A 144,179-nucleotide genomic window follows, 5' to 3' on the forward strand; every position below is an offset into this window, starting at 1 on the left:
TACAAAGTTTTTTCTGGTCTCTTATTAATTTGAGTATTCCATGTATCAGTTTCTTTGAATTCCCTATGTAGATGACCATAATGTCACAAAATATTATCTTTTTCAATATTCACACTTCTTATTTCCTTTGATATGCACAGTTCTAACTCTGTGTTCCAGTGAATTTTTGCATTGTATAAGGGAGAACATACATCTTTGACATGTTCCTGTCTTTAATAGGAATGTATTGAACATTTCACATAGAAGTATGTTTGCTGTAGATATTAGGAGATGGAAGATCCTTTCTAATCTCATTTGTTAAAAGTCCTATTCATGTTGAATTGATTTCAGAGGCTTTTTCCACATCCATTGACATGCTTCAGTGATTTCCCCTAATTTGTTACTGTGGAGAATTATAATTGAGCTATTTCCTAATTTGAATCATATTTCCATTCTTTAGCCATAACGTGTCTGTTCATGTAATTCACTGCTATATTGAATATGCTATTAATTTGTTTAGGATATTTGGTACTGTGTGTGTGAATTCTGCTCAAGTGTTCTTTTCATGGTGGGAGTGGGGGTACTATATAGTCAAGGAGCGCTAGTCAGAAAATAAGTTAAATAATTTCCCCTTTTTTGTGTGTGTGCTTTAGAAAAGTTTACATAAGATGGAGATTAGTTTTCCCTGACCATTGGTAGAAATGACCACCAAAAATGCCTGTTCTGAAACATTTGAAGGCAGCTTGGGTGTTGACTACAGTTAAAGTTTGTATTGTTTAAAGTTTTCTATCTCTTTATGGACTGATTTCATCTTTTTTAAAAAAAACAATTGTCCATTTCACCCAGAATTTCAAGTTTAATAGTATGCAATTTATAACAAAACTTTATTATTATAACAGATACTGTAAAACACATATAGCAGTAGAGAATAGTATAAGGGACCCAATATACTTGGCAGCCAGCATCAATCATCTGCAGTACATGGCCGGTCTGGTTCCAATGCACCCTAACCTTCCCCACATCTCTGCCAATGGACTAATGTGAAGGTAGTCCAAGACATCAGGATGTTTCATCTCTAAGTATCTCGGTATGCATTTCTAAAAGACAAGGAATATTTTATAAAACATAAACCCAAAACAATGATCATTCCTAAAAATTTAAATGTTTCAACAAGAGCAAATATCTGGTAATTTTTCACATTTACCTTATACAGTAATTTTTTTTTAGTTTGTTTGGATCACAAATATGGTCGATATATTGTGATGTTTTTATGTTCCTTAAGTCTTCTTTAATGAATAGGTTTCCCTTGCATCATCTTATTTCTTTGTTTTGAAAACAACAACAACAAACAACGAAAAGTTTTTGTTGTGAAAAAAAGCAAGTTTTGTATTTTTCAAGTTTTCCATAATATAGATTATGTTGAATGAAAGAGTTTGATGTCATTTAACACGTTTGGCCCTTCAACAGTTCTTTAAATTTGTAGTTACAGGTAGAAGCTTGATTAACTTGTTTATTTACCAGACTGCTACCTAGGTGACGCCATATACTTCCATTAAGAGCATAATGTTTGTTGTCCTTTGTGCTGAGTTGGCAGTCATTGATGGTCCTCACCTTCAGTTACCCACTGGGGGTTGCAGAGGGGTAAGTTTCAAATTCTTTCATTCAGTTTTAGTTTATTACCTAAAGTACTTTCTTGTAGCGAAACGTTTCCTTGTCCACCATTTGCTTATCTTGAGGGAGTCATATAACTTATTTGCTATGTTTTTACATCATTTAAGTATGTTTGGCATCTATAGTTTATACAGGTTTAATTTATATTGTTTATGTGTTATTTTTTTCTTTAGTGTCTGGTCATATTTTCAAAAAAAGTCTGTTTCGTAAATATTTTCAAGTAATTGGCATTTGTTTTTTGGCCTTGCTGCTTTCTAACTCATTATTTCTATACTTATCTTCATTATTTCCTGCCTTCTATTATTTAAGGTTTCCTATGATGTTCATTACCTAGCTTCTTGAATTTCTTCGGGGATTTAAATAGCTCTTGTTTTCTAATACATCTATTTCAGGTTATATATTTCCCTTTGAGTACCATTTTGGTTCTTTTGCATAAGCCATGTTATTTAACTCTATGTATATTGTTTGAATTATTTTTATAAATTGACTAAATTACTCTGTTACTTATGCTATTAGAATTTTTCAATATATGCCCCAAAAACAGTCAGTGTAAAATTTAGTTTTGAGAAGGCGGTGAAGATGATGAAGAAAGATGCATTATTTGTGGAAAGTTTCAGAGCCCAGGGATATTTTGTTTTATTATTATTTTTATTAATTACAGAAGAGACAAACATATTTAACTGCAGCTGACAGAGCTGAGTTTATGCCAGGAAGGCAAAGGAGTTTACTAGAAGATGAGTCACTATAATTGGCTTCATGTAACAGTAAAGGATTGTCCAGGAAAATAGAAATAACTGTAAATACCTAACATGGAGAGAAGGTAATGCAAGGGGTTGGTTACAAAAGTGGTAGGGAGCCAAGCAGGAGAGAACTGGGAAACCCAATTATTAGCAACATGGGGAAATCACTCACATCAAGGGTGGAAGGACAAAAAAAAGAGTGTTACTTGAACCTGGGTGTTGGATTCAACAGGATCCAGAGTCATGATGGGCCAATCTCATGTTTGAATGGCTGGAGCCATGAAGAATATGGAACCACTGAAGGACAAGCCACCTGATGCATAGGAAGGAGAAAAATCTTTGACTGCTCTGTCTTCCAGGATTCTAATCTCTTGCTGGTGTCTCTGGTTAACTGAACCAAAATGTCAGCCAACTGTTGGCTAGTTTGACTGCAGCCTGCCAGACTCGCCCCCTATATTCTAGAACAGAGCAAAGAAGAATGAGAGATGAATCTGGGAATGCATAAGCCCAGGATTGCCTTATTACAATAACAGATTGAGTGAGAAAAATCATACCTACATTGATACAGAAAAGTATTAATAGAAATCAACATCCAGTCATCATAAAAAGAAGTGCTAGTCCAAAGTATTCAACTTGGGTAATGAGTTTTGGGGAGGAAGACCAGAGAAACAAAGTGCCATTTTTATCACATCATATCAAGGGTACATGCTATCAACATGATTTATCACCATTGATATTTAACTTGATCACCTAGCTGAGGGAGTATTTGTCATGTTTTCTCCTCTCTTGAGCTCAGATGCAGAAATAAGGAAGAGAGGAAGATAGCACTTGGATCATTTCCTAAATAACCAGCCAGAAATCACTGCTAACTGTGGCTAACTTGTCACACAGATTCAGTTCAGTTCAGTCGCTCAGTCGTGTCCGACTCTTTGCAACCCCATGAATCACAGCACGCCAGGCCTTCCTGTTCATCACCAACTCCCGGAGTTCACTCAAACTCATGTCTATCGAGTTGGTGATGCCATACAGCCATCTCATTCTCTGTTGTCCCCTTCTCCTCCTGCCCCCAATCCCTCCCAGAATCAGAGTCTTTTCCAGTGAGTCACCTCGTTGCATGAGGTGGCCAAAGTATTGGAGTTTCAGCTTTAGCATCAGTCCTTCCAATGAACACCCAGGATTGATCTCCTTTAGAATGGACTGGTTGGATCTCCTTGCAGTCCAAGGGACTCTCAAGAGTCTTCTCCAGCACCACAGTTCAAAAGCATCAATTCTTTGGCGATCAGCTTTCTTCACAGATTACAACCCAACAAAAAATCATCAGCCCTATTTCCTGCAGTGAAACAGAAGTCTTCCAACATGGAAAACAATAAATGGGATCATGGTGTAAATAAAGAATATAATGCATGTTATAGGATGCTTGGGGCTGGCATGCGGGGATGACCCAGAGGGAGGATAAAGGGAGGAGGGAGGTGGGAGGGGGGTTCAGGAGGGGGAACTTATGTAAACCCGGGGCGAATTCATGTCAATGTATGGCAAAACCAACCAATGTAATATTGTAAAATAAAAATAAAAAAAGAATATATGGCAGTTTGTGTCCAACTTAGAGGGACCCTGAATATCAGAGGAAGGGGTGTGGACCTTATTTTACACACTAAGTTGCTTCAGTCGTGTCAGACTCTTTGTGACCCTATGGACCGTAGCCCTCCAGGCTCCTCTGTCCATGGGATCCTCCAGGCAAGAATACTGGAGTGGGTTGCCATTTCCTTCGCCAGGGGATCTTCCCAACCCAGGGATCGAACCTGCATCTCTTATGTTTCTGGCATTTGCAGGCAGGTTCATTTCCACTGTTGCCACCTGGGAAGCTTTCCTTTTATGGGTGGTAGAGAATTAAGCAGCAGAATGACGTGATCACACCTGGGCTCTTCTCATCCTCCCCAGTTCCTTTTGGGTGTGGGGTTTGGATCTGTTTTCTTATATACTATCCTCACTGGGTATGGAGAAGGTTTAACTGTTCTCACTTTGTGATGTACCTCTGAATATCTCAAAAGAAGGGCCCATTTAAACTCCCATCTAAGAACAATCCTTTGCTCACTTTGAGATTAAGGTGTTTCAATAAGTCACACATTCAGTTCACCTGGGTTCTCTTTATTCTTTCAGGTCAAATTCCATCCAGTGACTGCTCAACATCATGGCCCAAACCCTGGAAAGCATGAAGTCTTTATCAGGAGCTGAAAACACCAGTTGAGCATCTTCATTCTTCATTGTGTTTATGGACTCCCTATCCTATGGTCATGTGTACCATTGTATTTCTATCTGAATTCTGATGGTAGGCCTCTTTTTGTGCTCAGGTATCTATCACCTTACTCTCTTGACCTTTCTGCTGCTCAGTTCAGTTCAGTCGCTCAGGCGTGTCTGACTCTCCGTGACACCATGAATCACAGCACGCCAGGCCTCCCTGTCCATCACCAACTCCCGGAGTTCACTCAAACTCATGTCCACAGAGTCGGTGATGCCATCCAGCCATCTCATTCTCTGTCATCCCCTTCTCCTCCTGCCCCCAACCTTTCCTAGCATCAGAGTCTTTTCCAGTGAGTCAACTCGTCGCATGAGGTGGCCAAAGTATTGCAGTTTCAACTTTAGCATCAGTCCCTCCAATGAACCCAGGATTGATCTCCCTTAGAATGGACTGGTTGGATCTTCTTGCAGTACAAGGGACTCTCAACAGTCCTCTCCAACACCACAGTTCAAAAGCATCAATTCTTCGGCGATTAGCTTTCTTTACAGTCCAACTCTCACATCCATACATGACCACGGGAAAAACCATAGCCTTGACTAGACGGACCTTGGTTGGCAAAGTAATGTCTCTGCTTTTTAATATACTATCCAGTTGGTCATAACTTTCCTTCCAAGGAGTAAGCGTCTTTTAATTTCATGGCTGCAATCAGCATCTGCAGTAATTTTGGAGCCCAAAAAAAATAAAGTCTGACACTGTTTCCACTGTTTGTCCATCTATTTCCCATGAAGTGATGGGACCAGATGCCATGATCTTTGTTTTCTGAATGTTGAGCTTCAAGCCAACCTTTTCACTCTCCTCTTTCACTTTCATCAAGAGGCTTTTGAGTTCCTCTTCACTTTCTGCCATAAGGGTAGTGTCATCTGCATATCTGAGGTTATTGATATTTCTCCCGGCAATCTTGATTCCAGCATGTGATTCTTCCAGCGCAGCGTTCCTCATGATGTACTCTGCATATAAGTTAAATAAGCAAGGTGACAATATACAGCCTTGACGTACTCCTTTTCCTATTTGGAACCAGTCTGTTGTTCCATGTACAGTTCTGACTGTTGCTTCCTGACCTGCATACAGGTTTCTCAAGAGACAGGTCAGGTGGTCTGGTATTCCCATCTCTTTAAGAATGTTCCACAGTTTATTGTGATCCACACAGTCAAAGGCTTTCGCATAGTCAATGAAGCAGAAATAGATGTTTTTCTGGAACTCTCTTGCTTTCTCCATGATCCAGCGGATGTTGGCAATTTGATCTCTGGTGCCTCTGCCTTTTCTAAAAGCTGCTTGAACATCTGGGAGTTCATAGTTCACATATTGCTGAAGACTGGCTTGGAGAATTTTGAGCATGACTTTACTAGCGTGTGAGATGAGTGCACTTGTGCAGTAGTTTGAGCATTCTTTGGCATTGCCTTTCTTTGGGATTGGAATGAAGACTGACCTCTTCCAGTCCTGTGGCCACTGCTGAGTTTTCCAAATTTGCTGGCATATTGAGTGCAGCACTTTCACAGCATCATCTTTCAAGATTTGAAATAGCTCAACTGGAATTCCATCACCTCCACTAGCTTTGTTCGTAGTGATTCTTTCTAAGGCCCACTTGACTTCACATTCTAAGATGTCTGGCTCTAGGTCAGTGATCACATTATTGTGACTATCTTGGTCGTGAAGATCTTTTTTGTACAGTTCTTCTGTGTATTCTTGCCACCTCTTCTTAATATCTTCTGCTTCTGTTTAGGTGTCTACCATGCTGTTATTGAGTCTTCCACCACAGGGTTACAGATCTAGGCCTGGGGTTTTTGCTTCTACCCATGTTATAAATCCCTCAGTATGTTCATGCTATTTTGCTTTACACCAGGAATCAGCAAACTCTTCCGGTAATTGGCTAAATCATAAATATTTTTGACTTTGTAGGCCATATTTTCTCTGAGATAGATTTTATATTTTATTTTTATACTATATTCATAATAATTGTGTATTTAATGTATTCATATGTAATGTTTAGGATTTAGTTACTTAATTGATCGATTTACTTAAGTTTTAATTTATTTAATATCTGAGTGTTCTTTGGAAGGGCTGATATTGAAGCTGAAACTCCAATATTTCGGCCACCTGATGCAAAGAGCTGACTCATTTGAAAAGACCCTGATGTTGGGAAAGATTGAGGAAGGAGGAGAAGGGGATGAGAGAGGATGAGATGGTTGGATGGCATCACTGACTCAATGGGCATGGGTTTGGGTGGACTCGGGAGTGGTGATGGACAGGGAGGCCTTGTGTACTGCAGTCCATGGTGTCACAAAGAGTTGGACACGACTGAGCGAATGAACTGAACTGAATATATTTATAGTAATTAGCTTATATTTTTATATTTAGTCTTTAACTCATGTTCTTTTTTTCTTAGAGGATCATTTTACATCCAGCATACCACAGTCTACATAGCTGCCATATTTCCTTAAATTTCTCTTTGCAGTGAAAGTTTCTCAGACTTTCCTTTTTTTTTTTCTCATGACATTGACCATTTTGAGGCATCCTGGTTAAGAATATTGTAGGGACTTGGACTTCCCTCATGGTCCAGTGGTTAGGAGTTTGTGCTTCCACTGCAGGGGTCGTGGGTTTGATCCCTGGTTGGGGAACTAAGATCCTGCATGCTGAGTGGCCAAAATAATTTAAAATATCAGACTAGGTTGTGAAAACCACGAGTCCCTCTTTTTCCACCTCTGGACTTTACTCTTGAGCTCCACACACTGCAGGACACTCTGGCTGTCCACTGAGGTAACTTCACAGCTATTTGAATACCATGGTACTTTTCTCACCTTGAAGGACTGTTTCATGGACTCCTACAAGAAAGTGATGGAGTTCTAGGAAATAAATTACCGCCACTCTCAGTTCAGCACAGCTTCTGTAGACACTGGCATTTACTCACTACAGGAGCAACTGCTAAAAGTCATTGGGAGACATGGAGTTACCATGTTAGAGATTATGTCTCCAGTTCCCAGAGGGGGAAAAGGGTGTCCTCAAGATCTTACCCTGGAGAGCCAGCTCTCTGTGCAGCCCCTCCAAGCTGGCAAGGGTTGGCCAAAAGGGTTTTGTGGAGGGAGAGTGGGTAAGACCCAGACACAGATGGAGTAGGGGTAGAGTGGCCCTTGTCTTGACCTCTGTAAACCTGGACTTTGGGTTCCACCCTAGAGCTGGCGAAATGGCCTGGGAAGCCCATGGTAGGGCAAAGTGACCTAGAACTGAGGATCCTCTACATTAAGAATGAATGTCTCTGTTTATTATCTCTACAGATATTGCAACATATATGCTCATCTCTTTGGGAAAGCTTCTGGCTCCTGACCCCTGTGTGGGGAGGCCTTGGCTCTACTCCAGGGCAGGTGGGTCTCTCTCTGAAGCTCTTCATTCAGATAACCGGAACCAAGAGTAATTCATCACTTTGTGAAGGATTAATCAAATGTGTTTCAAGTTCACTTCAAAGACAGTTCAATTGATGAAAATATACAAGACACTAGAGGGCCATAGACCAGGTGCAAAATTTAGAATAAGACTTTAGCAGAGCGGAAGACTATGAAGATACTCTTAGACCGTCTTAACCTATGTCTTCTGCTCTGTTACATATTCCTCTGTCATGTGGTGTTTACTACACTTGACTGTGTGGTGGTAATTGTCAAAGCTGGGAAATGGACTCACATTGTTCTCTGTTTGCATGTGGGGAGAGAGGTGACGCTTTCTGAGTAACAAATCTTTGAACCAGGAAAGCAACTCTTAACCTGCATGTGTCCTCCAGTCCCATTAGGTATTCCTGATGTTCAGTCAGGGAAGGTAAGGGAATTTGAAATTTAAAAAGTCTGACAACTTACAGATGCCAACTTTAAAACACTAAAACAAGCAGAAAAGGATTCTGATCTGCAGATTGGTTTCCAGAATGTCATATGGGATGCTGCACTGGAGCCAGAATTGACAGCATCTCCTAGGGGATGCTTAAAATTTTGCTCACACTTAGAACGGTTTCTTGCTTAAATCTGGAAGCATCACATGGGTGAATGGCACCACCATTGCAGTTAGGTTTACTCCACTAGAAGAGAAGCCTCGCTAGCAAGGAGGGATGGAGTTCAAGCAAAACTCTTGACATATTGATATGATACATTTATAAATGGTGAAATGATTACTGACATAGTGTTAATTACCACCGCCCTCCTGTCACATTTCTTTTTTTGTGGTGAGAACGTAGAAGTTCTACTCTCCTAGCAACAGTCAAATATTTGAAACAGAATTGTGAGCTATAAGCATCCTGCTCTACACTGGATTTCAAAACTTGTTAGTATTATAAGTGGGGGCTAGTACTCTGTGAACAGTCTCTCCCTATTTCCCCATCCCCTAATTCTTTGTAAACACCACTGTTGTCTCCATTTCTCTGTTTGTCCTTTATACTTTTTAAATTTATTTTCATTTATTTTTAAAAAATTTTTGGCCTTTCTGCTCAGCATGTGGGATCTTAGTTCCCCAACCAGGGATCAAATACATGCTCCCTGCATTGGAAGCGCAGAGTCTTACCCACTGGACTGCCAGGGAAATCCCAGTTTGTCCTTTCAGGATTCCACATGTAAGTGACAACAAATGGTATTTATCTCTTTCTGTCTCACTTATTTTACTTAGCATAATGCCCTCAAGCTCCTTCCAAGTTGTTGCAAATGGCATGATTTCCTTCTCTCACATGGCTGTATATTGAATATGTCACATCTTTATCCATTCATCCATTGATGGACACTCAGGTTGTATCCATAGTTTGGATATTGTGAACAATGATGCAGTAAATGTAGGAAGGAAAATATCTTTCTGATGTCCTATTTTCATTTTCTTTTGAAAATACGCTGAGAAGTGGAATTGCTGTATCATATGGTGGTTTCCTTGATTGTGTTGTTTGATGCACATTTTTATTTTTTTGATGAGGTCCAATTTATCTGGGTTTTTCTTTTTTCTGCCTCTGTTTTTTGTGTCAAATAAAATATTTCTAGATATATAAATAAACACAAGATAGGGGGTACACATATAATTATTTGCCCTGTCAAAAATAGTTCCCCAGAACCAATGACTTTTCAGTACCAATGAACATAATTAGTGTATACCATTCGACAATAAAAGGAACAAGGGCTCCATGGAAAACTGATGATTCTAGAATTGGGTCAGGAAATATGGAAAATGAACCCAGAGCATCTTTGTAGGGTGTGAAAAACAAAAATTGCTCAAAAAATTTTGAAAAAACAGAGCAACATTACCAGGGGTATGGCAAAGTTATTTACAAAGGGAACTGACAGGAATAGCTCCCAATGGCCAATCTGAGAACAATTTGAAAATAAAAATATATAAATTTATATTGGATTTTAACCCAAAGTGTAATATAAATACCATGATTAATGGTAATGATTAATGATAAAAAATTAATGATTTCTTAATTACACAAACAAGGATAGGCAAATCTCCCACAGAGAAAAATTCCAGTTTATGCAGACACTCCCACTTCTAGAAAATGGAGCATAACTCCCTACCCATGAAGCATGGACCGTCCATCGTGATTTTCTTCCAAAGAGGACAGGATGGAAAGGGGGCATAAAACAATCACTTTATCCAATAGACACCTGACAAGCACTACCTCAGCCAGATGATCAATGAGAGCATCATCAGTGATCAATTGTGCTAAGAGAATATACACTTGATATGATGTGATGAGAATGGGATTTTTATCAGTAATATTCCTCCCGCAAACTCATAATCCAAGACTGCTGCTGCTGCTGCTAAGTTGCTTCAGTCATGTCCGACTCTGTGCGACCCCACAGATGGCAGCCCACCAGGCTCCGCCGTCCCTGGGATTCTCCAGGCAAGAACACTGGAGTGGGTTGCCATTTCCTTCTCCAATGCATGAAAGTGAAAGGGAAGGTGCTCGGACATGTCTGACTATGCATGAGTAAAATATCAGACAACTCCCAATCAAGGGACATTGTACAAAACATCTACTGAGTACTCCTCAAAACTGTCAATATCACCCAAAACAAAGAAATGTTAAAGCTAAGGGGAACCCAAGGAGACATTACAACTAAATGTTAGGCTGGTTTCCTGGCCAGGATCCTGGAGTGGGTAAAACCTATAGAAATCTGAGTAAAGTATGGGCTTTAGTTGATAATAAATAATGCATCAATGCTTCCTCATTAATTGTAATAAACGTATCATATTAGTGTAAGGTATTAGTAATAGGAGAAACTGGGTGTGGGCATATGAGAATTCCATGATTTTCACAAATATTATTCAAATCTTAAAGGGTTACAACAGAAAAGCTCAAATTAGTCTATTCACAGTTTCAAAATTAAAAAGACAAGGAAATATTGGGGAAAAGATGCTGAGTATGCTTAAAAAGGAAATAGAAAGGAAACCAAACGCAAGCACACAGAACCTGTAAGCGTGAAACAAACCTTCCTAAATTATCTTCAGCTTTTCTTCTCCCTTAACCTCCAATCCCATACGATATATTAACTGGGTCTCTTCCACCACAGAAACATCTCTGGATCCACTTTTTTCTCAAACCCCACAAACACTGCCCTGATCCAAACTCATAGATGTTTTGCCTGGATATGGCAAGAGCCACCACCCAAGGCCAGGGGTAGACTTGGAATCCTGTATTGCCCAAAATCCACTTTAAGATGTCTGCCAGTGGTATTTGCCACAGAAGAAGTCTGGCAAGTTGCAGCAGGGGTCAGGGTCTTGCCAAAGATACAAAGGTCCAGAGCAGACCTTTAGCTGTGCATACATGTGAGCATGCTCAGTCGCTCAGTCATATCCGACTCTTTGCGACCCCATGGACTGTAGTCCCCTGGGCTCCTCTGTCCATGGGTTTTCCCAGGCAAGAATGCTTGAGTGGACTGCCATTTCCTCCTCCAGAGTACCTTCCCACCCAGGGATCAAACTTGCGTCTCCCACATTGCAGGCGGATTCTTTAATACTGAGCCTCCAGGGAAGCCATGAGGAAACACAGGGATTTCTCAGAGGAGCAGAACATTCGCTGAGACTCCTTAAGCCAAGGGAGGTGCCTGTCCAATCGGTGATGCCCTGGGCAAGATCAGCCTGGGAACAGGGTGGTGTGTTTCCACACAGAGGCTGTTGCAGAAGATGCTGGATCCTGGAAATGACCTCCAGATGAGTCGGTGGGGGCAGGGGGCAGTTTGGGCCTCCTACCAGCTGAAAGACTGAGGTTCTTACGTACCCAGAGCAAGAACCCAACCACACCTAACAGCCATAACCAATAAGGGGCATGAGTAGTACCTGTTATGAGAGCTGTCACGTATCCATCCTGGAGTGCCCCCCAGGGCTGTGGTCCTGGCCTTGGCCCCAGGGCATGGATGTCCTCATGGAGGCTAGGGTGGCAGCTCTCCTGCAGCACCATCTACACTCCCCTCCCTCTCCTGGCCAGTCCCAGGCAAGTCAGATGGGATCTCCAGGGGCTTGCTGCTTCCACCTCTCTGGGGCAGCCAACCCTCTGTGCAGCCTGCACCCCTGGGATGCCAGATTCCTTTCCTCCCTGGTTCCTTTCCGAATCCTCATTGGAGTCTGTGGCCTCTGGCACCTGGGAGAGAGCCCTGGGTACGATCCCTGCCATCTGCTAGAGCCTGTCCTCTGCTCAAATAGCCCGACTGGCTAATAGCTGGCTGTGCAGGTGGCTGACCAGACACCCCTCTGCCTCTCTTACTCAGGCTCAAAAGCCATGACCTAATAGTCACATTCAAAGATCCTGAGTTTACTCCAACACGTGGGATTCCACAGGAAATGGTCTGAACCACCTCAGGATCATAGAGATGTGCCCCGCACATCTGGCAATGATTACTACTGACCCACCACGAGGAGACTCACCTAGGGGCTGTGTCAAGTCCTGTAGGCTCGAGCTGAAGCACCGTGGAAGGGGATGCTGCTCTGGGACTTCTACACACATAAGGTCATCAGGATCAGGGCCTAAGCCGTTCTCAGTAGTGGGGGGCAGGCAGGACAAAACCCAAGGCCAGGTTCTGAGGGAGAGGGGGCACTTTGGGCAGGAGCGGTGGGAGGCCTCGTGACTGGGGCCCATGAGGAGTATGATCCCAACCCCAACAGGGACCTTTGGCAGCTGGCTGCTCTCCTCCTGATGGAGACTGAGCAGAGCCCCGAAGGGGCTGACAGTGCAGCTCACCAGGGGTGGTGGCAGGCTGTGGGTGGGGGCCGGTGAAATTCCTGCAGCCAGCTCCCTGTGCGCCAGCCTCTCTCAAGGGTCAGAAGTGCAGGACTTTAGTCTCTGGGAGAGAAGTCTCACTCAGAGTTGTCTGTCTGTGTGTTTTCCTGACTTGATGATTAACTCCCAGGCACCCGTGTCCCTTCAGAACAAATGGTCGTGACAAAAATGCTTCTTCTCCAAATTCACTGGTCATGGGTCATCACATGACCCTTCCAAAGTGAAGAGGCCTGGCAGGGCCATGTCCCCATGTATGCAGGGAGAGAGGAAGACAAGAAGTGAATGAATACATGACATCACTCCAATTCCACACTGCCTAGCAGATGCTCAACAAAGAGCAGCGGTTAGAATTTATGACAAAATCTCCTTTGTTTTGGGGAAGAGAGTCTGAGCAGGTCCCATGGGTCTTGAAATTCTCCACCATTTCCAAGTGTCCACTGACTATGCGGCAGGTGCCACGTATGTGGCCAGAATCACATCTTCTGTTCCCATTGTTCTCTGACACTCAGCAGGGAGAGCTGCCCCTTCAGCCCCCTGCACCTGCCCACACATCCCACTGCAGTGAGTGACCTCAGCACCTCCTTAGGCCCGAACTCGCTCCTGTCATTTGATGCCAGGCACAACCTTAACCTCTGAGTCTCTGCTGCCTCCACACTTCTGAACCTGCCTGAACATAGGGACACTGGTGGACGTTGCATTTTTCTGACTAGTACTTATTTATTTTGTTATTTGGATCGCAGACTCTGTCCCTCTCTCCTCTGGAAACAGTTTTGATTTCAAGATACCTCAGAATATCGGCAGCTCAATAGGGAACAGAATTTAAAAACCAGTCAAAATTGCTGCTCTGGGCGTTTTCCTCTTAGAGGTTGTATTATTCAACTTGGGTATATGCGTGTGTTTGAGGGGTGGGAATGGCAAGCCACTCCCGTAATCTTCCCTAGAAAATCCCATGGATGGAGGAGCCTGGTAGGCTGCAGTCCATGGGGTCACTCAGTCGGATACAACTGAGCGACCTCACTTTCACTTTTCACTTTCACGCATTGGAGAAGGAAATGGCAACCCACTCCAGTGTTCTTGCCTGGAGAATCCCAGGGACGGGACAGTCTGGTGGGCTGCCGTCTATGGGGTCGCACAGAGTCGGACACGACTGAAGCGACTTAGCAGCAGAAACAGCAGCAGCAGCAGCAGCAACCAGTGTCTTTCCCAGCTGGGAATCAAAGTTCCAGGATCCAGTCACCCAGCAGGATTTCTACACACAGCAGCTTCTCTTCACTCATTTTATCCCTCTGAAATCTAGAGCATGCTCACAAGTGGCCAAAATAAAGTCCACATGACCAAATAAATGGTCATTTCAATATAATTGGTAATCAGCTTTCCCAGGACAGAGAGAAGAGGGCCAGCCCAGGGAGTACTGGGCCATACTGCAAAGCAACATTTGCTCTTCTCCAGGATTCTGAGCAGATGGTGGGGCAGTGGTAGAAAACACGTCCTTTGCCCCTGTGGTCCACAGCAATGCAACAACAGTCAGAACCCCTTCCTTCCTGCCCAAGAAAGAGATCTCTCTGTGTTTTATCCAAGATGCAAAAGGATACCTCACAGCAATGATCCATTTCAGACGTTCCCATCACCCCCAAGGCACACTGTCTGCAAGTCTGAGGGATGCCACCACGCAGCCTCATCACGATCACCTCCCACAGAAGGAACCCAGCTTCCCAAAGCCCCAGAACGCCCTAGCTCAGACATGAACATTTTAGCGTTCCTCCAGGAGCCCAAGCGCCCCACCCCGTGTTGCCTGGTTTAGTGCGAATAGGGGACTTCTCTCCACCTTCTTCGTCTGACTATGGCTCCTAGATCATCGCTCAAGGTGTGGGGGTATCCGGATTCTCCTAGTGTCTCCACTGCCAACCCAGCCTTTCATGCAGCAGAGGCACCATAAAGGTCTTCGGAATACATGAGCCAGTGAGCAGGGGACTCAACTAATTATCTGCTACTTCCTTAAATAACCCAGGCAAATCCAAATGAACAAGACATTATTTACTTTTTGAAAATGACACACAAGAAGGACAGAACCACGAATTCACTACAATTGCTTTTATCATCTCTTCCATCATCAATATTACTGCTAAGTAAGCTCACTTTTCCAAAAGATTCCTAATTCCAACTCCACTGCATCCTGTTCAGGACCATAAAACACAATCTCTTGTCTTTTGTAAAATCTCTTTTACAAAGCAGCAAAACTCTTGCTCATGAACTGGGTAAGCACAAACGCACTGTGATCAGCATCATTCACGAAGCTAAGACACTGAAGTTTATTTAGCCTTCTATGAAAACAATCAAAGTTTGAAAATTTTCTAAGGAAAACAGGTGAATTTCCAAGTCATCATACAGAACAGGAACACAAAGAACCTATACACTGGTTCCCCAAACTGCCCAGGCCCTCACTTCTGAGAAGGCTGACCGCTCCCTCTTCAATCGCACAGTGAAGGATCATATGGATGCTGCTCTGGCTCAGGCCGTCTCATCCTCCTCCCTTGAAGCCTCTGCAGACTGAAGTGGGAAGGCCCTCAAAGCCCCTTGATTGACCCTGAGCAGAAATGCCATGATTTCCCACTTGCTGGTCTCTGCATAAGCCCGGGGACCCCACAGGAACTCATAGCGGGCAGGGTGGCTGTAAGGCACCTGCCGGTACTCCAGGTACCCCTCCTGCACCCACGCGTGGGTCAGAAGCATCCTGGGCTCCCCAAAGACACAGTGCACACTCCCGACACACACACCCAATCTGCTGAGTGCTCCCCAGACCTTCTCCTCAGGAGCGCGGTCTCCATTCCGCATGATCAGGTTGAGGACCAGCACCAGGAGGCCGGCCTTGGGGATGCTCTGCCCACTGCTCAGCATCGCATCACAGGTGAGGCCCAGGATGGGGGCCATGATGTAGATATGCTCCCTGGGGTCCACCTCCTTCACTTCCACACCGAAGACCAGCTGCAGGCACTGTGAGGCTTGGCTGAAGACCTCCGGGAAGTATTCCTGGTTATCCCTGAGGACCTTATTCTGTATTTCCGCCTGGGAGGTCAGCTCCTTGGCTCGATACTTGATGAGCAGGAACTTCACTAGGCTAGTTATCATCCTCTTCAGCGCTTCCTTGGGCAAGGACTCCCCAGTGGCTAAGGAGGACACTGTGGGGGAGGAGGCTGAGGCAGATGCAGCCACCCCTGCCTCAGCCCCCAAGAGATGTGCATTCACCAGCCCCTGGGCCTCACCAGCGTCCTGAAAATCTTCCTCGGGCTTGTTCAGCTCACTCATCTCGACAAGGAGAGCAATGCCTGGGATCAAACGACAGACAAGAGTCAGCCAGGGTGACAGGTGGGGACCACAGGCCAGGCTGGAGGAGAGCGGGGCTTTGAATGGCCTTAGCTGAGAACCACACTCTCGGTGGACTGACACAGGCAACTTACAGGTCTCCTCCTGAGGGGTGCTCTCAGATCTCAAAGGGGCAAACTTCCGGGGCAGCCAGTCCCCTGGCTACCGGAAGGAGGAAGTGAGGTGGCTCCCCAAGGGGCAGTCAGCAGAGTCCAAGATTTCCACAACTGACAAGGTGGTGGGATTAGGCCCTGGTGGGGTCCCCTCTGTTCTGGGATGGGGAGTCCCTGGTTCACACTCAGGGTACCCTCCTCACCTTTACTCCTGGTAGGACACGAGCATCAGTCCTCTGCCTTCGCCTCCTGGTACCTGCAGCTCCTGTGAGAAAAAGGTAGGTGGCAGCTCGGGGGTATTCTGCGGCACAGCCCTGAGCCTTCCGTGATAGTACGTGGCGTGGACTCTGTGAGGTCCCCCCAGCTGTGTGGTGGGAAGTCCCCTCAGGACTCCCTTGTAGTGCTCACCTTGCCCCTGGCACGACCTGGTCCCTCCCCTGTGGGGACCTGCATGGAAATTCAGAACAAGATCCCAGCCTGAACAGAAAGCGCTAAGAGGCTCCACATGCGGCCAAACCTGCCCGGGGCTTCCAGTGGGTCCTAGGCTGGGGAGATGCTCGGTCCTCAGCTCATCCTCACATCCTGCCTGGCCTCCCAGCACTGACCACAGGGGCAGGGGTCTGCTTAGTCCTCCCTCGGGTGTGGGAAGTTCAGCCTCTGCTGACCTGAAGCCTCCGCCCTCCACCCAAAAAACCTCACCTCCCGAGGTCCCTAAGCCAGAGGTCAAGAAACTGCTCACCCCACCCTAGGGCCTCCAGGAGTCCCCACAAGGGCCAGGATCCCTGCCTCCCTGTTGGGGTGTTTCCGCCTCAGTCCATCCTCGCATGCAGCCTGGACTTCAGGCAGGACCGGAGATTGTCCCGTCCGCCATTTTGAGACCCCGCCGCTTTCATAAGATACCCAGTCTCTCTGAGACCAGCATGTAAGGAAGGCACAGAGAGTGTGCTCCCAGGGCCGACTACAGGGGCGGGGATCTGTGGGGCTCCGTCGGTCCTCACGCAGGGTCCCCTCAGTCCTCCTTCAGGCACCTCACCTGCCTCCGGGCGAGACCTGGGATTCTCGCCTCTCCCCAACTGAAGCCCCGCCCCTTATACCAGGGCCCCAGTCTCTCCAAGACCCGGATGTCAGGAAGTCAGACCGTGCCTGCTGCGCTCATCCTACCCCCACAGCTGTCCTGGACTGACGACAGAGATGAGCTTCTCTGAGGTATCCTCTGATTGGGGTTCAGGGTCCTCTAGTTCCTCCTCAGCGTCCTCAACCTGACACCTCACCAGGCGTAGGAATCGGGCCACCTAAGGCCCCGCCCCATATGCAAGGTCCCCAGTCTGAGATCCGGATGTCAGGAAGTCAGCCCCCATACCAGGTCTCCAGTCTGAGATCCGGATACAAGGAAGTGAAACCACGCACGATGGGCTCATCCTGCTCCACAGCTGCCATGGACCAACAGCAGCTTCAGGCTTCTCTGAGGTCTCCTCTGATTGGGGTCCAGAGTCCGCACAGTCCTCCCTCAGGGTCCTCAACTTAAAACTCTGGAGGAACCGGGCTTCTTCCTTCTGCTCACGTGAGGACACGCTCCCTTTCCCAGGTCCCCAGTTTCTCTGAGACCTGGATGTCAGGAAATGCAACATGTGCTCATCCACCCTCTGTGCTCCCTGAGCCTTGACATGAGAGTCCCACCTTGGGTCAACATTAGGGGCATCCTTGGATCTGCCAGGGCTCAAGATGAGGTCCCTGAGAGAGGCTGTAAGGAACCCCACAGATCCCTGCCCCTGCTGTCAGCCCTGGGCCACGCTGGTGATGGATGAGCACTTGGCAGCCTGTTCTGACTTCCACATCTGCATCTCAGAGACATTAGGCAACTGATAGAAGGGGCAGGGCCTCAGATGGGCAGTGGAGAAGATCTTAGTTCTTTTGAGGTCAAGGTGAGGATGCTGAGGGAGGACTGAGGGGACACTGGACCCCAGAGAAGTGGGCTGTAGGAGGACATAGGGCAAATGAACATATGCTGCATTTCCTGACATCCAGGGCTCAGAGACCCCACTCCAGTACTCTTGCCTGGAAAATCCCATGGGTGAAGGCTGTAGTCCATTGGTCGCTAAGAGTCGGACACGACTAGGCGACTTCACTTTCAGTTTCCACTTTCATGTACTGGAGAAGGAAATGGCAACCCACTCCAGTGTTCTTACCTGGAGAATCCCACGGATGGGGGAGCCTGCTGGCCTGCCGTCTATAGGGTCGCACAGAGTCGGACACGGCTGAAGCGACTTAGCAGCAGCAGTAGGGCTCTGAAAGACTGGGGACCTGATATAGGCGGCTGACTTCCTAACATACAAGGTTCAGACTGGGGTCCTGGTATAGGGAGTGGACGTCCTGACATCTGGGTCTCAGAGAGACTGGAGTCCTGGTATAAGGGCTGGGGGCTTAGTAAGGGAGGAGAGAGAATCAGAAGTCCTACCCAGACTCAAAGTGTGGTTCCTGAGGAGGACTGAACAGACCCCAGATTCCCGCCCCTGTCATCGGCCCTGGGAGCCCCTGGGGTGAGAAGAGCACACTAGGCCTGTCCTGACTTCCTGACGTCCTGGTATCTGAGAGACTGGGGGCCTGGTATGAGGAGAACGGACTCAGGTGCGGAGAGGACAGAGCCCAGGTGAGTCAGCTTTTCCCATCAGCTTTAGCATCAGTCCTTCCAATGGATATTCAGGGTTGATTTCCTTTAGGATGGACTGGCTTGATCTCCTTGCTGTCCAAGGGACTCTCAAGAGTCTTCCCCAGCACCGCAGTAGTACTATTTTATACATAGTCATGTGTATCTGTTAATCTCAAACTCCTAATTTATCGCTTCCCCTGCTTTTCCTCTTTGGGGATAAGTTTGTTCTCTGAGACTGTTTCTGCTTTGTAAACAATTTCATTTGTATCATCTTTTTAGATTCCACATATAAGTGATACCATAGAATATTTGTCTTTCTCTTTCTGACTTCTTTCTCTTAATATGATAATCTAGATCCATCTGTGTTGCCACAGATGGTATTACTTCATTATTTCTCATGTTTGAGCAGTATTCCTGTGTGTGTGTGTGTGTGTGTGTGTGTGTGTGTGTGTGTTTGCATGCGCTCACGCACACACAGGCGCAAACCACATCTTTATCCAGTCATCCGTTGATAGACATTTGGGTTTCTTCTATATCTTGTCTGCTGTAGATAGTGCTGCAATGAACATTGGGGTGCATGTCTCTTTTCATATTAGAGTTTCTGTCTTTTCCAGGTATATATTTAGGAGTGGGATTGCTGGATCATCTGGTAGTTCTGTTTGTAGTTGTTTAAGGATCCTCCATACTGTTCTCCCTATTGACTGTACCAATTTACATTTCACCAACTGTGTAAAAGGGTCACCTTTTCTCCACACCCTCTCCAGCATTTATTCTTCATAGGTTTGATTGATGATGGCCATTCTGACCAGTGTAAGGTGATACTTCATTGGAGTGTTGATTTGTACTTGTCTAATAGTTAAGACCTTATGCTGAGCTTCTTTCATTGTGCCTCTTGGACATCTATGTCATCTTTGAAGAAAGGGTCTTCTTTGGAGAAAGGGTTTTGTGTCAGGGTCACACAGGCTGGGTAGCTCAAACTACAACTCCAGTTGGTTCAGGAGGCCAGCAACTGAGGTCAAGGTGTCGACTGACGTTGGTTCTCGTGACGGATGTGGAGACTGTCCCATATCTCCCCCCTCACTTCTGGGGCTTTCCTGGCCGTGGTGGGCGTGTCTGTGCTTGGAGAACTCCACCTTCCTCTTCACCTGGAGTTCTCCTGTGTCTGTCTGTCTCTAAATGTGTCCTTTGTATGGGGACAGCCATACTGTTAGAGGAGGTTCCATCCTAATGAGCTCACCTGACCACCGTCAGCTCTGAGAAGACCTTTCCTTTGTCTGTAAGGTCATCCTGACGTACTTGAGATTTAGGCTCCAGCACCTGACTCTGAGTGGACATGATGTGACTCCTCACACCCTACAAAGGCTCTGAGGTAGGAACACACTGGAATGTGTGTTCCATCCATATGAAGGATGGCCTTCATAGATACTGGGGGTGAATCCAGGGCTGAAGAGAGCAGACCACTAGGGTAGATGCCAGATAAGGTGGGGCCTTGTGGGCCTGTGAGAACTGAGGTTCTGCTGTGTTCGGGGAAGGAAAGGCATGAAAGGCCCTGAGCTGGGTGCCTCTGGGACTTTGTCCCCGTCCTCACAGACACATGGAAATGGAGGCTCCCTGCAAGGTGCTGAGATGCTGCTGAGGTTCAGGACCACAGTTCTGCTCCTCTTCCTCCACTCCCTTACAGTAAACAGGGAATCCCAACCAGGTACAAGGAAAGAAGTGAGAATGGAGGTGCATATGGTCATGTCCCCTACAGTCATGGGCTATCTCTCTATCCCTCGGCTCCTCCTCAGCAGTTGAACGAGGTGACAGTAACCTAGCATGTTATTTGAGGTTTGAATTCTGTGACCCTTGCATGGTGCCATCCCAGCACCTGGCAAGAACACATCCATCCTAGTAGTTTCTGCTCTCTGTTCTTTCTCTAGGGTCTGGGCAGGGGACAGTGCATCTGCTGACAGTGGAGGCCATGGTGTGGGAAGGGCTGGGAAGAAGATGGCTCCCAAAGGTGAAGACACCTGGGGAAGACACCTGGCAGAGCATCTGAAGTCCAGGGCAGCCCCAGGGTCAAGGCCAGATTGGTTAGCACAGATCTGTGCTCAGCATCCCTGGGCTAAGATGGGGGATCTGCAGATCATGGGCAGTGATGGGGCCAGGGAGCTGAGGGTTGGGGTGGGGCCCAGGGCTGGGGGAAACCAAGCCCAGGACTGTGCCTGTCTGTGCTGGGAGAGGACCAGAGCCCAGCCACTGGGCTGTGAAGCCAGGGGACCCGCTCTCCCTCCTGAATGCTCCCAGGTTTTCTACTCCCTCTGTCTTCAAACTCACCTCATGCCTCTCTCCCACTGTCCTACCCTCCTTCCTGACCTCCCCACAGACTGCATGTGATGGACGGGTCCTCTGGCTCGCCAACCCCTGTCTACAGACAGTGTGGAGATGGATGGACGGAGCCAGCCCTCTGTGATCCTCCCCTCTGTGTCAGTAAGCTTGGAGGATGCTCGGACATGTGGGGCTGATGTCGGGTACAGGGCTGAGCTTGGAGGCTGCTCTGTCAGACTCCTGGCCTTTGTGAATCTGTGTTTCCACAGCCACGTGAGGCCCTGGGAGCCCTGGGAGAAGAAGTTCAGCTGTCTGTCCTTCTGAAAGTCTTATCCAGGTTTCTTCTTAAATGGTGTCAAGAACCTAGAAACGTGGGGGCGGCCCTTGCTATGCGGATCTGGCCCTGTTCCCTGGCCGTCCACATCAGGCACCGGACTGGGAGGATGTGGCCTGGTGTGAGCTGCTGGAGCAGAGGCTGTGGATGAGTCCCGCCCAGATCCAGGTCTGCATGTGGCACTTGTCTCTGTGCATGTACATATGTGTGTGTGCCAGGCAGAAAACATGAGAGGCCCCACAGCACCCAGCCTGGGCTCCCGATCCCCACTGCCTGCAGCAGAGCCAGAGCAAATCCCCTGACTCCCCAGGGTTGAGGCCTCATAGTAACAGCTGTCTGTTGGTGAATCACTTGGGGACCTGATGTCCACCGGCTCCCCTCCAGGGCCCTCCTGCTCTGACCTTGCGGCCTGCAGTGGTCAGACTGAGAGCTAATCCTGTCCTGGTGAGTTCCTGGAGCACCAGGCCTCTCCCTTTCATTTTTCTCCCTCCCTCGCTTGGCCTCATCCTGAATTCCCTTTGCTGAGGTGAGCCCACTGAAATGCTCAGACAGAGAATCCAGTTCACCCAGGTTCCCTTCCGTAATGTGGTCTTAGTCTCTAGCAGGCGTGACTTTGAATCACCTTGTTCTCCTTCTGTGTCCTGTCTGCACGCAGGTCTCGTGGATATTGGGGTCACTTTGCTGTGCCCAGAAAACCTAGGTCCCGACAAGGTGTAGAAGCTGCAGAATCAAGCCTTGCTGCCTGACCTGCAACAGAAGTGCTGACTGTACTCACCAACCCCCGCTGGCTGCTGCAACCTGCCCCAGGGAGGGCCTGGAAGGACATCTTCCAGGTGGACATCCTCGAGCACCTGATCCCCTTTGGGCAGAAGGCCTGTCCAGACTAGGCTGTCAAGTGGAAGGTGACCAAGAGACCAGCTCATGGTGATACTGTCCAGTCACCATCATGCCCTGGACATGCTCACCTGGTTCAGTCTGAATTGGCCCCGACTGGCAGTGGGCTGCCCACTTGGGGCAGGGCTGGGCCCAGGACTTCCATTCTGTGTTGCTGCTCTGGACTCAGCGACAGTCTCCGGGACTTTGACCTTTACGAAAAAGTGGTATCGCCACTCGTTGTGGACCTGCTGGGTCTGGGTGGTTGTGAATGTGTTGTTAAGAAACCGGTTAGAGTTTTTTCCTCTATGTTCTGGTCCAAACTTCACAATGTTGGAACAGTGTCCAGCAGGTGATGGGGGAGGGCCAGGGGCTGGGCTGAGCCTCAGCAGCGGCAAGGCCTCTGGTTCATGGAGAGGCCCACAGGCCTAGAAACAGGCCATGGTTTGTCCTTGAAGGTGACCCTTGCCCTGCTGAAAAGTGTCCCTTGGCTCACAAAGTGTGTGTGTGTTGGACGCGGTGCCTGGCTATTCCATGTCCAAAGATAGGCTCCTAAATGCAGCTGTGAGCTCAGAACGACACGGGCTAGTGTTCACCTTGTGGAAACCTTGTACTTGTCTTTGGGTTTGAGTCATTGTTTGCAAGGCCTTTGGCTAGTGGGGTCACCCTACTTTCCAATAGGCCTCTTGGGGAGGCCCCTGGATTGGGAGCTGGAGATTCTCAACTATTGATCAGAAGCTTATGGCATCATCGGGGGACACAAGAGGAGGCCCTTCTGCTTCAGGGTGCATGATTCATGGAAGGTGACACACCCAAATTCAGGAGCCCGGCTGGGCTGTCTGCTGAGTGGCAGGCAGGCAGGCACTGGGACCAGCCTGTCCTGGGCTCGCCTCAGTGCTCAACTTGTGAGTCAGACCCTTGGCAAAGCGTGTGAAATGCTGCTGCTTCAGATAAAAATGGACCATGAGGACTGGACCGAAGCTTACCTGGGGCATGGGCTTCCAGCCTCATGTGGCTCGTCCAGTGCTGTGTGTGAATAGCATGGATGGACAGAAAGAACACAGACTCAAAGTTCTTGTTGAATTCTTTATTTACTCCAGTGAAGTTTTGCTTTACTGTATTAGAGCCAGAAATAGACTTTTTATTACAAGAGAGTGCTTTTGAGTGTCCCTGGGGATCTTGCAGCTCAGGGACTGGGATTGTCCTTGAACTATTCACAGAGGGCACACTTGTAATCTGAGGACTCCTGCTCCTCTTCCACCTCAGGGGCCTCACCTGGGGCCACGACTGAAATAGCCACCTTCACGATGGAATAATAGGTGCTGTACATAATAATCACCGAACCATAACCTGGGTACTCTGGGAGGCTCTGGCAGACCCTGCGGTGTCCCTTCCAGCAGTAGCCGGGGATACAGATGTGGCATTTCTGGATGTACCCTCTCCACTGCCGTGTTCGCTGGGAAGATGGTATGTCTCGGCCTGCACGGCTACACTGCCCATGTACCAGAGGCCACAGAATAGAAAAGAGTGCTGGCCGTGAGTTCCGTGAAGAGTTGGGGTTCCCTTCTGGGCCTTCTTGTCAGCCTCTTGGGTGGACTCGTTGTGATGGAGTCGAGGAGAGTGTCTGGTTGTCAACACTCGCTTCTTTCTCTTTGGAGTCATCGTTGTGCTGGTGGTAGGCTGAGCAGTGGTTATGGGGTTGCCTTTCGTCTGGATGTTCTGCAGGAAGAGAGGCTTGTCTCTCTGAAAGTTGGAGCTGTGATACATCTGAAAGGAAATGGATTACTTTAGCCTTGTGGGGGAGAATAGCCATTCTTCACTGCCCTCCTCCCCACCACAGTCCTGGCCTTCACTAAGGAGGGAGACAAGGTCTCTTCATTCCTGGCAGGTTATGAGGCCCTATCGAGTGTGCTCCCTAGAGCTCTCCTGGGGTCGGCCTCGCTTGAGGTGTTACTAGTGGTCCCTGGCATCAAGTGGCCTCTCAGGATCTGGAGTCACCCATGTGGATCCTGTCTAAGGGGATTTGTGGAACATAAAAGGCCCTGCTTTCTTCTCTTTCCTTAACCACCCTCTCATGAATAAAAAAGTTCTCCTGGGAAATGAAAGCCGTCCCGCACTCGGCTCGTCTAGTCTAGTCTCCCTGGAAGGGCTTTCTTCTTTACCATCATGCTCTTTTCCCCTACACCTGAAGGATGGATTTTACTGAGCCCATACAAGTTCAGTTCACAGATGAAACTCTGGATGCTGTCTGTCTCGAAATTCCTCTCCACACCTCTGCGTTGGAGGACCTCTGTCTGCAAGAGATCTTCCTTGATGACCACTGTGTCTCCCTTGTCATTCCAGCACACAAAGGTGAAGGCTGCATCTTCCATGATTATCCAGAGCTTCATGGGAATGCCAGCCTGAGGACAGTGTTGTTCTCTTCCTTGTTGGCTGTTTCTGCATTTGGGCCCTAGGGGAAGTGTTGTCTTGGGAGCCCAGATGTAGGCTCTCGGGTTGGTCACCCTGCTTTGCCTGAATACACCTCCCCTGAATACACATTTGCATCGGGGAAGAATGGGGGGTCTCCTACTGTGGGCTCCCCTTCAGTTGATGGGGCCAGCGGGGCTGTATGTGCCTCATTGGAAATCCAACTAGCCATGGAGCCAGTCTAGCTCAGGAGCATTCTCTACCCAAGCAGTGAATGTTCAGGGCAGAAGGGCCTCAGACTAGGGTCGGGGGGCCCCATAAATAATCTCTGGAGATTCTAGAATCTGGCAGCAAATTAAGTGGTCAGCTCCCTTGTTTCATGATGTCACACAGGTGATGTGGAGAGGCAGCCCTGCACCCAGTGTGGGGGAGGGGGATATGGACAGGGGTGGGATCCCCAGCTTGTTTCTTGTCTGAAAGTACAGAAAAACATGTTTCAGGTTGCCTGAAAAACCGCTTATCTGCTGCCAGATGCCTTGTTTCAAGGGGCCAGGCCCTGGATGGATTGAGAAACACGCCCCCGGCTCCACCTCCTTCCTTCCCTACCAATGGGTAGGCCTGTGGCTGGCTTCTGCTTAAGGGCCAGGCCCTGGTGAGCCCTGGCTCAGCTTCCACTGAGAGAGACCCCAGGGGTCAGATGGGCTCCTGGCGACTGTCCCTCCCAGATAACCGGGTCCATAGTGCACTGCATTGCCTAGCCTGAGTTATTTGTCCATACCCCCACCAACCCCCATCCTCATCTCCTTGCCCCTCTTCTGGCTTTGGTCTATCCCAAATGGTGCTGCCGGTAGGTAGGTCCCACTCAGATGGCCCCAAAGTCAGAGTCCTGTTGTCCTGCCCCCAGCAGCCCCCAGGTCGAGCTCTCCCAAGAATAGGCTGTGCTCAAGCACAGTGGGAGTGACCTCATGTTCCACTTGAGTGTTCCCCAAGCACCTGAGACACAGACTCCACACGACGCCGTGTGGGAGGGCACAGCCAGGTGCTCTGCTGAACTTGCAGCCTCCTTAATTCTGCCCACCCCCAGAAGTCATCCCACTGAACATTACAGGTTGTTGCCTTCAGTTTCCATTTCTTCCTACAAAGACCACTCTCATGGCTCACCTTGGGAAAACCTGGGTGTGTGCTTTCCCTGCTCCTTTCCCGGAGTCTCAGACTTGGATTCAGACTCCCTGGAAGCTGACTCGACATCCCTGTTTCCTTTTGTAAATGGGGTGGTTTGGCTTCTGCTATCCCCAGTCCTGGCCTCCCACGTCCAATTTGGGTGTCCCATGGGTACATGCCCTTTTAAGGACTTGACTGGGGCTCAAGATACAGCCTGTTCTGTTGGAAACAAGCATTTCACTGCCAACTCTGACTTTCTCCAACCCTGCCCCTGCCCCTTCCCCCACCACCACTGTGGACCTCTTCTCCCTTACCCAGATGGCTGGTACATTGAATGATTTTGTTAGCTTACAGGTTAGGTGCTTTGCAAGGGGCCTCCTTTATACACACTCACTTCCAGGGCCAGTTGAGCTAGATGTGACCAAAGGATGCCCCTGTCTACCTGTATTTGAAAATGGATGAGAGTCTGGGTGTGGGACTGGATGCAACACAAGTGAGAGTCACCTGTCTTTACTGCACATGCATGATGGGGCAGTGGATTTGGAGATGTGTTCTCTGACCTTTGTGGGCCACTGTTCTTCAAAATCACCATGTAGGGGAGAGACCAGCACCTTTGAAACGCCCATGTGTGAGGACCCTAGGGCACTGTGCCCCTAGGGACAGTGTCCCCCTAGTTCTGCCACTCAGCAGGGTCATTTGCCCTGTATGAGGGCCACAGCCTGGTGTCTGAAAGGGGAGAACTAAGAAGGTGTGGAAGAGGCTCTCCCAGGGCATTTCGACCTGAAGACTGGCGGCCAGAATGGAGTTTCCAGGCCTTGACTTGGGCTTGCTCCTTTGCCTTTGCGCTCCTAAACAGGTTGACAAGGCATTGCTTCAGGTTGGTTCATCTGACTGGAACATGACCCTGGAGGCTGTGATTGTCGGTGGAGGCTGCTGGTTGTTCCTCCGAAGGGGACGGAAGACTGGTATCTGTGGGCAGCTTGGCTAGGTGGCTTTTCCTGCCCCCACCCACCCCACTCGGGGCCCCTCCTCGCCCGTGGGTCCTGAAGGAGCTGCGGTTTCTGGTCCCCATCCTCCAGGCACCACCCGGGGCCTGACAGTGGGTTCGCATGGCACCAAGGGGTCTTCCTCAGCTGGTGTTCAGGACACATGCATTGGGCACACACAAGCTCTCATGATGTCAAAGGCCTGCCCTTCTCAGCCTGGCTCTCCTGACCCTGTGCTTGGTGTCCCTGCCCCGAGTCCCCAGCGGAGAGACCCTCCAGCTTCTCCCCTTCCTCACTGCAGCTGGAGAGACCTGGGGCCTCGGAGGTCTGCCTGTGTTCCCTGCACTCCTGTATCGGAGGAGGCTCCTGTAGGCCCTTATCCCAGTGGGCACTGAGGCCATACAGTCAGGCTCTCCCCTCTTCCAGCTGAGTGAGGAGCTGGTCAGCCTGGCAGGTTCAGTTGAGCAGGTGGACCCATGGCATCAGCAGAGACAGGGAGCCACCCTCACATGGAGGCACTGGCACTGGACAGAGACACTGTCCCTCAGCAGAGTCAGTTCTCAGCCAAGCACACAGCAGCTCCACACTGCTTCTTATTCTCCTTGTCCCCTTCCTTCCACGGGCTTGCATTTTGTCACCTCAGAGGCATCGTGTAGTACTGACAAGAGGAAGGTGTGGGAAGTCAGAAGGATGGGCCATGGCATGGGGTGGGTGGGAAGGGCGAGGACTCCAGAGGAATTGGGATCAGGGCTCTGAGCCCTCCCAGGCCCTCACTAGCAGATGGTCTTGGGAAGATGCCCAAGCCCCGTGGCCTCAGTTCTTCATCTGGGAGGCGAGCGGGTGTGTGGAGCCCCATGTGTTGCATTGCAGGATGGGCCTGAGGGACAGTACAGAGCTCGCAGGGCCTGGCAGCTGTTGGCACTGTGATGACAGGATGGCAATCTCGCACAATGTTGCCGCCAGACACTCCTCCACTCTCCACTGTGGGATGGGGTTGGCTGTTTTGTGGCCCAGGCATGTCAGAGAATATGACCCTCAGTAGGATGTGGAATAGCTAACCAGCCAAACAGGATGTTTCATAAATAAAACTAAGAAACTTTTCTACTTAGACCATAGTGGACCACAGTGTCTGTCGCTCATCCATGTCTGACTCTTTGCAATTCCGTGAACTGTAGCCTGCCAGTCTCCTCTGTCCGTGGAATTCTCCAAGCAAGAATACTGGAGTGTGTCGCCATGCCCTTCTCCCGGCAATCTTCCTGACCCAGGAGTCGAACCCAGGTCTTCCACAATGCAAGCAGATTCTTCATCATTTTAGCTACCTGTTAAGCCCCATTTCCAGTTAGAGGACCTGTTAAATTTGGGTGTGGAGGAGTGTTCCAGCAGGACCCAAGCTGCTATAGGAAATAGAAGCAAGAACCACTCTCGTCCTCTGCCTCAGCTGGTCTTCCATCCAGACCGTTATTTTCCTTCATTGCAGCCCCAACAAAGGTTGATTCGTTGATTTCGGTGGGCAAACACAATCAAGAAAACTTAAAGCTAATTAACACCTTATGATCTGGATCCCCTGTCCCAGGAAAAAGAGAATTGTTTCATGGATTTCTTGGGCACCACTTCAAGGGAGTGCGACCAAGTTCTGCAGAATTCCTAGCAGATATGTGGTATGGAAACACCTCATTTGCCCCTGTGATCAACAGCAATGCGACAAGAGCCAGGGCCCCTTGCTTCCTGTCCAAGAAAGAGATCATTCTGGACTTTATCCAAGATGCAAAAGGACACTTCACAGCAATGATTCATTTCAGAATTTCCCACACACTGTCTGCAAGTCTGAGGGCTGCCACCACCCGTCCTCATCACGATCACCTTCCACAGAAAAAACCCAGCTTTCCAAAGCCCCAAACCACCCTGGCTCAGGTGCCGACACTCCAACGCTCCTCCTGTAACCCCACCACCCCGCCCTGTGTTGCATGGTTCATTGCGACTAGGGGATGTCTTTCCAGCTTCCTCATGTGACAGCAGCTCCTAGACCTTCGCTCGAGGTGTGGGGGTGTCCTGTTTCTCCTAGTGTCCCCACTGCTAACATAGAATTTCACAGAGCAGAGGCTCCATAAAGGTCTTCGAGATACATGAGCCACTGAGCAGGGGGATCAATTAATTATTTGCTCAGTTCAGTTCAGTTGCTCAGTCGTGTCCGACTCTCCGTGACCCCATGAATCACAGCACGCCAGGCCTCCCTGTCCATCACCAACTCCCGGAGTTCACTCAGACTCAAGTCCACAGAGTCAGTGATGCCATCCAGCCATCCCATCCTCTGTCGTCCCCTTCTCCTCCCGCCCCCAACCCTTCCCAGCATCAGAGTCTTTTCCAGTGAGTCAGCTCGTCGCATGACGTGGCCAAAGTATTGCAGTCTCAGCTTTAGCATCAGTCCTTCCAATGAACACCCAGGATCAATCTCCCTTAGAATGGACTGGTTGGATCTCCTTGCAGTCCAAGGGACTCTCAAGAGTCTTCTCAAGCACCACAGTTCAAAAGCATCAATTCTTCGGCGATCAGCTTTCTTCACAGTCCAACTCTCACATCCATACATGACCACGGGAAAAATAACCGACCAACCTTGATAATATATTAAAAAGCAGAGACATTACTTTGCCAACAAAGGTCTGTCTAGTCAACGCTATGGTTTTTCCCGTGGTCATGTATGGATGTGAGAGTTGGACTGTGAAGAAAGCTGATCGCCAAAGGATTGATGCTTTTGAACTGTGGTGTTGGAGAAGAATCTTGAGAGTCCCTTGAACTGCAAGGAGATCCAACCAGTCCATTCTAAGGGAGATCGATCCTGGGTGTTCATTGGAAGGACTGATGCTAAAGCTGAGACTGTAATACTTTGGCCACCTCATGCGACGAGTTGACTCACTGGAAAAGACTCTGATGCTGGGAAAGGTTGGGGGCGGGAGGAGAAGGGGACGACCGAGAATGAGATGGCTGGATGGCATCACTGACTCTATGGACATGAGTGTGAGTGAAGTCTGGGTGTTGGTGATGGACAGGGAGGCCTGGCGTGCTATGATTCATGGGGTCGTAAAGAGTCGGACATGACTGAGCGACTGAACTGAACTGAAAATAACCCAGGCAAATTCAAAGAAACAGAGATAATTTAGTTTTTGAAAATGACACACAAGAAGGACAGAACCATGAATTCACTACGATTACTTTTATCATCTAATTCTTCACCCATCAATATTACTGCTAAGTAAGCTCACTTTTCCAAAACAGTTCTAATTCCAATTCCATTGCATCCTGTTCAGGACCACAAAACACAATGGAAGAGTTTCCAATCTCTTTTACAAAACAGCAAAACTCTTGTTCTTGAACTGGGTAAGTACAAACACACTGTGATCCACATCATTCACAAAGTTGAGACACTGAAGTTTATTTAACCTTCTATGAAAACAGTCAAAGTTTGAAAGTTCTCTAAGGAAAACAGATGAATCTCCATGTTTTCATAGAGAACAGGAACCCAACGATGCTATACACGTTTCCCCAACTGGCCTGGGCCAGCACTTATAGAAGGCTGACCGTTCCCTCTTCAATCACAGAGGGTAGGATCATGTGGATGCTGCTCTGGCTCAGGTTGCCTTGTCCTCCTCCCTTGCAGCCTCTGTAGACAGGGGTGGGGAGGCCCTCAAAGCCCTTTGTTTGACCCTGAGCAAAAATGCCATGGCTTGCCCCTTGCTGGTCGCTGCATAGGCCTGGGGACCCCACAGGAACTCAGAGTGGGCAGGGTGGCTGTCAGGCACCTGCCGATATTCCAGGTACCCCTCCTGCACCCACATGTGGGTCAGCAGCTCCTTGGGCTCCCCAAAGACGCTGTGCTCACTTTCAACACACACCCCCATCCTGCTGAGTGTTCCCCAGACCTCCTCCACAGGCGCACGGTCTGCATTCCATATGATGAGGCTGAGCACCAGCACCAGGTGGCCGGCCTTGGGCAGGCCCTGCCCACCGCTCAGCATCACATCATAGAGGAGGCCCAGGGTGGGCACCATGATATAGATGTGCTCCCTGGGGTCCACCTCCTTCACCTCCACACCATAGACCAGCTGCAGGCACTGGAGGCTTGGCTGAAGACCACTGGAAAGTGCTCCTGGTTATCCCTGAGGACCTTCTTTAGCATTTCCATCTGGGAGGTCAGCTCCTTGGCCAGATACTTGAGCAGCAGGAACTTAATCAGGTTAGCCACCATCTCATTCAGAGCTACCGGGGACAAGGGCGGAGACTGATGGGGGGGTAGATGCAGTCTCCCCTGCCCCCGGCCCCAAGAGCTGGGCCTCCACTGGGCCTGGGTCCTAAGTTCTTCCCTGGGCTTGCTCAGCTCACTCATCTCGACCATGAGCACGATGCCTGGGATCAAACCACAGCATGAGGCAGGTGTGAGGCAGGGGGACAGATGGGGACCACGGGCCTGGATGGTGGAGAGAGGGGCTGTGAACAGCCTCAGCTGAAAACCACACCCTGGCCGGCCACAGTCCACTTACACATCTCCTCTTGAAAGGTGTTCTCAGACCTCACAGGGGCAATCCTCCGGGGCAGCCAGTCCACTGGCTACCTGAAGAAGGAAGTGAGGTGTCTCCTCAGGGTGCAGTCAGCACAGTCTGAGATTTCCACAACTGACAAGGTGGTGAGATTAGGCCCTTGTGGGGTCCCCTCTGTTCTGGGGTGGAGAGTCGCTGGTGGCACACTCAGGGAACCCTCCTCACCTTGACTCCTGGTACTGCCTGGACCTCCTCTGCTCTTTGACCTCAGGACATGGGCCTCAGACTTCTGCTTTCGCCTCCTGGTTCCTGGAGCTCCTCTGAGAGGGAGAAGGCAGCTCAGGGGTATCCTGTGGCACAGCCCTGAGCCTTCTCTGATGGTAGGAGGAGTGGACTCTGTGAGGTCCCCTCAGTTTTGTGTGTTGGGAGGTCCCCTCAGGGCTCCCTTGCAGTGCTCAACTTTCCCCTGGCATGACCTGCTCCCTACACTCTGGGGGCCTGCAAGGAAACTCAGAACAAGACCCTAGCCTGAACAAAAAGTGCTGAGGGGCCCCACATGAGGCCGCACCTGCTCAGGGAATCCCGCGAGTTCTAGGCTAGGGAGATGCTCGGTCCTTAACTCCTGCTCACACTTTGCCTGGCCTCTCTTCACTGACCACAGGGGCGGGAGCCTGCTCAGTCCTCCATCAGGGTTGGGGTGTCCAGCCTCTGCTGACCTGAAGCCATCTTCCCTCCACCCGAAAAAACACACCTCATGAGGTCCCTAGGCCAGATGTCAAGAAACTGCTCATCCTGCTCATCCCACTCTGGGCCCTCCAAGTCCCTCCTGCAAGGGCCAAGATCCCTCTCTGTTGGGGTCTAACTGCCTCGGTCCTTCCTCTCATGGAGACTGTACTCCAGGCAAGACCTGCAAGTGTCCTGTCCGCCATTAGGAGGCTCTGCTGCTTTCTCCTGTCTCTCTGACAGGGATGTCAGGCAATGGGGCACGAGATCATCCTGCCCAGGGACGACCAGGGTTCCCTCTGTTCTGAGATCTGGCTACCCTCAGTCATCCTTCAGGGTGTTCACCTTGACTTCCGGTAGGACCTAGGCTCTGCCCTCTCCCCACTGTGGTCCCTGCTCCTCACACCAGGTCCCCAGTCTCACAGACCCGGATCTCAGGCAGTCAGAGCAGACCCAGTGTGCTCTTCTCACCCCAAGGGCTCCCAGGGCCAGTAACAGGCTGGGATCAGTGGGGTTCCCTCAGTCTTACCTTGGGGTCCCTTCACTCGGGGGTCCCTTCAGTCATCCCTCAGGGACCTCAACTTGTCTCTGTGTAGGACTTTGGATTCACTCCTCTCCCCATTCATGCCCCATCCCTTATGTCAGGACCCCAGTCTCTATGAGACCCAGATATCAGGAAGTCAGGGCAGAGCTAGTGTGCTTTTCTCACCCAAGGGCTCCCAGGGCCAATAACAGGGGCTGGGATCAGTAGGTTTCCATCAGTCTTACCTTGGGGTCCCTAGAGTCTTCACTTGGGTGTCCCATCAGTCATCCCTGAGGGACCTCAACTTGTCTCTGTGTAGGACTTTGGATTCTCTCCTCTCCCCACTCATGCCCCATCCCTTATGTCAGGACCCAAGTCTCTCTGAGACCCGGATCACAGGAAGTCCTCTCCCTATACTAGGACCAGTCTGAAATCCAGATATTAGGAAGTCAGCCGCCTGTATCAGGTCCCCAGTCTCTCTGAGACCCGAATGTCAGGAAGTTCGCTCCCTATAACAGGACCCCAGTCTGAAGCCCAGATGTTGGTAAGTCAGCTGCCTGTACCATGTCCCCAGTCTCTCTGAGACCCAGGTGTCAGGAAATACAACATATGTTCATCTGCCCAGTGTCCTCTCAGACTCCACTCTGCTCTGGGGTCTAGAGTCCCCTCAGTGTCCTAACCTTGACCGTCAAAAGAGCTAAGATCCTCCCTTCTGCCCATCTGAGGCGCTGCCCCTTCTGACAGTTGCCTAATGTCTCTGAGACATGGATGCGGAAGTCAAAACAGGCTGCCAAGTGCTCATCCCACCACCAGGGTCGCCCAGGGATGACAGCAGGAGCAGGTATCTGTAGGGTTCCTTATATCCTCCCTAAGGGACCTCATCTTGAGCCCTGGGAGATCCAGGGATGCCCCTAGTGTTGACCTGAGGCGGGACCATCACATCAAGGCTCAGGGAGCACAGAGGGTGGATGAGCACATGCTGCATTTCCTGATACCAGGTCTCAGAGAAATTGGGGACCTGGGAAATTGGGCGTGTCCACAGGTGAGCAGAGGGAAGAAACCCAGCTCCTCCAGAGTTTCCATTTGAGGACCCTGAGGGAGGACTGAGGGGACCCTGAACCCCAATCAGAGGAGACCTCATAGAAGCCTGTAGCTGCTGTTGGTCCTTGGCGGCCGTGGGGTAGGATAAGCCCAACGTGCATGGTCTCAATTCCTGACATCGGGATCTCAGACTGGAGACCTCGCATATGGGGCGGGGCCTCAGTTGGGCTGAATTCCAGGTCCTGTGGGGTGTCAGGTTGAGGACCCTGAGGAGGAACTAGAGGACCCTGAACCCGAATCAGAGGAGACCTCAGAGAAGCCCATCTCTGTTGTCAGTCCAGGGCAACCGTAGGGATAGGATGAGGGCAGCAGGCATGGTCTGAGTTCCTGACATCCGAGTCTTGGAGAGACTGGGGCCGAGGTATAAGGGGTGGGGCTTCAGCTGGGGAGACACGAGCATCCCAGGTCCTGCCTGGAGGCAAGATGAGGTGCCTGAAGGAGGACTGAGGGGACCCTGCGTGTGGACCGACAGAACCCCACAGATTTCTGCCCCTGTAGTCGTGCCTGGGAGACCTTGGGGTGAGAAGAGCACACTAGGCATGTCTGCCTCCCTCACATGAGGGTCTCAAAGAGACTGGGAACCTCATGAAAGACGTGGGGTCTCAAAATGATGGACGGGACATTCCCCGGTCCTGCCTGGAGTCCAGGCTCCATGTGAGGAAGGACTGAGGTGGTTAAATCTTGGCCCTTGCAGGATGGTCTTGGAGGGCTGAGAGTAGGGTGCACAGGGTGAGCAGTTTCTTGACGTCTGGCTTAGGGACCTTGTTGGTAAAGTTTTTCGGGTGGAGCCCAGAGGCTTCAGGTCAGCAGAGGCTGGACTCCCTAACCCCGAGGGAGGACTGAGCAGACCCCCGCCCCTGTGTTCAGTGCTGGGAGCCCAGGCAGGGCGTGAGGAGGACCTGAGGACCAAGCATCACCCCAGCCTAGGACCCGCAGGGGGCCCTTGACAGGTGCGACTACATGTGGGGCCCCTCAGTGCTTTCTGTTCAGGCTCAGGTCTTGTTCTGAGTTTCCCCGTATGCCTCCAAAGAGGAGGGTCCAGGCCGTGCCAGAGGGGGAAAGGTGGTGAGCACTACAAGGGCGCCCCAGGGGACCTCCCACCACACAACCAGATGTACTCACTGAGTCCACCCCTCTTACCATCACAGAAGGCCCAGGGCTGTGCCACAGTATAGCTCCTAGATGTTCCCTCCATTTCTAGCACAGGAGCTCCAGGAACCAGGAGGCGAAGGCAGAGGTCTGAAGCCTGTGTCCTGAGTTGAGAGAGCAGAGGAAGTCCAGGCAGTGTCAGGAGTCAAGGTGAGAGGTTGCCCTGAGTGTGTACTAGAGGCTCCCCATCCCAGAACAGAGTGGGGCCCAAGAAGGCCCTATTCCTCCCCCACCTTGTCAGCACCAGAGATCTCAGGCTGTGCTGACTGCACCCTGGGAGCCACCACATTTCCTCCTTTGGGTAGCCAGGGGACTGGACTCCTAGGAGGAGCACCCCTTGAGGTCTGAGAGCACCCCTCAAGAGAAGACCTGTAAGTGGCCTGTGTCAGACCACCCAGGATGCGTTTCTCACCCGAGGCTGCTCACACGCCCTCTCGCCCCATAGTACCGTGGTTCCCATCCATATCTCTGCCTCACTTGCGTGACTTGTTTGATCCCAGGCATCATGCTTATGGTCAAGATGAGTGAGCTGAGCAAGCCCAAAGAATACCTTCAGGACCCAGGCGAGGCCCAGGGTCCAATGGAGGCACAGCTCTTGGAGGCTGAGTGAGGGGAGGCCACATCCCACTTGGCCTCCTATCACCCAGCATCCTCCTCTGATCCTGTGGAGGCCTTCCCCCAAGAAATTCTGAATGAGATGATGGCTAACCTGATGAAGTTCCTGCTGCTCAAGTATCGAGCCAAAGAGCTGACCTCCCAGGCAGAAATGCTGAAGAAGGTCTTCAGGGATAAAAAGAAGCACTTCCCAGTGGTCTTCGGCCAGGCCTTGCAATGATTGCAGCTAGACTTTGGCATGGAGGTGAAGGAGGTAGATGCCAGGCAGCACATCTACGTCGTGGTGCCAACCCTGGGCCTCAACTGCATGAGGTGCAGAGCGGTGGGCAGGGCCTGCCCAATGCTGGCCTCCTGGTGCTGGTGCTCGGCCTCATCATATGGAATGCAGACCGTGCGCCTGTGGAGGAGGTCTGGGGAACACTCAGCAGGATGGGGGTGTGTGTTGGGAGTGAGCACTGCATCTTTGGGGAGTCCAGTGAGCTGCTGACCCACATGTGGGTATGGGACGGGTACCTGGAATACCGGCAGGTGCCTGACAGCCACCCTGCCCACTCTGAGTTCCTGTGGGGTCCCCAGGCCTATGCAGCAACCAGCAAGGGGCAAGCCATGGCATTTCTGCTCAGGGTCAAACAAAGGGCTTTGAGGGCCTCCCCACCCCTGTCTACAGAGGCTGCAAGGGAGGAGGACAAGGCAACCTGAGCCAGAGCAGGATCCACATGATCCTACCCTCTGTGATCGAAGAGGGAACGGTCAGCCTTCTCAGAAGTGCTGGCCCAGGCCAGTTGGGGAAACGTGTATAGCATCATTGGGTTCCTGTTCTCTATGAAAACATGGAGATTCATCTGTTTTCCTTAGAGAACTTTCAAACTTTGACTGCTTTCATAGAAGGCTAAATAAACTTCAGTGTCTCAACTTTGTGAATGATGTGGATCACAGTGTGTTTGTACTTACCCAGTTCAAGAACAAGAGTTTTGCTGTTTTGTAAAAGAGATTGGAAACTCTTCCATTGTGTTTTGTGGTCCTGAACAGGATGCAATGGAATTGGAATTAGAACTGTTTTGGAAAAGTGAGCTTACTTAGCAGTAATATTGATGGGTGAAGAATTAGATGATAAAAGTAATCGTAGTGAATTCATGGTTCTGCCCTTGTGTGTCATTTTCAAAAACTAAATTATCTCTGTTTCTTTGAATTTGCCTGGGTTATTTTAGGAAGTAACAGTTAATTAATTGAGCCCCCTGCTCACTGGCTCATGTATCTCGAAGACCTTTATGGAGCCTCTGCTCTGTGAAATGCTGTGCTAGCAGTGGGGACACTAGGAGAAACAGGACACCCCCACACCTCGAGCGATAGTCTAGGAGCTGCTGTCACATGAGGAAGCTGGAAAGACATCCCCTAGTCGCAATGAACCATGTAACAGGGCGGAGTGGTGGGGTTACAGGAGGAGCATTGGAGTGTCAGCGCCTGAGCCAGGGTGGTTTGGGGCTTTGGAAAGCTGGGTTCCTTCTGTGGAAGGTGATCGTGATGAGGCTGGGTGGTGGCAGCTCCCAGACTTGCAGACAGTGTGTCTTGGGGGTGATGGGAAATTCTGAAATGAATCATTGCTGTGAAGTGTCCTTTTGCATCTTGGATAAAGCCCAAGAGATCTCTTTCTTGGGCAGGAAGCAAGGGGCCCTGGCTCTTGTCGCATTGCTGTTGATCACAGGGGCAAATGAGGTGTTTCCATACCATATATCTGCTAGGAATTCTGCAGAACTTGGTCGCACTCCCTTGAGGTGGTGCCCAAGAAATCCATGAAGTTACCCTTTTTCCTGGTCCAGGGGATCCAGATCATAAGGTGTTAATTAGCTTTAAGTTTTCTTGATTGTGTTTGCCCACCGAAATAAACGAATCAACCTTTGTTGGGGCTGCAATGAAGGAAAATAACGGTCTGGATGGAAGACCAGCTGAGGCAGAGGACGAGAGTGGTTCTTGCTTCTATTTCCTATAGCAGCTTGGGTCCTGCTGGAACACTCCTCCACACCCAAATTTAACAGGCCCTCTAACTGGAAATGGGGCTTAACAGGTAGCTAAAATGATGAAGAATCTGCTTGCATTGTGGAAGACCTGGGTTCGACTCCTGGGTCAGGAAGATTGCCGGGAGAAGGGCATGGCGACACACTCCAGTATTCTTGCTTGGAGAATTCCACGGACAGAGGAGACTGGCAGGCTACAGTTCACGGAATTGCAAAGAGTCAGACATGGATGAGCGACAGACACTGTGGTCCACTATGGTCTAAGTAGAAAAGTTTCTTAGTTTTATTTATGAAACATCCTGTTTGGCTGGTTAGCTATTCCACATCCTACTGAGGGTCATATTCTCTGACATGCCTGGGCCACAAAGCAGCCAACCCCATCCCACAGTGGAGAGTGGAGGAGTGTCTGGCGGCAACATTGTGCGAGATTGCCATCCTGTCATCACAGTGCCAACAGCTGCCAGGCCCTGCGAGCTCTGTACTGTCCCTCAGGCCCATCCTGCAATGCAACACATGGGGCTCCACACACCCGCTCGCCTCCCAGATGAAGAACTGAGGCCACGGGGCTTGGGCATCTTCCCAAGACCATCTGCTAGTGAGGGCCTGGGTGGGCTTAGAGCCCTGGTCTCACTTCTTCTGGAGCCCCTGCCCTTCCCACCCACCCCATGCCATGGCCCATCCTTCTGACTTCCCATGCCTTCCTCTTCTCAGTACTACTCGATGCCTCTGAGGTGAGAAAAAGTCGGCCCACAGAAGGAAGAAGATAAGGAGAATCAGAAGCACTGTGGGGCTGCTGTGTGCTTGGCTGAGAACTTACTCTGCTGGGGGCCGGCATCTCTGTCCAGGCCCCCTGCCTCCACATGAGGGTGGCGTCCTGCCCCTGCTGATGCCATGGGGCCTCCTGCCCAGTGGAACCTACAGGCTGACCAGATTCTCACTGAGCAGGAGAGACGGAAGGCCTGACTGTATGGCCCCAGTGCCCACTGGGATAAGGTCCCTACCGGAGCCTCCTCTGATATGGGAGGGAACAGAACATGGGCAGACCCCTGAGGCTCCAGGTCTCCCCAGCCACAGCAAGGGAGGGGAGCAGCTGGAGGGCGTCTGGGCTGGTGATACCAAGGAGGGGATGCCAAGTGCATGGGCACGATTGCAAGGCTGAAAAAGGCAGACCTTGAACGTCATGAGGGCTTGTGCGTGTACAACACAAGTGTCCCAAGCCACGGCTGACAAAGATGTCCTCGGTGCAACAGAAATGCCTAGAGGAGGGGGACCATTAAAAGCAGCCTCTTCATGACCCAGGGCAGGCGAGGAGGGACCACAAGCACGGAAGGGGCAAGAAAGGCCACCTAGTCAGGCTGCCCACAGATGCCATGACTTTCCATCCCCTTTGGAGGAGTCACCAGGGGCCCCCACCGATATTCACAGCCTCCACACTCATGTCCCAGTCAGATGAACTGAATAGAAGGAAACCTGTGTCAACTTGCTAAGCAGCAGAAAGGCCATAGGGAAGCCCAAGTCGAAGCCTGGAAGTCATCCAGGCCACCAGTCCTTAGGCCAAAAGGCCCCTGGGAGAACTTCTTCCACACCCTCTTAGCTCTCCCCTTTCAGACACCAGGGACTGGACCTCACACAGCTACTGGCAGAACTGGGAGACAATACCCTAGAGTCCTTGAAGTTTGCCTTTCCAAGGTGCCAGTCTGTTTCCTACATAGTGATTTTCAAGAACAGTGGCCCACAAATCCCAGAGAACACGCATCTCCAAACCCACTTCTCTACTGTTCACGTGCGGTGAAGACCTATGATTGTCACTTGGGTCCCACACCAGGACTCTCATGCTTTGTCAAATGCAGGTAGATGGATGCTTCCTTTGGTCACATCTAGCTCAACAAGTCAGACATGTCCCTGGGAGTGACTGTGTGTGAAGGAGGGCCCTTGAAAAGCACCTAACCCATAAGCCAACAAAATCATTCAATGGACCTGCCATTTGGGTAAAGGACAACAGGTCCACAGTGGTGGTTGGGACAGGGGCAGAGGCAGAGAATATCAGAGCTGGCCTTGAAGAGGACCAGTGAAGTGCTTGTTTTCAACAGAACAGGCTGGGCCTTGAGCCCACAATCAAGTACTTCAAAGGGAAGGTACCCAAGTAGACCCAAGTTGGACGTGGGCAGCCAGAACCAGAGGTAGCAGAAGCCCAACCACCCATTGACAAAAGGAAACAGGGCTTTCAAAGCAGCCTCCAAGGAGACTGAATATGAGGTTCTGGGTTGGGGAGGGGAAAAGCACACGGAGGTGTTCCAAAAGTGATTATTCTAGGGCCACCAGAGTGGTGATTTTGGGAAACACTGGAAACTGAAGACAACAGCCTGTGATCTGCAGTGGGATGCTATCTGGGGATGGGCAGAGCTCGGGAGACTACAAGCTCAGCGGAGCACCTGGCTTTGCCCTCCCACACAGGCTCCTGGGGAGTCTGTGTCTCAGGGGCTTGGGAACAGCCGTGTGGAATATGAGGTTGCTCCCACTGTGCTTGAACACAGTCCTATTCTGGGGAAAGCTCAACCTGGGGGGCGGTGGGGGCAGGACAACAAGACTCTGACTTTGGGGCCATCTGAGTGGCCCACTCCAGTACTATTGCCTAGAAAATCCCATGGATGGAGGAGCCTGGTAGGCTGCAGTCCATGGGGTCACTAAGGGTCGGACGTGACTGAGCGACTTCACTTTCACTTTCCACTTTCCACTTTCACACATTGGAGAAGGAAATGGCAACCCACTCCAGTGTTCTTGCCTGGAGAATCCCAGGGACAGGGGAGCCTGGTGGGCGTCCGTCTATGGGGTCACACAGAGTCGGACACGACTGAAGTGACTTAGCAGCAGCAGCAGAGTGGGCATCAGCCAGAAGACAACAAAGCCAGAAGAGGGGTAAGGATGGGGGGCACCAACTCAGGCAAGGCCAATTAGTCCCCTGTGGACCCCATCTTCTGGATGGGACAGTCACCAGGGGCCCATCTGACCCCTGGGGTCTCCCTTGGTGTTAGAAGACCCAGAAATCACCAGGGCGTGGCCCTTCAGCAGAAGCCAGCCACAGGCCTGCACATTGTTAGTGAGGGGAGTGGAGACAGGGGCACATTTGTCAACCCATCCAGGGCCTGGCCCCCTGAAACAAGGGGCCTGGCAGCAGATGGGAGCCTTTGCAGGCAACCTAAAACAGACTCTTCTGTACTTTCAGACAAGAGACAAGCTGGGATCCCATCTCCATCCCCATGCCCCCCTCCCCCACACTGGGCCTGGGCTGCCTCTCCACGGGGCTGCCTCTCCACATCGCCTCTGTGACATCATGAAACAATTAAGGAAGCAGGCTACTTAATTGGCTGCCTGTCCCACGACCCAGATTCTAGAATCTCCAGAGAGTATTTATGGGGCACCCCGACCCTGGTCTGAGGCCTGTTTGCCCTGAGCATTCACTGCTTGGGTAGATAATGCTCCTGAGCTAGACTGGCTCCATGACTAGTCAGACTTTCCACAAGGCACAGGCAGTGCTGCTGGCCCCATCAACTGATGGGGAGCCCGCAGAAGAGGACCCCCGTGATTCCTCCCTGGATCCAAACGTGGATTCAGGGAAGGCTTTGGAGAAGCAGGGTGACCAACCCGAGAGCCCAGATCCAGGCCTGTATGACAATCTGCCCCCACAGGGCCCGAACCCAGAAATGGCCAAAAATGAAGAGAATGCCGTCTTTGGGCTATCCTTTCCCAGGAAGCTCTGGAGGATCGTGGAGGATGCGACCTTCACCTCTGCACACTGGAACGACAAGGGAGACACAGTGGTCATCGAGGCAGATCTCTTCCAGACGGAGATCCTCCAGCGCAGAGGTGTGGACCAGATTTTCGAGACAGACAGCATAAAGAGCTTCATCCGTGAACTGAACCTGTATGGTTTCAGGAAAATCTGCCTTTCAGGTTGCTGTGCAGGGAAGAAGAAGATGATGGTAATGCAGAGAGCACTTCTGGGGAGACTAGACTAGATGAGCTGAGTGCTGGACGGGTTTCATTTCCCAGGAGAACATTGTTCTCGTGATAGGGTGGTTAAGGAAAGCGGAAAATGCAGCATATGTCGTGTTCCACCACCCCCCTTAGGATCGACGGGGGTGACTCCAGACCCTGAGGGGCCATTTGATGTCAGGGAGGGCCAGTAACACCTCAAGTGAGGACAGCCCCAGGGGAGCTCTAGGGTGTGACATGCTAGGGCCTCATAACCTGCCAGAATGAAGAGACCTTGTCTCCATACTTAGGCATGGCCCGACCATTGTGGTGAGGAGGGCGGCAAGGAACAGCTCTTCTCCCCTCTCATGGCTAAAGTGATTCATTTCCTTTCAGTTCTATCGCAGCTCCAATTTTCAGAGAGACAAGCCTCTCCTCCTGCAGGACATACAGAGGAAAGGCGACCCCAGAACAAATTCTCAGCCTGCCACCGCAACAACAGCGACCCCAAAGAGAAAGAAGCGAGTGGTGCTGACTAGATACTCTCCTCGACTCCACCACAACGAGTTCACCAAAGAGGCTGGCAACAAAGTCCAGAAGGGAATGCCAAGTACTCGCAGAAGTCCCAGCCTGTGCTCATTTGTGTTCTCTGACCTTTGGTCTATGGGCAGTGTAGCCAGGCGGGCTGGGGGAAACCATTTCCCCAGTAAGGAGGGCAGCCCCAGTGGAAAATGCACATCCAGCAATGCCACATCTGTGCCCCCAACTACTTCTGGAAGGGACAGCCCAGGGGAACTGCCTGAGGGCCCCCGGTATACCCAGATTACGAATCAGTGATGATTTTGTACAACACCTGTTACTCCATCCTGATGGCGGGCCTTTTAGTCATGGCCCCAGATGAGGCCCCTGAGTCAGAGGAGGAGCAGGGAGATTCCTCAGATTGTAAGTGTGCCCTCTGTGAGCAGGTCAAGAACAAGCCAAATCCCTGAGCTGCCAGATTCCTGGGGATACTCAAAAGCACTCTCTTGTAATAAAAAATAGATTTCTGGCTCTTAAAGTAAAGCAAAACTCCACTGGAGTAAATAAACAATCAAGGGAGAACTGTGAATCTGTGTTCTTTCTATCTGTCCATTGTATTCACACATGGCACAGGGTGAGCCAGATGAGGCTGGAAGCCCATGCCCCAGACAGGCTTCAGTCCAGTCCCCATGGTCCCTTTTCATCTGAAACAGCAGCATTTCACAGGCTCATCCAAGGCTCTGACCCATGATCCGAGTGCTGAGTCGAGCCCAGGACAGACTGGTCTCAGGGCCTTGCCTGCCATTCAGCAGACGGCCCAGTTGGGCTCCTGACCTCAGGGATATCACCTTCCATAAGTCATGCACCCTGCAGCAGAAGGGGCTCCTCCTGGGTCCCCCGATCCTGATCCAGGCCACCACCCCTGCCAAGAGGCTGACTGGAAAGCAGGGTCACCCAAACTGCTAAGCGCCTTGCAAACACATGACCCCAAACCCAAAGACAAGTACAAGGTTTCCACAAGGTGAACACCAGCCCTTGTCGTTCTGCCCTCACAGCTGTATTTAGGAGCCAGTCTTTGGACGTGAGGCGACCAGGCACCACGTCCAACACACACACTTTGAGAGCCAAGGGACGCTTTACAGTAGGGCAAGGGTCACATGCAAGGACACTTCACAGTCCTTTTTTTGGGCCTGTGGGCCTCTCTGCCTGCCGACACGCAGCCTTGCCCCCAGCTTCTCCACATCACCCCCTGGACACTGTTCCAACATCAGGGAGTTTGGACCAGAACAGAGAGGGAAAATCACTGACAAGTTTCCCAACAGCACATTTCTCTCAACCACCCAGACCCAGCAGGGCCAAACTGAGTGGCAATGTCATCATTTCATAAAGGTCAAAGTCCCGGAGTCTCTAGCTGAGTCAAGCAGCAACGCGTGAGGGGAGTCTCTGCCCCTGTTCCTGCACCAAGTGGGTGGGCAGAACCAGAACTGAATCTGGTTCTGTCCAACTCAGACAGAACCAGATTGGCAAGTCCAGAGAGCAGCGGCAACTGCATGGTATCACCATGTGCTGGTCTCTCAATCACTTTCCTCTCGAGAGCCCAGTCTGGACAGGCCTCCTGCCCAAAGGGGATCAGGTGCTCGAGGACGTCCACCTGGAAGATGTCCTTCCCCCCCTCCCTGGGATGGGCCACAATAGCCAGTGGGGGTTGGTGAGTGCAGGTCAGGTAGCAGGACTTGATTCTCCATCTCCTCCACCTGGTCGGGATCTAGGTTTTCTGGGCACAGCAAAGTGTCCCCAGTGACTACGAGACCTGTGTGCAAAGACAGGACATAGAATGAGAACAAGGGCATTCAAAGTTGCACCTGCTTGAGACTAAGACCATATCATGGAGGGAACCCAAGGTGAACTGGATCCTCTGGCTGAGCATTTCAGATGGGCTCACCTCGGCAAAGGGAACTCAGGGCGAGGCCAAGTGAGGGAGGGAGAGAAATGAAAGGGAGAGGACTGGTGCTCCATGAACCCACCAGGCCATGGGCAGCTCTCAGTCTGCCCACTGTAGGCCACAGGGACAGAGCAGGAGGGCCTCAGCGGGGACAAGCAGACATCAGGTCCCCAACGGATTTACCAGCAGACAGGTGTTGCTGTGGGGCCTCACCCCTGGGGAGTCAGGGGACTTGCTCAGGCCCGACTGCAGGCAGTGTGGGTATGGAACCCAGGCTGGGTGCTTTACTGCTTCTCATGGTCTCTGTGGGGCACACAGACACATGTGGGGACACAAAGACAGACAAGTGCCACATGCAGACCTGGACCCGCCTCTGCCTCAGAGCACCAATGGGGACAGAGGTCCAGAGAGATGGTAGGCACCTCAGGCCATCATCTCCCTGCCAAGGGATCCTCGCTGCTCCTCAAAAAAAAACCTCAGCCCCACCCACCCCATCAACTGGTTCAACAGAAAACAAACAAGCACAACCCAGCCAGGTTCCAGGGCAGCATCGGGACTGTGCAGGCAGCGCAGGGCAGGGTGTCACTTGCCCACAATCAATCCGCAGCCGAACTTGTCCCTGTCCTGCAGCAAGGCCTGGATCTTGGCAGATATCATCCCCAGCCTCTGCTCCAGCATCTCCTACAAGGCCGTGTTCTCCCAGTCCCAGTGTGTGATGTGGATGGCCCGGGTACAGTGCCAGTGGCCACATAGCATGGGCCGCCACCGCATCTCCAGGGTCTTGACACTGCTTAAGACTACACCCACATAAGGCTGTCCAAACGACAGACAGCCAAACTTCATCTCCAAGGGCTCCCAGGGCCTCATGTGGCTGCAGAAACACAGAATCACAAAGGCCACAAATGCCAGGAGCCTGACACAGTGTCCTCCAAGCTTACAGTCCTAGGCTGGACTTCAGCCCTACATGCCAGAGCATCCTCCAGTCCTGCTGACACAGAATGCAGGGGTTCAGAGAGGGCTGACTCCTTCCATCTGTTTCCATGTGGTCCACTGATAGGGGGTTGCTGACCAACAGGACCAGTCCATCACATGAAGTCCATGGCCTGATGGGTTCCTGGAGCACCAGCCCTCTCCTTTACATTTCGCTCCTTCCCTCACATGTCCTTGCCCCGATTTCTGCCATAAGGGTGGTATCATCTGCATATCTGAGGTTACTGATATTTCTCCCGGCAAACTTGATTACAGCTCATGCATTTCACATCCAGCCAGCATTTTGCATGATGTACTCTGCATATAAGTTAAATAAGCAGGGTGACAATATACAGCCTTGATATACTCCTTTCCTAGTTTTGAACCAGTCTGTTGCTCCATGTCGAGCTCTAACTGTTGCTTCTTGACCTGCATACAGGTTTCTCAGGAGGCAAGGAAGGTGGTCTGGTATTCCCATCTCTTTAAGAATTTTCCACAGTTTGTTGTGATCCACACAGTCAAAGACTTTATAACATGGTCAATGAAGCAGAAGTAAATTTTCTCTGGAATTTTCTTGTTTTTTCTGTGATCCAACAGATGTCGGCCGATCTCTGGTTCTTCTGCCTTTTCTGAATCCAGCTTGTACATCTAGAAGTTCTCGGATTACATACTGTTGAAGCCTAGCTTGAAGGATTTTGAACATTTCGAGCATTACCTTGCGAGCACATGAAATGAGCACAATTGTTCTGCAGTTTGAACACTCTTTGGCATTGCACTTCGTTGGGACTGAAATGAAAACTGACCTTTTCCAGTCCTGTAGCCACTGCTGTTTTCCAAATGGCTGGCTTTGCAGCACTTTCACAGCATTATCTTTTAAGATTGAAATAAATCAACAGGAATTCCATCACCTCCACTAGCTTTGTTTGTAGTGATGCTTCCTAAGGCCCACTTGACTTCGAATTCCGCTATGTCTGGCTCTAGGTGACTGATCACACCATTGTGATTATCTGGGTCATTAAGACCTTTTTTGTATAGGTCTTCTGTGTATTCTCACCACCTCTTCTTAATCTCTTCTGCTTCTGTTACATCCTTACCATTTTTGCATTTAAGGATTTAATACAATAGAGCTATGATTTACTGAAAGGCAAGGCTGATCTTATTGCAGGTGATCCTCACATCCTGAACTGAGATCCCAAGGAACTCATGAAAGGTCTCTTCCAAATTAAGATAGTGGTTAAACTTCCACCTATTCATCTTTTGACTGTAATTGTTTGCTTGAGCCTGGTAAAAATACTGCTTTCCTTCTTAACAGAAATTTTACAAATCTAAGTGAGGAATATGCTCATTACTCTCTGTTATAGGCTGAATTTTGTACCCCACCTCCAACTTCACATGTTGAGGCATTAACCCCAGCACTTCAAAATGTGCTTCTGTTAGAAGATATGGACTTTTAAAAGGTAATTAACATTGAATGAGGTCATGTGAGTGGGCCCTAATTCATTCTGACTGTGGTTCTTATAAGAAGAGGAAGGTTGGAGACATAAAGGGACACAGGGTTGGGCATTCACTGGGAAGGTGCCATCTGAAGATTCAGGATGGAGACCACCATCTACAAGCCAAGGAGAGAGGCTTCAGGAGAAACCTGACCTGCTAACACCTTAATCTTGGACTTACAGCCTTCAGAACTGTCAGAAAATGAATTTCTGGGGCTTTCATGGTAGCTCAGTAGTAAAGATGGGGAAGGCAATGGCACCCCACTCCAGTACTCTTGCCTGGAAAATCCCATGGACGGAGGAGCCTGGAAGGCTGCAGTCCATGGGATCTCTAAGAGTCAGACACGACTGAGCGACTTCACTTTCACTTTTCACTTTCATGCATTGGAGAAGGAAATGGCAACACACTCCAGTGTTCTTGCCTGGAGAATCCCAGGGACAGGGGAGCCTGGTGGGCTGCCGTCTATGGGGTCACACAGAGTCGGACACGACTGAAGCGACTTAGCAGCAGCAACAGCAGCAGTAGTAAAGAACCTGCCTGCTAATGCAGAAGACACATATTCAATCCCTTATCTGAGAAGATCCCACATGCCGCGAAGCAAATACCCCATGCACCACAACTGTTAAGCCTGTGCTCTAGAACCCGGGAGACGAAACTGTTGTAGGCTGTGTGCACTAGAACCCATGCTCTGCAGCAAGAGAAGCCACCACAATGAGAAGCTTGTGCATCACAACGAGAGAGTAACTGCCACTCGCCACAACTAGAGAAAAACCTGTGCAGCAACAAAGACCCAGTTCAGCCAAAATAAATTAAAAAAATTATTTTTTAACAAAAGAAAATGAATTTCTGTTGTGCATGCTACCGAGTCTGTGACACTTTGTTCTGGCAGCCCTCGCAAGCTAATACCCGTTTCTTCTTTTGTACCTTTGCCTCTTCCTAGTGTTGAAACTCCAGAAAATTGCAATCTGCTTGAAGGAAAGGAGAGAAAAAGATACTCTGGGGGAAACAACATATTTGCCTAAAATCTCTGTCTCTTGGCCTAATATTTCGGGGATTTTCTGAGGAAGACCTGTGTGGCAGATCCTTCCCATGTCCACTCTGCCTCATGGCTATGACACATGCCAGCCAGACATTAAACTGCCAGCATCTCATCAGTGGCTTGGAGGATTTTTCCTAGTGCCTGAAACCTACTTTGTCAGTGCTGAGGGCAAACTGAAAATGTCAGGGAATTGATACTTTATGACCCACAAGAACTGGAGTATAAATATCCCAGCTCCATCATCCTCAAACATGATAACTTAGATAACCCTATAGGCTTGCAGAGTTCTCCAGCAGGATGAAGCTCCCTTAATCTTTCCTGAAATGCACCTTTTCTTGGCTCCTTTCCTATCTCTATGGAAGCTCTCCATCCTGCCCCTGTAAAGTACATCTCCCAAGGAAACTACTCGCTCTAGAATTCTTATTTTAGGGTGTGACTCTGGGGGAACCAAAACTAGGGCCACCTGCTTTCTGTGTGTGCATACGAAATGTCCATATTTAAAGATGCTGCTGTGGTTTCTAATTTAACAAGATGATATACTGCATTGGGTCTTTCCTGGTGGCTCAACGGTAAAGAATCTGACAGTCAATGCAGGAGACTCAGTTCAGTCCCTAGGTTGGGAAGATCCCCTGAAAAAGGAAATAGCAACCCACTCCAGTATTCTTGCCTGGAGAATTCCATGGACAGAGGAGCCTGGTGGGCTACAATCCATGGGGTCGTGAAAGAGTCAGACATGACATACTGACTAAACAACAACACTGCATCCAATTTTTTCTGTGGTAAGGTGTTAAGTGGTTCATCGACTGGTGAATCCTAGAGCCTGTCCTTGGAAGAAAGGGTGTTCTAAAGTCCTGCCTTTTGGAAATGCCTTTGCATCAAATCCACTATGCTGCAATTTTTTTTTCTTCTATAAACACCAAAGCCCATTCTTTTCAGTAGTTATTGGCTTTTTTGAAAACTTTTTAAATTGAAGGATAATTGCTTTACAGAATTTTGTGGTTTTCTGTCATACATCAACAAAAATCAGCCATAGGTACACCCCGGTCCCCTCCCTCCCGACCTACCTCCCATCGCCCTCTTCATCCCACCCTTCAGTCTGTCTCAGAGCCCCTGTTTGAGTTCCCTGAGTCATACAGCAAATTCCCATTGGCTATCTGTTTTACATATGGTCTTGTAAATTTCTATGTTACTTTCTCCATGTAACTCACCTTCTCCCTCCTCTCTTCCTTCCGTGTCCTTGCTTAGCCTGCACTCTTGCATCACATCTCCGTGATGGGTAGGTGTGTTTGCATCAGGGTGGAGTGGTTTTAATAAGTTGATTTGTGCCTGAGCCACAAGTTTCCTCATGGGGCTGGTCTAATGCCTGCTGTGACGTTTTCATGGCCCATAGGACTGCAGTTGGGGGAGTTGCTTCTGTAGAGGAGTCCAAGCAACTATGAGAGAAACAGACTTCTGAGGAACAATGCAAACTGCCCTTGGTGTTCAGTAAAGCTTCTGCTAAGCCCGCTGACCCTAAGCCCTTTCTCATTACTCTCAGGCTGGTGTTGAGCATGTCAAAGGTCGAGGTCCTCTCAGTGACTACTCAGAACAATGCTAAGGACATTCCACACTGAGTAACGTTCAAGCTGCTAGGTTTCCTTAACCCCCTGAAACTGTATACAGCCAGGCCCACAGTTCCGGAATAAGGAGCTCTGGGACAAGGCTGTGGATAAATGCATTAGCCAGGCCTCACCTGACCGTGCATGTAACCTCTGCAGCTGGTTTGCTGACTGGATTACTTGTCTTTGCCCCAAGAGGAAATTTTTTGTCCCAGAAACTATTTCTGTGTTCCAACTTTTGTGAATCTTTTGCTATTAGCACATACATCCTAATAAGTATCGCTGGCTTAAAGGATATATGTAAATGAGCCAGAGGTCTCCCACCATAGTGTTTAATCACTTTCATTGCCATGTGATCTTCAGCTCGCAGCTGAAGGCCTGAACAGCAGGTTGAAAGGGCCATGGGCATCTCAGTCCACACATCCCTGCCAACATATTTACCTTCTACTCATTGACTGGTAAAAAGGAAATAGTAAAGGTGTGTGTGAACATTGACATTTTAGAAATCAGTGAAGTAAAATGGACTGGAATGGGTAAATTCAACTCAGATGACCAAGAATCCCTTGGAAGAATTAGCGTAGAAATCGTAGTCAACAAAAGAGTCCGAAATGCAGTACTTGGATGCAATCTCAAAAACGACAGAATGATCTCTGTTCATTTCCAAGACAAACCATTCAATATCATGATAATCCAAGTCTACGTCCCTACCAGCAAGGCTTAAGAAGCTGAAGTTGAAAGGGTCTATGAAAACCTACAAGACCTTCTAGAACTAACACCCAAAAAAGGTGTCCTTTTTATTATAGGGGACTGGAACGCAAAAGTATGCACTCAAGAAATACCTGTAGTAACAGGCAAATTGGCCTTGAAGTACTGAATGAAGCAGGACAAAAGCTAAGAGAGTTTTTCCAAGAGAATGCACTGGTCATAGCAAACACCCTCTTCCAACAACACAAGAGAAGACTCTACACATGGACATCACCAGATGGTCAACACCGAAATCAGATTGATTATATTCTTTGCAGCCAAAGATGGAGAAGCTCTATACAGTCAGCAAAACCAAGACGGGGAGCTGACTGTGGTTCAGATCATGAATTATTTATTGCCAAAATCAGACTTAAATTGAAGAAAGTAGGGAAAACCACTAGACCATTCAGGTATGACCTAAATCAAATCCCTTACGATTATACAGTGGAAGTGAGAAATAGATTCAAGGGATTAGATATGATAGACACAGTGCCTGATGAACTATGGATGGAGGTTTGTGATGCTGTACAGGAGACAGTGATCAAGAACATCCCCAAGAAAAGTAAATGTAAAAAGGCAAAAGGGCTCTCTGAGGAGGCCTTATAAATCACTGTGAAAAAAAGAGATGGAAAAAGCAAAAGAGAAAAGTAAAGACACCCATTTGAATGCAGAGTTCCAAAGACTAGCAAGGAGAGAAAAGAAAGCCTTCCTCAGTGATCAATGCAAATAAATAGAGGAAAACAATAGAATGGGAAATACTAGAGACCACTTCAAGAAAATTAGTGATACCAAGGGAACATTTCATGCAAAAATGGTTCAATAAAGGACAGAAATGGTTTGGACCTAACAGAAGCAGAAGATATTAAGAAGAGGTGGCAAGAATAAAAAGAAGAGCTGTACAAAAAAGATCTTCACGACCAAGATAATCACGATGGTGTGATCACTCACCTAGAAACAGACTAGGCCTTAGGAAGCCTCAGTACGAACAAAGCAAGTGGAGGTGATGGAATGCCAGTTGAGTTATTTCAAATCCTAAAAGATGATGCTGTGAACGTGCTACACTCAATATACCAGATAATTTGGAAAACTCAGCAGTGGCCACGGGACTGGAAAATGTCAGTATTCATTCCAATGCCAAAGAATGCTTTAACTACTACACAATTGCACTCATCTCACATGCTAGTAAAGTAATACTCAAAATTCTCCAAGCCAGGCTTCAACAGTACATGAACCACGAAATTTCAGATGTGCAAACTGGATTTAGAAAAGGCAGAGGAACCAGAGATCAAATTGTCAACATCCGCTGGATCATCAAAAAAGCAAGAGAGTTCCAGAAAAAAACATCTATATCTGTTTTACTGACTATGTCTAAGCCTTTGACTGTTGGATAACCAAAACGGTTGAAATTTGTTAAAGAGATGGGAATCCCAGACCACCTGACTTGCCTCTTGAGAAATCTATATGTATGTCAGGAAGCAACAGTTGGAACTGCTCATGGAACAACAGCCTGGTTCCAAAGAGGGAAAGGAGTATGTCAAGGCTGTATTTTGTCACCCTGATTATTTAAATTATATGCAGAGTTCATCATGAGAAATGCTGGGCTGGATGAAGTACAACCTGGAATCAAGATTGCCAGGAGAAGCATCAATAACCTCAGTTGTGCAGGTGACACCAGCCTTATTGCAGAAAGTGAAGAACTAAAGAGTCTCTTGATGAAGGTGGAAGAGGAGAGTGAAAAAGTTGGCTTAAAACTCAACATTCAGAAAGAAAGATCATGGCACCCGGTCCCATCACTTCATGTCAAATAGATGGGGAAACAGTGGAAACAGTGGCAGGCTTTATTTTTGTGGGCTCCAAAATCACTGCAGATTATGACTGTAGCCATGACATTAAAACATGCTTACTCCTTGGAAGAAAAGTTATGACCAACTTAGACAGCATATTAAAAAGCAGAGTCATTACTTTGCCAACAAAGGTCCATCTAGTCAAGGCTATTTTTTTTCTAGTAGTCATGTATAGATGTCAAAGTTGGGTTACAAAGAAAGCTGAGCACCAAAGAACTGATGCTTTTGATCTGTGGTGTTGGGTAAATCTGAGTCCCTTGAGTTGTAAGGAAATACAACCAGTCATTCTCAAAGAAAATCAGCCCTGAATATTCATTGGAAGGACTGATGTTGAAACTGAAACTCTAATACTTTGGCCACTGAAGCGAAGAACTGACTCATTTGAAAAAACCCTGATACTAAGAAAGATTGAAGGCTGGAGAAGGGAACAACAGAGGATGAGATGGTTGGATGGCAACCCAGACTCAATGGAGATGAGTTTGAGTAAACTCCAGGTGTTGATGATGGACAGGGAGGCCTGGCGTACTGCAGTCCATGGGATCTCAAAGAGTCAGACATGACTGAGTGACTGAACTGAACTGAACTGAGTTTGGAAAAGAAGAAGTAAAGCTCTCACTGTTTGAAAATGATGTGACACTGTACATAGAAAACCCTGAAGATAGTATCAGAAAATTAGTGGAGCTAATCAGTGAATTTAGCAAAGTTGTAGGATACAAAATCAATACACAGAAATCACTTGCATTTCTATATACTAACAATGAAAAATCAGAAAGAGCAATTAAGGAATCAATCCCATTCACCACTGCAACAAAAAGAATTAATATCGAGGAATAAACTTACTTAAGGAGACAAAAATTGTATACAGAAAATTATAATAAGACACTAGTGAAAGAAATCAAAGATGACATAAAGAGATGGAGAGATAGTCCATGTCCCTGGGTAGGAAGAATCAATATTGTGAACACTCAATAACATAAAGCAAGATCCACTTTGACCCACCTCCTAGAGAAATAAACAGAAAGATAAACAAGCAGGTCCTAATTAAATGTAAAACCTATTGCACAGCAAAAGAAATTATAAACAAGGTAAAAAGATAACCATCAGAATGGGAGAAAAATAATAGCAAGTGAAACAACTGACAAAGGATTAATTTCCAAAATATACAAGCAGCTCGAAGAGATGGTGGAGGAATAGGACGGGAAGACCACAAAAGAGCACCTGCAGATAAAAGATTTCATTAGCAGCTCTGCTTATAAATTCTTACCCCTACAAGTGTCTCCTCCTCAAGCTTTTTTTTTTTCCCCTCCTAAGTGACCAGGGAATAGGAAGAAAACCAGATGAGTGTCACATTTTAATTTTCTAAGAAAGTTCTTCATTGCTGCTCTTATCAACATTACTACCACTTTCAAGTCAATGTATTTAGAAATAAAGATTGATATGTCAAAGTATTTTCTCTTTATTAGGACTTGACTTCAGGCTTTAGAAAAACAAACTGGGGGGATTGCCCAGAAGACATTCACAAAGTTTGTGGGCTTGTAAAAATGTGTACAAATTTCATGTTACTATCCAATCCTACACACACTTGCATGTGTGTTCAGTTCAGTTCAGTCGCTCAGTCGTGTCCAAATCTTTGCGACCCCATGAACCACAGCACGCCAGGACTCCCTGTCCATCACCAACTCCCGGAGTCCACCCAAACCCATGTCCATTGAGTCGGTGAAGCCATCCAACCATCTCATCCTCTGTTGTCCCCTTCTCTTACTGCCTTCAATCTTTTCCAGCATCAGGATCTTTTCAAATGAGTCAGTACTTCTCATCAGGTGTCCAAAGTACTGGAATTTCAGCTTCAACATCAGTCCTTCCAATGAACACCCCGTACTGATCTCCTTTAGGATGGACTGGTTGGATCTCCTTGCAGTCCAAGGGACTCTCAAGAGTCTTCTCCAACACCACAGTTCAAAAGCATCAATTCTTCAGCACTCAGCTTTCTTTATAGTCCAAGTCTCACATCCATACCTGACCACTGGAAAAACCATAACCTTGACTAGACGGACCTTGGCTGGCAAAGTAATGTCTCTGCTTTTTAATCTGTTGTCTAGGTTGGCCATAACTTTCCTTCCAAGCAGTAAGTGTCTTTTAATTTCATTGCTGCAATCACCATCTGCAGTGATTTTGGAGACCAGAAAAATAAAGTTAGGCACTGCTTCCACTGTTTCCCCATCTATTTGCCATGATGTGATGGGACCAGATGCCATGATCTTAAGTTTTCTGAGTGCTGAGCTTTAAGCCAAGTTTTTCACTCTCCTCTTTCACTTTCATCAAGAGGCTCTTTACTTCTTCTCCACTCTCTGCCATAAGGGTGATGTCAGCTGCATATCTGAGGTTATTGATATTTCTCCCAGCAATCTTGATTACAGCTTGTGCTTCTTCCAGCCCAGCGTTTCTCATGATGTACTCTGCATATAAGTTAAATAAGCAGGATGACTATATACAGCCTTGACATAGTCCTTTTCCTACTTGGAACCAGTTCTGTTGTTCCACGTCCAGTTCTAAGTGTTGCTTTCTGACCTGCATACAGGTTTCTCAAGAGGCAGGTCAGGTGGTCTGGTATTCCCATCTCTTTCAGAATTTTCCACAGTTTATTGTGATCCACACAGTCAATGGCTTTGGCATAGTCAATGAAGCAGAAATAGATATTTTTCGTATGTGTGGAGATAATTTTTTTTCTTCTTCTTTTTCTGACAGCATGACTTACTGTCAGTCTAAGTTTTAAGTCTTTGTTCCCTGACCAGGGATCAAACCTGGGCACTTGGCAGTGAAAGCATGGTGTCCTGGTTAGGACTTCAGGGAGTTACCTGGAGATATTTTGATTAAGTAGTCATTATGGAATTTTTTAAGTTAAATCAGTTTTAAACATGAGATTTATTAATGACAAATATATATATACATATATATATATATATATATATGTATGTATATATTACTGTTTGCTCAGTGTTTTCATAGACATTATTTATTTTAGCCTTCACAGCCACCCCACAGATAAGGTTTTATTATTCCATTTTATGGATGAAGAAACAGCTTGAAAGAGGCGAAGTGCTTGTTGAAGGTACATGTGAGGCATAGCCTAGATTTTTGATTCCACGTTCAAAGTTTGTTCTCCTCCCCCACAGCTGTATTCAGAGTAGAGAGGATGAGGAAGTTATGTTTCATTGGTTGGTGGTAAAGTAGGTGCTTCAGGAATAACCTGTCTAAAGATTTGGAATTTGTCTAGAGAGGGGATTATGTGGGGAGAGTAGGTGAAAATCACGTGTAGGCCAGCATTTGTTCACCAGATCATGAGGCTTCCCTGGGCCTCACCTGGGATTGATGAACAGCCACATGGAGAATTGTAATTTAAGAGGTATCTCACTGGGTTAGATTCTACACAAAGATCATGTTTAATCTTCTGAACAACCTGGTTGTCTTAGTAATACATAGGACAGATCATGGAGGCTCAGAGAGGCCAAGTAATTTAAGGCCTCTATGAGGTGAAAAAATCTGGGTTAAAACAGGCCCATCTGATTCCAAAGCATGGGTCCTCTGTTCCACCACCCAGATACCTCTAGTACCCACCTTTGTGGAAAACCCTAGTTCTGTGTAAGTCTGAAAGTGGTGTTAACTCAGCAAAGCTAGCTGGGAAGTGGGAAGGCAGAACACTTTCTCTACCCTCTTCACAACTCCTTACTTTCTTTCTTTTTTCCTTTCTTTCTTCTTCCTTCCTCTCTTATTTCATTTTTCTTTTTTTCCAGTTGTGCTGCATGACTTCTGAGATCTTGGTTCCTTGAGTAGGGATGGAATCTGTGGCCACTTTGCTGGGAGCTCGGAGTCCTATCCACTGTACCACCAGCGAAGTCCCTCCCTCTTTTCTTATAATCAGAGACAAAATTTTTTTCTGACCACCCTTTGGTCTTGGGACCCCTTTACAGCTTTAAATTATTGAGGGTCTTGAAGACCTTTTATTTCCCCATGGGTCATGCCTTTGAAAAGAGCAAAGTTTTAAAAAAATATATTTATTAGTTCATTTAAGAAACTGATTATATGTTAATAGAAATATGTTTTATGAAAAATAATGGTTTTCTGAAACAAAACAAAGTTTAGTGAAAAGAATGGCCTTGTTATATTTTTGTTAGTTTCCCTGATGTTTGGCCTAGTAGAAGTTGCTGGAATCTCAATCTCCTCTCTGTTCCTGCCTTCTGTTTGCTGCAGTGTCATGCTGCCATAGCCTCTGGAAAACACCAGTGTATCATCTTGAGAAAATGACAAAGAGACAGCATTTTGGCATGATTAAGAGAATAGTTTTCATCTTATTAAAGCCCTGCAATGGTCTTGAGGATTCCCAGAGGTCCCCAGGCCACACTTTGATAACTGCTTCTCAATATAACCACCTAAGTATTCACTCCTTTTCCTATTTGGAACAAGTCTGTTGTTCCATGTACAGTTCTGACTGTTGCTTCCTGACCTGCATACAGGTTTCTCAAGAGGCAGGTCAGGTGGTCTGGTATTCCCATCTCTTTCAGAATTTTCCACAGTTTATTGTGATCCACACAGTCAAAGGCTTTGGCATAGTCAATGAAGCAAAAATAGATGTTTTTCTGGAACTCTCTTGCTTTCTCCATGATCCAACGGATGTTGGCAATTTGATCTCTGGTGCCTCTGCCATTTCTAAAACCTGCTTGAACATCTGGGAGTTTACAGTTCACATATTGCTGAAGCCTGGCTTTGAGAATTTTGAGCATGACTTTACTAGCGTGTGAGATGGTACCAAATAGGAAAAGGAGTACGTCAAGGCTGTATATTGTCACCTTGCTTATTTAACTTATATGCAGAGTACATCATAAGGAACGCTGGGCTGGAAGAAGCACAAGCTGAAATCAAGATTGCTGGAAGAAATGTCAATAATCTCAGATGTGCAGATGACACTGCCCTTATGGCAGAAAGTGAAGAGGAACTCAAAAGTCTCTTGATGAAAGTGAAAGAGGAGAGTGAAAAGGTTGGCTTGAAGCTCAACATTCAGAAAACAAAGATCATGGCATCTGGTCCCATCACTTCATGGGAAATAGATGGAAAAGCAGTGGAAACAGTGTCAGACTTTTTTTTTTTAGGGGGGGCTCCAAAATCACTGCAGGTGCTGATTGCAGCCATGAAATTAAAAGACACTTACTCCTTGGAAGGAAAGTTATGACCAACCTAGATAGTATATTAAAAAGCAGAGACGTTACTTTGACAACAAAGGTCCGTCTAGTCAAGGCTATGGTTTTTCCAGTGGTCATGTATGGATGTGAGAGTTGGACTGTGAAGAAAGCTGATCGCTGAAAAATTGATGCTTTTGAACTGTGGTGCTGGAGAAGACTCTTGAGAGTCCCTTGGACTGCAAGGAGATTCAACCAGTCCATTCTAAAGGAGATCAGTCCTGGGTGTTCATTGGGAGGACTGATGCTAAAGCTAAAACTCCAATACTTTGGCCACTTCATGTGATGAGTTGACTCACTGGAAAAGACTCTAATGCTGGGAAAGGTTGGGGGCGGGAGGAGAAGGGGATGACGGAGAATGAGATGGCTGGATGGCATCACCGACTCTGTGGACATGAGTTTGAGTGAACTCCGGGAGTTGGTGATGGACAGGGAGGCCTGGCGTGCTGTGATTCATGGGGTCGCGGAGAGTCGGACACGACTGAGTGACTGAACTGAACGAGGAGGGGTTAAAGAGGGGCTCATCTAGACATCCTTTAGTTGCTACATAGAGTGGCTTTGCAATGAGGGAGAAGTTAGGGATCCATATATGGAAAACGTTTAGGAGGCTGAGGATAGACAGTAGTTTCCTTTTTGTTTTTGGACGTGTACAGTTAATTAATGCCTATCTGGGAGAATAGTTCTTTGTTGATGGGATATGGAGAGCCCCAAGTGGGTTACGTTTGTCTGTACTACTTGGGCCTTGGATCAGGACATCTGAGAACCCCAGGATCCCAGGGCCCCAGGAGCTTGGCAGTATGTTGGAAGCAGAGTTTTTGGGTTGGGCTACAAAGGAGGAGGTCATCTATGTATTGGAGATAACTTGGGGCTAGATAGAGTGTCTGTAGGTTTTTTTGTAAAGCCTGTCCAAAAAAGTGGGGGCTGTCTCTGAACCCCTGGGGGAGAACTGTCCATGTTAGTTGTTGGGAAACATGAGGCTCGGGGTCTTGCCAGGTGAAGGCAAAAAGGGTTTGGGAGAGGGGGGAGGGGGTATGGTGAAAAAGGCATCTTAGAGATATAATACTGTGAAGTGGGTTGCAGTCAGGGGTATGACAGACAGAAGTGTGTAAGGGTTAGAGACTACTGGGAATGTTCACGTGATGGCCTCATTGATTATTCACAGATCCTGGACCAGTCTCCAAGAGTTTGGTCCCTTCCTTACTGCCAGAATAGGGGTGTTGTGTGGTGAATGGGTAGGAATTAGGATAGAGGCTTGAAGAAGATTGTCTATGATAGGCTTAAGTCCCTTGTGGGCCTCCGGGGTGAGACAGTAATGTTGTTGGGTGATTATAGTTGAGGGGTTTTTAGGGTAATGTGGACTGGGAGATGATGTTTGGCTATGGATGGTGATCAGTGTCCCAGACTTGGGGGTTTAAGGTGGGTAGATCGAAGGGAAGTCAGGGGTGAGGGATAGGGATGGTCCAGGTGCCATCTGCATGAAGAATATAGAGACTGTATCGAGGGGAAGTATGGTAATAAAGACCCCAAATTTGGATAACAAATCTCTCCCTAGGAGTGCCATTGGGCACTGAGGCATTATGAGGAATGAGTATATGAGGGTCGATTTTCCATATTGACAGAGTAACAGAGGGCTGATTTTTGGCCTTAAGGGAACTCCAAAGACCCCCTTAATTGTGAGTTCTGAGTCTTGAGTTGGGCCAGAGTAGGAAGTTAAGAGAGACAAAGCAGCTCCAATGTCTAATATAAAGGAGGTCTTTTTCCTGGGCACTACTCCATCTACGCTAAGTTCCGAGCTCGTGTCCAGGACATGGGCCAGGGGGCTGGAACCTGAGCCCCATGACTGGAACAACTCTCGTAGGGTTGGGCTGGGGTTCTGGGGAGAAGTGGGGATCTCCCCAGGGGCACCAGGGTGTCCCTGTGCACATTCCATTCTCCAGGCCTGGGAGGTGTGGACCTCCCCAAGAGTGTCAGGGTATCTTTGGGGACACTCCATCTTTCAATGTCCCCGCTGACCACAGGTTGCGCATGCTTTTTTTGTGGGGCTGCGGGTTTTGGCATGCCTTTGTCCAGTGTCCTGACTGGTTGCATCAGAAGCAAGGTCTGGGATGGGGGTGGGGGTCATAAGTCCCAGTCTGGGATGACTTGGGCCGGGCTGATCTCTTCCTTTAATTGCTGCTGCAAAGAGGGCATATTTAGCTTTTCTCCCACAGTCTTTTTCTCTCTTAGCCTCTTCCTCTTATCGAATACCTTGAAGGTTATTTCTAGAACGTCTCCTTGGGGGCTCTCAGGGCCCTTCTCTAGTAGTTTTTGATGAATATCGGGGTCTGACTGGCTCATGAACTGGACAGGTAGGTACAGAAGTCCAGCAGGGGTTGAAATATCTAGATTAGTGTATTTGTGGACTGCCTCAGTAACCCGTGAAAGAAAAAGGGCAGGATTTTTATCTTTTTTTTTTTAGTCACTTCCCTAATATTATTGTCTGTTCAGTTCAGTTCAGTCGCTCAGTCGTGTCCGACCCTTTGCGACCCCATGAATCACAGCACGCCAGGCCTCCCTGTCCATCACCAACTCCCAGAGTTCACTGAAACTCATGTCCATTGAGTCGGTGATGCCATCCAGCCATCTCATTCTCTGTTGTCCCCGTCTCCTCCTGCCCCCAACCCCTCCCAGCATCAGAGTCTTTTCCAGTGAGTCAACTCGTCGCATGAGGTGGCCAAAGTATTGGAGTTTCAGCTTCAACATCAGTCCTTCCAATGAACACCCCGGATTGATCTCTTTTAGAATGGACTGCTTGGATCTCCTTGCAGTCCAAGGGACTCTCAAGAGTCTTCTCCAGCACCACAGTTCAAAAGCATCAATTCTTTGGCGATCAGCTTTCTTCACAGTCCAACTCTCACATCCATACATAAACATGGGAAAAACCATAGCCTTGACTAGACGGACCTTTGTTGGCAAAGTAATGTCTCTGTTTTTTAATATGCTATCTAGGTCGGTCATAACTTTCCTTCCAAGGAGCAAGTATCTTTTAATTACATGGCTGCAATCAGCATCTGCAGTGATTTTAGAGCCCCCCCCCAAATAAAGTCTGACACTGTTTCCACTGCTTTTCCATCTATTTCCCATGAAGTGATGGGACCAGATGCCATGATCTTTGTTTTCTGAATGTTGAGCTTCAAGCCAACCTTTTCACTCTCCTCTTTCACTTTCATCAAGAGGCTTCTTAGTTCCTCTTCACTTTCTGCCATAAGGGTGGTGTCATCTGCATATCTGAGATTATTGATATTTCTTTCGGCAAACTTGATTCAAGCTTGTGCTTCTTCCAGCCCAGCATTTAATGTACTCTGCATATAAGTTAAATAAGCAGGGTGAGAAGATACAACTATGACGTACTCCTTTTCCTATTTGGAACCAGTCTGTTCCATGTCCAGTTCTAACTGTTGCTTCCTGACCTGCATACAGGTTTCTCAAGAGGCAGGTCAGGTGGTCTTGTATTCCCATCTCTTTCAGAATGTTCCACAGTTTATTGTGATCCACACAGTCAAAGGCTTTGGCATAGTCAATGAAGCAGAAATAGATGTTTTTCTGGAACTCTCTTGCTTTCTCCATGATCCAGCGGATGTTGGCAATTTGATCTCTGGTGCCTCTGCCTTTTCTAAACCCTGCTTGAACATCTGGAAGTTCACGGTTCACATATTGCTGAAGCCTGGCTTGGAGAATTTTGAGCATGACTTTACTAGCATGTGAGATGAGTGCAATTGTGCGATAGTTTGAGCATTCTTTGGCATTGCCTTTTTTAATGTGAGATCTGTTCACCATTCTTTCTAGTAAGTAGGTGATCATATGCTGCAGGTATGGATGTCGGCATTGTCTGCTTGATATGTCCACCATGGCTCAGTTAAAGTGACTATATCATTAGTCACCGGACTACTCTTATCTTGGTTATGGAGCTGATCAGCATGAGTCTGGGCTGCCTGTTATAACCGTTTCTTTTCATCAGGGGTTAAAGTGGCATTTAGGATGTAATAAAGACAATTTCACGTTAAGTGATATGTTTGTGTAAGGCGGAGAAATTTTTTCTGTATCTAGCAGGATTTTTTGAAAAGGATCCTGATTTTTTCTCAGTTTGGCTCATATCAGAAATTGAGTAAAGCACATGAACCCATGTAGGGCCTTCTGGTCCGTACAGTATTAGGGACAGTATTACCACCTCACTCAGTCTTCCCATCAGAGGAAAAACAACAAACAAACCAAAATTCAGCACAAATCTCACCCTATAGGAACCATACACAAAACACAAAACAATTCAACCTTGAAGCCTGAGAAAAGGAGACCTCAAACACAGTAAGTTAAAAAAAAAGAAAAAGAAAAGGCAGAGAAACACTACACAAATAAAGGAACAAGCTAGAAACACTGAAGCCAAAATAAATGAAGAGGAAATAGGCAAAATACCTGAAAAAGAATTCAGAATAATGATACTAAAGATGATCAAAAACCTTGAAAACAAAATGGAGAAAATGCAAGAATCAATGAACAAAACCTAGACGAATTAAAGAATAAACATACAGAGACGAACAACACAACTACTGCAATTAAAAATACTCGAAAAGGAATCAAAAACAGAATATCTGAAGCAGAAGAAAAAATCTGTGAGCTGGAAGATAAAATTGTGGAAATAGCTGCTGAAGAGCAGAATAAAGTAAAAAGAATGAAAAGAATGGAGGATAGTCTCAGAGACATCTGGTACAATATCAAATGCACTAACATTCGAATTTTAGGGGTACCAGAAGAAGAAGAGAAGAAGAAATGATATGAAAAAATTTTTGAAGAGATTATACTTCAACATTTCCCTTAGAAAGAAAAGGAAAGAGTCAGTCAAGTCCAAGAGGCACAAAGAGCCCCATACAGGATAAACCCAAGGAGAAACATGGCAAGACACATACAAAGCAAACTAACAAAGACTAAACAGAAGCAAACTTGATAAAGAAGAATTAACATGCCGGACTTCAGGCTCTACTACAAAGCCACAGTCATCAAGACAGTATGGTACTGTCACAAAGACAGAAATATAGATCAATGGAACAAAATAGAAAGCCCAGAGATAAATCCACGCACCTATGGACACCTTATCTTTGACAAAGGAGGAAAGAATATTCAATGGAGAAAAGACAATCTCTTTAACAAGTGGTGCTGGGAAAACTGGTCAACCACTTGTAAAAGAATGAAATTAGAACACTCCCTAACACCACACACAAAAATAAACTCAAAATGGATTAAAGATCTAAATGTAAGACCAGAAATTACAAAACTCCTAGAGGAGAACATAGGCAAAACACTCTCTGACATAAATCACAGCAGGATCTTCCATGACCCACCTCCCAGAATATTGGAAATAAAACCAAAAATAAAGAAATGGGACCTAATTAAAATTAAAAGCTTCTGCACAGCAAAGGAAACTATAAGCAAGGTGAAAAGACAGCCTTCAGAACGGGAGAAAATAATAGCAAATGAAGCAACTGACAAAGAATTAATCTCAAAAATATACAAGCAGCTCCATTCCAGAAAAATAAACGACCCAATGAAAAAATAGGCCAAAGAACTAAACAGACATTTCTCCAAAGAAGACATAAAGATGGTTAACAAACACATGAAAAGATGCTCAACATCACTCATTATCAGAGAAATGCAAATCAAAACCACAATGAGGTACCATTTCTCGCCAGTCAGAATGGCTACTATCCAAAAGTCTACAAGCAATAAATGTTGGAGAGGGTGTGGAGAAAAGGGAACCCTCTTACACTGTTGGTGGGAATGCAAACTAGTACAGCCACTATGGAGAACAGTGTGGAGATTCCTGAAAAACCTGGAAATAGAACTGCCATACGACCCAGCAATCCCACTGCTGGGCATACACATTGAGGAAACCAGAAATGAAAGAGACACGTGTACCCCAATGTTCATCGCAGCACTGTTTTTAATAGCCAGGATATGGAAGCAACCTAGATGTCCATCTGCAGATGAATGGATAAGAAAGCTGTGGTACATATACACAATGGAGTATTACTCAGCCATTGAAAAGAATGCATTTGAATCAGTTCTAATGAGGTGGATGACACTGGAGACTATTATACAGAGTGAAGTAAGCCAGAAAGAAAAACACCAATACAGTATGCCATCCCCATGGAAAAGAAATGCAAAAGAGCGAAATGGCTGTCTGAGGAGGCCTTACAAATAGCTGTGAAAAGAAGAGAGGCGAAAAGCAAAGGAGAAAAGGAAAGATATAAGCCTCTGAATGCAGAGTTCCAAAGAATAGCAAGGAGAGATAAGAAAGCCTTCCTCAGTGATCAATGCAAAGAAATAGAGGAAAACAACAGAATAGGAAAAACAAGAGAGCTCTTCAAGAAAATTAGAGATTCCAAGGGAACATTTCATACAAAGATGGGCTCGATAAAGGACAGAAATGGTATGGACCTAACAGAAGCAGAAGATATTAAAAAGAGATGGCAGGAATACACAGAAGAACTGTACAAAAAAGATCTTCACGACCAAGATAGTCACGATAACGTGATCACTGACCTAGAGCCAGACATCTTGGAATGTGAAGTCAAGTGGGCCTTAGAAAGCATCACTACGAACAAAGCTAGTGGAGGTGATGGAATTCCAGTTGAGCTATTTCAAGTCTTGAAAGATGATGCTGTGAAAGTGCTGCACTCAATATGCCAGCAGATTTGGAAAACTCAGCAGTGGCCACAGGACTGGAAGAGGTCAGTCTTCATTCCAATCCCAAAGAAAGGCAATGCCAAAGAATGCTCAAACTACCGCACAATTGCACTCATCTCACACGCTAGTAAAGTCATGCTCAAAATTCTCCAAGCCAGGCTTCAGCAGTATATAAACCGTGAACTCCCAGATGTTCAAGCAGGTTTTAGAAAAGGCAGAGGCACCAGAGATCAAATTGCCAACATCCGCTGGATCATGGAGAAAGCAAGAGAGTTTCAGAAAAACTTCTATTTCTGCTTTATTGACTATGCCAAAGCCTTTGACTGTGTGGATCACAATAAACTGTGGAACATTCTGAAAGAGATGGGAATCCCAGACCACCTGACCTGCCTCTTGAGAAACCTGTATGCAGGTCAGGAAGCAACTGTTAGAACTGGACATGGAACAACAGACTGGTTCCAAATAGGAAAAGGTGTACGTCAAGGTTGTATATTGTCACCTTGCTTATTTAACTTATATGCAGAGTACATCATGAGGAACGCTGGGCTGGAAGAAGCACAAGCTGGAATCAAGATTGCCGGGAGAAATATCAATAACCTCAGATATGCAGATGACACTACCCTTATGGCAGAAAGTGAAGAGGAACTCAAAAGCCTCTTGATGAAAGTGAAAGAGGAGAGTGAAAAGGTTGGCTTGAAGCTCAACATTCAGAAAACAAAGATCATGGCATCTGGTCCCATCACTTCATGGGAAATAGATGGAAAAACAGTGGAAACAGTGTCAGACTTTATTTTTTTGGGCTCCAAAATCACTGCAGATGCTGATTGCAGCCATGAAATTAAAAGACGCTTGCTCCTTGGAAGGAAAGTTATGACCAACCTTGATAGTATATTAAAAAGCAGAGACATTACTTTGCCAACCAAGATCCGTCTAGTCAAGGCAATGGTTTTTCCCGTGGTCATGTATGGATGTGAGAGTTGGACTGTGAAGAAGGCTGACCGCCGAAGAATCGATGCTTTTGAACTGTGGTGTTGGAGAAGACTCTTGAGAGTCCCTTATACTGCAAGGAGATCCAACCAGTCCATTCTGGAGGAGATCAATCCTGGATGTTCATTGGAGGGACTGATGCTAAAGCTGAAACTGCAATACTTTGGCCACCTCATGCGACGAGTTGACTCACTGGAAAAGACTCTGATGCTGGGAAAGTTTGGGGGCGGGAGGAGAAGGGGACGACGGAGAATGAGATGGCTGGATGGCATCACCGACTCTGTGGACATGAGTTTGAGTGAACTCCGGGAGTTGGTGATGGACAGGGAGGCCTGGCGTGCTGTGATTCATGGGGTCGCGGAGAGTCGGACACGACTGAGCGACTGAACTGAACTGAACTGAATGCATATATATGGAATTTAGAAAGATGGTAATGATAACCCTGTATGTGAGACAGCAAAAGAGACACAGATGTATAGAACAGTCTTTTGGACTCTGTGGGAGAGGGTGAGTGTGGGATGATTTGGGAGAATGGCATTGAAACATGTATATTATCATATGTGAAATGAATCGCCAGTCCAGGTTCAATGCATGAGACAGGATGCTCGGGGCTGGTGCACTGGGATGACCCAGAGGGATGATATGGGGAGGGAGGTGGGAGGGGGGTTCAAGATGGGGAACACATGTACACCCGGGGCGGATTCATGTCAATGTATGGCAAAACCAATACAATATTGTAAAGTAATTAGCCTCCAGTTAAAATTAAATAAATATATATATATTTAAAGCAGCAAGGGAGAAGCAACGAATAACATACATGGGAAATCCCATATGCTTAACAACTTTTCTTTCAGCAGAAACTCTGCAGGCCCGAGGGGAATGGCAGAATACATTTAAAGTATTGAAAGGGAAATATTTACCACCAAGATTACAGTACCCAGCAAGGATCTTATTCGAAATTGATGGAGAAATCAAAGGCTGTTCAGACAAGCAAAGGTTAAGATAATTCAGTACCACAAACCAGCTATACAACAAACATTAAAGGGACTTAAATAGTCAAGAAATACAAGAAAAGAAAAAAGATCTACAAAATCAATCCCCCAAAATTAAGAAAATGGCAATAGGAACATATATATCAATAATTACCTTAAATGTAAATGGATTAAATCCTCATAACCACAAGACACAGTCTGGCTGAATGGATATGAAAACCAGACCCATATAAATATTGTCTACAAGAAACTCACTTCAGACATAAAGACATATAGACTGAAAGTGACAGAATGGAAATATATATTCCATGCAAATGGGAAGCAAAAGAAAGCTGGAGTAGTAATCCTTATATCAGACAAATGGACCTGAAACTAAAGAGGGTTACAAGAGGTGAGGAAGGACACTACACAATGATCAAGGGATCAATCCAAGACAAAGACATAACAATTGTAAATAACTATGCACCCAACATAGGAGCATCTCAATACATAAGACAAACACTAACAGACAGAAAAGGAGAAATTGATACTAACACAGTCATAGTAGGAGAATTTAACACCCCACTCACATGAATGGACAGATCATGAAACCTGAAAATTAATAAGGAAACACATGTCTTAAATGGTACATTAGATGAGATGGATCTCATTGATATCTTCAGCACATTCCATCCAAATGCAGAAGAATGCACCTTCTTCTCAAGTACACATGGAACATTCTCCAGGATAGACCACACCTTGGCCACAAATCAAACCTCAGTAAATTTAAGAAAATTGTAATCGTATCAAGCATCTCCTCAGACCACAATGCTATGAAACTAGATATCAATTACAAGAAAAACACTGTAAGTAACATGAACACATGGAAATTAAACCACACGTTTCTAAATAACCAACATGCTATTGAAGAAATCAAAAGGGAAATTAAAAAATTCCTTGAGACAAATGACAGTGAAAACACAATTCAAAACCTATAGGGTGCATCAAAAGCAGTTCTAAGAGGGAATTTTATAGCAATGCAAGCCTACCTCAAGAAACAAAAAAACATTGAATAGACAACCAAAGTTGACACCTAAAACAACTGGAAAAAGAACAAAAAAAAAAATTAGTAGAAGGAAAGAAATCATAAAAGATTTGAGCAGAAATATAAGAAAATGAAATAAAAGAAATAGTAAAGATTAATAAAACTAAAAGCTGGTTCTTTGAGAAGATACACAAAATTGACAAACGTTTAGCTGGAGTCACCACGATAAAAAGAGACAAGAATAAAACCAACAAAATTACAAATGAAAAAGGAGAGTTTACAACTGACAATGCAGAAATACAAAGGATTATAAGAGACTATCATGAATAACTCTATGGTAATAAAATGGATAACCTGGAAGAAATGGACAGATTGTTAGAAATGCTCAATCTTCCAAGACTGAACCAGGAAGAAGAAGAAATTAGGAACAACCCAATTACAAGGTCTAAATCGAAGCTGTGATCAAAAATCTCCCAAAAGTCAAAAGCCCAGGAGCAGACGACTTCACAGGTGAGTTCTATCAAACATTTAGAGATGATATAATGCTTATCCTTCTGAAACCCTTTCAAGAAATTTCAGAGGAAAGAACACTTTGAAACTAGTTCTACAAGGCCACCATCACCCTGATGCCAAAACCAGACAAAGACAACACCAAAAAAGAAATAGAACTCAACAACACATCAAAAAGCACATACACCATGATCATGTTGGGTTTATTCCAGGGATGCTAGCATTCTTCAATATATGCAAATCAATCAATATGACAGATCATATTTACCAGACAAAAGATAAAAATTATATGACAACCTAAATAGATGCAAAAATCTAATACATTAGATTTTAAAATGTACAATAATTATATTAAAAATGAATGAAGTTTAAAAAGAAATAAACAAAAAATGGAAAAAAATAGTTGAGATGACTCAAATGTCCATCAACAGGTGATCGAATAAATAAATCATGCAATGAAATATTATTCAGCCATCAAATGAATGGAGTTGTTATACATCCTATAACATGGTATAGTTCTGACATGATTATGCTAATTAAAAGAAGCCAGTAACAAAAGCCTGTATACTTTCACTATTCCGTTCATGTGAATGCATATGTCCCAGATTAGATAATTTTCTAAAGACAAAAAAGAGAAGAGTGGATGCCAGGGCACAGATGAAGTGGAAAGTGGAAAATGGAAAATGTCTACCAACTGGGCAGTGTTTCCCACTGGAGTGATGAAAATATTCCAGAATGAGGCAGTGGTTATGGTTATGCAACCTATGAAGAAATTATTAACTGGGAAATTCATGGTACATGAACAACATGTAAATAAACAAAATGTTTTTGGAAAAAACTACTGAACTTAACTTCTACGTCCAGGAATATTATCCTTCAAAAATAAAGGAGAAGTAGATATTCTCATATGAACAAAAAATTAGGGAATTTATTTTGAGCAGATATCTGGTCTGTTGGAAAGGATAAAAGGAGTTACTTATACAGGATAAGATGATATTGAAGAGAAACTATGAGTTAAGAAAGAGTGTCATGTTGAAGTTTGCCACAAAACAACAAAATTCTGGAAAGCAATTATCCTTCAATGAAAAAAGAAATTAAAAAAAACAAAGGCAAACTGAAATGAAGGGTTTTTTTTTATTTTTAATTGGTAAAAGATAAATGCTTGTTTGGGCTTCTCCATCTTTACTTTTCACTGATTATGAATCTTCATAGTTAAAGTGCATTTCATGTATACAAGATATATTTTAACTCAGCGGTAAAGAATCTGCCTGCAACACAGGAGCTGAAGCAGATACGAATTTCATCTTTGGGTCAGGAAGATCCCCTGCAGGAGAGCATAGCAACCCACTTCAGTAGTCTCGCCTGAAGAATTCCCAAGGCCAGAGGAGACTGATGGGCTTACAGTCCATGGGGTGGCAAAGAGTTGGACATGACAGAGCCACTAAACAACAACAGACACACATTCCTAACAGAAACTCTGAAGATATTAGAAATACATGAGAAAGTTCTCAGCCTAAACAAAGTGAAACAAAAAGCCTAAACAGTAGAGCTGAATTATAAAAAACCTAGACACTAGAGCTGAATTATAAAAGATTTAAGGCAATAAAATATCTCCCAACAGTAGTGTGAACAGTGTGTTCCGCACAAGGGAGAGGAGTAATTATTAACTCACTGAATAGAACAACTTTCTAGTTACATTCATAAACTAACAAAATAAAAATGTCCAGAAAATAAACATAGTATAAAATCTATCGATCATTTTATATCTAATTAAGACTGTAAAATTGTAAAATCTGCAAAAGATACAGTTTAAGCAGGCAGAATGAACATAATTTTGTTTTTTCGATAGTCTCAAAATAATTGAAAATTAAGAATGAATTTCATTTTAAAACATATTTTTCAAATTCAGTAAGATATTTTATGTTCAAATATAAGCAGATCTTGTACTTTTCAAGCTAAAAAAGTTTGTACCTTGCAGTGAATACTTTGTTTCACTGATTCGGAGGTAAATAAAAGTACATTGTGTGACTACCTTAAAAATCTTTGTGGTATCACTGTGTATTTAGAATCAAGGGTTTAAACGTGGAGTGTGTAATAGTACATTCCCTCAGGGACTGCAGGCAATGTAGGAAGTGGTCTCAAGGCCTTCCAAACCATTAAGGATGCTCTGTGGAATGGAGCAGTGCTAACCATGGCAGCCTGTGTTGGTGATAATTAACTCCCTCATAGAAGACAATGAATTTTTAAAGATAAGTACTAAATCTGTGGCCGTATAAAATCATATATATATATATATATATATGATTACACATATATGCAATATAGGTGTGCATATGTGTATACATATATATACTATTGTTCCTTGTGAATAATAAATAAAATATTAAAACCTGACATACATGACAATAAACTTAAAATTTAAGCCAACAAAATTTGAATTTGCAGGGGAAACCTATTTAATTACTGACATTATTTTAGAATACTGGAGTATGGAGATTATAATAAAAACAGAACCAGCTTTTACTTGATTTTATTCTTGCAATAAAACTCCTCGTGGTCAATGCCCCCCAGTATTGCCAGCACTGGATGTGAGCCGTTCCCCCTGACCCACCTGTGGAAGGCCACTGCTCCATTCTAAAGTCCTTAGCTAAAAAGAGCCTAATCAATATTGCCTTTGTGACCTCCAAAAACCGCCATTATTTTCCTTCCTTTCTTCCCTCCTACCTCTCCCTTTTCTTTCTTGTTATACAATTGATAAAGCTTGCTTTCCAGCTATAGTTATTACAAAATACTGGCAATATTCCCCATGTTGTACAATACACCCTTGAGCTCATCTTACACCTAACACTTTGTGCCTTCCCCTCCCCCCTATCTTCTGGTAACCAGTCGATGTTCTCTATATCTGTGCACTTCTATTTTGTTATATTCTCTACTTTGTGGTATTTTAAGATTCTATAAGCGCTATCATACGGTATTTGTCTTTCTTATTTTACTTAGTATTATACCTTTCATGTTGCTGCAAAAGGCATTATTTCATTCTTTTTATGGCTGAATAACATTAGATAGGTCTTCCTTGGTGGCTTAGTGGCAAAGAATCTGCCCGTTAAGAAGGAGATGTGGTTCAAAACGTAGGTAAGGAAGATCCTTTGGAAAAGGAAATGGCAACCCTCTGGAGTCTTCTTGCCTGTAAAATTCGTTGGGCAGAGGAGCCTGGAGGGGGTAGAGTCCATAGAGTCGCCAAGAGTGGGAAATGACTGAACAACGAGTGTCCCATAGTACATATATACTACATCTTTATCCATTCATCTATCTATCATCTAATGGACATTTAGGTTGCTTCCATGTCTTGGTGAATGGTGTGCTTCAAGGAACATTGGGATACATGTGTCTTTTTATTTAATATTGTGTGTGTGTGTTTTTAATATATATATATACATATCCAATAATGAAACTATTAGGTCATGTGTTGTTCCATTCTTAGATTTTTGAAAAATCTCCATGCTAAAAGCCACCATTATTTCATTCCTATGGACTATCTTTTAGTAAGCAAGTTTGAGTTTTTGAGGCTGTTAGTTGCTGACATTATATCTTGAGGTGAAATAAACACTACCATGAAGTAGGTGCCCTAGGGGCAACTACTTTGATGCCTTTTTAGCAAATGGCACTGCCACCCCACACATGACATGGCTCCCCAGCTAACTTCCCACCTCTGCACTCACACACAGAAACACCATGTCCTCTTCCTCTTCTCCCATGGGAAGTGTATCTTTGGGGCTCAGTCTGACACAGTTCTGCCCCATACTTTCTGGCTAACTGGACCTTCTAGTCCCAGCTCCAACTCCAAAGGACCCATCTCCCTCCCTCTTCACACACTTATCCCTTCCTTGCCCTTTCTGCTCCACACTATATATCAGAGAGCTCATCAGAGTTCTCATTAGAGAGCTCATTTCTCATCAGGTTGATTTCATTTAATTTTCATTATTAATGTATTCTGTTGGTACAAGATTCAACGTCTGTACTCTCGGCCATTTCTCAGCGGTGAGACCCCCGAAGAATTCTGAGGTCTCTAGCTGTGTTCTGAAGTCACTGGCTGCCCATCTGTCCAGCTGGAATGGCAGGGGACTCCATGATCTCTGGGGCCTCTTCAGGTTTGCTCTGATTCAGTTATTCATTTACCTTGGAACATTGGCTACAGAACTTTGAGCCTCTAATTTTCTTAAGATTCTCTGAAGTGGGAGCTTTTTGAGAAGCTTTCTTAGTCAGCTTTGCTTGAATATGCTTACTGACCCTCACAGTTACCCTGGCCATCTGGAGAAAACAAGAGAGGGAACAAAGAATGGCATTGGTTTGGGAAAGAGGGTGATGATGGTTGGGATTGATGGCTTCAGGAGAAGGGATGTGGACCAAGAGGGGGCATGTGCAAGGCAAGGACAGGGGAGGGTGTCTTATGGGGTGGTGTCAATGGGCAAGTGGAGCTTGGGTGGGTTCACTCACCTAGACATTTCTTTGGACCTCTGTTGATAGGAGGTCTTCATCTTTTCATCCTGAATATAAGGAGTTGGCTGTTCCATAACTGTGTTAGAGCCTTTTGGCTTCCTAGTCACCTTAGTCATTTTGAAGACTCCAAGTGGTCAGCTCCAGAGCCCTTGAGTACTCCTATGTATAGGGGACCACACTCTTATGAGGTCAGGAATTCACTTCATCAGACAATGGTGGTCCTGGGTGAGACTTGACATCAAAATGTCTCATACTGACACCTCTAAAGGCAGACTGGGAGCAACTCAGATAATTTGGTGGGAGAAATGAGGCATTTTTAATGCTCCTAAGGAAACCAGTCGATCTGATCACATGGATCACAGACGAATGTGGTCCACTGGAGAAGGGAATAGCAAACACTTCAGTATACTTGCCTTGAGAACCCCATGAACAGTATCAAAGGGCAAAATGATAGGATACTGAATGAGGAATTCCCCAGGTCGGTAGGTACTCAGTATGCTACTGGAGATCAGTGGAGAAATAACTCTAGAAGGAATAAAGGGATGGAGCAAAAGCAAAACAAATACCCAGTTGTAGATGTGACCGGTGATAGAAGCAAGGTCCGGTGCTGTAAAGAGCAATATTGCATAGGAACCTGGAATGTTAGGTCCATGAATCAAGGCAAATTGGAAGTGGTCAAACAGGAGATGGCAAGAGTGAGCATAGACATTCTAGGAATCAGTGAATTAAAATGGACCGGAATGGGTGAATTTAACTCAGATGACCATTATGTCTACTACTGTGGGCAGGAATCCCTTAGAAGAAATGGAGTAGCCATCATGGTCAACAAAAGAGTCCAAAATGCAGTACTTGGATGCAATCTTAAAAACGACAGAATGATTTCTGTTCGTTTCCAAGGCAAACCATTCAATATTACAGTAATCCAGGCCTATGCCCCAACCAGTAATGCTGAAGAGGCCAAAGTTGAAGGGTTCTATGAAGACCTACAAGACATTTTAGAACTAACACCTAAAAAAGATGTCCTTTTCATTATAGGGGACTGGAATGCAAAAGTAGGAAGTCAAGAAACACCTGGAGTAACAGGCAAATTTGGCCTTGGAGCATGGAATGAAGCAGGGCAAAGGCTAATAGAGTTTTGTCAAGAGATCGCACTGGTCATAGCAAACACCCTCTTCCAGCTACACAAGGGAAGACTCTACACATGGACATCACCAGATGGTCAACACCGAAATCAGATTGATTATATTCTTTGCAGCCAAAGATGGAGAAGCTCTATACAGTTAGCAAAAACAAGACCAGGAGCTGACTGTGGCTAAGATCATGAACTCCTTATTGCCAAATTCAGACTTAAATTGAAGAAAGTAGGGAAAACCAATAGACCATTCAGATATGACCTAAACCAAATCCCTTATGAGTATACAGTGGAAATGAGAAATAGATTTAAGGGACTAGATCTGATAGACAGAGTGCCTGATGAACTCTGAACGGAGGTTCGTGACATTATACAGGAGACAGGGACCAAGACCATCCCCATGGAAAAGAAATGCAAGAAAAGCAAAATGGCTGTCTGAGGAGGCCTTACAGATAACTGTGAAAAGAAGAGAAGCGAAAAGCAAAGGAGGAAAGGAAAGATATAAGCATCTGAATGCAGAGTTCCAAAGAATAGAAAGGAGAGATAAGAAAGCCTTCCTCAGTGATCAATGCAAAGAAATACAGGAAAACCACAGAATAGGAAAAACAAGAGATCTCTTCAAGAAAATTAGAGATTCCAAGGGAACATTTCATACAAAGATGGGCTCAATAAAGGACAGAAATGGTATGGACCTAACAGAAGCAGAAGATATTAAGAAGAGGTGGCAAGAATACACAGAACTGTACAGAAAAGATCTTCACGACCAAGATAGTCACGATAATGTGATCACTGACCTAGAGCCAGACATCTTGGAATGTGAAATCAAGTCGGCCTTAGAAAGCATCACTACGAACTAAGCTAGTGGAGGTGATGGAATTCCAGTTGAGATATTTCAAATCTTGAAAGATGATGCTGAGAAAGTGCTTCATTCAATATGCCAGGAAATTTGGAAAACTCAGCAGTGGCCACAGGACTGGAAAAGGTCAGTCTTCATTCCAATCCCAAAGAAAGGCAATGCCAAAGAATGCTCAAAATACTGCACAATTGCACTCATCTCACACGCTAGTAAAGTCATGCTCAAAATTCTCCAAGCCAGGCTTCAGCAATATGTGAACTGCGAACTCCCAGATGTTCAAGCAGGTTTGAGAAAAGGCAGAGGCACCAGAGATCAAATTGCCAACATCTGCTGGATCATGGAGAAAGCAAGAGAGTTCCAGAAAAACATTTATTTCTGCTTCATTGACTATGCCAAAGCCTTTGACTGTGTGGATCACAATAAACTGTGGAACATTCTGAAAGAGATGGGAATACCAGACCACCTGACCTGCCTCTTGAGAAACATGTATGCAGGTCAGGAAGCAACAGTCAGAACTGTACATGGAGCAACAGACTGGTTCCAAATAGGAGTACGTCAAAAGGAGTACGTCAAGGCTGTATATTGTCACCCTGCTTATTTAACTTATATGCAGAGTACATCATGAAGAATGCTGGGCTGGAAGAAGCACAAACTGGAATCAAGATTGCCGGGAGAAATGTCACTAACCTCAGATATGCAGATGACACTGCCCTTATGGCAGAAAGTGAAGAGGAACTCAAAAGCTTCTTGATGAAAGTGAAAGAGGAGAGTAAAAAGGTTGGCTTGAAGATCAACATTCAGAAAACAAAGATCATGGCATCTGGTCCCATCACTTCATGGGAAATAGATAGAAAAACAGTGGAAACAGTGTCAGACTTTATTTTTTTGGGCTCCAAAATCACTGCAGATGCTGATTGCAGCCATGAAATTAAAAGACGCTTACTCCTTGGAATGAAAGTTATGACCAACCTAGATAGCATATTAAAAAAAGGAGACATTACTTTGCCAACAAAGGTCCATCTAGTCAAGGCTATGGTTTTTCCCGTGGTCATGTATGGATGTGAGAGTTGGACTGTGAAGAAAGCTGATCGCCGAAGAATTGATGCTTTTGAACTGTGGTGCTGGAGAAGACTCTTGAGAGTCCCTTGTACTGCAAGAAGATCCAACCAGTCCATTCTAAGGGAGATCAATCCTGGGTGTTCATTGGAAGGACTGATGCTAAAACTGAAACTGCAATACTTTGGCCACCTCATGCAACGAGTTGACTCGAAAAGACTCTGATGCTGGGAAAGGTTGGGGGCGGGAGGAGAAGGGGACGACGGAGAATGAGATGGCTGGATGGCATCACCCACTCTGTGGACATAAGTTTGAGTGAACTCCGGGAGTTGGTGATGGACAGGGAGGCCTGGCGTGCTGTGATTCATGGGGTCGCAGAGAGTTGGACACGACTGAGCGACTGAACTGAACTGAACTGAAAGAGCCCTCTAAACTCACTTTCCATCCTCATCTCTCTAAGTCAACACAGATGGGTCACATAGCAGGGAGAGTGTGTCTCCTCCAAACCTTTCCTCACAGCCACAGTTTTCAGCCTTTCATTCTGTTCTCTCTCACGTCTCACCATTATCTAATTTTTATTATTTTGCCTATAATCCCTCTATGATAATTAGGCTGTGGAAATGAGAATAATTTCACTTTCCTCCTGCAAGGGGTCTTATTGCACCTTGAAGACCATTAAATTCTGGGCCACCTACCAGAAACCTTTTCCATCCCACCTCCTTTTCTCAGTGTTCACGTACCTCTCCTGAGTTTTCTAGCTTCCAGTCTGAAATCCCTGTCTTCAGGCTGTGAGACTGCACTGACTATACTTGCTCTTGCTCCAACTGGAGCTGTTTTTTTTTTTTTTTTTTCTAATCTAGGACTCATGGTCACTTCACTAGGTGTAACGCCCAGGCTTGAGTTTTAACAGGGTGATGGGCATGAGGCAAATAAATGCATGCTTCAGGTTGTGCTTGATGATCCAAAGAAGGAAATGACCACCTGTGACTGATTACTATTCCCAGGAAAGGGTGGGGCTTGCCCAATTGTGTGTGAGCCTTGTGTGCAAAGGTGTTCTCAACATGTGCCCGCACAAATCCCTTTTCTCATCTTGCTTTCCTGCTGGCACCTCCATTGGAGCTTACCTCACAGTCAAGACCATGGTGGAATTCATTTCCATGAAGAGCTACCACAAGCTTCCAGCTTCTTGGAAGAAACACTGAGTAATCATGTCCTGTCCATCTAGTTCCCAAGGTTTCTCATTGAGGTTGTTGGCTCTGGATGATAGGGGAATGAGTTGTGTGCTTCACTGCAGTCCTTGTGTTTCTAATTGACTAGAAGGTTCACCCCGTGTGAGGGGTGCTCCTGGGGACACAGTTAGTTGGCTTAGTGGGACTTCCTGTGTTTTCTGTGAAGTGCTCACTTCCTTGTTCCCACTGGCTACTTATTCACCTAGGAAGCATCACACTGCTCAAAAGTTTAAGAGGTAAACAAACCAAAAAGATTATTCTTAATATTTTTATAACAAAGAACCTAAAGCCTGATAGAAATATATGAAAAAGACAATAGCCAACAGTTTCTAAGAAAGTTATAGCAATGAACTTTAACTTTATTAAGAGATGTTTAAAAGACATGAGCAGGCAATTGACAAGAAAGATATGGAACTAGCCCCTAACCACATTAAAAAGACATTTAATCTCACTAAAGGTAAGAATAATCATATTATAGTTCCCTTGATAAATCAAACTGACACAGAAGTGGCAAAGATTTTAGACATTGCAGACAGAGACAGTAAAATACTTGGAAATACTGTGTTTTGTATGTTATAAAATAAGCAGAGACATGTAAATCATCAAGTAGACCCAATTTCCTCTTGTAGATATGAGAACTATAGTGACAGATGACAAACACAGTGGATTGAATAAATGGCAGATTAGTCAGGGCAGCAGGAGAAAATTGTGCACTTGATGAGGTAGCAATAGTAAGTTCCAGAATGAAGCACAGACTACACAAACATATTCAAAGTACGCATAGCAAAATCCATTTATTTTTGTCCCCCTGAGAATACAGTATTTGTTAAATATTTGAAAATCCATCAGTGTAATTAAATTTATTAAAGAACTAAAAAGGAAACACAGTAGGGTCATCTCGATAAATGCTGGAAAATTATTTGATAAAATCTAACATCTATTCCAGGGGTGGGAAGATCCCCTGGAGAAGGGATAGGCTACCCACTTCAGCACTCTTGAACTTTCCTGGTGACTCAGCTGGTAATGAATCTGCCTGGCATGCGGAAGACCTGGGTTCCATCCGTGGGGTGGGAAGATCCCCTGGAGGAGGGCATAGCAACCCTCTCCAGTATTCTTGCCTGGAGAATTCCCATGTACAGAGGAGCCTTTTAGGTTTACAGTCCATGCAGTCACAAAGAGCTGGACACAACTGTGAGACTGAGCACATTCTGTATAAAAAATTCTTAGAAACTAGAAATAGAAAACTTCCTCAACCTGAGAAATGTAAGGAACTGTATAACTAACAGCACACGTTATGGTAGAAGACTGAGTACTTTACTTCTAAGATAAGAATCAACAAAAAGATGTCCACTCTCATTATATTGAATTTCTATGAAGTCATATTAGAAAATGATTGAGAAGTTATCTGGCTTGGAAAAGAAAAATTAAAATGTTTTTATTTGTAGGCGACATCTATTTAGAATAGCCAACGAAATCTACAGGAACACAAAATTACCGAAACTAAGAAGTAATTTGGAAGGACTGATGTTAAAACTGAAACTCCAATACTTTGGCCACCTCGTACGACGAGTTGACTCACTTGAAAAGACTCTGATGCTGGGAGGGATTGGGGGCGGGAGGAGACGGGGACGACAGAGAATAAGATGGATGGATGGCATCACCAACTCGATGGACATGAGTTTGAGTGAACTCTGGGAGCTGGTGATGGACAGGGAGGCCTGGCGTGCTATGATTCATGGGGTCGCAAAGAGTCGGACATGACTGAGCGACTGAACTGAACTGAACTGAAGATGTAATTTAAGCAATGTTTCAAGATATACAGTCGATATATAAAATTCAGTCAATTGCTTTTCTATATAGTAAGATAGATAAATGAAAATTAAACTGAAAAGTAATAACAGTAACAATGAACTATAAAAAACTTAGGAGTCTTAGAAAATATATGAAAGGCAACAATGCAAAAAAATGGACAAAAGATTTGCACAGGAAATTCACCAAATAAATATATATAGATGTCAACTAACCATGTACAGCACAACAAAATGATGGCTTTTATGAGAGAACAGACAAGAAGTGTGATGAGGATGTGAAAAAATTTCAACTTTCATGCACTGCTTATGGGAATACAAAATGGGACAGACCTGGTGGAAGACACTTCAGAAGTTGTTTAAAAAGTTAAACATTCGGTTACGATATGACCCAGCAATCCCACTTCTAGGTTTATACCAACAAGAATGAAAAAAAAAAGAAAGCTTTCCCAAAAACTTGCACATGAATGTTCATAGCAATCTTATTTCTAATAGTCAAAAAGTCGAGGTGAACAATATGGCAGAGCTGTGGGTGGAAGTGGAGTACATCTCTCTCCATGGATAAATCAGGGATACACCTTCAGACATAGAAGTGCTTGCAGAACACCAGCTGAGAGCAGACAGTACTGCCTGACCAGAAGAAACTAACATATGGTACCATGCAAAAGTCAGTAGGATGAAGAAACTAGGGGGAAAAGCATGAGTGTTAGTAAGGCTGGACCTGCGCTCAGTGGGTGGGAGAACTGAAGTAGGTGTCCAAACCCCACATGAGAGCAACTGTCTGGATCAGAGCAGAAACATTTAAAGCTGAGAGTGAAACAGCTGATCTGTGGCAGCCTAAATGAAATGAGAATCAGACAGTCCTTGCTACAGCAATACACACCCCAGAGAGGGACACAGGTCACCTAGAAGGTGTGGCAGCTGTCAGCTGGAGCATAGGGATTGTGGAGCAATCCCAGGGCGAGGGCTGCTGTTTACTGGGGAGAGACAGATTCATGGTAGGTGAGAATGAGGAGACTGTGGTAGGAGATGCCTGTGGAGGTATTACAGGCAGCCATGAAAGCAAGGTGAAACTGCTGAGTCATATGTATATGTGTATATTCAGTCACACTTTTTATTTTTGTTATAAACTTCTGCCTCTACATTGGTATTTTGTTGCTCTGTGGAGTTTTTTTTGCTTTTAACTCTCTTCTTTTTTCTCTTTTTACATTTTTAATATATGTTAAAACTTATTTTAATTGGATGCTAATTAATTTACAATATTGTAGCGGTTTTTGCCATACATTGACATGAATAAGCCATGGATGTACATGTGTTCCCCATCCTGAATCTGCCTACCACCTCCCTCCATATCCCATCCCTCAGGGTCATCCCAGTGCACCAGCCCTGAGCACACTGTCTGATGCATCGAACCTGAACTGACGATCTTTTTCACATATGATAATATACATGTTTCAATGCTATTCTTTAAAATCTTTTCACCATTGCCTTCAACCACAGAGTTCAAAAGACTGTTCTATACATCTGTGTCTCTTTTGCTGTCTCACATATGGGATCATCGTTACCATTTTTCTAAATTTCATAAATATGCTTTTGTATACTGTATTGGTATTTTTCTTTCTGACTTACTTCGCTCTGTATAATAGGCTCCAGTTTCACCTATCTCATTAGAACTGATTCAAATGTATGCTTTCTAATGGCTGAGTAATACTCCGTTGTGTATATGCACCACAGCTTCCTTCTCCACTCAACTGCTGATGGACATCTAGGTTGCTTCTATGTCCTGGCTATTATAAACAGTGCTGCGATGAACAATGGCATACACGTATCTCTTTCAATTCTGGTTTCCTCACTGTGTACGCCCAGTAGTGGGATTGCTGGGTCATATGGCAGATCTATTTCCAGTCTTTTAAGGAATCTCCACACTGTTCTCCATAGTGGCTACAATAGTTTGCATTCCCACCAACAGTGTAAGAGGGTTCCCTTTACTCCACACCCTCTCCAGCATTCATTGTTTGTAGATTTTTAGATAGCAGCCATTCTGACCGACGAGAGATGGTACCTCATTGTGAATTTGATTTGCATTTCTCTGATAATAGTAATGTTGAGCATCTTTTCATGTGTTTGTTAGACATCTGTACGTCTTCTTTGGAGAAATGTGTGTTTAGTTCTTTGGCCCATGTTTTGATTGGGTCGTTTATATTTCTTGATAAAAATAAACTGAGCTGCAGGAGTTGCTTGTATATTTTTGAGATTAATTCTTTGTCAGTTGTTTCGTTTGCTATTATTTTCTCCCATTCCGAAGGCTGTCTTTTCACCTTGCTTATACTTTCCTTCATTGTGCAAAAGTTTTTAAGTTTAATTAGGTCCCATTTATTTATTTTTGCTTTTATTTCCAATATTCTGGGAGGTGGGTCATGGAGGATCCTGATTTATGTCAGAGAGTGTTTTGTCTATGTTCTCCTCTAGGAGTTTAATAGTTTCTGGTCTTACACTTAGATCTTTAATCCATTTTGAGTTTCTTTTTGTGTATGGTGTTAGGGAGTGTTCTAGTTTCATTCTTTTACAAGTGGTTGACCAGTTTTCCCAGCAACACTTGTTAAAGAGATTGTCTTTTCTCCATTGAATATTCTTTCCTCCTTTGTCAAAGATAAGGTGTCCATAGGTGCGTGGATTTACCTCTGGGCTTTCTATTTTATTCCACTTATCTATATTTCTGTATTTGTGCCAGTACCATACTGTCTTGATGACTGTAGCTTTGTACTATAGACTGACATCAGGCAGGTTGATTCCTCCAGTTCCATTCTTCTTTCTCAAGATTGTTTTGGCTGTTCGAGGTTTCTTGTATTTCCATACAAATTGTGAAATTATTTGTTCTACCTGTGAAAAATACCATTGGTAGCTTGATAGGGATTGCATTGAATCTATTGATGCCTTTGGGTAGTATAATCATTTTCACTATATTGATTCTTATGATCGACGAACATGGTATATTTCTCCATCTCTTTGTGTCATCTTTGATTTCTTTCATCAGTATTTTATAGTTTTCTATATATAAGTCTTTTGTTTCTTCAGATAGATTTACTCCTAAGAATTTTATTCTTTTCATTGTAATGGTGAATGGAATTGTTTCCTTAATTTCTCTGTTTTCTCTTTATTAGTGTATAGGAATGCAAGGGATTTCTCTGTGTTAGTTTTATATCCTGCAACATTACTATATTCATTGGTTAGTTCTAGTAATTTTCTGGTGGAGTCTTTAGGGTTTTTTATGTAGGGGATCATGTCATCTGCAAACAGTGAGAGTTTTACATCTTCTTTTCCAATTTGGATTCCCTTTATTTTATTTTTCTTCTCTGATTGCTGTGCCTAAAACTTCCAAAACTATGTTGAATAGTAGTGGTGAGAGTGGGCACCCTTGTCTTGTTCCTGACTTTAGGGGAAATTCTGTCAATTTTCACCATTCAGAATAATGTTTGCTGTGGGTTTGTCGTATATGGCTTTTATTATGTTGAGGTATGTTCCTTCTATTCCTGCCTTCTGGAGGGTTTTTAACATAAATGGATGTTGAATTTTGTCAAAGGCTTTCTCTGAATCTATTGAGATTATCATACGGTTTTTATTTTTCAATTTGTTAATGTGGTGTATTACATTGGTTTATTTGCAGATACTGAAGAATCCTTGCATCCCTGGGATAAAGGCCAGTTGGTCATGATGTATGATCTTTTTAATATGTTGTTGGATTCTTTTTGCTAGAATTTTGTTAAGGATGTTTGCATCTATGTTCATCACTGATATTGGCCTGCAGTTTTCTTTTTTTGTGGTATCTTTGTCTGGTTTTGCTATTAGAGTGATGGTAGCCTTATAGAATGAGTTTGGCAGTTTACCTCCTCTGCAATTTTCTGGAAGAGTTTGAGTACGATAGGTGTTAGCTCTTCTTTAAATCTTTGGTAGAATTCAGCTGTGAAGCCGTCTGGACCTGGGCTTTTGTTTGCTGGAAGATTTCTGATTACAGTTTCAACTTCTGTGCCTGTGTTTGGTCTGTTAACATTTTCTATTTCTTCCTGGTTCAGTTTTGGAAAGTTGTACTTCTCTAAGAATTTGTCCATTTCTTCCACGTTGTCCATTTTATTGGCATATAATTGCTGATAGTAGTCTCTTATGATCCTTTGTATTTCTGTGTTGTCTTTTGTGATTTTTCCATTTTCATTTCTAATTTTGTTGGTTTTATTCTTCTCCCTTTGTATCTTGATGAGTCTGGCTAATGGTTTGTCAATTTTATTTATCTTCTCAAAGAACCAGCTTTTAGCGTTGTTGATTTTTGTTATGGTCTCTCGGTTTCTTTCGCATTTATTTCTGCCCTAATTTTTAAGATTTCTTTCCATCTACGAACCCTGGGGTTCTTCATTTCTTCCTTTTCTAGTTGCTTTAGGTGTAGAGTTAGGTTATTTATTTGACTTTATTCTTGTTTCTTGAGGTAAGCCTGTATTGCTATGAACCTTCCCCTTAGTATTGCTTTTACAGTGTCCCATTGGTTTTGGGTTGTTGTGTTTTCATTGTCAATCGTTTCTATACATATTTTGATTTCTTTTTTAATTTCTTCTATGATTTGTTGGTTATTCATAAGTGTGTTGTTTAGCCTCCATATGTTGGAATTTTTAATAGTTTTCTTTTTTTCTGTAATTGACATGTAATCTTACTGTATTGTGATCAGAAAAGATTCTTGGAATTTCAATTTTTTTTTGAATTTACCAAGGCTAGATTTATGGCCCAGGATGTGATCTATCCTGGAGAAGGTTCCGTGTGCACTTGAGAAAAAGGTGAAATTCATTGTTTTAGGGTGAAATGTCCTATAGATATCAATTTGGTCTAACTGGTCCATTGTATGATTTAAAGTTTGTGTTTCCTTGCGAAATTTCTGTTTAGTTGATCTATCCATAAGGGTGAGTGGGGTATTAAATTCTCCCATTATTATTGTGTTACTGTTAATTTCCCTTTTCATTCTTGTTAGCATTTGCCTTACATATTGCGGTGCTCCTATGTTGGGTGCATATATATTTATAATTGTTATATCTTCTCGGAGTGATCCTTTGATCATTATGTAGTGTCCTTCTTTGTCCCTTTCCACAACCTTTTTTTTCAAAGTCTATTTTATCTGATATGAGTATTGCTACTCCTGCTTTGTTTTGGTCTCCATTTGCCTGAAATATCTTTTTCCAGCCATTCACTTTCAGTCTGTTTGTTTCCCTTGTTTTGAGTTAGGTCTCTTGTAGACAACATATATAGGGGTCCTGTTTTCGTATCCATTCAGCCAGTCTTCTTCTTTTGATTGGGGCAGTCACCCCATTTACAATTTAGGTCATTAATGATAAGTATGACTCCGTTGCCATTTACTTCGTTGTTTTGGGTTTGAGATTATACAACTTTTCTGTGTTTCTTGTCAAGAGAAGATCCTTTGGCATTTGTTGAAGAGCTGGTTTGTTGGTGCTGAATTCTCTCATCTTTTGTTTCTCTGTAAAGTTTTGATTTCTCCTTCATATTTAAATGAGATCCTTGCTGGGTACTATAATCTGGGTTGTAGGATTTTCTCTTTCATCACTTTAACTATGTCCTGCCATTCCCTTCTAGCCTGAGGAGTTTCTATTGAAAGATCAGCTGTTATCCTTATGGGAATCCCTTTGTGTGTTATTTGTTGTTTTTCCCTTCCTGCTTTTAATATATGTTCTTTGTGTTTGATCTTTGTTAATGTGATTAATACCTGTCTTGGGGTGTTTTTCCTTGGGTTTATCCTGTTTGGGACTCTCTGGGTTTCTTGGACTTGGGTGATTATTTCCTTCCCCATTTTAGGGAAGCTTTCAACTATTATCTCCTCAAGTATTTTCTCATGGCCTTTCTTTATGTTTTCTTCTTCTGGGACTCCTATGATTTGAATGCTTGGGCATTTAACATTGTCCCAGAGATCTCTGCGGGTGTCCTCATTTCTTTTCTTTTTTCTTTTCTCCTCTCTGCTTCATTTATTTCCACCATTCTATCTTCCACCTCACTTATCCTAACTTCTGCCTCAGTTATTCTACTGTTGCTTCCCTCCAGAGTGTTATCTCATTTATTGCATTATTCATTAATGATTGACTCTTTTTTATTTCTTCTAGGTCCATTTTATACATTTCTTGCATCTTCTCAATCCTTGTCTCCTGACTATTTATCTGTATCTCCATTTTGCTTTCAAGATTTTGGATCATTTTTACTATCATTATTCTGAACTCTCTTTCAGGTAGACTCTCTATCTCCTCCTCTTTGGTTTGGTTTGGTGGAATTTATCATGTTTCTTTACCTGCTGAGTATTTCTCTGCCTTTTCATCTTGTTTTGATTGCTGTGTTTGGGGTGGCCTTTCTCTATTCTGTTTGTGGTTCTTTATTGTGGCGGTTCCTCCCTGTGGGTGGGGTTGGACAAGTGGCTTATCAAAGTTTCCTGGTTAGGGGAGCTTGTGTCGGTGTTCTGGTGGGTGGAGCTGGATTGCTTCTCTCTGGAGTGCAATGAAGTGCCCAGTAGTGAATTTTGAGATGTCTATGGGTTTGGTGTAACTTTGGGTAGCCTGTATATTAAAGCTCAGTACTATGTTCCTGCACTGCTGGAGAATCTGTGTGGTATGTCTTGCTCTGGAACTTGTTGCCTCTTGGGTGTAGCTTGGTTTCAGTGTTGGTATGGAGGATTTTGGATGAACTCTTATCGATTAATTTTCCCTGGAGTCAGGAGTTCTCAGGTGTTCTCAGATTTTGGTTTTCAGTCTTATTTTTATAGTAGCCTCAAGACTTCTCCATCCATACAGCACTGATGATAATACATCTGCTGCTACTGCTGCTAAGTCGCATCAGTCTTGTCTGACTCTGTGCGACCCCATAGACAGCAGCCCACCAGGCTCCTCTGTCCCTGGGATTCTCCAGGCAAGAACACTGGAGTGGGTTGCCATTTCCTTCTCCAATGCGTGAGAGTGAAAAGTGAAAGTGAAGTCGCTCAGTCGTATCCGACTCTTAGCGACCCCATGGACTGTAGCCTACCAGGCTCTTCCATCCATGGGATTTCCCAGGTAAGAGTACTGGAGTGAGGTGCCATTGCCTTCTCTGGGCACTGCTTAGGGCATGGTAAACAGGAAAAACGTGCCTTCAGGGGATCATAGAGTGAAGAGGGATGGATGCAGAGGTCTACTTATAAAAAGGATGGGAAAAAGAAGGTTCCTATTACCTGCCTACAGCGTTCTGTTGTGATGACTTCCTGGAGTGTCACCACATTGGGAAGAGGCTTGATTGGGAACAGATCCACTCCCACAATAAGACTGGATACAGGCATAAACTTGGCGGCCATTTGCAGCCATCCACCTGGTGCATCTAGGTTAATGGAAAAAAGATTCTCCACAATGAGGGACACAGAAAGGTTAGCTGAGTTACATGGAGATGAGGGAGGAGGGAGATAGAGGTGACCAGGAAGAGGGGAAATCAAAAGGGGCGAGAGCAATCTAGCCCGTAATCAAATCCCTATGTGCTCTCCACAACCTGGAACACCTATAGAGGTTCACAGAGTTACATAGAGAAGAGAAGTGGGAGGAAGGAGATAGAGGTGACCAGGAGGAGAAGGTTGGGGGGTCAAAAGGAAAGAGACAGATCTAGCCAGTAATCAGTTCCCTAAGTGTTCTCCACAGCCTGGAATACCCAAAGAGATTCACAGAGTTGGGTAGAGAAAAGAAGGGAGATGGAGGAGATAGAGGTGACCTAAGGGAGAAAAAGGAGAGTCAAAAGGGGGAGAGGGCAATCAAGCCAGTAATCACACTCCTAAGTAAAAATGGGTACTGAAGATTGGATTCTTAAAGGTACAAAATTGATAACAAATACCGAAAAGCAAAGATTAAAAATCTAGAGTAGAGGTTAGACTCTCAAAAATACAATATTAAAAAAAAAATCACAAAAAGTTATAAAAAAAAATTATCAAGTTTGCTTTAAAAATAGGGTCTTTTTTTTGGCAAGGTAATAGTAGGTTATAAAAATGAAAATTAAAGGAGTAATAGAGGACTTAAAATTAAAAAAATAAAAATTATAATAGTAAAATTATTTGTAGGAATTTCTGTGGAGCTATTGTTGGTAGTGTGGGGTCAGTTCAGTTTCAGATAGTTCTTTGTTCCAACATATACTTCTCAAGATCTATAGGCTCCTTCCAATGTAATCGATGCTAACTACAGGGTTTTAATATGTTGCGCTTGTCATTTTGAAAGCAGTTCCCTCAGTTTATTTTGGCTTCTTCTGTTTGCAAGTCTCTTTATTGTCTAATTTCCGCCCTGACACGAGGGGGAGAAAGTGGTCACTTATTCAGGCTCACTTGTTCAGTCATGCTGTGGGGAGGGAGGAACACTACAAACAAATATCACTGGTGTGTGTGGGGTGTGCTCGCAGTGTCTTGGCCACACTGGGTTTGCCCCTGCTCACAGTGTATAGTCTTTCCCAGGCTCCAGGTTGCTCTGCTGGGGAACTGTCTAAAGTGGGCCATGGGTCGCGTGCACTTCCCAGGTCTAAGCTGCTCAGGTTCAGGTTCTTGGGTACTCCACAAAAGTATAGACTTGGTTGGGCCTTCATTTTTTGCCCTTCCCAGGTCTGAGCAGCTCAGGAGAGCAGGTGCTTGGCGAGTGCACTCTCCCTAGGTGTGGTGTGTCTTATCACCTCCCCATCCCAGCTGCTCAATTTCCTGGGTGTGCAGCAGGAGCTCCGTCTCTTCTGTGGAGCTGATTTCTGGCTGCAACCCTCCCGGTGGATGTCAACTGTCCAGAATCCCAGGAAGACTTGGTTAGCAACTGGGAGCCTGCTCGCAGTTTGGTAGAGGATGCCATCTCTGAGGCCGAGATTGCCCCTTTCCAGCTCTGGCTGACTCCCGCCTACCTCTCTGCCTCCAGTGGGGGATGGTCCAGTCCACAGCCAGCTAGCTCTCCTCTGGTATTTGCTCAGTCCCTGTTCTGTGAGCAGGCCCGGCAGTGCCTTAGGTTAGCGGTTTTTGCCGGAAAGTTCTCTCTCTTCTTTTTTTTCTCTCCTCTGGCTATCCCACAGTTTGGGTTGCTATATCATGTTAGCTACCTCAGATTGCCCTCAGGGCATTCAGGCCCAGTCCTTACCCTAAGCAATGCAGCTCGCGCCTCCCTGTCCAGCCCCTGCTTGCTGGTGGCAGATTCAAGCATCTGGGCTACTTCTCCGCTGGTAGTTGCCATGAGGCACATAATGGGTTTTATTTATTTTTCCTCCCAGTTATGTTGCCCTCTGAGATTCCAAAACTCCCCACAGACCCATCAGTGAGAGGGTTTCCTGGTGTTTGGAAACTTCTCCTCTTTTATGACTCCCTCCCCGGGATGGATCTCCCTCCCTAACTCTTTTGTCTCTCTTTTAATCCTTTTTATTTTGTCCTACCTCTTTTTGAACACAATGGGCTACCTTTCTGGGTGCTTGGTGTCCTCTGCCAGCATTCAGAAGTTGTTTTGTGGAATTTGCTCAGCATTCAAATGTTCTTTTGATGAATTTGTGGGGGAGAAAGTGGTTTCCCTGTCCTATTCCTCAGACATCTTAGGACCGCCTCTTATACCTTTAATTAAAAAAAAAATTAAACCTATTATAATATTTCCAGAGTTCTCAATCGGAGTGTGTAACTTAGTTCTTTGGAAGCCTTGGAGGATTAACTGGCAGTGGCAGCAGCACTGTAAACTGCTTGGAAACAGTGAGCCTGCCATTAAAACTATGCCCAAGAATAAAGGAACAATGACTCGGTTTCCTGGAACCATGGTTTGGTCAGCCGCTGCCAGTGGTAATTCTTCCCTCTTGTAGTTGGCTGATGTCCTTGAGCAGGAATGCACAGTCCACATATGAGCTAGGAAGATGCTCTTGCTTCCTCCCTCTTTGTTCATATAGCAGTATAATTTCGACTCTGTTTTTGTCATCTTTACATGGAAAGTACGATTTGTTTTGGATTCATGGCAGGTTAACTGCAGGCGTGTTAGTAAATTGAGCAGAAGGCTACTTTTGGGCAGCAGAGGCTTCGCCTTGTAGGGTAAGGGAGTTAGAGAAGGTGAGGTTCAGAAAAAGAATGAGACCAGCACTTTACAGGAAGAGATCACCTTTAATGAGGTGAGAAGGGGCAACAGTCAGATTAGTGAGCTGCTGCACTAACCCAAGAAAAGAGTAAGTATATATAGGCATATATGTGGAAAGCTACTGTCTTAAGGGGGCCTGTTCTTCTCCAAGGTTTTGGAGTAGTTATCTCTTAAACGGCTGGGGCAAGGAATTCTGGATATTGGCCAGAGGCTGGACCGGCTGGGAGCTGAGCGTAATCAACATTAATGTCCTTTTTTTTTTTCCCCCTTGGGGTGAGAGAGTTCTTTGTTTTGCATAGAATGGTGAGGAGGACCCTTCAGTTCAGTTCAGTTCAGTCGAACTCCAGGCTATTTTGAGCCATGTAACTTTCCTTCACGCCTCTCTGGCCTTCCTCCCTTCCCAGGAAGCTCCCTTAGCAGTTGCTTATGACACGCTGATTCTTTCTTTGGGGACCATTAAATATTTGTCCATACTTTACTTTGTGGACAGTTCACTACTGGAGAAAATACTGCTTCTTTGCAAACTTGAAGGTAAATCCTTGTTGCATGCTTAGGTTCATGTCTGCCAGTTTACTTTCCTCTACCTGTCACAAACTTTAACCTTCTTTAGAAGGCACGCATATACCAACGTGTTCAGCCTTCTTTTCTCATAAAATAGATGCTGGCACTATGTATTTCTACTTAGCTTTATTCTGAGGGAGACAGTTCACAAATAATCAGATTTGACTATAACTTGACTTGTAACTTCCAAAATGGTACTTCTAAGCTAACTGAAGCAGAGCACTGGGATAGTCATTCCTTGAATTCTCCTTTTTACAGACCTGAGTTCTTCTGTCATGTTTAATGTCCTTGTAATGCCTCCTGGAAAACTGTTACTGTAAGGAGTGAGAATACCTCCTTCAGAATGGCACCACATTTCCCATTCCACAACAAATCTCTCTTCATTATTCATTCCTGGCACTTCATTTTAGCTCTCAAGGCTTACTTAATGTTTGCCATATTCAGTCACATTTCTTTACCTTTGAGTTCAGTGCTCTCTAGATTCCCCAAACCAACTGTCACAGCCCTTCTCTAGCAAGCAAATGTTTTGCTGCTAACTATTCAGGGAAACTCTAGGAATGTCTTTTTCATAATGTGTTAGGTAAATTACAAACCGCTCCTACTTGTTTTTTTCTAATCTAACTAATTCACTTTTAGCTTACAAATAACTGTACATTTCCATACATTCCTTGTTTCCTCCTCTGTTTCTAGGAATGAAGTTTCAGATGCCCACATTAGATTGTGTATTCTAAAGAGAATAGTGCTGAGCCTTCATTACTGCGCATGGGCTTTTCTCTAGTTGTGGGGAGCGGGGGCTGCTCTGTAGTTGCAGTGCACAGGCTTCTCATTCGGCTTCTCTCTACTTGTGGAGCAGAGGATCTAGGGAGACCAGGCTTCAGTAGTTGCAGCACGTAGGCTCAACAGCTGCAGCTTCCAGGCTATAGAGCACAGGCTCAATAGCTGTGGCACAGGGTCTCAGTTGTTATGAGGCATGTGGGTTCATCCTGGACCAGGGATCAAACCGGTGTCTGCTGTATTGGCAGGTGGATTCCCTACCACTGAGCCACCACAGAAGGCCCTCGTATCTCCAATTTTTCCCCATTTACATTGCCCTACATTTCTCCAGAATTTCTGTATTAAACAATTCATTTTACACTATTTCTCATGGAGGTTTAATGTGACATTTCTGTAAACAAAGTGTCCTGTTTTTATTCTGTGGAAAACCATGGTATAAATGGGAGTGAATTTTAGGGTTTACAGCAGAGTAATCCTGGCTGCCAACATTGAAAATTCCCTACTATTATAATATTTTTCAGTAGACTATGATAAATCCATGCCAAGACTTCAGACCTTCAGTAGTCCAATGTCACTAGCGCATGATCATATTTAATAAAGTAACTGAATAATTGACTACCTCTTATTTAAGTAAGTGCAGACTAAAATAAGAGTAAAATAATTGACTGAAGCACTTACTTTATTTTCCCTTTAATGAATAGCTAAGCCCACAGAGGAACTGAAATATGAGTACAACTCCCATGTTTTTTTTTTTACTTAGACTCACTAATCTTTAATGTTTTCTTCTTGTACTTTCTTTCTGTACATGAACATTTTCCTTCTAACGTTTTAAAGTTTCTTATCGGCAGGTCTAGTTACATATGGACGTTAGCCCTAAATATTTCATCTCCTAAGAGTGAAGCCTTTCTCTTATGTAACTCCAGTAGCATGGTCACAAGAAATTTAACCTTACCATTATACTGTCACCTAGTAAGTACTCTTTTCTAGCACTGCTGCTTGCGCTTAGTCATGTCTGACTCTTTTGCGATCTCATGGACTATAGTCCACTTGGCTCCTGTGTCCATGGGATTCTCCAGGCAAGAATACTGGAGTGTGTTGTCATTTGCTTCTCCACGGGGTCATCCTGTCCCGGAAGTCAAACGTGTGTCTCCTTTGTCTCCTGCGTTTGCAGGTGGATTCTTCATGGCTGAGCCACTGGGCAAACCTGTATTTTGGGATAGCCACTAGCCATATGTGGATGTTGAAATGAATTGAAAGCAACATATTGTTCAATTCACATGTATACTTTTCCCTTAATTGAAAATTCTATTATCTGTTGTTGAGCTGGTGTATAACTTTCATTCACATTTGCCCATTTGTTTCAGTAATTTCCAGCACTTCATAACAAAGCCGTGTAGTTATTCCTGCATAGTGAAAGCCACTAAACACACACACACACGCTCACACACAAACAAAATATTTTTATGACTTATTTGAAACATGATGTGTGGCTGAAGATAATTTGGTCCTTGATTTTCATATTTTTTCCTTACATTAGAAGTTTGTTTTCAGGGCCAGTTTTTAAATTATCATTTTCTTTTCTTTGTTATTTTCTCCTGTGTAGCGGTCCTGAGTACTAAGCTGGGTTCATGGCCTGTGATCCAAGGGACTCTCCATCGTGTGAATCCCATTTACCTTTCAGGATAATTACAGATTAGACTAGGATCTCTTTGGTGGAGTTGTTGCTATTCAGTCACTAAGCCATGTCTATGACTCTGTGGGACCCTGTGAAATGCAGTACACCAGGATTCCCTGTCCTTCACTATCTCCTTGTGTTTGCTCAGACTCAGTGTCCCCTGAATCCTGTGATACCATCCAACCGTCTCATCTTCTGTCATCCTCTTCTCTTGCCCTCCCACTTTCCCTGCATCAGGGTCTCCTCCTTTCATTCGACTCTTTGCATCAGGTGGCCAAAGTATAGAAGATTCGGCAGCAGTCCCTGCAGTGAATATTCAGGGTTGATCTCCTTTAGGATTGGCTGGTTTGATCTCCTTGCTGTCCAATTGACTCTCAAGAGTATTCTCCAGCACTAGAGTTGAAAAATTTCAACTCTTCAGCGTTCAGCCTTGTTTATGGTCCCAACTGTCACATCCATATGTGACTACTGGAAGAACTAGAGCTTTGACTATGCAGACCTTTGTCAGAAAAGTGATACCTCTGCCTTTTAACACACTGTCTAGAGTGATCATTGCTTTTCTTCCAAGGAGCATTTCAGTTCAGTTCAGTTGCTCAGTCGTATCAGAGTCTTTGCGACCCCATAGACTGCAGCACGCCAAGCCTCCCTGTCCATCACCAACTCCTGGAGTTCACCCAAATTCATGCCATCCAACCATCTCATCCTCTGTTGTCCCCTTCTCTCCCTGCCCTCAATCTTTCCCAGGATCACAGTCTTTCCAAATGAGTCAGGTTTTCGCATCAGGTGGTCAAAGTATTGGAATTTCAGCTTCAACATCAGTCCTTCCAATGAACACCCAGGACTGATCTCCTTTAGGATGGACTGGTTGGATCTCCTTGCAGTCCAAGGGGCTCTTAGGACTCTTCTCTAACACCACAGTTCAAAAGCATCAGTTCTTCGGTGCTCAGCTTTCTTTACGGTCCAACTATCACATCCATACATGACTACTGGAAAAACCATAGCCTTGACTAGACAGACCTTGGTTGGCAAAGTAATGTCTCTGCTTTTTAATATGCTGTCTAGGTTGGTCATAACTTTCCTTCCAAGGAGTAAGTGTCTTTTCATTTCATGGCTGCAGTCACCACCTGCAGTGATTTTGGAGCCCCCCCAAATAAAATCAGCCATGTTTCCACTGTTTCCCCATCAATTTGTCTTGAACTCATGGGACCGGATGCCATGATCTTGGTTTTCTGAATGTTGAGCTTTAAGCCAACTTTTTCACTCTCTTCTTTCACTTTTATCAAGAGTATCTTTAGTTCTTCTTCACTTTCTGCATATGGGTGGTGTCATCTGCATATCTGAGGTTACTGATATTTCTCCCGGTATTGTTGATTCCAGCTTGTGCTTCCTCCAGCCCAGCGTTTCTCATGATGTACTCTCAATATAATGTACTCTTAAATAAGCAGGGTAACAATATAAAGCCTTGACGTGTATGACAATACAACCACTATATCTGACATCACACTCACTATATCTGACATCACATCCACTGTACCTGTGTCATCACACCCACGGTATTGATGACATCATGCCCACTCTATGACATCACACTCAGCAGATGTATGACATCATATGCACTATACATGGCATCACATCCACTCTTTATGATATCAAACCACAGTTTTTATGACAACACCTCCACAGTATTCATGACATCAAACACGGTATATATGATATCACATCCACTGCATATGACATCTCATCCAGTATACATGTGACATCACAGTCACTCTACCAGTGTCATTACATCCTCTGTATCTATGACATCACAAACAGTGAATTAATGACAAAACATCCACTATATGTGACATCACATCCATTGTATATGACATCACATCCACTATACATGTGACATCACAGTCACTATCTGTGTCATCACATCCACTGTATTTGTGACATCACACCAGCTATATATGACATCACATCCACCATACATGTGACATCACAGCCATGGTATCTATTGATACCAAGTGTATCGATGACATCTCACCCAACTGTATGTATGACATCAGACACACTATATGTAGGACATCATATGCACAATACATGACATCACATCCACTCTTTATGACATCAAACAACAGTGTTTATGACATCACATTCACTGTATTCATAGAATCACATCTTCTACATAAGACATCACACCCAATATATATGACATCACATCCACTGTATATGACCACACATCCACTGTACATCTGACATCATAGCCACTGTATCTATGGCATCATACCTGCAACAGTTTGACATCATATCCACTATATATGACATCACAACCACTGTGTGAATGACAACACACCCACTATATCTGACATCTCATATACTCTATCTGTGTCATCACACCCCCTGTATCAGTGATATCACACCCACTCTATGTATGACAGCAAAGCCACAGATGTATTAAATCTTATGCACTATATAAGAAATCATAATCCACTGTTTATGACATCACACCACTGTATTCATGACATCACACCCAATATATATGACATCACATACACGATATATGTGACATCACAGCCATTGTATCAGTGTTATCATACCCACTGTATCTAAGACATCACACCCACTCTATTAATGACAAAACATCCACTACATACGATATCACATCAATTGCATATGATGAAAGTGAAAGAGGAGAGTGAAAAAGTTGGCATAAAACTTAACATTCAAAAAACAAAGATCATGCCATCCAGTCCCATTTGTTTATGGCAAATAGATGGGGGAACAATGGAAACAGTAAGAAACTTTATTTTGGGGGCTTCAAAATCACAGATGGTTGCAGATGGTGACTGAAACCATGAAATTAAAAGACGCTTGCTCCTTGGAAGAAAAGTTATGACCAACCTAGACAGCTTATTAAAAAGCAGAGACATTACTTTGCCAACAAATGCAACATTGAAGCAAAATAGTTAAGTCACAAGCACTCAAAGTCATCCCCAGTGACTTTTCTCCCACCTTTCCATCTACTTTTAGCTGCACAAGTTACCAATTACTGCTAAGTCCATTTAAGACAGTGCAAGTGTGAAACAGACTGTTTTGTTATGGTACCAGTATTTAGACACTACCTAAAATATTCACTCTATGTTAGGACACCATGCTTTTTTAAATCTTGGAACCTGACACTGCATACAAGAGCAAAATTTTTTATGCCTAGATTTCCATAAATATGTCTATGAAAGTCCATTTGCTTAGAATAAGTATCCAGCTGGGGAAGGAAACATTTAAGCTCCAAGGTGTCCAAAGCTTCCAAGACATTTTCTCTATTCTCAGAAAAACCTGACCACAGTGTATATCACAACAGTGGAAGAAAATGAGGCTTCAAGAGCTCAGAGAATAACATGAAATGTAGAGAGTAGTGGCCCTGCACCTCAAAGTTCGACCTGGCCTGAAGTCAGTGTTTCTTAAATAAGACCAACATGTGCTGTCATATCTGATCTGACTCAACTTTCCTGGAAGATGCATGCCTCTCTTATTGACCTTTATCTTCTGACAGGCTACCATAAGCAGATAAGAAAAGAGTAAGGAGGATAAATTCACAAACTTTTTGGTTGATGAAGATGGGCCTGGGTGTTTTTTGCTTAGGACACACTGATTGCAACCATTAATCTTAGTAACGATTACCTATCATACACACCTATAACCACAGCATTTCCCCTCCCACCTAGACCCCGACCTCTCCACCTCATTCCCAGAAGGAGGATCACAAACCCGTGTGCTCCAATGAAAGAAAAGTTAATGTGTGGCATTATCTGGAAAAGACCCTGATGCTGGGAAACATTGAAGTCAGGAGAAGGGGACAACAGAGGACGAGATGATTGATGGCATCACCAACTCAATGGACATGAGTTTGAGCAAACTCAGGGAGATGGTGAAGGACAGGGAAGCCTGGCATGCTGCAGTCCATGGGATCACAAAGAGTTGGACACGACTGAGTGAACAACAACAACGATGGACATTTAGGAAAAAAAAAAAGACTGTTGGTCCTCAGTGCATTTGAGAGTCAATTCAGAACATAGACTATGGAACCAAACTGGCAGGATTCAAACCTCCCTCTTCCCATTCACCCAGTGATCTTGGGCAAGTTACCTCTAGGTTTCAGTTTCCTCATCTGTGAGTGAATATGTATGTGTGCATGCACACGGGTACATGTGCGCTCAGTTGTGTCCGACTCTTTTTGACCCCACAGACTGTAGTCCACCAGACTCCTCTGTTCGTGTGCTTTTCCAGGCAAGAATACAGGAGTGGGTTGCCATGTCCTCCTCCAGTGGAATCTTCCCGATGCAGGTATTGAACTCACATCTCCTGTATTGCACGCAGATTCGTCACACTGCACCACCACTTGGGAAGCCCCTTCCTCATCTGTGGAAAGCAAATAATAGCATCTAACACAGAGGCTTGCAGTGAGAAGAAGTTTATTCCTGAATCTGAAAGGCACAAAATTAAGTGCTATGAAGTGTTAGTGTGGATAATAATTTAAATACAAGTAACAAATTATGTGCTTTGCCTATGAGATATGTGTATAAAATGACTATATTTTGGCCATACTGGTGTAACTTGGAGCAGAATCTGTTTCTCAATCAACAAAGTCCTATTTTCAGCAGAAGAGGACGTCAAGCCAGGCCTGAAGCATTCCAACTCAGACATAGGAAATGGACAGGCTTGTTCTTCTATGAGAGGGTGTCACCATGGTGGGATTCGATCCCTGGGTTGGGATGATCCCCTGGAGAAGGAACTGGCAAATATCCACTCTGGTATCCTTACCTGGGAAATCCCATGGACAGAGGAGCCTGCCAGGCTACAGTCCATGTGGACGCAAAGAGTTTGGACATGCCTGATCACACAGGCATGCATCAGGGTACAGGCTGTAAATGAAAAAGAAAGAACTTCCAGTTTCTCAAGTCTGAACAGACACTGAGACCCTGCCTGAGTGAAGGGTGGCTGAAGGGAAGAGTCTGGTCAAGGCAGGGAAGACTGATCCAAACGCTGAGGATCACAGGAAGACTTCGGTGAACAGTTAAACTGGCACAACCAGTGAATCATTCTGACTGCTGTAAATGAAACAGATTTCAAGGAGATGAAGAAAGTGACGGAACACTGCAAAAAATATCCCAGCAGCCAAAGCACAAATAAGGCAGCCCCCGCATTCTTACAGTATATATAGAAAGAGGGAATACAGCTACCAGTTACTTCATTAGAAGGAGAAAATGAGTCTTAGAAACAACCTGATGAGAAGAATTTTAAATGAAACAAAAACTTAAGATGAAAGGCTTAAAAAGAAGGTTAAAAAAAGTTCAAACGCTAAGAGGGGCAAAAGTTGGGGGACATCAATGGTTTTCAGAAAAAAAAAAAAAAACAGAATTCCTTGGGAAAATGGCTGATTTGGAGTCTGGAGCAGGAAATGGAATAAGATATGCTAAGAACAACTTGTGCTGTAAAGCAAGAAAGTTATCAGAGACTACTAGGGCCTTGTAAGAAGTATGCAGGAGATGAATATAAACTGAGCATCAAAAAGAATACTGCCTTCAATGGATCAAAACAAATACATTAAGATCTACAAGATTATACTGGTGCCTGAAAAAGAAAAAAAAACTCACTGATTGTTAGGGTATTAAATCATAAATCAGAAAATTGATAAAAGGGAAAAAAATCAAGCCTTTCCCCTGTCCTTCCTATACAATCATTTTTTTTTTCAGAAGACCCAAGTAGTTCATGAGGGTAATTTTTTTTTTGAGACTAAATTCTTTATGACAGAATTCCAACTGGTAAATGCAAGAGGAATCATAGATTTATATCATCATTTTGCAACCTCTAAAGAAACGGACCTAGGTTAAAACAATCAAGGATGCTCAAATCATTAGGTGAAAGGGAGAAAGGTAAGCTGACCCCACTTGAACCTACTAATCACTCTTGGCATCTCAAAGAGGGACACATTCAGGCATCACGTCTTTAGTGAAGTGATGCAACAGATTATACACCATAACACCTACCAAGAATGTGCACTCTTAAGTCTGAATCTAATCAAGCTGCTACATCTCACTGCCAGATTACAGGAAACATGAAAAATAAATGAACAAATCAGACAGCATCACAAGCAAGAAAGGACCCTGAAAATTGACATTCTACCTGACAAATGACCTGCTATCTCCATTACATCAAAGGCATGAAAAAAGAAAGCAGGGGTAGGGGTTGTTATAAAATAAAATAGATTTGAAAACCTAACAACCAAACACAATGTGTGGACCTTAATTCCTGGTTGCAACCAATCATAAGTGAAAAGATGTCTCTGAGAAAAATTAAATGTGGGAATTATGTTAACGAATTATTATTAAAAATTTTAAGCAAGAAAGGCACACAACGTTTTTTAAGGAACAAAGTCCTTATCAAAGATGTAAACTGAAACACTAATGAGTGAGATGACATAATATTTAGGATTTTAAAATATACCAGTCTCCCACAAAAGAAAAGTGGGTAAAAAGGAAATAAGTGAAACAAGATTGGTAAAATGTTAATAGTTGCTAAAGGTAGGAAGTAATTATCTTATTCTCTCATAATGTCCACAACACAAAGTTTAAAAAAAAAAAAAAGAATTAATTGGTTTTGGTGTAAATTCAATTTGTGCCTTATCTTACCAGTGATTTTTTTAGGAGGTAGTTAAGGTCTTCCCCTATAGAAAAATCTAGTCATTCCACTTAGCCTAAAGAGGTGCAAAGAGTCCTTATCAGCTTGCCTTCTGAATTCATTATAACAATAAGTGACTGAACCAAGGAACCAGGAGTTCTATAGAAAAAAAAAAAAAAAAAACCGAATGTCAGCTTACTTTTTCCCAGTAAGAGACAGACTACAAGGCACCTGGGTTGGGCAACACAACCCACAAAGAGGTTATCTGATGACAGTTGATGTCAGATGGTTAAGATCTGTGAGAGCCCAAGGTGGCAAGGACCACACAGATTTCCTAAATCAGATATTGGTCAACGCAGAAGTTGCAAACTTTCCTAACAACTTGTGTAATGCACACGGCTACTTTCTTACCAGTGGTAATGAATGTTCACTCACCTTGAATCTGGAAGTACAGCTCATGACATACAAAACTGAAGGTCCACAGAAAGACCTTAGCCATGATTTACTTGCATTGGCTTCACAGCCCCAACCAAGGGACTAACCACATGACCCCCAGGTGTTTACAAGTCACCCACTGGTTTGATACATACTGCTTGTGCTTTTCTCTTTCCTTCAAACACTTCTGTTATTGACTGAATATTTGTGTTCCCCCAAAATTAACATGTTGAAACCATAGGCCCTAAGATGATGGTATTTGGAGGGTCTGTGGGCGGTACGAAGGGTAAGACTAGGTCATGAGCGTGGTATCTCCATGACCAAATTAGTGGCCTTATAAGAAAAGGGAGAGAGATCAAAGAATAAGAATAAATTTTTTAATTTATATGAAACCACAACAGACTCCAAATAGACAAAGCAGTTTTAAGAGCGAGAACAAAGCTCCAGGTATCACACACCCTGATTTCAAAAAAATTATATCGCAAAGTTACAGTCATCAAAACAGTATGGTACTTGCACAAAAACAAAATAGAGAAAACTCAGAAATAAACGCATGCTTATATGGTGCATTAATCTACGACAAAGTAGGAATATACAACAGAGTAAAGACAGTATCTTCAATAAATGGTGTTGGGAAAACTAGAAAGCTACAGGCAAAAAGAATCAAACTGGACCACTTTCTCACACCACATACAAAAACAAACTCAAAACAGACTTACAAACATAAGATCTGAAACAATAAAACTCCTAGAAGAAAACATAGGCAGTACATTCTGCAATCAGTCTTAGCAATACTTTTTCAGATCTGACTCCTCAGGCAAGGGAACCAAAAGAAATAAAAAGCAAAATGGACTACATTAATCTAAAAGGCTTTTTCATAGTGAAAGAATTATCAACAAAATGAAAAGGCAGCTTACTGAATGGACTATGTAAATGATTTGCACATGATATACCCAACAAGGAGTCAATCTAAAATATGCAAAGAACTCACACAACTCAACATCAAAAACAAAAATAACCCCATTTAAAAAAATGGGCAGAGGACCTCAACATCACTGATCATCAGGGAAATACAATTCTAAACCACAATTAGATATCACCTCACACCTGTCAGAATGACTACCATCAAAAAGACAACAAACAACAAGTGCTGGTGGGGATATAGAGAAAAGGGAATCTTCCCGTACTGTTGATTAAGGTTATAATTGGCATAGCCACTATGGAAAACAGTATGGAGAGCCCACAAAAAATTAACAATAGAACTACCATATGATCCAGGAATTTCACATGTGGGTATTTATCCAATAAACAAAAGCCCTAATTGGAAAAGATATATGCACCCCTATGTTCACTGCCATACTATTCCAATAGCCAAGATATGAAAGTAAGTGAAGTGTCCACTGATGGATGAATGAATCAAGAATATGGGGTATATACATATAATAAAAAATTACTCAGCCATTAAAAAAATTAATTCTTCCATGGTGACAACATGGATGGATCTAGAAGGTATCATGCTAAGTGAGATAAGTTAGAGAAAGACATACTGAATGATCTCAATTACATGTGGAATCTAAAAACCAATACACAATGAAAGTAGACAAAGATACAGAGAATAAACAAGTGATGCGGGTGACATAAAACAGGTGAACAAGCTTAGGAGGTAGAAGCCTCCAGTTACAAAATAAGCCATGAGGCTGTCATATACAAACATAAGGAATATGGTCAAAATACTGTAATAACTTCATATGGGAAAAGATGGTAACTACACTTACAGTCATCATTTTCCAATGCATGCAAATACCAATCAGTATGTGGTACACATGAAACTAACATCATGTTTATGTCAACTATATTTCAGTTTAAAAAAGAAAATAGAGAGAGAGGGGGAGATCTCTTTTCCTCCACAGGCACCAAGGAATAGTCACATCAGGACATAGAGGAAAGGTGGCTGTCTACCGGCCAGGAAGAGAGTTCTCACCAGAAACTAAATATGCAGACACCTTGATCTTGCACTTCTCAACTTCCACAACTGGGAGAAAATACGTTTCTGTTATGGAAGCCACTACATCTATGGTATTTTGTTATGGTAGCCTGAACAAACTAATACATATTTCACCGAGTTTTCTCTTTCTTTCAAACCTTTTCCAACTCCTTTGATGGGAAGGTTCTACAATCACAAAGGTGGTTCCAGAGCCAAAGGAGGGAAAACAGTTGAAAATTGTGGGTTTCCAATGTTGGAAAATTTGACAAACTCACCCCATTTGAAAAAAAAAAAAAACAACTGATCAAGCTACCAATGTTATTCTTCAGAGAACTAGAAGAAATAAGTTTACATCTGTACGGAAATACAAAAAGCCTCGAATAGCCAAAGGAATCTTGAGAAAGAAGAATGGAACTGGAGGAATCAACCTACCAGACTTCAAACTATACTACAAAGCTACAGTCATTAAGACAGTATAGTACTGGCACTAAGACAGAAATATAGATAAATGAAACAAAATAGAAAGCCCAGAGATATAGCCATGCACCTACGGACACCTTATATTTGAAAAAGGAGGCAAGAATATGCAATGGAGAAAAGAGAATCTCTTTAACAACTTGTGCTGGAAAAACTGGTCCCAGCAAACAAGAAAACCACTCATAAAACAATGAAACTAGAACACTTTCTAACACCAAACACAAAAACAAACTCAAAATGGATTAAAGATCTAAATGTAAGACCAGAAACTAGAAAACTCCTGGAGGAAGACACAGGAAAAACATTCTCTGACATAAATCACAGCAGGATCCTCTATGACCCACCTCCCAGAATAATGGAAATAAAAGTAAAAATAAACAAATGGGATGTAAGTAAAATTAAAAGCTTTTGCACAACGAAGGAAACTATAAGCAAGGTGAAAAGACAGCCTGCAGAATGGCAGAAAATAATAGCAAATGAAGCAAATGACAAAGAATTAACCTCCAAAATATACAAGCAGCTCATGCAGCTCAATTCCAGAAAAATAAAAAACCGAATCAAAAAATGGGCCAAAGAACTAAACAGACATTTCTCCAAAGAAGACACACAGATGGTTAACAGACACATGAAAAGATGCTCAACATCACTCATTATCAGAGAAATGTGAATCAAAGCCACAATGAGGTACCATTTCATGCTGGTCAGAATGGCTGCTATCCAAAAGTCTACAAACAATAAATGCTGGAGAGGGTGTGGAGAAAAGGGAACCCTCTTATGCAGTTGGTGGGAATGCAAACTAGTACAGCCACTCTGCAGAACAGTAGGGAGATTCCTCAAGAAAGTGGAAATAGACTTCTATACGACCCAGAAATCCCACTGCTGGGCATACACATCGAGGAAACCAGAATTGAGAGAGACACGTGTACCTCAATGTTCATCCCAGTACTGTTTACAATAGCTAGGACATGGAAGAAACCCAGATGTCTCTCGGCAGATGAATGGATAAGAAAGCTGTGGTACATATACACAATGGAATATTACTCAGCTATTAAAAAGAATGCATTTGGAATGAGGAGCGCTTGGGCGGCGGCGGCGGTGGCGGCGGCGGCGGCGCGCGCGCACGATGGCTCCCGCTGGGGACTGCGAGGGCTACTGGGGTCCAACGACCTCCACGCTGGACTGGTGCGAGGAGAACTACGTGGTGACCTGGTACATCGCAGAGTTCTTAATTTAGAGACGCGAGAGACGCCCGGCTCCGGCGGCGCAGACGCGAGAGACGCCCGGCTCCGGCGGAACCGACCACGTGCAGATTCGTGGCTGAGAGGAGCTGCGCCGCGCCCAGGGTTAGGGCGGTGGCCGAGAGGAGCTGTACCACGTCCAAGAGGCGGTGGCTGCTTGGGCACCGGAGGGCCGAGAGGAGCTGATCCACATTCAAAGCAGGAGGGGCGGCCTTGAGGAGATACCCCTCGTCCAAGGTAAGGTACAGCGGCTGCACCTTGCTGGAGCAGCTGGGAAGAGTTACTCCACGACCAAGTGGAATATAAGAATCCAGTGTTCTGGGGAGGAAGGAACAAGATGGCGGAGGGATAAGATGGCGAGACCACTTTCTCCCCCACAAATTCATCAAAAGAACATTTGAACGCGGAGTAAAGTCCACAAAACAACTTCTGAATACTGGCAGAGGACATCAGGCTCCCAGAAAAGCAGCCCATTGTCTTCTAAAGGAGAGAGAAGAAATCCAGCTCCACCCACCAGAACACCGATACATGCTTCCCTAACCAGGAAACCCGGACAAGTCACCCGTCCAACCCCACACACAGCGAAGAATACATAATAAAGAGAACTCCACAAACTGCAAGAAGAGGGAAAGGCCACCCCAAGCAAAGCAATATAAGCAAGATGAAGAGGCAGAGAAATACCCAGCAAGTAAAGGAACAAGATAATTGCCCACCAACACAAACAAAAGAAGAAGATATAGGGAATTTACCTGATAAAGAAGTTCAAATTTTGATGGTGAAAATGATTCAAAATCTTGAAAGCAAAATGGAGTTACAGATAAATAACCTGCAGAAAAGGATTGAGAAGATGGAAGAAAGATTTAATAAGGACTTAGAAGAAATAAAAAAGAGTCAATATACAATGAATAATGCAATAGATGAGATCAGAAACACTCTGGAGGGAACAAACAATAGAATAACAGAGGCAGAAGACAGGATAAGCGAACTAGAAGATAGAATTGTAGAAATAAATGAAACAGAGAGGAAAAAAGAAAAACGAATTAAAAGAAATGGGGACAATATTAGAGACCTCTGGGACAATGTTAAACGCTCCAACATTCGAATCATAGGAGTCCCAGAAGAAGAAGACAAAAAGAAAGACCATGAGAGAATACTTGATGAGATAATAGTTGAAAACTTCCCTAAAATAGGGAAAGAAATAATCACCCAAGTCCAAGAAACCCAGAGAGTCCCCAACAGGATAAACCCAAGGCGAAATACTCCAAGACACATATTAATCAAATTAACAAAGATCAAACACAAAGAACAAATATTAAAAGCAGCAAGGAAAAAGCAGCAAATAACACATAAGGGGATTCCCATGAGGATAACAGCTGATCTTTCAACAGAAACTCTTCAGGCCAGGAGGGAGTGGCAAGACATACTTAAAGTGATGAAAGAAAATACCCTACAGCCCAGATTACTATACCCAGCAAGGATCTCATTCAAATATGAAGGAGAAATCAAAAGCTTTACAGACAAGCAAAAGCTGAGGGAATTCAGCATCACCAAACCAGCTCTCCAACAAATGCTAAAGGATCTTCTATAGACAGGATACACAGAAAAAGTGTATAAACTTGAACCCAAAGCAATAAAGAAAATGGCTACGGGATCGTACTTATCAATAATTACCTTAAACGTAAATGGGTTGAAATTTTCAAAAAGGCTAGGAAACAATTCTCATAGCCATCAATAGTTCAGTGTTGAGTTCATGAATAGTTTTTAAAGTTTGGGACAAACTGTAGTATTTGCTATTTGAAGTACTATTTGTAATTGGCATATTACGATGTAACATTGGTCTTCATTTCCAACTTAAAACGCCTAAAAATGCCTAACAGGTTTTTAGATTTGTGAATTTTAGTTGAAATGTATTTTATGATGTTACTAAACCTGCAGAAATATTGAAATATTTCAGAGAACTTATTCACTGTACATTTAATTTATTTTATTTATAAAAGTTATGAACTGTAGAAAGTTTTACTTGTTGGGTCAAATGCTTGTTGCATTTGAAGTGCTAGTTACAAGAAAATCAAATACCTTCAATGTATAAATGCTATTAAGTTTTTAAAGCACTCTGGAGTATAAGTAAGTTTGTTTAAAGAAATTTAGTCTATTCAACCTGAATCAGCTCTGTCAAACATTAATTAAAAGCCTCATTTAAAAAATAAATAAATAAATAAATAAATAATGGTGGTGGGAGGGAGGGTTGGGAAGCTGGCTGGTGGTGGAGGTGGTGAAGTTTATAAATCTAATTAAAAATGAAGTTGCATTTCCATTTTCCAAAACCACCCATCCACCAGCGTACTGTGTCACTAGACATTATGTACGATTTTACTTTGCGACAGAAACCATTACATTTAAAAATTCATTACAGCAAGGTTAGTTAGACACATGATGGATGCAGCTTTAATCCTGCCATATATTATTACAGTTAAAATGTAAATGATGAAAAATATTTTGTGCTTATCAGCATTTATGTGGAAATGTGTTTTACAGTGATATATGGTGTTATATTTCTATTATTGTGATGAAAAAGAAAGCAATACAAAAAGACGAAGTGTTTATTAAAACATGAAAAAAAAAAGAAATAAATGGTTTTGCAGCACTGAAGAGATTATAGAAAGTAAATAAGCTAGATCAGACCTGTTTTATGTAGTAATTTTATAGTTTATTTTAATTATTTCAGTTGTAAAATATTGTTATACTGTTAATTAGTTCTGATTGTTCATATTAAACTATTGTAATGCAAATAAATAAATAAATAAAATAAAAAAAATCCTACAAAAAAAAATAAAAAAATAAAAAGAATGCATTTGAATCAGTTCTAATGAGGTGGATGAAACTGGAGCCTATTATATAGTGTGAAGGAAGTCAGAAAGAAAAACACCAATACAGTATGTTAACACATATATATATGGAATTTAAGAAAGATGGTAACGTTGACCATATATGCAAGACAGCAAAAGAGACACAGATGTAAAGAATAGACTATTGGACTCTGTGGGAGAAGGCAAGGAAGGAATGATTTGAAAGTATAGCACTGAAACATGTATATTACTATATGTGCAATAGATTGCCAGTCCAGGTACGATATATGAGACAAGGCACTCAGGGCTGGTGCACTGGAATGACCCTGAGGGATGGCATTGGGAAGAGGGTTCAGGATGGGGACACATATACACCCATGGGTGATTCATGCCAATGTATGGCAAAACCATTACAATATCGTAATTAGCCTCCAGTTAAATAGCTTAACTTTTTTAAAAAGAGGGGGTATATGTATACGTATAACTGATTCATTTTGCTGTACAGTAGAAACAAATACAACATCCTAAAGCAACTATATGTCAATAATTTTTTAAATAAAAGTACCTGCCTTTAAAAAATAAAATAAAAACTGACCATGCACTTATGAAATGTGCTTAGATGTTGCAAGGAGAACACACACAGTATTAGAACCAAAGAAGGGGTAATAAAGTGTACCTTATTTGAAGTAACCACATTTGGAATACTTAATTAGAGTAAATATGTATTTTGGCAAGGTACACCACAACATCCCAGGCAAGTGGAAACACAAGCCTCTATGCAGATGAACACTCCAGATCTCTTTACACAGAAACCCTGGGCAATCCTACTCAGAGGCTGCCTAGCTGCCCTCATGGTGTCAGTATTCTGTGCAGTGAAAAAGTAACTGTCAAGCATAACAGGAACACGATTTGACCTATTTTCCCCTCGACTCCTGGAAAGTCTCTAACTCTGATTTTTGTGTTTATTTAGCTATCGTTACATTTTGGGGACTTATTTCCTCACTTTCTTTGAAGGCAAGCCTGTACTCCACATGGTAAGGTCATTTGCGGGTAATTCCTAAACTCCCCTGGTCATTTGACCTAAAGATGTCCTATTACTGCTCAGCTACACGACTGAGCAACTGAATTGAACTGAATCCTCAAAACATCCTTCTGAGGTCTATGGGTCTATGTGGAAAGAATTCTCAGGGAAGGAGGAACACAGCCTAGAAAGGCCAAAGACTCAACGTCAGTTCAGACCCATTCCTGCCCAAAGGAAGCCATACCAAACCCAGTGTTTCTCCCTAACTCTCGTTTCACAAACCTATCTTTCAAGAGCTGAGAGTCCCCCAGCAAGATCTTTTAAGGCAGACAACTAAGACTTCTTTTTTAAATTACAGGCCAAAATATCTACCTGGTGGTACCTTCTCACTAAAGTCTCGCTAATGATGCAAGATTTTTAAAAACTAAGTAAAACTCCCCAAAGGTGCACAAGGCCCTGGTGAGCAGGGACACCCAACAAGTCAGCAGGGCCTGCTGAGTGACTTAGGAGAGATACCAGGCCGTCCCGCTTTTCTTCACCACAACACATTTCTGACCCGCTCTGGCCATCAGATGTACTTAGAACCCAACGAGGGACTCTCCTCCACCAGAAAATCCTGCCGAACACACCAGCAGGAAGTCAATATTTAAGATTCTGGGGTAATCACAGAGAACTAAGTGCTGGCAACTGAGGAGCCCAGGAGGCAGAGCTCACCCCAGACCTTCAAACTCCAGCGTCTGTCCCTGGGCCATGGCGGCGGCCAGAGCCAGTGTTGGTTCCAAAGTTTAATTCTCAGCAACGCCCCCAGAATCTTAAATATTGACTTCCTACTGGTGTTTTCCGTAGGATTTCCTGGTGAAGGAGTGTCCCTAGTTGGGTTCTAAGCCAGTGTCGCTGCCCAAAGTTGCAACGAGACGTCCGACAGCATTGCACACGTCTCCTGCCTCCTGCAAACTGAGATCCTGCGCGTGGGGCCTTGGGGTCGCTGTCCCGACAGGGCCAGCCTTTAAGCACCAGACACCTGCAGATCTCCCTCTCCAGAAGGGCAAACGGCCCTTCTTTGGGCGATGCTCGGAAAACCGACGCTTCCCGGGGGGCAACCCACGACCCCGCTTCCCAGGCCCCTCTTCTGCCGAGGCCAGCACGAGGGCTCCACCTCCGGCACCTCCCCAACTTCCAGATGGCCCCCTCGGCCGCCCTGAGGGTGGGCGCGGGCTCCATGTGCGCCTCACACGCCCACTCGGGCCGCTTAGGACCCGCCACTCACCCGGCCCGCGGCGCCGCGCTTCCTCCGCAGGGTGAGCCCGCTGCTTAGCAGCACCGGCAGGTCCCACAGCCATGGCCGCGGAGGCACCTGCAGCTGCTCGCGCCCCTGCTCGCGCGCGCTGGGGCTGCGGCCGTCCACCGCCGCCATGGCCGCCAGCGCGGCATGGGCCGGGCTCTCGCCAGGCGGCTGCATCTTGACGGAGCCCACCGCCGTCCTCCTGCCCTGACGGCCGCTGCCGCGCTGGCGGTTCTTCCCTGCGCTCGCCTCCGCGCGCAGTCCGCGCCTTCACCACGCAGCACGAGGGCGCGACGGCGGGTCAGGAGCGGGGCGCGCTGCCAGCTACTGCCCATTGGCGCGCGCCTCTCCCCCGCCCCGCCCCGATGCGCCCCGCCCCGCCCCGATGCGCCCCGCCCCGCCCCAGCCATCCTGGCTCGCCCTCCTGGCCCCGCCCCGGCCCGGCCCCCTGGCCCCACCCCGGCCCGGCCCCCTGGCCCGGCCCGGCCCCCTGGCCCCGCCCTTTCTTAAGCACACCTCTGCCTGTGGACTGAGCCCATCCACCTACTCCCTTTAGGCTAAAAAGTCCGCTTCACCCCCTTTTCCTGTATGCCAGGCTGGACTGGAACTTCGACTAAGTGAGATAGGAAGTGGGGAATACCACCCCGCCAGAGTGCACAAGGTGGGTGGTTTTGTTTTTTTTTTTTTTTTCTTCTCTTCACAGCCTGGTCCCAAATCATAATCACTATTCCCAGAAATGCTTTTCACCGAAGAACTTCAAAATAGGCTCTATATTCTGCTACAAGTGAAACATCACTGAACTAGAATTGCCCCCACACTGCCCTCTCTTTAACACATTCATCATTAAAGTCTCAAACTTTTGCTCCTTATCATAGGTGCTGGGCAAAATAGATGCAAATCTGGTGACCTGTAGGTGATTCTCTGTAAAGTTGAAATCTGACCTTCCCTGAAAGTCTGATGCATGTGATGAATGTGCTTGGTAAAGTGTAAAGGCCTACCGTGGTGTGAATCATTGTTCACACCATTCCAGGAGGCAGGAATGGTGGAGCCCTGGCAGCGAGACTCTTCCAGCAGGACCTTAATGTGCAGATGGCTGTGAACCTTCACCTCCCAGATCGATCTGTCTTCAGCAAGGGGCAGCCAGTGATTTTACTCCTTATCAGTAGGATGCAGGGCCCCTATCTTTGCCTAAGACCTGTAAAAACTGAATAAGCTTACACACAATAGAAAAAATAAAGTTGACAACCAAGGATTACAGGGGATCAGGGCCTTTTGTTGGTTAACCACTGTACCCTCAGCCCTCATATGGCAGATGCTTGGCAAATATATGTGGAAATATGGCATGCAAGGAAAAAAGAAGAAGTGACCTGTGACCTCTGCCTTCAAGGATCTTAAGACTTTTTGTTGTTGTTCAATCGCTAAGTCGTGCCTGACTCTGTGACCCCATGGATGGCAGCACACCAGGATTCCCTGTCCTTCACTATCTCCCAGGGTTTGCTCAAATTTAAGACTTGACCCAGGATTAGATACACATATAAAAAAGCAAAGATATTGTGTTGCAGTCTTGATAATTGCCAAGTGAGTGTGAATAATGAGCACTGCAGCTTCCAGGAGCAGAGATATGCTTCTGGCCTGAGGCGGGCAAAGAAAAATCAATGAAGGGAGTTTGAGCTGTGTCCTCGAGCTGAGTGCAGAAGAGTCAATCAGGCAGAAATGAGGATATGGGTCATTCAAGTAAGAAGGAAAACATGAGAAAACCGCCAGGGTGGTAGGACACAGAATCTATTGGGCCCTGAATGTGTCCTATTGGTGGTAGAGGGGCATCGTGTGATAGAGGAGGAGAAGAAAAGAACAGAATTCAGTTCAGTTCAGTTCAGTCGCTCAGTGGTGTCTGACTCTCCGCGACCCCATGAATCACAGCACGCCAGGCCTCCCTGTCCAGCACCAACTCCCAGAGTTCACTCAAACTCATGTCCATCAAGTCGGTGATGCCATCCAGCCATCTCGTTCTCTGTCATCCCCATCTCCTCCCGCCTCCAATCCCTCCCAGCATCAGAGTCTTTTCCAGTGAGTCAACTCGTCGCATGAGGTGGCCCAAGTATTGGAATTTCAGCTTCAGCATCAGTCCTTCCAATGAACACCCAGGATTGATCTCCTTTAGAATGGACTGGTTGGATCTCCTTGCAGTCCAAGGGACTCTCAAGAGTCTTCTCCAGCGCCACAGTAAAGAACAGAATAGACGCTGGTAACTATTGGATGCCTTACATCATGTCACCAAAAGTTGTGTGTGTTTATTGGAAAGGGCCCTGCATTAAACTCTATCAGACATTACAGTTTCCAAATACCTATTACATATATTTATTCAAGGCAGAAATTACACTTGTACAGACCATGTAAGAGTGTAACAGCTTATATAATGTTCAAATGCTTCTGTTCCCACTGGTAATTAGGCATTATCTTGAGCCCCAATGTCATGGTAATCTCTTCTAGCTCTGTCGGTAAAGAATCGGCCTGAAGTGCAGGAGACCCGGGTTCAATTCCTGGGTCAGGAAGATTCTCTGGAGAAGGAAATGGAAACCCACTCCAGTATTCTTCCCTGGAGAATCCCATGGACAAAGGAGCCTGGCAGGTTACAGTCCATGGGGTCGCAAGAGTCGGACACGACTTAGTGACTAAAAACAAACAAAAAAAAAGTCATACTCCATATTCCGGATTTCTTCCTGAAATACCAACTAAATGTCCACTAGACCTTTGGTCCTGGTCCAGTAAAGGCACTCCAGGACACTTGTGACCAACAGTCTCTCTGATAAGTGGATGCTTGTGCCATGTCACCCTTGAGAACACACTTTGAATCACACCATGAACCTACTCTGCTCTAAAACAGAAAGCACATGTTCTGACTCCTGGTACATATCCTTGGACTTCATGCTCTTTCACAGAGTTTCTCAATGCAAGACCAGGGAGTTTAGGACTTGACCCAATAGATTCTATGGCATTGATCAAAGTTATAAAACTTAATATCAACAAAGGCCTTTGTAAAGTTGGCTTGGGGTAAGGTGCTAAATGCCAACTGCCTGTAGCTACGGTATGAGACAGACAGTAGGGCATAGCAGGTATGTGTGAGCAGAAGAGCAGTGCCACTGTCTAGCTCATATCAAGCAATGTCCCACCCACCCCAGGACCTTTACACTTGCTGTCCCCTCTTCATGAAATACCCCCTCAGAGATACTGTCCAGTAGAACTCTCTGTAATGGTGGAAGTGTTCTAAATCTGCTTTGTAGCCACTAGTCATAGGTGACTCTTGAGCACTGCAAAAGTGGTTACTGTGTTTGAGAAACTGAATTTTAAATTTTATTTAATTTTAATTAATACAAATTCAGAGAGCCACATATGGTTGTGGGCTACTATACTGGAAAGCAAAGTTCTAGAATTCCGTGTTACCCTTCCTCTACTCCTTAAGCTTTTTTAACTGAAATGTCTCCATTTCAGTGAAGTCCTCTATTACCATGTGATTTGAAATTGTAACCCTTCCCATCTGCCCCCTGCCCTGTCTGCTTTCTAGCCCTCCAGTGTTGCAATCCATCGGTCTATGTATGTTATTTATCCATTTCCCCTATTGTTCATTAAATCCCACAAGAGCCTGAATGCCTTTTCCCTTTTGTTCAGTATCTAGAACATATTAGCCAAAGAATCCAATTTTTCTACATATGAGGACCTAGTTTTTCAAAAGGAGCTTAATCTGGATCTCCTGATTTTGCAATGTTGAAAGTTCAAAAAAAAAGCAAATCTTATATATGCTAAGTTTGCACAGGTCACACAAAACCACTGGGGATATTGGATCTGATTTTACTTAGGAGAATGACATCATTCAAGCTAAAATTTATGTAAACTCCAATGTTAAGAAAGTTTCGTTGGCTATTTGCAGTGAAGGAAAGTGGGATACCAAGAAGGTAACTCTGGCATTTACCTAATTACAAAAGGATGCAGGTTTGAATGAGTGGGGTCGGTGGAAACAGGGAGGGGTCAGATATTAAACATTATAAAAGAAAGCTCCTCAGGCCTTGGACATGTGTTAGGAGGAGTAGAAAGGTACTTCAGATGGTGATACAGATTGTATTTTACCAGAATGACCAACACAGTATCTCCTAACCTCAAGATCTTCTGCAATACAATCTTGCTACTCTCCCATGAAGAGAACAGGGTTTCTTTCTCCATCTCCTTGAACCTGGGCTAGCCCTGGGGCCACTTTGGCCAACAGAATCCAGCAGACATAACAGTGACATTTCTGTAAGTTGCCCTTCATTGAACTGGTAACTTTCACTTCCTAGTCTCTTCCTACTCTTCCCATTCAGAGACCAGCTTCTTGTGAAAAGCCCAGTCTATACATAGGTGTTCTGGCAACTGAGCTCCCATCCAACAACCAGCATAACTGTCAGCTGTTTGGAAGTCGTTTGGAACCTCCTATCCAGTCAAGCTTTCCCGTGACCCCTGTACTAACCCACATCTGACTGTAATCACAGTGAGAATCCACAGCAAGAACTACACAGCTGAGCCCAATCAACTCACCAAACTATGAGAGTTAGCAACAAATTGTTTTAAGTGACTCAGTTTAGAGATATTTGTTGCATAGACCTTCAGGTTCAATCCCTGGGGCAGGAAGATCCCCTGGAGGAGGGCATGACAACCCATTCCAGTATTCTTTCCTGGAAAATCCCAAGGACAGAGGATCCTGACAGGCTACAGTCGATAGGATTGCAAAGAGCTGGACACAACAAGTGACTTAGCATGCATGCACATTACATACTAATAAATGGCCAAAACACATGGTTCAGTAAACTGAAAATTGTACTCCTTTATGAATTAAAAAGGAAAAGGAAATGTATAATTCTATTTGCATGTGTGTGAAGAAATATGAAGTTTCTTGCAAGTGGTCAGAATTGGCTACATGAGGAAAGGAAACAAGGGTTTTTTTTTCAAGTATAACTTTTTTAACATGAAAATATACTACGTATTAAAAAAATTGTTTTTAAAAATAGCTCTGGATCTAGAAAAGTTAGGAGGTAGGGGGAGCTGATTTGAGAGTTTTGTTTACACAGCAGTTACACTCACTAAACTATAACCTTCCCCCGACCCCACCCAGTGAAAATCTGACCAGCAAGAACAAAGGATGGACTGGAGCCCAAGAGAAAGGACAGAAGCGATGGTGATGCTGGGGTCCAAATATCTGATTGTAAAGGATGGAACTGGGCTGGAGTGTTCAGAGAACAGAGCAGAGCCGAGACAGTCCACCCTTTGCTACACTGGGCCCTTGGATCACACACAGCATGTGACTTTCCAGTCCTTGTTGTATGGAATTTGAAGCAATGATTCACTTTGCTTTTCCTCCTTTAATTTTTTAAATATATATATTTTTAATTAATTAATTTTTTATTGAAGGCTAATTATTTTACAATATTATATTGGTTGGTTTTGCCATACATTGACATGAATCCGCCCTGGGTGTACATGAGTTTAATTATCCAGAATGCCAAGGAAGGCATCTATCAGCTGGGCTTTCCCTTGTATTTTCCCCTCCCTGTGTAACTATTTATCTCCCCATAGATGTACACCGTGTGTATTATACTCTATAGAGTCTCCTAACCCCACAGCTACCAGGACTTTGATGAGTCCTCCTTGGTGCCCATTCCGTCCCAACATCCCTTGTTTTGATTTTTCCTCCATTTAAGATGTGTTGCATTTTTACCAGCTGTTCTAAATAGAAAATCAAAATACAGTTTTGTTTCTCTATTCAAGCCTGCTAATGCTTTCATATATAATGTGCAAGATGCATTGAATGGGACCTTCACAAGGACTATGGCAGAAGTGGGAGATCAGAGGCAGAGCTTGCACGTGAAACACAGTACTGCCCACTCTGCCTCTGCTAAGAATGCCACACAGAAGTGTTTGCTTGATATTAATACTATTTTTATGTTTGCTTTTGGAATGAATATGCAATTGAGATCAAAGTCACAAAATAACGAAACATGTTTCAACTTAAAAATGTTAAGCCTTACTCATTTTATTTTAGTTTTCAAGAATCACAAATAAGACTATCTGCCATCAGAGGGTTCATGACAAACGTGAGTGACACTGTGCTGTTATTTGTGTAGTATATCACATGCTATACATCATGCAAATATTCCCCTCAGGGATGTCACATTTTTTCTTGCACTATTTGCATTGGTGGCTCTAACCAGAGACTGGCTGAAAAGGGTGGGTGCCCTTCCTTGTAAGTTTGTCTTCAATTCTTTACATTCATAATCTTGGAACAAAATCCATTCATGCCTTTTCATATGCCATTGACTTATCATGCTGGAAATTTCGTTTTTTTAAGTCAGGTGTGCTTGTTTACAAGGCCCTTGAGTATTTAGGACACTGGTTAAAAAAATTCTTTATGGTCAAGTGCCCAAGAAGACACAAGGAGAAGGGGATAGGAGACCTAACTTGACAAAGAGACAGCAAGGAAGCCGAGCCAGTCTTGTACCATCTCCCCATTTTGCTTATGGAAATCTACTTGTCCTTGCACAGATTCAACAGTACCCTTCATGGAGGTCTTGTATGCTATGCTTATTGGGATTAATTCTTCCTCAGGTAAACCTCAGAATTTACCTGCAACTATGAATCAATTTTCACCACCTCTCATCACACTTGGCCTTGTACTTGAATTGTGTGAGTGCTAATTTGCTTCAGTCGAATCCAACTCTTTGTGACCCCATGGACTGTAGCCCACCAGGCTCCGCTGTCCATGTGATTCTCCAGGCAAGGATACTGGAGTGTGTTGCCATGACCTTCTCCAGGGGATCGTCCCAGCCCAGGGATCAAACCCATGTCTCTTATGTCTCCTGCACTGGCATGCAGGTACTTTACCACTAAACCCACTTGTGCATATAAGACCTAGATGAGGTTATAAAACCTTGGAGGGCAGAGATGACTTATTTTTGTATTCCCCTCTACTGTCCATTTCAGTGCCTAGCACATCATATAGGCTGTGTCACAAACTGCACACGTGAATGAATGCTGGATGGATGAACAAATGAATGAACAATACTCTGATTAGCCAAACATTGTCACCTAGGTTGAGAGAAGTCAGCCAGAGGCCTTAGCAGAGGCAGAGTCTGGAAGGTCTCAGGAAAATACATTCCCCCAAGTGTTGGAGGCTATAAATGGACTCCAGATGGTGGCATGTTCTGATCAGCAGGGAAGAAAGATGATTTTAGCATCAGTATGTAGAGTGCTTTATAATGGGGAGACCCTGAAAGCTGGGCAGCCAGCAAAGCTGGTTACAGAATCCCAAGCATGAAGTATTAGCATGGTAATCCATAAAATCAGGTTAACGGAAACTTCTGTTTTCCTTATACTACTCACATCTGTGCATTCTGTGCATAGTATATTAAAAACAGCAACATCACTTTGCCGACAAAGGTCCGTCTTGTCAAAGCTATGGTATTTCCATTAGTCATGTACAGATGTGAGAGTTGAACCATAAAGAAGGCTGAGTGCTGAAGAACTGATGCTTTTGAAATGTGGTGTTGGAGAAGACTCTTGAGATTTCCTTGGACTGCAAGCAGATTGAAGCAGTCAATCCTAAAGGGAATCAACCCTGAATATTCATTACAAGGACTGATGCTAAAGTCAAGTTCCAATAATTTGACCACCTGATATGAAGAGCCTACTCATTAGAGAAGACCCTGATGCTGGGAAAGCCTGAAGGTAAAAGGAGAAGCAGGTGGCAGAGGATAAGATGGTTTGATAGCATCACTGACTCAATGGACATGAGTTTGAGCAAACTCTGGGAGATGATGAAGGACAGAAGCCTGGCGTGCTGCAGGCCATGGGGTTGCAAAGAGTCAGACACAACTTAGGGACTGAACGACAACATTCTGTGCAGAGTTTCCATGCTCATTAAATGAGATGATGTTTATAAAGCTGTTTGCAAACTTCAAAGCACTACACATAGAGCACTGTCCTTCTGTAGGAGTGAAAGAGAAGGGACAGATGAGATGATGACTTGGAGAAAGCGGAGCATGGACCAGAATGGCAGAAGGAGTGGGAAAGTAAATAGGGTGTCAGAGATCATGGCCAACCAGAAGACAGAGACCTTTGACAATATGTTTCTTCCCATCTGTGAACATGAAGCATTTGTAGCCCTGATCTAAGCCACGTACAGAGTAAGCCATGGGAGAATGTGCCTGAGTGCATTCTGGCAACATCGTATGAGTTGAAATTGGCATTTGAAGATCTGGATGAGAATATAGAGATATGGGAAAGTCCTAAGTCCTTAAACATAAAGGAGGTCTTCTGAAGAAAATGACAGCAAGGGTCAAGGCTGTTGTTTTCATGTATCTGGAATATACAGAGGAGAAATTTTATTCATTCTAAACGGAGTTAAGACTGAAGATGGAAACTACAGAGTAAAATTTCTTCTCAGCATAATAAAACTTTTCTATCCATTTAAGTCCATGTTGAACGTAAACAGTCTGTATGTGTGTGTGCATGTGTGTGTGTGTGACTCAGTCATGTCTGACTCTTTGTTTTCCCATGGACTGAAACCCACCAGGCTCCTTTGTCTATGGGAATTCTCCAGGCAAGAATACTGGAGTGGAATGCCATTTCCTTCTCTAGTATTCTTATCCTTGCACAATGAGGGAACTTCATAGAATTTCATTTTATCAGATGCATGGTTGGATTCAGTTACCTGGAATGTTTCATCTGACCCAAACACTGGGTTTTTTTCACCAGCCCTAGTGCATACTGTGGAGAAGGCAATGGCAAGCCACTCCAGTACTATTGCCTAGAAAATCCCATGGATGGAGGAGCCTGGTAGGCTGCAGTCTGTGGGGTCGCTAAGGGTTGGACACGACTGAGCGACTTCACTTTCCCTTTTCACTTTCACACATTGGAGAAGGAAATGGAAACCCACTCCAGTGTTCTTGCCTGGAGAATCCCAGGGATGGGGGAGCCTGGTGGGCTTCTGTCTATGGGGTCACACAGAGTCAGACACGACTGAAGTGACTTAGCAACAGTAGCAGTGCATACTCAGGTGGTTATATAGAGCAGCAGTTCTCAAAGTGTTGCCCGGGGACCTCTGGAAAACCTCAAGACCCTTCAGGGCTTTCATAAGGTCAAAACTACTCTCTTAATGATGCCCAAATGTTATTTGTCTTTTTTGTTGTCATTGTCTCAAGAGGATGCACTGGTGTTTTCCAGAGGCTATGGCCACATGATACTGCAACAGACTGAAGGCAGAAACAGAGAAGAGATTCCAGCAGCTTCTACCAAGCCAAACATCAAGGAAACTAACAAAAATGTAAACAAGGCCATTCTTTTCACTAAACTTTGTTTTGTTTTGAAAGACCATTATTTTTCATAAACCATATTTCTATTAACATATAATCAGCTTATTGAATTAATATTTTTTTTAATTTTGCTCTTTTCAATTTTAAAATAGTAAGTATCCACAGGCATGATCCACAGGAAAAGAAAATTTCTTCAAGACCCTCTGTAGTTTAAAGGTGTAAAGGGGTCCCAAGACCGAAAAATGGTCAGAAAGAAAAAATTGTCTCTGATAATAAGAAAAGAGGGAGGGACTTCACTGGTGGTCCAGTGGTTAGGGCTCTGAGCTTTCAGACAGCCTTCAGAATGGGAGAAAATACTAGCAAATGAAGCAACTGACAAAGAATTAATCTCAAAAACATACAAGCAGCTCATGCAACTCAATTCCAGAAAAATAAATGACCCAATCAAAAAATGGGCCAAAGAACTAAACAGACATTTCTCCAAAGAAGACACACAGATAGCTAACAAACACATGAAAAACTGCTCAACGTCACTCATTATCAGAGAAATGCAAATCAAAACCACAATGAGGTATTATCTCACGCTGGTCAGAATGGATGCTATCCAAAGGTCTACAAGCAATAAATGGTGGAGAGGGTGTGGAGAAAAGGGAACCCTCTTACACTGTTGGTGGAAATGCAAACTAGTATAGCCACTATGGAGAACAGTGTGGAGATTCCTTAAACAAATGGAAATAGAACTGCCACATGACCCAGCAATCCCACTCCTGGGCATACACACCGAGGAAACCAGAATTGAAAGAGACACGTGTACCCCAATGTTCATTGCAGCACTGTTTCCAATAACCAGGACATGGAAACAACCCAGATGTCCATCGGCAGATGAATGGATAAGAAAGTTGTGCACAATGGACTATTACTCAGCCATTAGAAAAAATGCTTTCGAATTATTTCTAATGAGGTGGATAAAACTGGAGCCTATATAAGTAAGTCAAAGAGAAACATCAATACAGTATACTAACGCGTATATATGGAATTTAGAAAGATGGTAATGTTGACCCTATATGCAAGACAACAAAAGAAACACAGATGTAAAGAACATTCTTTTGGATTCTGTGGGAGAAGGCGAGGGTGGGATGATTTTCTCTGGTCCAGGTTCGATGCATGTGACAGGGTGCTCAAGGGTGACCCTGAGGGATAATATGGTGAGGGAGGTTGGGGGGGGGGTCCAAGATGGGGAACACATGTACGCCCATTGCTAATTCATGTCAATGTATGGCAAAAGCCACTACAAAATTGTAAAGTAATTAGCTTCCAATTAAAACAAATAAATTAATTTTTTTTTACAGTTATAAGCATTAAAAAAAAGGAAGGAGAGACTTTTCTGGTGATCCAGTGGTTTGGGCTCCAAGTTCCCAGCAAAGGGGGTGCAGGTTCATTCCTACTCAAGGAATCAAGATCTCAGAAGCCATTCAACACGGCTGGAAAAAAGAAAAACCAAAAAGAAGAGAGGAAGAAAGGAAAGAAGGAAGGAAGGAAGAAGAAAGAAAGGAAAAAAGAAAGAAAGTAGGGAGATGTGAACAGGGTAAAGAAAGCGTTCTGTCCTCCCACTTCCCTGATACCTTTGCTGAGTTAACACCACTTTCAGACTGACACAGAACTAGGGTTTTCCACAATAGTGGCTACTAGAGGTATCTGGGTGGTGGAACAGAGGACCCATGCTTTGAAATCAAATGGGCCTGAGTTTGAACCCAGATTTCTCCACCTTCTAGAGGCTTTAAATTACTTGGCTTCTCTGAGCCTCCATGATCTGTTCTGTGTATTATTAAGACTACCAGGTTGTTCAGAAGATAGGCAAGATCTTCGTGTAGAATCTAAGCCAGTAAGATACCACCTAAGTTACAGCTCTCTACGTAACTGTTGATAAATCCCAGGTGAGGCCCAGGGAAGTTGCATGACCTGGTGAACAAATGGAGGTCTACGCGTGATTTTCACCAATTCTCCCCACATAATCCCCTCTCTAGGCAAACCCCAAATCTTTAGATAGGTTATTCCTGAAGCACCTACTTTACCGCCAACCACTGAAACATATGTTTCTCATCCTCTCTACTCTGAATGCAACTGTGGGGGAGGAAAACAAACATTGAACATGGATTCAAAAACATAGGCTATGTACCACATTTATTGATTTATTAGCTCTGTGACCTTCAACAAGCACGTCACCTCTTTGAGCCTATTTCCTCATCCATAAATCAAGGAATAATAAAACCTGATCTGTGGGGGTGTTTATGAAGGCTAAATAATGCTTGTGAAAATATTGAGCAAACAGTAATACATATACATATATATATATATATATATATATAGCTGTCACTATGAAATTTTTAAAGTTAGATCAGTTTTAAATATAAAATGGATGAGATTTATTAGTGACAGCTATATATCTCGTCCATTTTATATTTAAAACTGATCTAACTGGTTCCAAATAGGAAAAGGTGTACGTCAAGTTTGTATATTGTCACCTTGCTTATTTAACTTATATGCAGAGTACATCATGAGGAACGCTGGGCTGGAAGAAGCACAAGCTGGAATCAAGATTGCTGGGAGAAATATCAATAACCTCAGATATTCAGATGACACTACCCTTATGGCAGAAAGTGAAGAGGAACTCAAAAGCCTCTTGATGAAAGTGAAAGAGGAGAGTGAAAAGGTTGGCTTGAAGCTCAACATTCAGAAAACAAAGATCATGGCATCTGGTCCCATCACTTCATGGGAAATAGATGGAAAAACAGTGGAAACAGTGTCAAACTTTGTTTTTTTGGGCTCCAAAATCACTGCAGATGCTGATTGCAGCCATGAAATTAAAAGACGCTTGCTCCTTGGAAGGAAAGTTATGACCAACCTTGATAGTATATTAAAAAGCAGAGACATTACTTTGCCAACCAAGGTCCGTCTAGTCAAGGCAATGGTTTTTCCTGTGGTCATGTATGGATGTGAGAGTTGGACTGTGAAGAAAGCTGATCGCCGAAGAATCGATGCTTTTGAACTGTGGTGTTGGAGAAGACTCTTGAGAGTCCCTTATACTGCAGGCAGATCCAACCAGTCCATTCTAAAGGAGATCAATCCTGGGTGTTCATTGGAGGGACTGATGCTAAAGCTGAAACTGCAATACTTTGGCCACCTCATGCGACGAGTTGACTCACTGGAAAAGACTCTGATGCTGGGAAAGGTTGGGGGCGGGAGGAGAAGGGGACGACGGAGAATGAGATGGCTGGATGGCATCCCCGACTCTGTGGACATGAGTTTGAGTGAACTCCGGGAGTTGGTGATGGACAGGGAGCCCTGGCGTGCTGTGATTCATGGGGTCCCAGGGACAAGACCAAATTCCAACTCTAGTGCGTGCCTGAAAAACTGTGCCGCTGCAAAAATAACACATGTGTGGGAAAGCTGACATGCCTGCTGTGTCGCTGGCCAGCCCAGTATCTCTTCCCATGGCTACTGTCATCTTCCAAGGCCCTACTCTGCAAGCCCAGCCTTCCACTCCTCCCTCATCTGGGCTTGCCGGCTTGGCACACCTTTGCTGAAAGCTTCCTACATGCAGGCCAGTTGCCAGGCACACTGGGGTCACCTGGGTCAGACACTCAGCTAGGGAAGGAGGACCAGGACTTGTCCCCACCCTGCCTGGGTCCAAAGCCCCTTCAGGTCCCCAGCCACTGAGCTCAGCTGCCTCTGCCAGCAACATGCCTTAACAACTGAAGGTAAAGATACACAAAACCGAGCTGACACAGCGAGATATCTCATAATTCACTGTACTGGATCCCAGATCTAATAATACCCTCCTCTCATCCTCCCCCCACTGCCACCTCCACACACACTCAGGGCAGATGGTGGTCTCTCCAGCTTCAGAAGCAGAGCTGACCAGGAGCAGCCCATTTATCACAGACTTTCCCCGAGTGGCCTGGAATGCCCACAGACCCTGGTGGGGCTGAAGAGCTGGGGGTGGGGGGGTGGTCCCCCAGGCCAGGAGGCAGAGGCCCCAGGTCACTGCTATCCCACACCCACCCCTTGGAACCTGCAGTCACAGGACCCCTGGCCCTTACCAACAAAGGGCACTAAATGTAAGGAGAAGACCTATGGGACCAGTTGAGGAAGGCTTGATTACTATACCCAGAATCAAACTGCCTCTGAGATGAGGTTTCAAAGCTGGAAAACACTGGGAGTCTCTTCCCTTCACCATCTCTGCAGGACAGGAAAACCAGGAAGCGCCAGACACAGGGGCCACAGGTTGACTCCAGGACAGGGCCTGACCTGACCCCCAACAGTCCCACAGCATCCATTCTCCCCAGGAGGCCAGGCCCTCCATGGCGGGGACACAGCAAGTTCATTTCTAACAGGCTCGCAGAGCCAGCTCCGACATAGAGCCAGGGGTGTAGAAACAACCAAGGCCCCTTAACTGCACTCGGTTTCAAATCTGGGCTGCTGCTACTGCTACTGCCCACTAATCCACAGGTCCCAGTGGACTTAGGCCGGTGAACATGGAGTCTCACAGACATGAGGAGTTTCTTCTTCTTTTCCTTTGATTTAAATCACAGTTCAGTGTTGACTGGAGGAGGGTGTCCCTCTGGCAAAGTTGTGAATGTTCCCCACAGAGTGGTTCTTTTCAAGAGAGCCAGCAAGTATCTGTCCAGATTTCTAGCTACCAGCTGCTGGCTCCTGTAACCCACAGATGCTGATGGACCAAGTACAATACGAGCTCTTGATTAAATCATGCCTTTCTGTTTAGAGAGGTGTCTGAAATGTATTGACAAATGAAGGATTAGAGCTCAGTAGTCCACAAAGCATGTTCTGAGAAACACTGGTCCCCAGAGATAGTCTGCTAAAAGACATTTCCAAGGACAAGTAAATTTGGGGAGTGCAGTCCACAGTGTCCTTCCCCTGGAGACCCATAGGACACATCAGCATACTGAAGACACAGAGAGAAAGTGTGACACGAAGAAAACCCAGTGAAGGCGTCTGCTTTGCTTTGTTTTCCAAACTCACCAGGCTGTTGAACCTCCTGTGGCCTAACGCTTGAAGTCTTACGACTCTCGCTTCTGGGGAGACACAAGGAGCCCTGATCTAGCATGCAGCTGCCCAAGTGACTCACCTAGAGCTAAGCCAACAGGAATCCAACTAGGCAGCCACATTCTATCCTGGGTCTGGGGTCTTTCTTGTAAGTCAGTCTTCAGTTTGTCCTCTGGAACAGGCAGGTCATGTGGAGCCACGCTTCCCAGTGATGGGGTCCCTAGCATCTACCTCCTGACTGATCAACTGTGTTGGCTTCTGCAAATTGGAGACAGATATCTGCAAACCCAGCTGTGGCAGCGACTCTGGTGGCTGAGAGGCCGTCGCACCGGAACTGGACACAGGCAAAACACACGTGAGGATCAGACAGGCCATGGCCTCTGGGTCCTTCCACATTCCGACTTTGTCTGGCAGATAAAAATACCTCCCCCTGGCAGACTCCTAAGCTGGCCAAGAGAACGAGAAACTGGACAACATGTGAGGTCTGCTCACCGACCCCTAACAGGATGGCCAGTCCTCTGCCTTCCTGCAGAGCCTTCTGCCTGCAAAGACTGGAAGCTCACTGTGAACAGCAAATGGGTGAACAACAAAGTGATGGAGGATCTGCCATGAGGGTGGCAACAACAGTGGGTGGAGGGGCCCCCGACTCTCACTCCTGACCAAGGGTTCACAGCTCCTCAGGGGCTGACCACTCTGAAACAGGAGACGTTTTTTAGCCTTCTGTTGGTTTATGAAAAAAGTATATATGCTGAAGGTAACAATAACCTCATACAGCACAGAATGTGTCACCATCTCATCCTCCAGAGAGAAACTCAAGCAGATTTTTCTACACACGTCAGCATAGTATTTTTTAACACAATGGGCTAACAACACGCATACACCTCAGTAACTTGTGTTTTACTCAGTCCCCAACATCTTTCTATGACAACACACGTGGATCCACCGCTTTCTTCTAATGACACAGGTGGATGGCCTAGAATGTGCCAATCTCCAGATTCTCTTCCATGACAGATAAAACCACAATGGACTTCTCTGTGCACTTCTCTGTGCACACTGTCTGTAAGCAGTCCTGCAATCTAAGTTTTCAGAACTGGGACAGCTGGATTGAAAGACGTTTTAAAGTTTACAGGACTCTGTGGGGCTGCCCTTCACCAAAGGTGCCTTATTTTTTGAGTGATCAACACGAAAGGGCTCTGTAGGAAGTTTTCTGCCGATTTGAAGCCGTCCGGTCACTCTTTCTTTTCAACCTTCTATCCGACAAGCTTCAAAGATGGCAGTGAGTCCCTAGCCAAAACCCGACCCAGTGCTGGTGGCTCATCTGTAAGCTGAAGCCAAATTCTATGCAAATCCAAGGTTTACTCAACCCAGTCATCACCACACGTGAAGGCCAGGGACGCTCCTCTCACATCACCACCTGAAATAGACACTTCCATGTGACGTCACTTCTGGGTTCTCCAAACACGGAGTCCTAGCAGGTGAGTGACCCCCGCACTCTGCCACCTCCCTGACCACCAGGGAGGGGAAAGCAGAGACGCAGTACCGGCATCTGCTGCCACCACCAACGCTCTTCACCTGTTGCCGGCAAACAAGCTTCAGCACACTGGCCTCATTCAAGTTGCCTGATGCTATGCCGATGGTGCGTTGCTGCTGTTGCTGCTAAGTCACTTCAGTCGTATCCGACTCTGTGTGACCCCATAGACGGAAGCCCACCAGGCTCCCCCGTCCCTGGGATTCTCCAGGCAAGAACACTGGAGTGGGTTGCCATTTCCTTCTCCAATGTGTGAAAGTGAAAAGTGAAAGTGAAGTTGTTCAGTCATGTCCGACCCCTAGCGACCCCATGGACTGCAGCCCACCAGGCTCCTCCATCCATGGGATTTTCTAGGCAATAGTACTGGAGTGGCTTGCCATTGCCTTCTCCAGATGGTGCGTTAAGACTGGATAAAAGAGGGAGCAAGGTTTTGTCCTCTCTCTCTAGAACTAGCAGTAGCAGGGGCATTTCACTGCTTACATGGAAATATGTAGCATCAGTTTCATTATAGGCTGCAGTGTCTATGACGGACAGGAATGATGAGAGTAACACAGTAACATCTGCCACCCACCAGGACCTGTGCCAGGCCTGGACCAAGCACATGACCAGGTCCTCTCATCCATTTCCTGTAGCCACCCCTGGAGCCAAGGGTTACTTGTACTTCACAGGAGGACACTGATGGTCAGAATTCAAATGGTTCCCCAGCTTCCACAAAGCTAATAAACAGCTTGGCTAGAAATCACACAGCAGTGTCTGATTCTACAAGTCACACTATGCCATGAATCGCGACAATCCTTACAAAGACTGTTAGGAAATGTTTACAATTTTTGGTTATTACTGATTGATCACCTGGCTGAATAATCTGTTCATTCTCTACATCTTGTCTGAAGTAACTACAGGAAGCTTTGGGCCATTTTCAATTAGAGTAAAGGACCCTGGTTGGCAGGCCACGATCTGGGCCACGTTCACCTGCTGGGTCCCGAGTATCAGCAGCTGGACCTCAAGGAAGCAGGCACAAAGGTGGTCGAGGCCAGACTGCTCCGTTTCCACTGTCTTCACACAGCCTCTCTGTGTGTGTTTTCATGGCTTTCTTATAAACGTGCCAGTCATTGGATTACGGCCACCATAACGCAGTGTGACTTCATTTTAACTAATTATATCTACAAAATCCTAATTCCAAATCAAGTCACATCCACAGGCTCCAGGTGTTGGGACTTCAACATCTTTTTCGGGGGGACACAATCCAACCCACAGCCACCCTCCACCGCCTCCCAATTCACTCTGAGCACAAGCCCTCAGCATGTCCCCTGAGGCCTACACATCCAGTCCCTATCAGCTCTTGGCCCCCTGTCCTGCTGCTCTCCTCTTCACCCACTCTGCTCCAGCCACACCAGTCACCTCACGCTCCCAAACTTCCCTCAAGTCCTCAGTCTCTGCTTCACAACAAAGCTGATCCAGACAACCTGGTTGAAAATGGAAAACCACTCCTTCAAGCAATCCCTCTCTTTTCTCCTGCTGCACTTCCTACCAGAATTCTCACCACCTTTCCATAGGCTACCTAGTGTTATTGTTTTTTTGTTTCTTGACAGTCACTCCCGGCTGGGCTGGAACCTCCATGGAGGACTGGAAATGTTCAAAAAGGACTTTGAAGAATTCCCTCTGTCACACTCACTCAAAACCATTCACCTGTCATAATTTTAAACTCTCTGAGAAACTCATTCTATCATACACTGTCTTTCCTTCATACTTCTGTCACTTTCTTGTCATACGTATTACTTGTCATTGTCATTATAATTTTCCTTTGCAGATCTCACAATTCAGACCCAACCTAAGTCCCGTGCCTGACGGAGCACTGCAGTCATCAGTTTTGAGAAAGGGAGAAACCAATATACACAAGACTTTGAGCCGCTGGTGTTTGTGAATGAGTAGGTGTGTGTGATTTGTTGGGAGGAGAGCTGCATCACGGGAATCAGGATACTGACATGGCTATACTGTCTGAAAACTGATTTGATGGAGGAACACATGGAAAGCACATGAAACAGTGCATGGACTGTAGCAAGTGCTAGCTATCACTATGGATGAGGAGCACAGGTACAGATGTTGAGTAGGCAAAGGGAAGACGCTGGTGGGTCGTGTGTCTTGGCCCCTTGGCCTCTAGTCCATCGTAGTCTAGTGCCCCCTTCTACAGCACGACTATCCTTACAAATGTACCCCCAATCTGACAGTGTGCCCCTGAGGGAGAGATGTGTCCAGGCTCCCCACTGGGGTCCTCTTGGCCACAGAGCAGGGGACAGACACGGGCAGTAGTCCAGGTCTTCACACACCCTAAAACTGACTGGGAACCAGAATCGACAGAAACTGGGAGGGTGGGAAGGTGGGATAGGGATGCTCCACCCACAGGTAAGGGTCAGCCACTGCTGGTGCCTCTCACCCTCCACTGGGGTTTGGGGAAGGCTGCTGGCCTTGGATTTGGAGGCCCAGGAGGATTCTCCGGCCAGGGGGTGGGGCTCAGGGGCCAGATTGAAATATAACCCCTGATGCAGTCACCTCCCATGGCACCAGTGGTCCCTGAAAAATGCACCCCACCCCCAGGCAGTGCTGCCTCAGCCCCGTTGTCACTACTGGCTGTACCTTGCCTGTTGACTTGATCCCCTTCCAGACCCAGAAGTAGACCAGCACCCAGCAAGCCAGCAGAAACAGGGTCACCTCCCAGTTGAGGGCCCCTGGTGCCTCCAGCCCTCCGGAGAGCCTCTAGTCTGTTCCTGGAGAGGGAAAGCCCATGAGCATTGAGCAAGCAGAGGGCAAGAGACTGGGCAATTTCCAGAGTAACATGGCCCTTCCCTCAGCCGTTGAGTCTAACCAGTTCCTCCGATGCTTCTGAGGGGCCTGGGGAACGCCCACAACCTGGAGTCCCTGCAGTCTGTGTGTGTGGACCCTCAGGCGGCCCTATCCCATGCTATCCCCAGTGGACCCAACATCAGTCCCCACTTTCCTCCTCATGTGGGCAGGCACAGCCTGCTCTGCATCCTTGGTCTCAGGACTCCAGGGCCAGACCCCAGCGCACACCCTTGTGCATGTACCTTTTTGCCAGCTGACTGCTGAAGATCTTGACCAGCTCCGAATTTCCATCATCTCCTGTCTCAAGCAGCTTTTCCTGTTGCTTGGGATCAACCAACCAATTACAGGGTACTTTGTGCCCCTGGTTACCCCTAAGCCTAGGCCAAGAAAGAGTGCCCAAGGTTAAGCTATGCAGTGCATCCTTCCCCAGGGCATTGATTTCTACACTGGTTACTGATTTATTATGGGGGCTTAACTGTTTGCTTATATTGGCCTTTGGGCACTCTTGGCCCTGTTGTTTTCCTCTGACTGGAGGAGGAGGGTGTTTCAATATTTCTTATAGCAAAAAATAAAGTGAACTATAATTCTGTGTCTGAATATATTTTCAAATACTGCGCCTCCACAGTTTTCTGCCTTTTCCCTTGGTTTCAAGGGAAGGTTCTGGGCTTCAGATAATCTAGTAGTACAGTGTAATTGAAGACAACTTAAGAAATGGGAGAAATTTAAAATGTATTATGTCCTGTCATTCAGCATTAACTGCTGTCAGTATTTTGGAACATTTTCTTAGTTTATAGTGGCATTTATATATAACAATAATTAATTTTTGCTATTTCAGGATGAACTTTTTCATGAATTATTTTTATTTAACATATAAGTATTTTTCATAAAATTCTTTCATAAAAGAACTAGTACTTCGATGCATAAAAGAAGTTCTATAATTAAGTGTTACACATTTAATGTTTCCATTTTTCCCTATTAATGATTCAGTGTGATTCTTCTGTATAAGCCTCTGCCTGACTGGTTATGTCCTCAAGATAGATTGCAAAGAGTAGAGTGACTGAGTTAAAATTCACTTTTCTATTGACTTTTTAAAAAGTCTATTGGTTTACAGTAGGTGGTTGCTACTCAAAAGTGTGCCATCCCACCAGAATTCTAGTTTGCCCACAACTTTTACAGGTATTTCTGATTCCTCCCAAAGTAAAAAACTTAGCTTGCAAAAGACCAAACAATTCAGAAACACTAGAAGAGTAACTATATGGCCTACTGATTTTGTTTCAGATCAATGTAGAAAAGCTTAGGGACAATAAGTTAGGTTTTGGGGGGAGGATTTAGCTCCCTCCAATGTTTAGTGTTTCTTGCTACTTAACCAAATCTGCTGATAGTTTTAGTAGTTCTGTGAGCTATATTATATTTTCTACATATATAATCAGGTTCTCCCTTGGAGAAGGGAAAGACTATCCACTCCAGTATTCTGGCCTGGAGAATTACATGGACTGTATACTCCAAGGGTTCATAAACAACAGTATGAAAAGGCAAAAAGATACGACACTGAAAGATGAAATCCCCAGGTGGTTAGGTGGCAAATATGCTACTGGAAATCAGTGGGGAAATAACTCCAGAAAGAATGAAGGGAAGGAGCCAAAGAAAAAACAACACCCAGTTCTGGATGCGACTGCTGTTGGAAGCAAGGTATGATGCTGTAAAGAGCAATATTGCATAGGAACCTGGAATGTTAGGTTCATGAATCAAGGAAAATTGGAAGTGGTCAAACAGGAGATGGCAAGAGTGAACATCGACATTCTAGGAATCAGCGCACTGAAATGTATCGGAATGGGTGAATTTAACTCAGATGACCATTATATCTACTACTGTGAGCAGGAATCCCTTAGAAGAAATGGAGTAGCCATCATAGTCAACAACAGTCCGAAATTCAGTACTGGGATGCAGTCTCAAAAATGAAAAAATGATCTCTGTTGGTTTCCAAGGCAAACCATTCAATATCATAGTAATCCAAGTCTATGCCCTGACCAGTGACGTGGAAGAAGCTGAGGTTGAACAGTTCTATGAAGACGTACAAGACCTTTTAGAACTAACACCCCCCAAAAGATGTCATTTTCAATACAGGATACTGGAATACAAATGTAGGAAGTCAAGAAACACCTGGGGTAACAGGCAAATGTGGCCTTAGAGTACAGAATGAAAGAGGGAAAAGCTAACAGAGTTTTGCCAATGGAACGCACTGGTCAGAGCAAACAAACTCTTCCAACAACACAAGAGAAGACACTACACATGGACATCAACAGATGATCAATATCAAAATCAGATTGATTATATTTTTTGCAGCCAAAGATGGAGAAGCTCTATACAGTCAGTAAAAACAAGACTGGGAGCTGACTGTGACTCAGATCATGAACTCCTTATTGCCAAATTCAGACTTAATCTGAAGAAAGTGGGGAAAACCAGTAGGCCATTCAGATATGACCTATATCAAATCCCTTAAGATATATAGTGGAAATGACAAATATATTTAAAGGATTAGATCTCGTAGACAGAGTGCCTGATGAACTATGGACAGAGCTTAGTGACATTGTAGAGAAGACAGTGATCCAAGAACATTCTTTAGAAAAAGAAATGCAAAAAAGCAAAATGGCTGTCTGAGGAAGCCCTATAAAGAGCTCTGAAAAGTAGAGAAGTGAAAAGTAGAAAAAGACACAAAAGGAATCCAAATTGGAAAAGAAGAAGCATAACTTTCACTGTTTGCAAATGACATGATCGTCTACACATAAATCCCTAAAGACTCTACCAGAAAATTACTAGAGCTAATCAATGAATACAGTAAAGTTGAAAGATATAAAATCAACACACAGAAATCCCTTGATTCCTATACACTAATAATGAGAAAACAGAAAGAGAAATTAAGGAAACAATTCCATTCACCGTTGCAACGAAAAGAATGAAATACTTAAGATTATATCTACCTAAATAAACAAAAGACCTATATATCGAAAACTATAAAACACTGGTGAAAGAAATCAGAGAGGACAATAATAGATGGAGAAATATACCATGTTCCTGGATTGGAAGAATCAATATTGTGAAAATGAGTATATTACCCAAAGTAATTTATAGGTTCAATGCAATCCCTACCAAGTTACCGTGGTATTTTTCACAGAGCTAGAACAAATGATTTCACAATTTGTATGGAAAGACAAAAAACCTCGAATAGCCAAAGCAATTTTGAGAAAGAAGAATGGAACTGGGGGAAACAACCTGCCGGACTTCAGGATTTACAACAAAGCCACAGTCATCGAGACACTATGGTACTGGCAAAAAGACAGAAATATAGATCAATGGAACAAAATAGAAAGCCCAGAAATAAATCCATGCACCTATGGACACCAACAACACAAGACTCTACACATGGACATCAACAGATGGTCAACGCCGAAATCAGACTGACTATATTCTTTGCAGCCAAAGATGGAGAAGCTCTATACAGTTAGCAAAACACAAGACCAGGAGCTGACTGTGGCTCAGATCATGAACTCCTTATTGCCAAATTCAGACTTAAATTGAAGAAAGTAGGGAAAACCAATAGACCATTCAGATATGACCTAAATCAAATCCCTTATGATTATACAGTGGAAGTAAGAAATAGATTTAAGGGTCTAGATCTGATAGATAGAGTGCCTGATGAACTCTGGACGTCGGTTCGTGACATTGTAGAGGAGACAGGGACCAAGACCACTCCCATGGAAAAGAAATGCAAAAAAGCAAAATGGCCGTCTGAGGAGGCCTTACAAATATCTGTGAAAAGAAGAGACGCGAAAAGCAAAGGAGAAAAGGAAAGATATAAGCATCTGAATGCAGAGTTCCAAAGAATAGCAAGGAGAGATAAGAAAGCCTTCCTCAGCGATCAATGCAAAGAAATAGAGGAAAACAACAGAATAGGAAATACAAGAGATCTTTTCAAGAAAATTAGTGATATCAAGGGAACATTTCATGCAAAGATGGGCTCGATAAAGGACAGAAATAGTATGGACTTAACAGAAGCAGAAGATATTAAGAAGAGGTGGCAAGAATTCACAGAAGAACTGTACAAAAAAGATCTTCATGACGAAGATAATCACGATGGTGTGATCACTCACCTGGAGCCAGACATCTTGGAATGTGAAGTCAAGTGGGCCTTAGAGAGCATCACTACAAAGAAAGCTAGTGGAAGTGATGGAATTCCAACTGAGCTATTTCAAATCCTGAAAGATGATGCTGTGAAGGTGCTGCACTCAATATGCCAGCAAACTTGGAAAACTCAGCAGTGGCCACAGGACTGGAAAAGGTCAGTCTTCATTCCAATCCCAAAGAAAGGCAATGCTAAAGAATGCTCAAACTACCGCACAATTGCACTCATCTCACACGCCGGTAAAGTCATGCTCAAAATTCTCCAAGCCAGGCTTCAGCAGTATGTGAACTGTGAAATTCCAGATGTTCAAGCAGGTTTAAGAAAAGGCAGAGGAACCAGAGATCAAATTGCCAACATCCGTTGGATCATGGAGAAAGCAACTGAGTTCCAGAGAAACATCTATTTCTGCTTCATTGACTATGCCAAAGCCTTTGACTGTGTGGATCACAATAAACTGTGGAACATTCTGAAAGAGATGGGAATACCAGACCACCTGACCTGCCTCTTGAGAAAACTATATGCAGGTCAGGAAGCAACAGTTAGAACTGGACATGGAACAACAGACTGGTTCCAAATAGGAAAAGGAGGACGTCAAGGTTGTATATTGTCACCCCGCTTATTTAACTGATAGGCAGAGTACATCATAAGGAACGCTGGGCTGGAAGAAGCACAAGCTGGAATCAAGATTGCTGGGAGAAATATCAATAACCTCAGATATGCAGATGACACCACCCTTACGGCAGAAAGTGAAGAGGAACTCAAAAGCCTCTTGATGAAAGTGAAAGAGGAGAGTGAAAAGGTTGGTTTGAAGCTCAACATTCAGAAAACAAAGATCATGGCGTCTGGTCCCATCACATCATGGGAAATAGATGGGGAAACAGTGTCAGACTTTATATTTTGGGCTCCAAAATCACTGCAGATGCTGACTGCAGCCATGAAATTAAAAGACGCTTACTCCTTGGAAGGAAAGTTATGACCAACCTAGATAGCATATTAAAAAGCAGAGACATTACTTTGCCAACAAAGGTCCGTCATATATGGATGTGAGAGTTGGACTGTGAAGAAAGCTGATCGCCGAAGAATTGATGCTTTTGAACTGTGGTGCTGGAGAACTCTTTAGAGTCCCTTGGACTGCCAGGAAATCCAATCAGTCCATTCTAAAGGAGATCAATCCTGGGTGTTCATTGGAAGGACTGATGCTGAAGCTGAAACTCCAATACTTTGGTCACCTCATGCGTCAAGTTGACTCACTGGAAAAGAGTCTGATGCTAGGAAGGATTGGGGCTGGGAGGAGACGGGGATGACAGAGAATGACATGGCTGGATGGCATCACCGACTCAATGGACATGATTTTGAGTGAACTCCGGGAGTTGGTGATGGACAAGGAGGCCTGGTGTGCTGTGATTTATGGGGTCACAAAGAATCGGACATGACTGAGCGACTGAACTGAACTGAATGGACACCTTTGACAAAGGAGTCAAGACTATTCAGTGGAGAAAAGACAATCTCTTTAACAAGTGGTGCTGGGAAAACTGGTCAACCATTTGTAAAAGAATGAAACTAGAACACTCGCTAACACCATACACAAAAATAAACTCAAAATGAATTAAAGATATAAATGTAAGATCAGAAACTATAAAACTCCTAGAGGAGAACATAGGCAAAACACACTCCGACATAAATCACAGCAGGATCCTCCATGACCCACCTCTTAAAATATTGAAAATAAAAGCAAAATTAAACAAATGGTACCTAATTAAAATTAAAAGCTTCTGCGCATCAAAAGAAACTATAAGCAAGATGAAAAGACAGCCTTCAGAATGGGAGACAATAATAGCAAATGAAGCAACTGACAAAGAATTAATCAAAAATATACAAGCAACTCCATTCCAGAAAAATAATTGACCCAATCAAAAAATGGGCCAAAAAACTAAACAGACATTTCTCCAAAGAAGACATACAGATGGCTAACAAACATTGAAAGCATGCTCAACATCACTCATAATCAGAGAAATGCAAATCAAAGCTAAAATGAAGTACCATTTCACACCAGTCAGAATGGCTGCTTTCCAAAATTCTACAAGCAATAGATGCTGGTGAGGGTGTGGAGAAAAGGGAACCCTTTTCCACTGTTGGTGGGAATGCAAACTAGTACAGCCACTATGGAGAATAATGTGGTGATTCCTCAAAAAACTGGAAATAGAACTGCCATATGATCCAGCAATCGCACTCGTGGGCATACACACCGAGGAAACCAGAATTGAAAGAGACACATGTACTCCAATGTTCGTCCACCACTGTTTATAATAGCCAGGACACGGAAGCAACCTAGATGTTCATCTGCAGACGAATGGATAAGAAAGCTGTGGTACATATGCACAATGGAGTATTACTCAGCCATTAAAAAGAATACATTTGCATCAGTTCTAATGAGGTGGATGAAACTGGAGCCTATTATACAGAATGAAGTAAGCCAGAAAGAAAAACTACAATACAGTATACCAGCGCATATATATGGAATTTAGAAAGATGGAAATTATAACCCTGTATGTGAGACAGCAAAGGAGACACAGATGTATAGAACAGTCTTTTAGACTCTGTGGGAGAGGGCAAGGGTGGGATGATTTGGGAGAATGGCATTGAAACATGTATATTATCATATGTGAAATGAATCGCCAGTCCAGGTTCGAAGAATGATACAGGATGCTCGTGTCTGGTGCACTGGGGTGACCCAGAGGGATGATATGGGGAGGGAGGTGGCAGGGGATTTGAAGATGGGAAACCCATGGGAAACATACCTGGGGTGGATTCATGTCAATGTATGGCAAAAGCAATACAATATTGTAAAGTAATTAGCCTCTAATTAAAATAAATAAATTTAAAAAAAGAAAAGGAGAAAAAGAAATATATACCCATTTGAATGCAGACTTCCAAAGAATAGCAAGGAGAGATAAGAAAGCCTTCTTTAGGGAGCACGGGAAGATGACGGAGGAATAGGATGGGGCGGCCACTTTCTCCCCCACAAAATTAAGAAAAGAACATTTGAATGCTGAGTAAATCCCACAAAAAAACTTCTGAATACTGGCAGAGGACATCAGGCACTCAGAAAAGCAGCCCATAGTCGACGAAAGGAGGTAGGAAATAGATAAAAAGGGAGACAAAAGAGGGAGGGATGGAGCTCTGTCCCAGGAAGGGAGGCTTAAAAAAAAAGAGAGAGAGAGAGAAGTTTCCAAACACCTGGAAACACTGGAGAGTGGAACCTCAGAGGGCCGCATAACTGGGAGACAAAAGACATAAATAATTAAAACTCACAGACTAAGTGCCCAGAGGAAACTCAGCGGAGAAGCGGCGCACATGCCCACGCCCCTCACTAGCAGGCGGGGGCTGGGGAGGGAGGCACTGGCAGCGGCGCTTAGAGGGAGAACTGGTGGCGGCGCTTAGAGGGAGAACTGGCAGGGGCGCTTAGAGGGAGAACCGGCAGCGGCGCACCGGGCTTGAATGCCCCATGGCAAACTGAGGGCTGGAACTTAAGATACCAGAGCAGAGGTTGCAGCTGAAGGGCTAGAGGACTAGAAAAAAGCCTGTGAAAAGCCCCAAGCCAGCCTCGCCCACAGAACCTGGCGCTGAGTGGAGCGTGCCGGCAGCGGCGGCCCATCCCCAGCCCGCGCTGACGCCTGGGCGGGGAGGGCAGCCCACGCCTGGGCGGGGGCAGCCGTGGCCCCAGAGAGGCTTCCTGTGCCAAGTTGCAGGCAGGCTTCCTTGCTGGCCAGGACTTCTTGGGTTAGGGCTGGTCGATATCCGCCTGAGAAAGTGTGCCGGTTGTACTCCCCGAAAACCGAGTGGCAGGGAACAGGAACGCGATAAGTCTCAGCGACCACGCTCGCCAAACGCCTGGTCACCTGAGCTGCTAGGACCGGGGAAGGCACAAAACGCAGGCCCAGCCAAGTCTGCGCCTTTGTCGAGTACCCGAGGACCTGAACCTGAGCCGCTCAGACCTGGGAAGTGCATGCAACCCAGCGCCAGCCGTGGACAGCTCGCAGCAGAGCAAACTAAAGCCTAAGCAGCATAAATGGGGAAAGCACACACACCTTGAGCGGGAGCATTCCCAGTGTAGCTGAGACACCGCGAGCACTCCCCACAGACGCCAGGGATATTTGTTAGCTGTTCTTCCCTCCCCATAGCAGGACTGAATAGGAGAGCTGGGGGGAAAAAAAAGTGTCCACCACCGCATCCTGGTGTCAGGACAGGAATTAGACACTGAGGAGACCAGAAAACAGAAGAGCTTTTTCAACAGAAGGAACTGCCTTGGAAGTAACAGAGGGAGAAGCCTTGAGCCTCCTGCGAGAATAAGACTGAAAACCAGAGGCAGGGGCTTAAGGCCAAATCCTGAGAACACCAGAGATCTCCTGTTCCAGAGAACATTAATTGATAGGTACTCATCGAATGCCTCCATACATACACTGAAACCAGGCACCACCCAAGGGTCAACAAGTTTCAGTGAAAGACATATTACGCAAGCTATCCAGCAACACAGGAGAATAGCACCAAGCTTCAATATACAGGCTGCCCAAAGCCACCCCAAACCCACTGACATCTCAAACTCATTACTAGACACTTCATTGCACACCAGAGAGAAGAAATCCAGCTCCATCCACTAGAACATCGACTCAAGCTTCCCTAACCAGGGAACCTTGACAAGTCACCCATCCAACCCCACACACAGCGAGGTAACTACATAATAAAGAGAACTCCACAAACTGTCAGAAGACGGAAAGGCCACCCCGAACACAGCAATATAAGCAAGATGAAGAGGCAGAGAAATACCCAACAAGTAAAGGAACAGGATAAATGCCCACCAACACAAACAAAAGAGGAAGATATAGGGAACCTACCCAATAAAGAATTTCGAATTTTAATTGTGAAAATGATTCAAAATCTGGAAAGCAAAATGGAGTTACAGATAAGTAAACTGGAGAAAAGGATTGAGAAGTTGGAAGAAATGTTCAATAAGGAATTAGAGGAAATAAAAAAGAGCCAATATATAACGAATAATACAATAGATGAGATCAGAAACACTCTCAAGGGCACAAACAGTAGAATAACAGAGGCAGAAGACAGGATAAGCGAGCTAGAAGATAGAATTGTAGAAATAAATGAAACAGAGACGGATAAAGAAAAAAGAATTTTAAAAAATGAGGACAATATGAGAGACATATGGGACGATATTAAACGCCCCAACATTCGAATCATAGGAGTCCCAGAACAAGAAGACAAAAAGAAAGACCATGAGAGAATACTTGAGGAGATAATAGTTGAAAATGTCCCTAAAATGGGGAAGGAAATAATCACCCAAGTCCAAGAAACACAGAGAGTCCCTAACAGGATAAACCCAAGGTGAAATTCCCCAAGACACATAGTAATCAAATTAACAAAGATCAAACACAAAGAACAAATATTAAAAGCAGCAAGGGAAAAACAACAAATAACACACAAGGGGATCCCCATAAGTATAACAGCTGATCTTTCAGCAGAAACTCTACAGGCCAGGAGGGAATGGCAAGACATACTTAAAGTGATGAAAGAAAACAACCTACAGCCCAGATTGCTGTACCAAGCAAGGATCTCATTCAAATATGAAGGAGAAATCAAAAGCTTTACAGACAAGCAAAAGCTGAGAGAATTCAGCATCACCAAACCAGCTCTCCAACAAATACTAAAGGATCTTTGCTAGACTGGAAACACAGAAAGGGTATATAAACTCGAACCCAAAACAATAAAGAAAATGGCAACGGGATCATACTTATCAATAATCACCTTAAACGTAAATGGATTGAATGCCCCAACCAAAAGACAAAGGCTGGCTGAATGGATAAAAAAACAAGACCCCCATATATGTTGTCTACAAGAGACCCACCTCAAAATGAGGGACACATGCAGAATGAAATCGAAGGGCTGGAAAAAGTGATTCCACGCAAAAAGAGATCAAAAGAAAGCAGGAGTAGCAACACTCATATCAGATAAAATAGATTTTAAAACACAGACTGTGAAAAGAGACAAAGAAGGAAACTACATAATGATCAAAGGATCAATCCAAGAAGAAGATATAACACTTATAAATATTTATGCACCCAACATAGGAGCACCGCAATGTGTAAGACAATTACTAACAAGTATGAAAGGGGAAATTAACAATAACATAATAATAGTAGGAGACTTTAATACCACACTTACATCTATGGATAGATCAACTAAACAGAAAATTAACAAGGAAACACAAACTTTAAATGATACAATAGACCAGTTAGACCTAATAGATATCTACAGGACATTTCACCCCAAAACAATGAATTTCACCTTTTTCTCAAGCGCACACGGAACCTTTTCCAGGATAGATCACATCCTGCGCCATAAATCTAGCCTTGGTAAATTCAAAAAAATTGAAATCATTCCAAGCATCTTTTCTGACCACAATGCAGTAAGATTAGATCTCAATTACAGGAGAAAAACTGTTAAAAATGCCAACATATGGAGGCTGAACAACACGCTGCTGAATAATGAACAAATCATAGAAAAGATCAAAAGAGAAATCAAAATATGCATAGAAATGAATGAAAATGAAAACACAACAACCCAAAACCTCTGCGACACTGTAAAAGCAGTGCTAAGGGGGAAGTTCAGAGCAATACAGGCACACCTCAAGAAACAAGAAAAAAGTCAACTAAATAACCTAACTCTACATCTAAAGAAAATAGAAAAGGAAGAGATGAAGAACCCCAGGGTTAGCAGAAGGAAAGAAATCATAAAAATTAGGGCAGAGATAAATGCAAAAGAAACAAAAGAGACCATAGCAAAAATCAACAAAGCCAAAAGCTGGTTCTTTGAGAAGGTAAATAAAATTGACAAACTACTAGCCAGACTCATTAAGAAACAAAGGGAGAAGAACCAAATCAATAAAATTAGAAACGAAAATGGAGAGATCACAACCAACAACACAGAAATACAAAGGATTGTTAGGGAATACTATCAGCAATTATATGGCAATAAACTGAATAACCTGGAAGAAATGGACAAATTCCTAGAAAAGTACAATTTTCCAAAACTGAACCAGGAAGAAATAGAAAGTCTGAATAGACCCATCACAAGCCCGGTACTAGAGGGTGTAATCAGAAATCTTCCAGAAAACAAAAGCCCAGGTCCAGATGGCTTCACAGCCGAATTCTACAAAATTTTAGAGAAGAACTAACACCTATTCTACTCAAACTCTTCCAGAAAATTGCTGAGGAAGGGAAACTTCCAAACACAGTCTAAGAGGCCACCATCACCCTAATCCCAAAAACCTGGTAAAGATCCCACAAAAAAAGAAAACTACAGGCCAATATCACTAATGAACATAGATGCAAAAATCCTTAACAAAATTCTAGCAATCAGAATCCAACAACACATTAAGAAGATCATACATTATGACCAACTGGGCTTTATCTCAGGCATGCAAGGATTCTTCAATATTCCCAAATCAATCAACATAATACACCACATTAACAAACTGAAAAATAAAAATCATATGATTATCTCAATAGATGCAGAGAAAGCCTTCGACAAAATTCAACATCCATTTATGATAAAAACCATCCAGAAAGTGGGAATAGAAGGGACATACCTCAACATAATAAAAGCTATATATGAAAAACCCACAGCAAACATTATCCTCAATGGTGAAAAACTGAAAGCATTTCCCCTAAAGTCAGGAACAAGACAAGGGTGCCCACTCTCACCACTACTATTCAACATAGTTCTGGAAGTTTTGGCTACAGCAATCAGAGCAGAAAAAGACATAAAAGAAATACAAATTGGAAAAGAAGGAGTAAAACTTTCACTGTTCGCTGATGACATGATCCTCTACACAGAAAACCCTAAAGACTCTACCAGAAAACTACTAGAGCTAATCAATGAATACAGTGAAGTTGCAGGATATAAAATCCACACTCAGAAATCACTTTTATTCCTATACACTAATAATGAGGAAATAGAAAGAGAAATTAAGGAAACTTTTCCATTCACTGTTGCAACGAAAAGAATTAAATACTTAGGAATATATCTACCTGAGGAAACAAAAGACTTGTACATAGAAAACTATAAAACACCAGTGAAAGTAATCAAAGAGTATACTAATAGATGGAGAAATATACCGTGTTCGTGGATTGGAGGAATAAATATTGTAAAAATGAGTATACTACACAAAGTAATTTATACATTCAATGCAATCCGTATCAAGCTACCAAAGATATTTTTCACAGAGCTAGAACAAATAATCTCACAATTTGTATGGAAATACAAAAAACCTCGAACAGCCAAAGCAATCTTGAGGAAGGAAAATAGAACTGCGGGAATTAACCTGCCAGACTTCAGGCTTTACTACAAAGCCACAGTCATCAAGACAGTATGGTACTGGCATAAAGACAGAAATAGAGATCAGTGGAACAAAATTGAAAGCCCAGAAATAAATCCACGCACCTATGGATACCTTATCTTCGACACAGGAGGCAAGAATATAAAATGGAGTAAAGACAGACTCTTTAACAAGTGGTGCTGGGAAAACTGGTCAGCCACTTGTAAAAGAATTAAACTAGAACACTTCCTAACACCATACACCAAAATAAACTCAAAATGGATTAGAGAGCTAAATGTAAGACCAGAAACTATAAAACTCCTGGAGGAGAACATAGGCAAAACACTCTCTGACATAAATCACAGCAGGATCCTCCAAGACCCACCTCCCAGAATATTGGAAATAAAAGCAAAAATAAACAAATGGGACCTAATTAAAATCAAAAGCTTCTGCACAGCAAAGGAAACTCTAAGCAAGGTGAAAAGACAGCCTTCAGAATGGGAGAAAATAATAGCAAATGAAACAACTGATAAAGGATTAATCTCTAAAATATACAAGCAGCTCCTGCAGCTCAATTCCAGAAAAATAAATGACCCAATAAAAAAAAATGGGCCAAAGAACTAAACAGACATTTCTCCAAAGAAGACATAAAGATGGCTAACAGACACATGAAAAAATGCTCAGCGTCCCTCATAATTAGAGAAATGCAAATCAAAACCAAAATGAGATACCATTTTACACCAGTCAGAATGGCTGCTATCCAAATTCTACATGCAATAAATGCTGGAGTGGGTGTGGAGAAAAGGGAACCCTCTTACACTGTTGGGTGGAATGCAAACTAGTACAGCCACTATGGAGAACAGTGTGGAGATTCCTCAAAAAACTGGAAATAGAGCTGCCGTATGATCCAGGATTCGCATACTGGGCATACACACCGAAGAAACCAGAATTGAAAGAGATACCATCTGCAGACGCATGGATAAGAAAGCTTTGGTACATATACACAATGGAGTATTACTCAGCCATTAAAAAGAATGCATTTGAATCAGTTCTAATGAGGTGGATGAAACTAGAACCTATTATACAGAGTGAAGTAAGCCAGAAAGAAAACACCAATACAATATACTAACTCGTATATATGGAATTTAGAAAGATGCAAATGATAACCCTGTATACGAAACAGCAAAAGAGACACAGATATGTATAGAACGGTCTTTGGGACACTGTGGGAGAGGGTGAGGGTGGGATGGTTTCGGAGAATGTCATTGAAGCATGTATATTATCATATGTGAAACGAATCGCCAGTTCAGGGTCGATGCATGTTACAGGATGCTCGGGGCTGGTATGCGGGGATGACCCAGAGGGAAGATAAGGGGAGGAGGGAGTTGGGAGGGGGGTTCGGGAGGGGAACTCATGTACACCCGGGGCGGATTCATGTCAATGTATGGCAAAACCAACCAATATAATATTGTAAAATAATTTGCCTCCAATAAAAATAAAAATTAAAAAAAAAATAAAATAAGAATTTTGTGGCTGACAGGACTTATTTCAATTCAGTGAAGAAAAGTGCTGGGATAATATGTTGAGTAATTGGGTGTGGGAAGTTCACATTCTCTTAAATATTTTTTCTACAAACTTGCTAAATTCACTGATTAGTTCTTGTCAACAATTTGCAAATTCCATTTGATTTTCTGCATAGACTATCATGTTGTCTGAAGATTTTTTTACTTTTTCCTTTCCAATTGAGATGCCTTTTATCAATTGATTTCTCTCCTCATAATGGTTTGGATATTTCTGATTCTTGGCATACTCTTTTCCTTGGGTGCTGGGTATATTTTTCCCTAGGTATATTTCACAGTTTTTAAAAATGTAATGTTGTTTACTTACTTAGAAACACTTTGATCCTATGGAGTCTTGCCTTAAGGGTTGATCAGTGGGCATTTGAGACAAGATGCCTCTCAGTACTGTATATGATGTCACCTGAGTGAAGAATTTCTGCTATGGCTCCAACAGACACTCTGCCCACGTGCAGGATTCTGTCCTCCCTCTGCTGCACTCTCCTTTCTGGTCTGCCGCCTGCCAGCTCCAATATCCTCTCCTCTGCGATTCCACCTTGACACCCAGGGGGCTGGCAGGACATGGCCTGGACAGTCTGTATAGACAGCAAGCTGGGTCAGCTGAGCACTTCGTCTCTTCCATGTCTCAGCTCCCAGAGATCACTGCTGATTCTCCCTGGCCTGATGTCCAGTTTCTTCACAGCCTGAGCTTCATAAATTTTGGCCCCTTTTAAGGGGATATTTGAAGCCAGTGTCAGGGCAGAGCCGCTCCTCTTCCTTCATATGCATGAATAGAGATTGCCGTGACAGAACTCGGAGAGCTCTGACCCCATGCACTGGAGGGAGGCAGGTGCTGCTGCCAGGGATGGTGGCAATTGTCCTGGGGATGACGGTGATGGAGTATCTCAGCCACCAGCACCCAGAAGCTCTACTGGCTACAGTGATTCTTCCTTTCAAAATGTATGCCAGATATGTCTACCCTATTCAGTTCCTTTCACTGGCTTTATTATCACTCAGAATATAAGCCAGAGGTCCTTATGATGACCAGAAAGGTCCCAGATTCTCATCTGTGAAACCCCATTGCCTCTGTACCTCCTCTGATATTCTCACTCTTGTTCAGTCCATGCTGACCACACTGGCCTCTTGGCTGCACCCTTAACATTCCAGGTTTTCTGATGAATTAGTGCCTTTGCATAGTCTGTTCTCCCTGCCTTGATTACACTCTCAAATATAGCTCCTGGCCACTTCGGTCTTCTCCAAGTCTGCCCAGGCCTCGGCTTCTCACCTGACTTTCTCCTGACGGTGGGCAGTCAATCCTCTTCACCCTGTTTTGTCCCACACTGTTCATCACCTTCTATAATACAGTATAATTTACAAATGGCTTTGACCTAGCAGAAGAGACATGTCCCATTGATTGCTCTGCCTTCCAAACGGAGGTTTCCCATGAAGCGATGTCTGCGTGTGGTGCCAGAGTGGGGTCAGGTTCACGGTTGGCCTTGTGGAGTTCCAGTAATTGGCAGCCTTGATTGGAAAGGCCACTCTGTCCCTGAAGCCCTCCCACACCCCATCTGCCATCAGTGAACTGCCCACGTGGAATGGGTCTGTGTCTCAGCTCTTCTGTCTCCCATCAGGCTCCTGCTCCAGCATGCACAGTGCCACTCGGTCTCCGAAAATAAAAAACTAAATTTATAAAAACAAATGGCACAATTAAAATAAAGAAATAATAATAAATATAATTTCAGATCAAAGAAAATAAAGTAGAAACCTGGAAACTTAGGCAGGTGCCTGATGGAGTAAAGGGGCCAGAGCTCAAGGGGATTTGGGTTCAGAGATCTTCAGGTTAGGTTTCGTGGCCCTTGAATCTCAGGTTAACCTTGTGGGCAATATACCCTTCTTTAGATCAGGGGTTTGGTCTGGAGTGTCAGAAAAAAATGTTCATGGTAATCAGCCTGGTCCTTGACCACAGTGAGGAAGTTCACGTGGCTTCTCCTCCTTTCTCTCAGCACCAGGATTCCCCTTGGCTGTAGGGTCTGTGTCTTTTGCCTGGTTCCCCCAAACCCTAGCCCTCGCTACTCTGGTTGTCTCTGCCTTACCTCATGACCTAGAGATGCTACTGACCCTGCACCCAGGGCAGCGGGGGGTATCAGCCATGGGGAAAAGAGAGGTGAGGCCACAAGAGACCCTTGCTGTTGCCTTTTAATGTCAGTTTTGAAGGTCACCTTATCTGTGGTATCTGGCAGGGCCACTGATTTTACTGTCAACTACTGAAGCTAGTTTCTGACCCAGAAAAAAGACGTGGTTTGGCTGACCAGAAGCAGTGCTACTGTTACAGCCACCTGCTGAACCACTTGCAGTGAAGAACATGGATGTGGGTCATTCCATGTGAGTCAGGTTAGGTTTGTTGTACTTGAAAACAGCAGAGATGTCTCTTTTCATCATTCAGCCTTCAAAGTGTGTTCCGAGTTTTTATCAGAGGTCATTATTTACATAAGAGGGCACTTAGGTCATGATTTTTCTTTATAACTTTTATTGATGCCAGGAATGAAATAGTAAAACCACTGTGAATTTTTCAAAATGGCATGATTTTGTCACATTCACAGGCTCCAGGGGTTAGGCCTTCAACATTTTTGGGGGGAACACAATCCAAACCAGAGCCACCCTCCACCACCTCCCACTTCACTCTGAGCACAAGCCCTCAGCATGTGCCCTGAGGCCTCCACATCCAGTCCCTGTCAGCTCTTGGCCCCCGTCCTGCTGCTCTCCTCTTCACCCATCTGCTCCAGCCACACTGGTCTCATGCTCCCAAACCTCCCTCACGTCCTCACTTGAGGACTTTGTTGTTGCTTCACAACAAAGGTAACCCTGACCACCCAGTTGAAAATGGAAAACCACTCCTCCAAGCGCTCTCTCTCCTTCTCCTGCTGCACTTCAGGCCAGAGTCTTCACCATCTTCCCATTGGCTACCTAGTGTGTAGTCGTTTTTTCATTTCTTAGCAGTTTCTCCCGGCTGGACTGGAACCTCCAAGGAGGCCTGGAAGGATGTCCAGCAAAAATTGTTCCTTGAGTTACCAAATAAATAAAGCTACTATAGAAAATGTAAGAAAATATCCTTGTGAGCTAGGAGTGGGGAAGTACTTCCTAAACATTGGTTTAAGCCCATAGCAGGTTAAATCAAGACTATACCAATATTTTCGATATCATGCTGATCACCAAACATATAACTGCAATTCTGATTTGTGGAAATGGGCAAAGGATACAAGTAGGCTAGTTACAGAAGAGGAAACCCCCAAAGGTCACAGGATACAGTAGGAGTGGAGATGGGTGCAGCGTGCCAGGAAGCAGCCTGGCAAGACTGAATCCAGTGAAGCCTTCACATCCCTGAACCCCAGCATTTATGCCCAGGGAAACTGTGACCAGTCCCCTCAGTGGGGGGTGTATGAGGGTGTCCTCACGGTGTCATCTGTGGAGGCAGGATTCAGAGCCACTTAGACGTCCCACTGACTCTCCTTCTGCCCTGATGTCAGACCTTTAGGTGGGTCTGGTTAATTCATGAGTTTCCAGTTGTGGGATGGACAACAGCAGAAGTCAACACGCTAGATCCTTGCTTAGTATCCTCTTTGGGCTTTCTTCCCATATGTCTGACCAGAGTGTCCACACTTACTCTACGTACCCTTGTGAATTTGGATCTGCCCTGACGCGATTTCTCTCCAGGAATGATGGCGGAAACCTGCACTTCAGGCCAGAAGTCTGCTAAACTTACAGCTAAAACTGTAACAACGTCTGCTCAAAGCTCTCCATTTGCAGCACCCGCAGGAAGACTGGGAGAGAGAGCTCATTTGGTCATCTGTAAGCGGAAAGTTATGACCAACCTTGATAGTATATTAAAAAGCAGAGACATTACTTTGCCAACAACGGTCCGTCTAGTCAAGTTTTTCCCGTGGTCATGTATGGATGTGAGAGTTGGACTGTGAAGAAAGCTGATCGCCGAAGGATTGATGCTTTTGAACTACGGTGTTGGAGAAGACTCTTGAGAGTCCCTTGGACTGCAAGGAGATCCAACCAGTCCATTCTAAAGGAGATCAATCCTGGGTGTTCATTGGAAGGACTGATGCTAAAGCTGAAACTCCAATACTTTGGCCACCTCGTGTGACGAGTTGACTCACTGGAAAAGACTCTGATGCTAGGAAAGGTTGGAGGCGGGAGGAGAAGGGGACGACAGAGAATGAGATGGCTGGATGGCATCACCAGCTCTGTGGACGTGAGTTTGAGTGAATTCCGGGAGTTGGTGATGGACAGGGAGGCCTGGCAT

At 44.7% G+C, this 144,179-nt stretch overlaps 1 protein-coding gene and 6 pseudogenes across 4 annotated transcripts; 3 read left to right on the forward strand and 4 right to left on the reverse strand.

Moving 5' to 3' along the window:
* Positions 1–14,372: 14,372 nt before the first annotated feature.
* On the reverse strand, positions 14,373–107,085 carry LOC129535148 (melanoma-associated antigen 10-like). Of its 4 annotated transcripts, none has more exons than XM_055393755.2 (4): positions 106,969–107,085; positions 48,902–49,126; positions 16,590–16,651; positions 14,373–16,236 (listed from the first exon to the last, which is right to left on the reverse strand). In XM_055393755.2, the coding sequence occupies exon 4, from the start codon at positions 16,214–16,216 to the stop codon at positions 15,422–15,424; it is 795 nt and encodes a 264-aa protein (XP_055249730.1). In that variant the 5' UTR covers positions 16,217–16,236; positions 16,590–16,651; positions 48,902–49,126; positions 106,969–107,085; the 3' UTR covers positions 14,373–15,421. The 4 variants fall into 4 exon arrangements, with proteins under 4 accessions (XP_055249730.1, XP_055249733.1, XP_055249732.1 ...); XM_055393758.2 differs by lacking the exons at positions 48,902–49,126; positions 106,969–107,085 and adding an exon at positions 17,420–17,462 and having other exon boundaries at positions 14,373–16,089; positions 16,174–16,236; XM_055393757.2 differs by lacking the exons at positions 48,902–49,126; positions 106,969–107,085 and adding an exon at positions 17,548–17,766.
* LOC129564077 (protein EOLA1 pseudogene) lies at positions 21,461–22,564 on the forward strand (annotated as a pseudogene).
* Positions 23,495–25,284, reverse strand: LOC129535147 (heat shock transcription factor, X-linked member 3-like; annotated as a pseudogene).
* LOC129564078 (melanoma-associated antigen 8-like) lies at positions 30,730–31,484 on the reverse strand (annotated as a pseudogene).
* Positions 35,652–36,445, forward strand: LOC129564079 (melanoma-associated antigen 9-like; annotated as a pseudogene).
* On the forward strand, positions 41,256–42,567 carry LOC129535146 (heat shock transcription factor, X-linked member 3 pseudogene; annotated as a pseudogene).
* On the reverse strand, positions 43,640–45,034 carry LOC129564080 (protein EOLA2-like; annotated as a pseudogene).
* Positions 107,086–144,179: the final 37,094 nt, after the last annotated feature.

This window comes from Moschus berezovskii, chromosome X, assembly GCF_049115385.1.
Source record: "Moschus berezovskii isolate FMDL1 chromosome X, NW_MosBer_1.0, whole genome shotgun sequence".
Classification (NCBI taxonomy): Eukaryota; Metazoa; Chordata; class Mammalia; order Artiodactyla; family Moschidae; genus Moschus; species Moschus berezovskii.

Coding starts and splice junctions, on each gene's coding strand:
- LOC129535148 (XM_055393755.2), bottom strand. CDS start 16,216: ATGAGTGAGCTGAACAAGCCCGAGGAAGATTTTCAGGACGCTGGTGAG.